The sequence below is a fragment of the Silene latifolia genome, chromosome 2 (genome assembly GCF_048544455.1).
Source record: "Silene latifolia isolate original U9 population chromosome 2, ASM4854445v1, whole genome shotgun sequence".
Classification (NCBI taxonomy): domain Eukaryota; kingdom Viridiplantae; phylum Streptophyta; class Magnoliopsida; order Caryophyllales; family Caryophyllaceae; genus Silene; species Silene latifolia.
Window position 1 is genome coordinate 188,549,385 of NC_133527.1, and position 142,303 is coordinate 188,691,687.

Consider the following 142,303-nt stretch of genomic DNA (forward strand, 5'->3'; position numbering starts at 1 on the left):
ATAATGTCCCAGATGGTACATTGGCCAAATGTACATCTTAGCAATGGTATTTTAATATTAACATTATCATGTGAGCATTATAACGTCAATTATTAACACAAACAGTACCACAGTCATATCTCACGTAAACCACACTACATAAAATATACAAGTATAACATAACTTTTTCACATAAACAATAATTTACGTACATTAAAATATCAGCTGAGTAATTATAACGATAATATACTTACTCATTATATTAACTTAAGACGAAGGGGTAGGAAATATACCTCAATTGCTTCACTATTCGGAATACCCGTACCTATGCCTTCTCTAACTGGTTGTTATTTTCTTGTGTGTGCATGCATTTGCCATAGATTCACGTCCTATTTATAGCAAAACTAAGTCGGTTACAATAGTAACCTATCTAATACCTATACTTCTACGTGTAATTTTGACCAAATGAAACCTACAATTCCCCTACATGTTTACGTATGTTGCATGGCAACCATGCATTTTACCCCCTTTTTTTTTATTTCAATTCTTACATGTGTTAAAAAGTTAGTAAAATATTATAAATTTCTTAAAATATCTAGATATTTTAACTTATGGGTTATTTTCTTTGAGATAGGTCTAGTAAAAATTCTACGGGTGAAGTTATTATTAAGTCGGATTCCGACCGAACTATTTTATTCTTATTCTAGGGTCTTACTTGTACTAGGTTACTATGTCTTTCGAATTTTATTAGGTCAATATCTCCCTCTAGGATGGATTCATTTCATTTGTGTACCTTTTTTTGACTTTACTAGATAAAAATTCTTTCCCTTTTCGAATAACTATTTTTCTCAAATAAGATAATTTTATTTGGGGTATCACATTCTACCCCCCTTAAAATAAGTTTCGTCCTCGAAACTTGGATCATTACCTTATTGGAACAAATAAGGGTATCGTATTTGCATTTCTTGTTCTGTTTCCCAAGTTGCTTCTGTGTCATCATGATGTGACCACAAAACCTTCACTAGTGGAATAACCTTGTTTCGAAGAGCCTTTTCCTTGTGATCTAAAATTTGAATCGGTTTCTCCTCGTAGGTTAAGTCATCCCTAACTCGCACTGGAGGTAAGTTAATGACGTGACTCGGGTCGGGGATATACTTTCTTAGGAGTAACACGTGAAAAACATCTTGGATTCTAAAAAGTTCTATTGGAAGGGATAGTCTATAGACAAGATTTCTAGCTCTATCAATTATCTCAAATGGTCCTATGTACCTCAGTTTCCTCTGTTTCCCGAATCTAATAACGTTTTTTTTTTTTTTTTTTTTTTTACCTTAAGAAAAATTGAATCACCTACTTGAAATACCACTTGTCGTCTTTAAGGATAGCTTAACTACTTTGAACAGTTCCCCTTTTCCCTTATATGATTTTCACTTTGTTTGAGGTTTCCTGGTTTGATCCAATGACCCTCAATTCATCAATATCACTTCAATATATTAGGGGATCTACATTTTCTCTCATATAAAACCTTGAAAGCATCCATTCCAATGCTAGAACGATAATCATTATTGTATGAAAATTCTATCAAGGGCAAATATTGTTCCCAAGACCCCTGAATTTCTAGAACACATGCTCTCAACAATTCCTCTAAAGTTTGAATTGTTCTCTGGGTTTGTATATTGGTTTATGGGTGAAAAGTATTGCTATAGTTCAAATGAGTACCAATGGCATTTTGGAAACTTTACCAAAATTTTGCTAAAAAGTTTGTGTCACGATCCGACACAATGGTTTTGGGAACTTCGTGTAATCCAACAATTTCTTTTATATATTTCTTTGCCAACTGTTCCGAGTTCCACGTGGTTTTGATTGCTAAACAAAAGCTTGCCTTTTTGGTTAGTCGGTCTAAATCACCCATATCTCATTCATTCCTTTTGGCGTCAAAGACAATATTGTCACAAAGTTCATTCTTATCGACTCCCATTTCTATGATGGAATGTCTAAAGGCTGTAAAAGTCGTCCTCTCCTTTGACGTTCAATTTTCGCTTGCTGACTAGTTAGACATTTTGTGACAAATTCTAACATCTCGTACCTTCCTATGATGTCATCACATATGTCAAATGTTTTTATACAACTAATTCCCTTAAAAGGTGTACTGACATAAGGTACATGAGTATTATTTTCTCCTTCATTCAAAATTTCCACTATTAGGTACACTCACTGCTTTCACAATCATAAAACCCGTCATCATACATAATAAGTCAAACTATTTTTTTATTCTAATCCCGTATCTTTTTAAATCTTCTAAACATACAATACTAGTTAACTAAATCTAATTTCCTCTATCATCATATTGAATCCCGAATTTTCTAACTAGGGGTAGGTAAACTACAAAACAGTTACCACTAAGTGCCTTTACTACCACATATGTCCTACAAAGGGGGTATTGAATTTCTATATTACAATCCATGAGAAACTTCGACTATTTTACCTCATCTCATGCAAACCTACCTTAAAATCCAATAGCATTTTCTAATTTGTCCAAGACACAACGTACTTCTGTGTAGAAGCGCCACTGTACAACCAAGCTTATATGTCAAGGAATAAGAGCGCTGAATATTAAGTTCAAACCAATTTCCTCTGCCTTTTCCTAATTTATACATTATCACTTTATATAACTTAATTTATTGATTGTATAAATAGACTGTCTACTTATTTACGGTTCCACCGACACTTACTGTTCACTGACGCTACAGTAATACAGTACCCACCGACACTTTTTTTTTTTTTTTTTTTTTTTAAATAAAAAAAATTCTATAAAAACCACAAAAATTAACCATTTTATCCACCCACTTCATTTACTTCTTATCCATAATCTCATAAAAATCTTCTTTCTAAATTATGGATAAATCATCCGGTAATTCATCCAATAAATCACCCGATATCTCTTCCGACGAGCTTTATAATTCCGTTACAAAGTCCCTTAATGAAGTGAAGACACTCATTAGCTTGCTAATGATACTAATATGTGTATTAGTAGCGATATTTGCAATAATTATAGTTTATATTACGAAATGAATAATTATTGCTTGTCCTCTCTTTGATCTTATCAGTCATGTTATTCATCTACGTGTTTTGTTTATTTTTAGAAGTTTGATTATCGCCTTAACAACTTGTCAAATAAACTACACATATTAATCATGTTTAAAAAGTTAAAAATAGGGTAACCTTTTTTTTTTTTTTTTTGGCTTTTATTAGAAATCGAACCTCCGACTTCTTAAACGATCAGAGATTCTTGGACCACTTAGGCTCCATTCCCAAGTTGACATCTCAACTACAAAATATTACGATATTGTCTTATGCTAATACTGTTTCAACATCGATCCTTCAAAACAGTAAATGGCCAGCTCATCTCAACTGGGCTCTTTCAATTTGGGTTTCATGAAATATCCAAATGTTCCCCAATTAAAACATCATAACTCTAATCCTTAATATTTTATTAATCCATAATTACTTAGTAACCTACATTAATAATGCCTAATACATCACTAATCCCACAAGATACCTTTAATCATGTCTACTATTCCATCTATAGATCCATGAAATAATGTAATCACCTGATATCATGATCTTATCATCTTAATCACAAATAACTTATAAAAGAAACAAAAAAAAAAAACATTCACTAATCTAATACTTTCTTTGAATCAAAACTTTATAATATCATTCAAGTCCTCAATCCAAAATATCTTCAAAATTCTAATAATTAACACTTTGTGATGCTCACTAATGACCTCCAACGACATTAATACAACATTCTCCATAACTGAAATAATTATTCACTTCAACATTTACAAGCCCCTAAAACTTTATATCTTCTAACCTCCAAATATTTTTTTTTTCCTAACATCCTCAATATATATAAGTTTGAAACCATAAAATTTCTGATCCAAACTTTAAAATTCTTTCTCCTTGTGTCTTCCGTATAAATGTTTCTAAAATTTGAACTCCATAAATGTACTTACATTGAATTCATCCTACTCAATTCCTTTTTTGTTTTCTCTCTTTTCCTATTTGCCTCCAATGGTAAGCTTGCCAAAAATCGCATTATTCACTTCCTTTCTATACTCCTAACTCTTGTCTCTCATTCCTCCATAAAGTTAGGCACAACCTTCTTCTTCCATAACAAATACGACAAACTCTTTTCTTTTCCTTTACAAGTCAGGATTCGAAAATCGTGATAGTCACTTAACTCAGTTTATCTATCCTACATATATCACACCTTCTTAGTTTATATAAACTACAAAAACCATCATCTTCTCGAACTCCCTCAGACATAATGTTTCACCATTCCTTTGTTAAAAAAACATCGACACTTGCTACGTCGTTGTCGTTAAGTGAATCTATTGCACTCTAATTTGGACTATATCCATCAATATTGGGTATTAAAATAAATTTATTATACCTCGATATTGTATTTTTCATGGTTCGGGAGTCTAAATGACTAAAGTATAGTACTTCCATTTCATTCTGCATTCATGGAATTAGACTCTATTTCTCACCCATCCTCTAATGTCTCTAACCTTGTGACATAACAGTAAAACTGAACCTAGTAGTTCTTTATACTTTTTTTTTTTTTCTTATGTAACCTATGATCTTAAAAGTGTGCACGGATATAGAAAGATATGTCCCCAAGGACCGTATCAAATAGTGCACTAACGATAAATACTAAAAGGACACAAAAATAATATCATAAAGTCAAATAAGGTAATCAATTAAGTTAACAAGCAAATAAACAAGATAAAATCCTATAAGCTATCCATGATTCCTAGGACGTCTACCCATCTCTCGGTCAATTTTTTTTTTATCCAAATAATTTATTAAATAATTTGTTTTTCATTCTTTAGCCTAAGCTTTGATACCACTTTTGTAACGCCCCGTAAACAACAGGAGTACAAAATGGTATATTTATTAATAGCAGCGGAAATTACAGAGCGTTACCGCCGTATTTCCCCATACAGAGAAATACAAGGCTTACGTTATTTTTCAGTACAACCAAATGACTAGTAACAAGTCATATTGATAAGATTATATTATTATGATACATTATTTTTATTCTATTTTCTTGCGTCAACCTCACTCATGCCCTTCCCTGTTTCCTGTACCTGAAAAAGATTAATAAAATAAAGGGTCAACCAACCACAGGTTGAGTATATTTCCCATAACCTCCAACTCAAATTAATATAACTCGGGTCATTATTATTGAACAGGGCCACATTACGGAGTCGAGACTCCCTTAGGCTATGCCCTCCTCCGTGTACACAGGATAACCATTTTTTTTTTCTCTTTTTCTCTTTTTCCTTTTTCTTTTTCTTTCTTTTTTCTTTTTATCCGGATATATATATAACGGGGCAGAGCCAATTGCCGAGCCCCCTGCCGAGCCCACTTCAGAGCTCACATCCATGTACACGGGATAAAATAATAATGTGGTCCGGTCCCTTCCAATAATAATGTCCCAGATGGTACATTGGCCAAATGTACATCTTAGCAATGGTATTTTAATATTAACATTATCATGTGAGCATTATAACGTCAATTATTAACACAAACAAGCATTACCAGTCATATCTCACGTAAACCACACTACATAAAATATACAAGTATAACATAACTTTTTCACATAAACAATAATTTACGTACATTAAAATATCAGCTGAGTAATTATAACGATAATATACTTACTCATTATATTAACTTAAGACGAAGGGGTAGGAAATATACCTCAATTGCTTCACTATTCGGAATACCCGTACCTATGCCTTCTCTAACTGGTTGTTATTTTCTTGTGTGTGCATGCATTTGCCATAGATTCACGTCCTATTTATAGCAAAACTAAGTCGGTTACAATAGTAACCTATCTAATACCTATACTTCCTTTTGTAACGCCCCGTAAACAACAGGAGTACAAAATGGTATATTTTATTAATAGCAGCGGAAATTACAGAGCGTTACCGCCGTATTTCCTCATACAGGAAAATACAAGGCTTACATTATTTTTCAGTACAACCAAATATCTAGTAACAGTCTTATTGATAATATTATATTATTATGATACATTATCCTTATTCTATTTTCTTGCGTCAACCTCACTCATGCCCCTCCATGTTTCCTGTACCTGAAAAAGATTAATAAAATAAAGGGTCAACCAACCACCGGTTGAGTATATTTCCCATAACCTCCAACTCAAATTAATATAACTCGGGTCATTATTATTGAACAGGGCCACATTACGGAGTCGAGACTCCCTTAGGCTATGCCCTCCTCCGTGTACACAGGATAACCATTTTTTTTTCTCTTTTTCTCTTTTTTTTCTTTTCCTTTTTCTTTTTTTTTTCTATCCGGATATTTATATATAACGGGGCGGAGCCAATTGCCGAGCCCACTTCAGAGCTCACATCCATGTACACGGGATAAAATAATAATGTGGTCCGGTCCCTTCCAATAATAATGTCCCAGATGATACATTGGCCAAATGTACATCTTAGCAATGGTATTTTAATATTAACATTATCATGTGAGCATTATAACGTCAATTATTAACACAAACAAGATTACCACGTCATATCTCACGTAAACCACACTACATAAAATATACAAGTATAACATAACTTTTTCACATAAACAATAATTTACGTACATTAAAATATCAGCTGAGTAATTATAACGATAATATACTTACTCATTATATTAACTTAAGACGAAGGGGTAGGAAATATACCTCAATTGCTTCACTATTCGGAATACCCGTACCTATGCCTTCTCTAACTGGTTGTTATTTTCTTGTGTGTGCATGCATTTGCCATAGATTCACGTCCTATTTATAGCAAAACTAAGTCGGTTACAATAGTAACCTATCTAATACCTATACTTCTACGTGTAATTTTGACCAAATGAAACCTACAATTCCCCTACATGTTTACGTATGTTGCATGGCAACCATGCATTTTACCCCCTTTTTTTTTATTTCAATTCTTACATGTGTTAAAAAGTTAGTAAAATATTATAAATTTCTTAAAATATCTAGATATTTTAACTTATGGGTTATTTTCTTTGAGATAGGTCTAGTAAAAATTCTACGGGTGAAGTTATTATTAAGTCGGATTCCGACCGAACTATTTTATTCTTATTCTAGGGTCTTACTTGTACTAGGTTACTATGTCTTTCGAATTTTATTAGGTCAATATCTCCCTCTAGGATGGATTCATTTCATTTGTGTACCTTTCTTGACTTTACTAGATAAAAATTCTTTCCCTTTTCGAATAACTATTTTTCTCAAATAAGATAACTTTATTTGGGGTATCACATTCTACCCCCCTTAAAATAAGTTTCGTCCTCGAAACTTGGATCATTACCTTATTGGAACAAATAAGGGTATCGTATTTGCATTTCTTGTTCTGTTTCCCAAGTTGCTTCTGTGTCATCATGATGTGACCACAAAACCTTCACTAGTGGAATAACCTTGTTTCGAAGAGCCTTTTCCTTGTGATCTAAAATTTGAATCGGTTTCTCCTCGTAGGTTAAGTCATCCCTAACTCGCACTGGAGGTAAGTTAATGACGTGACTCGGGTCGGGGATATACTTTCTTAGGAGTGACACATGAAAAACGTCATGGATTCTAGAAAGTTCTATCGGAAGGGATAATCTATAGGCAACATCTCCAACTCGCTCCACTATCTCAAATGGTCCTATGTATCTTGGACTCAATTTTCTCTGTTTCCCGAATCTAATAACCCCCTTTGTACCTTTGTAGGTGATACCTTGAGGAAAACCGAATCTCCTACTTTGAATTCCACTTGTCGTCTCTTAGGGTCAGCATAACTCTTTTGACGACTCTGAGCAGTTCTCATTTTCCCTTGTATGAACTTTATCTTATCTGTGGTCTCTTGAATCAGATCTGGTCCAATGATCCTCGACTCATCAATATCGCTCCAACATATTGGAGATCTACATTTCCTCCCATACAAGGCCTCAAAAGGAGCCATTCCAATGCTAGCATGGTAACTGTTATTATACGAGAACTCTATCAAGGGCAAATGTTGTTCCTAAGACCCCTGGAATTCTTGGACACATGCCCTCAACAAATCCTCTAGGGTTTGAATTTTTCTCTCTGTCTATCCATCGGTCTGTGGATGGAAAGCCGTGCTAAAGTTCAAATGAGTTCCTAGGGCATTTTGAAAACTTTTCCAAAATTTTGCTAAAAAGTTTGTGTCACGATCCGACACAATGGTTTTGGGAACTCCGTGTAATCTAACAATTTCCTTTATGTATTTCTTTGCCAACTGTTCTGAGTTCCATGTTGTTTTTGTTGCTAAAAAGTGTGCGCTCTTGGTTAATCGGTCCACAATTACCCATATCTCATTCATTCCCCGGGTCATCGGAGGTAGTCCTGTCACAAAATCCATTGCTATTGACTCCCATTTCCAGGTGGGAACATCTAAAGGCTGCAAAAGTCCTCCTGGCCTTTGATGTTCGATTTTTACTTGTTGACAGGTTAAACATTTTGCGACGAATTAGGCAACCTCCTGTTTCATATTACTCCACCAAAACATTTTGCGGAGGTCCTTGTACATTTTGTTCCCCCCTGGATGAATCGAATATCGCGTGTTGTGAGCTTCCTCTAAAATCTTTTTCTTAAGGGTTTCATTATTAGGTACACACAACCGATCTTGAAACCAAAGTGACCCATCATTTTGGATGATGAACCCAGGGGATTTCCCTATCTCTACGTTCCTCCGAATCTTTTCTAATTGGGGGTCCACTTGCACACCTTTCTCTGAGATAACGTGTCCTAAGAAAACAACTTTGTCTAACCAAAACTCGCATTTCTTCAGCTTAGCATATAGCTTATTCTCCCGCAACGTCTCTAAGACTATTCTCAGATGTTTACCATGCTCCTCTTTGGTTTTGGAATAGACCAGGATGTCATCAATGAAAACAACCACAAATTTGTCCAAGTATGGCCTGAAGACTCTATTCATGAGATCCATGAAGACTGCGGGGGCATTGGTAAGACCAAAAGGCATAACTACAAACTCATAATGCCCATATCGAGTCCTAAAGGCTGTTTTTGGAATATCTTCGGGTTTTATCCTCAATTGGTGGTATCCTGATCGCAGGTCAATTTTGGAGAATACGGTACTCATTTGAACTATGCCCTCCTCCGTGTACACATGAGTACAAAATGGTATATTTATTAATAGCAGCGGAAATTACAGAGCGTTACCGCCGTATTTCCCCATACAGAGAAATACAAGGCTTACGTTATTTTTCAGTACAACCAAATAACTAGTAACAAGTCTTATTGATAAGATTATATTATTATGATACATTATTCTCATTCTATTTTCTTGCGTCAACCTCACTCATGCCCTTCCCTGTTTCCTGTACCTGAAAAAGATTAATAAAATAAAGGGTCAACCAACCACAGGTTGAGTATATTTCCCATAACCTCCAACTCAAATTAATATAATTTGGGTCATTATTATTGAACAGAGCCACATTACGGAGCCGAGACTCCCTTAGGCTATGCCCTCCTCCGTGTACACAGGATAACCATCTTTTTCTCTTTTTTTTCTTTTTCTTTTTCTTTTTCTCTTTTTCTTTCTTTCTTTTTATCCGGATATAACGGGGCGGAGCCAATTGTCGAGCCCCCTGCCGAGCCCACTTTAGAGCTCACATCCATGTGCACGGGATAAAATAATAATGTGGTTCGGTCCCTTCCAATAATAATGTCCCTGATGATACATTGGCCAAATGTACATCTTAGCAGTGGTATTTTAACATTAACATTATCATGTGAGCATTATAACGTCAATTATTAATACAGACAGTACCACAGTCATATCTCACGTAAACCACATTACGTAAAATATACAAGTATAACATAACTTTATCACATAAACAATAATTCACGTACATTATAATATCAGTTAAGTAATTATAACGGTAATATACTTACTCATTATATTAACTTAAGACGATTAGACGAAGGGGTAGGAAATATACCTCTTATAATAGTACTACTATTCCAAATGCTCGTCCTTATGCTCTAAATGGCTAGTTGGTTATTTTTGTTGTGTGTGTATGGATTTGCCATGGACTTCACGTCCTTTTATAGTGAGAATTAAGTCGGTTGCAATAGTACCCTATTTCTACCTATGCATCTACGTGGGATTTCACCTTGCCAAATAAAAGCTACATGCCATGCTATGTTTGTACGTGGTATGTCTAGCTACCATGTATGCTTTCTTCCCCTTTTTTTTAAAAAAATTTTGACATGTGATAAAAAGCTAGTAAAATATTACAAATCTCATAAAATATCTAGATATTTTACTTTACGGGTTATTTTCTTTGAGATAGGTCTAATAAAAATTCTACGGGTGAAGTTATTATTAAGTCGGATTTCGATCAAACTATTTTTTTCTTATTCTAGGGTCTTACTTGTATTAGGTTACTACCTCTTTCGAATTTTATTAAGTCAATATCTCCCTCTATGATGGATTCCTTTCATTTGTGTACCTTCTCGTCCCTAATAAATAAAATTCTTTCCCCTTTCAAACAAAGAATTTTCTTAAATCGACTAAATAATAAAATTTTACTCGGGGTATCACATTCTACCCCCCTTAAAATAAGTTTCGTCCTCGAAACTTGGATCATTACCTTATTGCAACAAATAAGGATATCAACTCCGCATTTCCTGTTCTGTTTCCCAAGTCGCCTCTGTCTCACTTTTACAAGTGGAATAACTTTGTAATGTAGAGCCTTCTCTTTATAGTCTAAAATTTGAACCGGTTTGTCTTCTTAGGTTAGGTTCTCTCTAATTCGCACTTGGGTAAGTTAATGATGTGACTAAGGTAGGGAATATACTTTATTAAGAGTACAAGTACACGTTAAAACATCATGGATTCTAAAAATTCTATTGGAAGGGATAGTCTATAGGCAACATTTTCAACTCGCTCCACTATCTCAAATGGTCCTATATATCTTGGACTCAATTTTCTCTATTGCTCGAATTTACTAAACCCCGTCGTAGGTGAGACCTCAAGGAAAACCAAATCACCTACTTGTTCCACTAGTCGTCTCTTAAGTACATCATAACTCCTTTGACAACTTTGAGCAGCTCTCATCTTCTATGGCATAGTTTTCACTTTATCCATGGGTTATCGAATCAAATATGGTACAATGACCCTTGATTCATCAATATCACTCCAATATTTTGGAGATATACAGTTTCTCCCATACAAAACCTCAAAATGAGTCATTTCAATACTAGCATGATAATTATTATATGAAACTTGATCAAGGGCAAATGTTGTTTTCAAGACTCCTGCAATTTTCAGAACACATACTCCTAACAAATATAGGTTACTTCTCCAATTAATCTTGTTACTTACACACTAACAAATATGTGTTAGGTTTTTGTTCCATAAAGAGCTTATCTGGTGGTATTCACGGAAACCATAAACATTGCCAAATTTGTAAAAGTAATCAACCCATGTTTGGTAATAAGTGTCTTTTTGTATGAGAAAACTCTTTTCCAAGGAAATCAAAAGCTTCCTTCTCAATTTAAATGAGTAAACCATTTTTTTTTCTGAAGTGTATAAGGTTTGTTGAAAGTTTGGAAAGCCATTTTCAAAAGTTAAAATATTTTCGAAATGTTTCTTTCAAAGATGGGTCTTCTTAAGTCACAGTGAACTACACGGTTGTTTTTTGTACTTAGACAATAACCCAAATTTAAATGATCTCTTATAACACCATGACTCAATCTATGACTTTTTTCATCTTTGATCGTCCTTGTGCAATCTTCTTTGACAATTAGAGCTCTTGAGCTATAAGATTAAAACTTAAGAGGCACACAATTAACTAAACAATGAGATTAATTTGTCTTAGGGCATCATCAATACTTAACTAATCAAATTGGGTCCCAACATCTCTGTTTGCCCAACGGTTTATAGGCGAAAGGCAACGCTAAAGTTCAATTGAGTTCCTAGGGCATTTTGAAAACTTTTTCAAAATTTTGCCAAAAAGTTTGTGTCACGATCTGACACAATGGTTTTGGGAACTCCGTGTAATCCAACAATTTCTTTTATATATTTCTTTGACAACTATTCTGAGTTCTACGTGGTTTTGATTGCTAAAGTGTGCACTTTTGGTTAGTCGATCTAAATCGCCCATATCTCATTCATTCCTTTTGGTGTCAAAGGAAACGTTGTCACAAAGTTCACTCTTATCGAGTCCCATTTCTATGATGAAATGTCTAAAGGCTGTAAAAGTCGTCCTTGCTTTTGACGTTCAATTTTCGCCTGCTGGCAGGTTGGACATTTTGCAACGAATTCTAGCGCCTCGTACTTTCCTATGACGTCATCACATATGTCAAATATTTTTATACAACTAATTCCCTTAAAAGGTGTACTAATATAAGGTACATGAGTATTATTTTCTCCTTCTTTTAAAATTTCCCCTATTAGGTACACTCATTGCTCTCACAATCATAATATCCACCATCGTAATAAATCAAACCATGCAATTTTTCTATTCTCATATCTTTTTTTAAAATCTTCAAAATATGCAATACTAGTTAACCAGATCTAATTTCTTTTATCGTCATTTTGAATCCCGAATTGTCTAACTATGGGTAGGCAAATAACAAAGCATTTACCACTAAGTGGCTCTACTACCACATATGTCTTACAAAGGGGATATTGAATTCCTAATATTACAATCCATGAGAAACTTCGACTATTTTACCTCATCTCATGCAAACCTGCCTTTCTCTTTTATCTAGATGAAAATCCAATAGTCTTTCCTAGTTTGTCCAAGAATCAACCAACTTCTGGTTAAAGGCGTCACTGTATAGCTTAGCTTCTATGCCTAGGAATAGGCGCACTGAATATTAAGTCTAAACCAATTTCCTCCGCCTTTTCCTAATTTATACATTATCACTTTATATAACTTAATTGATTGATTGCATAAATAGACTGTCTACTTATTTACGGTTCCACCGACACTTACTGTTCACTGACGCAACAGTACCCACTGACGCTACAGTAGTACAGTACCCACCGACATTTTTTTTTTTTTTTTTTTTTTTTTTTTTTCTATAAACACCACAAAAATTAACCATTTTATCCACCCACTTCATTTACTTCTTATCCATAATCTCATAAAAAATCTTCTCTCTAAATTATGGATAAATCATCCGGTAATTCATCCAATAAATCACCCGACATCTCCTCCGATGAGCTTTATAATTCTGTTTCAAAGTCTCTTAATGAAGTAAAGACACTCATTAGCTTGCTAATGATACTAATATGTGTATTAGTAGCAGTATTTGCAATAATTATAGTTTATCTTACGAAATAAATAATTATTGCTTGTAATCCTCTCTTTGATATTATTAATCATGTTACTAATCTAGTGATTTGTATATTCTTAGAGGTTTTATTATCGCCCTAACAACTTGTCAAATAAACTACACATGTTAATCATGTTTAAAAAGATAAAAATAGGGTAAGCCATTTTTTTTTTTTGCTTTTATTAGAAATCGAACCTCAGATTTCTTAAACGATCTGAGATTCTCGGATCACTTAGGCTCCATTCCAAAGTTGACATCTCAACTAAAAAATATTACGATATTGTCTTATGCTAACATTGTTTCAACACCTATACTTCAAAACAGTAAATGACCATCTCATCTCAACTGGGCTCTTTCAATTTGGGCTTTATGAAATATTCAAATGTTCCCCAATTAAAATATCAGAGCTCTAATCCTCAATATTCAATTAATCCACAATTCCTTGGTAACCCACATTAATAATGCCTAATACACCACTAAACCCACAAGATATCTTCAATAATGTTTATTATTCGATCTATAGATCCATGAAATAATGTAGTCACCTGATATCATGATCTTATCATCTTAATCGCAAATAACTTATAAAAAAAAGTGCATTGACTAATCTAATACTTTGTTTGAAGCAAAACATTATAATCCAAATTTCACCATCACCAACACATTACCTAATTACTATCAACAGCCAGCAACTTCCAAAATTCAATCCCCAAAATCACAGTCATCCTCAAAATACAATTAAAGCATGAAAATATTTTTATCCTTTTCTTTTACCTCTAAGTAACTCAATGTCAATCTCATTAGCATAACCCAAACGACTTTAGTACAACTCTGTTAGCCATAAATCCCTTTATAATATCATTCAGTCCTCAATCCACAAAATCTTCAAAACTCTAATAAGACTTTGTGATGCTCACTAATGACCTCCAAAAGGATTAATCCAACATTCTCCATAACTGAAATAATTATTTGATTTAACATTACAAGCCACTAAAACTTTATACCTTCAAACCTCCAATTTTTTTTTAACATCCTCAATATATAGGAATGAAACCACAATATTTCTGATCCAAACTTTAAAATTCTTCCTCCTTGTGTTTACCAGACAAATGTCTCTAAAATTCGAACTCCATAAATGTACTTACATTGACTTCTTCGTACTTGATTCCTTTTTTTTTTTTTTTTTTTTTTTTTTTTCTCTCTTTTCCTATATGCCTCCAACGCTAAGCTTGTCCAATCAAATAAAGATCGCATTATTCACTTTCTTTCTATACTTCTAACTCCTGCCTCTCATTCCTCCACAAAGTTAGGCACAACCTTCTTCTTCCATAATAAATACGACAAACCCCTTTCTTTTCTTTTACCAGTCAGGATTTCGAAAATCCTGATAGCCACTTAACTTAGTTTATCTATATTCTACATATATCACACCTTATTAGTTAACATAAACTACAAAGACCATCATCTTCTCGGACTCTCTCGGACATACATAATACTTCACCATTCCTCTATTGAATAACATCAACATTTCCTACGTCGCTGCCGTTAAGTAAATCTAGTGCACTCTACTTTGGACTATATCCATTAATGCTCGACACTAAAATAAATTTATTATACCTCTATAATATTATATTTTTCATGGTTCGGGAGTCTAAATGACTAAAGTATAGTATCTCTATTTCACTATGCATTTATGGAATTAGACTCTGTTTCTCACGCATCCTCTAATGTCTCTAACCTTGTGACATGACAGTAAGACTGAGCCTAGTAGTTCTTTATTCTTTTTTTTTTCTTATGTAAGTTAAGATCTGAAAAGCATGCACATGTATAGAATGATATGTCCCTAAGGACTGTATCAAATAGTGCACTAACGATAAATACTGAAAAGACACATAAACAATAACATTAAGTCAAATAAGGTAATCACATAAGTTAACAAGCAAATAAACAAGATAAAATCCTATAAGCTGTTTGAACTACCAAGAGATGTATGACACCTACTTTATATTAGCGGGATACTCAGTGTCTTCACTTCATTAAGGGACTTTGTAACGGAATTATAAAGCTCGTCGGAAGAGATATCGGGTGATTTATTGGATGAATTACCGGATGATTTGTCCATAATTTAGAAAGAAGATTTTTATGAGATTATGGATAAGAAGTAAATGAAGTGGGTGGATAAAATGGTTAATTTTTGTGGTTTTTATAGAATTTTTTTTATTTAAAAAAAAAAAAAAAAAAAGTGTCGGTGGGTACTGTATTACTGTAGCGTCAGTGAACAGTAAGTGTCGGTGGAACCGTAAATAAGTAGACAGTCTATTTATACAATCAATAAATTAAGTTATATAAAGTGATAATGTATAAATTAGGAAAAGGCAGAGGAAATTGGTTTGAACTTAATATTCAGCGCTCTTATTCCTTGACATATAAGCTAGGTTGTACAGTGGCGCTTCTACACAGAAGTACGTTGTGTCTTGGACAAATTAGAAAATGCTATTGGATTTTAAGGTAGGTTTGCATGAGATGAGGTAAAATAGTCGAAGTTTCTCATGGATTGTAATATAGAAATTCAATACCCCCTTTGTAGGACATATGTGGTAGTAAAGGCACTTAGTGGTAACTGTTTTGTAGTTACCTACCCCTAGTTAGAAAATTCGGGATTCAATATGATGATAGAGGAAATTAGATTTAGTTAACTAGTATTGTATGTTTAGAAGATTTAAAAAGATACGGGATTAGAATAAAAAAATAGTTTGACTTATTATGTATGATGACGGGTTTTATGATTGTGAAAGCAGTGAGTGTACCTAATAGTGGAAATTTTGAATGAAGGAGAAAATAATACTCATGTACCTTATGTCAGTACACCTTTTAAGGGAATTAGTTGTATAAAAACATTTGACATATGTGATGACATCATAGGAAGGTACGAGATGTTAGAATTTGTCACAAAATGTCTAACTAGTCAAACAAGCGAAAATTGAACGTCAAAGGAGAGGACGACTTTTGGCCTTTAGACATTCCATCATAGAAATGGGAGTCGATAAGAATGAACTTTGTGACAATATTGTCTTTGACGCCAAAAGGAATGAATGAGATATGGGTGATTTAGACCGACTAACCAAAAAGGCAAGCTTTTGTTTAGCAATCAAAACCACGTGGAACTCGGAACAGTTGACAAAGAAATATATAAAAGAAATTGTTGGATTACACGAAGTTCCCAAAACCATTGTGTCGGATCGTGACACAAACTTTTTAGCAAAATTTTGGTAAAGTTTCCAAAATGCCATTGGTACTCATTTGAACTATAGCAATACTTTTCACCCATAAACCAATATACAAACCCAGAGAACAATTCAAACTTTAGAGGAATTGTTGAGAGCATGTGTTCTAGAAATTCAGGGGTCTTGGGAACAATATTTGCCCTTGATAGAATTTTCATACAATAATGATTATCGTTCTAGCATTGGAATGGATGCTTTCAAGGTTTTATATGAGAGAAAATGTAGATCCCCTAATATATTGAAGTGATATTGATGAATTGAGGGTCATTGGATCAAACCAGGAAACCTCAAACAAAGTGAAAATCATATAAGGGAAAAGGGGAACTGTTCAAAGTAGTTAAGCTATCCTTAAAGACGACAAGTGGTATTTCAAGTAGGTGATTCAATTTTTCTTAAGGTAAAAAAAAAAAAAAAAAAAAAAAAAAAACGTTATTAGATTCGGGAAACAGAGGAAACTGAGGTACATAGGACCATTTGAGATAATTGATAGAGCTAGAAATCTTGTCTATAGACTATCCCTTCCAATAGAACTTTTTAGAATCCAAGATGTTTTTCACGTGTTACTCCTAAGAAAGTATATCCCCGACCCGAGTCACGTCATTAACTTACCTCCAGTGCGAGTTAGGGATGACTTAACCTACGAGGAGAAACCGATTCAAATTTTAGATCACAAGGAAAAGGCTCTTCGAAACAAGGTTATTCCACTAGTGAAGGTTTTGTGGTCACATCATGATGACACAGAAGCAACTTGGGAAACAGAACAAGAAATGCAAATACGATACCCTTATTTGTTCCAATAAGGTAATGATCCAAGTTTCGAGGACGAAACTTATTTTAAGGGGGGTAGAATGTGATACCCCAAATAAAATTATCTTATTTGAGAAAAATAGTTATTCGAAAAGGGAAAGAATTTTTATCTAGTAAAGTCAAAAAAAGGTACACAAATGAAATGAATCCATCCTAGAGGGAGATATTGACCTAATAAAATTCGAAAGACATAGTAACCTAGTACAAGTAAGACCCTAGAATAAGAATAAAATAGTTCGGTCGGAATCCGACTTAATAATAACTTCACCCGTAGAATTTTTACTAGACCTATCTCAAAGAAAATAACCCATAAGTTAAAATATCTAGATATTTTAAGAAATTTATAATATTTTACTAACTTTTTAACACATGTAAGAATTGAAATAAAAAAAAAGGGGGTAAAATGCATGGTTGCCATGCAACATACGTAAACATGTAGGGGAATTGTAGGTTTCATTTGGCTGGGGTAAATTACACGTAGAAGTATAGGTATTAGATAGGTTACTATTGTAACCGACTTAGTTTTGCTATAAATAGGACGTGAATCTATGGCAAATGCACACACACACAAGAAAATAACAACCAGTTAGAGAAGGCATAGGTACGGGTATTCCGAATAGTGAAGCAATTGAGGTATATTTCCTACCCCTTCGTCTTAAGTTAATATAATGAGTAAGTATATTATCGTTATAATTACTCAGCTGATATTTTAATGTACGTAAATTATTGTTTATATGAAAAAGTTATGTTATACTTGTATATTTTATGTAGTGTGGTTTACGTGAGATATGACTGTGGTACTGTTTGTGTTAATAATTGACGTTATAATGCTCACATGATAATGTTAATATTAAAATACCATTGCTAAGATGTACATTTGGCCAATGTACCATCTGGGACATTATTATTGGAAGGGACCGGACCACATTATTATTTTATCCCGTGTACATGGATGTGAGCTCTGAAGTGGGCTCGGCAGGGGGCTCGGCAATTGGCTCCGCCCCGGTATATATATATCCGGATAAAAAGAAAAAAGAAAGAAAAAGAAAAAGGAAAAAGAGAAAAAGAGAAAAAAAAATGGTTATCCTGTGTACACGGAGGAGGGCATAGCCTAAGGGAGCCTCGACTCCGTAATGTGGCCCTGTTCAATAATAATGACCCGAGTTATATTAATTTGAGTTGGAGGTTATGGGAAATATACTCAACCTGTGGTTGGTTGACCCTTTATTTTATTAATCTTTTTCAGGTACAGGAAACAGGGAAGGGCATGAGTGAGGTTGACGCAAGAAAATAGAATAAGAATAATGTATCATAATAATATAATCTTATCAATATGACTTGTTACTAGTCATTTGGTTGTACTGAAAAATAACGTAAGCCTTGTATTTCTCTGTATGGGGAAATACGGCGGTAACGCTCTGTAATTTCCGCTGCTATTAATAAATATACCATTTTGTACTCCTGTTGTTTACGGGGCGTTACACTAAATAAGGAAATTAATAATTATAATGTATTTCATTATATAATTCTTTTCATCAAAATAAATATTTTTATCAAATTATATAATTTTCACTAAACACCGATGTAGCCTCGTTATCGTCGTCGAGGTCAGAATCAAGTAGGCTCCCGTAACCCGAGTATGTATCAGGAGCAACATGACCCAAACCTGGTAAATATAAACAATGATCAAGCGATGCATGATAAGAAGTTCCACATTTGTGATTTGATGACAAGTTTTTTGTAGACATAATGAGAGATTAATCAAAAATCAAAGAGGATGAAGAATGTGAGAGGTCTGAAATTAGAGAGAGAGAGAGAGAGAGAGAAAGATCTAGAAAGAATGGAAGGATGAGAATGTGAGAGGCAGCAAACGGCGCAATGAGAGAAGGAGTTGTTTAGGGTTTTCAATGGAAGGATCTAGAGAATAGAGGGGGACGGATGAGAGAATTAATGATGAGAGGTGAGAGAGAGTGATTTAAATATGGGAAAGATTTGGGTATATATGGAAAATATGGTGGGAAAAAAAAAAGGAGGGAGTTATTAGTAAAATAGATTAGGTTAATAAGAAAATTAGTAGTGTTAATTGATGGCATTTTATGTAAATATGGATAAGTAACAAGGACAATATGGTCATTTATCATACCCAAAAATAGAAAGAAATGAAATGGGTACATCAAAGTGAAATGGCCCAATAAGGAAAATGGGTACATTAAAGGAGAATGGAGGAAGTAATATTTAATTAAAGTATAAATAATACTCCGTATAAGACTATAAACTATTAAATCTGTTATTGATATTATTATTTAAGAATGACTTGACTCATACGGAGTACGGAGTACTATTCAATATTCATACTATGTATAAACAAAACTATAAATAGTTTTGATTACTTTCATAACAAAAAAAATTTGAGAAAATTTATAAATTGAATCACTAGCGTTGTGGTATAAAAAATACTTTAAAAAAAATACATTTCAGCACATACTCAATTCTCTTAGATTAATTTTCAGTTTTAATTTATTTTTTTTACTTGAGACAAAATATAATAACGAGAAAAATGAACAATTAATGAGATACCACTATTATTTTACAGTTCAATTTTACTTAGTTTCTTGAATAATTTTACGGTTCATTTTTTTTCCTCATCAAAATATAATAACGTGAAATATGAAAAATTAATGAGGTGTTAGTTTAGCATTATTAAGTAATACAAATATAAAAACTCTATAAATACCGCGCATTTATTGCGCGGGATCTAAACTAGTTTAGGGTATTAGTAGGACAATTTATTGAGTTTAAAGGTATCTTGTGAGATTTTGAAAAATCGAGGATATATCATAAAAAAAAAAAAAAAAAAAAAAAAAAAAAAAAAAAAAAAAAAAAAGTACATTGTAGAAAACACAATTTCTTGTTTGTGACGGTACATATCCGTCACTCTTGAGTGACGGTACATATCCGTCACTCTTGAGTGACGGATACCATTTTACCTCACAAAGTATCCACTTTTTCTCTCTCTGCAACACTATTCATGTGGTCTCCTTTCTCCACTAACCCATTTTGTTACCATTTTAACTCACAAATTATCCGCCACAAATGGTAACCCGTCAGAAGGGAGACCAATTGTGTAGAAAAATCCATTAGAGTTAGTTGTGTAAGATGGTTTTACATTAATATAATTGTAAAACGGATTTAAACACATCTTTATTAATGGATAAAAATGATTAATAACAAATTATATTCTACGATAAATTTGTTCTACAAGTATAAAACTGTATTACTGGGTTGTTGCGATAGACTGATAAGCTATGTTCTAGACTTCTAGTGGCTTATTTAACGCCAAAAGTAAAGTTATGAAATAGCTTAAACACGTAAAGTATTGATCCACTAAACCCAATAGACCGTCTAAAATCCACTTGTTTATACCCAAATATTTCAACCTAACTGCAAGTGTGAAGCTAAAATAATCGTATAAAGTCTGGTAAAAATGGATTAAGGTCAATTAGTTTGGACCACTTGGTGAAATATTAATTGTTTTAAGTTCCTTAATTGCTCGTACGCAATTGATTCTCATCGTGTAAATTGTAAATGCACAAATTGGTAAACCCCATCTTTGTTTTATGTGGTTTAATTCTTAGTATTTCATTTTTCAGCTAGTCTTGCTTGTGACGGGCTAATCCCGTCACAATCTTGTGACCTCTCACAAAAAGGGAGAGGGGACAAGGTGGGACACCCCCCATGTGCTTCCCACTCACCTCTTAATGGGCATTTTGTGAGAGGAAACGGTATCCGTCACAAGCTTGTGACGGATATCGCCCGTCTTCAATGAGATTTTGTGTTCATTTTTATTGGTATGTTACATGAGGGCGGATTTTATGTCCCATTTCCGTGTCTCATCTTATATTCCACTATCTCTTCATTTGACACATAAACATTAATCATAAAAAAAGAAGTGTAAATATTATAGGGAAATGATGCGTCATAGTATTAAGGTAGTGTGGAATACGAAAATGGGACAGAAAATCTACTCTCATAAGACCCGGGCATGTCAATGTCACTAGTCACTACCTATTTTCTCAATGGGAAACTTTTTAAACAAAAAATAATAATACTCGGAAACAAGTTTAATATGGAAATAATCTCTCAAAAGGTTTTCAGTTTATACCAACCGGATATTCCTAAAAAATAACTAAATTCGTTTACATAATCCCCTAATATTGAATCATGAAACTCCATTGGAATGTAAATACTCATGCAGTCATGCATATGGATATAACACAAAATCTCACTTTAGACGGACATTACTCGACTAATTGATGATATAATGGGGTGAATAGCCAGCAAGCAAACAAAACAGGCAACTAGTACTTGATTTTCCAGAGAAGGGAAGAATGAGAATCATCAACTGCATATTGAAGCTCAGGAGAACCTCCAATTCTTGAAAATGGCTTCAACTTGGGTCTCAGTAGACTCAGTAGCTCCTTGTGTCGTGATTTTTTACGGTTCAGAACGCGAATATATGCAGTTAGTCCTAACCATTGAATTTCTTGTTTGGACACCAGAAGAACAGTCGATTTTACTTTGAACATTCTTCGCTTCATTAGTTTCTGCATATACCTGATGGCCAACATTCAAAAGGCTCAACACATAACTCACATCTATGAATAACAGCACAATGCACAGAAGCTTGATTACCTCAATGACCCCTCTATGCTAGTCAAATAGGTTCTTGGATGAAGATTGCACCAGGTGGACAATTCACGGACATAACAATGGAATTTCATCGCACATAGCAAGAACGCTTGGTAGACATTTAGCTTGATGGTAGCTGGTGAGTTGATAGTCGCGTCAAAGAATATAGGATGGCACTTAGGTCGCATATAGGCACACAGCTTCCTTTTCAATTTACGGCCTGGATTACGCTGCCAGTTCACTGTTAATGTCGAACTCAGATGATCGTTCAGATATCTGTTTCAGAATGCCAGGAAAATGCAAATTTATAAGAATTTATTTATCAGATAAGATGCTTCCTCCAGCAACCGAATACCATAACAAAAAGGAAAAGAACAAGCTGCTAACTATGGAGAGTGAAGTCTCTACCGTTTTCCTATATACCCAAGAGAGAGCAAACGCCACTTTTGAGGTTGAAAGTATCGTGTATGTAGAGGTTAAGGTATAAGAGACGACAAAAGCCCGTGAGAGAGGGCTGAAAATATGGACTGCTAAAAATTCACGTCAACAGAACAGAACACCAGAAAAGAAGAATTATGTCTACTTCGTGATATGACTGCCCAATAGATGGGCTAATAATGATGTGTGGACAGTAACGACTTCAACTATTACTGAACATACTGATGCTGCTGCTGCGGCTACAGTTGCTGCTACTGCTACACTTACCAATCCCAATTCTCAGAAAATGGAAATGTTTCAACAGATCAAGTCAATTTTGGTTTGTCGAGGCAAAACAGGTATATCTTGACACCCAATGACACAAGTGCAGAGTACATGGATTGGGTGTAAACATTCCATAAGTACATAGTATCGTTGATGGGCAAGCTCACAGACATGCGGCAAAATATAAATTACCCGAGTCACACACACAGCTTTGGTGGATAAAAGATGTCGACTTTAACCATTGATTTCTTCAAGTGTATGTATAATTTACACCTGTGTTACTCAGACACGCCGACACGTGTCGGTGTCCTGACACGTGTCGGCGTGTCGGACACGGCTATTTGGGGCAAATTTTCCTGTTTTGTGGTCTAAATTGAAGTGTCGAAGTGTCGTGTCGTTGTCCTTGTCGTGTCGGACACCGACACGTGTCTGACACGCGACACGGCAGTTAGGTGAAGTGTCGGAGTAACATAGATTTACACATTTGGTTCATTAAAAATTTAGTCTCATATTATCATTTGTAAAAGGTTGTAGTTAGTGAATATAATGAGAGAATATAAATGGGATGGGGAGAGGAAACGGCCAATGTAAAAATTACCTACTATAATCTCCCTGAACCTCTAAATTGCAGCTATTGATAAGCAGACCACTCCACTGAAGAAAACAGACACCATCACTGCCTACTAACATCCGCTTGGAACCATGTTGCAAACTGCTATAATCAAAATTAGTGCAAAATTTCTCCTGGTTCATATAGCAGTTGTATTCGTGGAATCCTCTACGCAACCTAGAGAAGAAGGTAACAGCTTGTTCTTTGGATGTTGATATGAACAAATAGTCATCAACAAACCTAAGTAACATAGATTTTGGAAACGAAAAAGATGCATCTGGCATGGCTTCAAGAGCAACACGTCCACTATCACTGTGCCCTGCGACATCATTGGCACCTTTTGCAAGATAAGGAACGATAACATTATTTTCCATATGTCCATAGTACAATGTACACAGCAAAGTTGACAAAACACTTCCCTGCGGTATACCAACAGTTTGCAAGAAAAAACTCTGGCCTAGTTTGAGCACATTGTTCTTGAGATGCTCTTTCAAAATTAGCAGCAGTTCCTCCCTTCTTATCGTTCTGCTCTGTTCCTGGAATTGGTGAGACCGTATAAATCTTAAAACTTAATTTTAACACTCAGCATATTTTGTCAGGTTTTCATAGTTTAATGTCGGAAGAAGCATATTCAAACAGAAATTGCCACACAAAAACAAAGCAACTACAAAGTACTCCCTGAAACGTAATATGGCAATTTTGACCAAGTTATTAGCCATTATCTATGTTCCAGGGTAAATAACATTCACACCATAAATGCGGCTGAAACAGCCTCGAAATGCAGTCATTGTGAATTTGTGATTTTTAAAATCGTAGTAACTTGGTCGCCAATCAATGTCGCAACCCCAGATACTGTCCTTTGTCAAGCCTGTTAAAGAATATGCTGATGACGAAAAACGATGACTCTAACACTCATTAAGAAGGTCTTTCGAATTTTGACTATGCCAATGAACTATGTTTTGTGCAGGCAATATACATTAACCTTCCCTAGCTCATTCCTAGACAAAGCAACCGCATTCGGCAGTCATCTGAGACATTTAGCTATTAATATTACCATGACAGATTCAGTTACCTGATTAACAGAGACTCTATGGAAAGTTTTCCGATGAGCAGAAGACATCACTTCATTACATCCACTGCCGTCAGTTTGACTCATCAACTTTACTTCCTCGGAAGACCAAACACTTCTTTTCCTGCAGAAAATCTCATTGGACTTCTGCATGCTGTATTTGTCTGCCATTTGTATTTCATTCAGAATCGAAAGAAGCTTATCTTGCTTGATAGTGTCAAAGGCTTTTTGTACATCTGAAACTACAAGGTACACTACAGGCATGGCTGCCTGTCCTTCCTTAAGATGCCTCAGAAACAGGCAAAATTTTCTGTGAATGTCATTATAACAAAAAACTGTTGAGCCCCACCTTTCTGGTTTCTTCCTCTTCACATCTTTGATGACAAGATGTAAATCCCGTAAAATAGTATTGACAGACTTAAAATAAGTTGCACGATTATTCCCTTTTGGAGCTCTTCCCTTTCTAAACTTTCCAGACATATGATTACCCGAACTTGACCTCCCAATGCAAAATCTTGATGGTGTTTTCAAATTTGCTATCGGCCTTGCTCCAGCTTCTTTAGGGCAAAGTCTAACTTTTGAGAAACCAAATGACCGTTTCCTTAATATCTCAGCTACTGATGCATTGTCCAAGTACCGATAGCTCTGATCCTTCAGTGATCTAGTGATTTTATCACTCAGCTTTTCCCAGGTTGACTTTCTATAATAATAAATATTCAGTTTACCATGCTCACTTTCAGTGACATAAAAGTTGGCCTGCACCAGTGGGACTACAATACAAGTAAAAAGCCAAAAGATCCATCGTTCTAACAAAGCCCGTTTCAAACTATTGCATTTGCATGCGATGTTCTGTGAGATACGAAGTTTTTGCCCATGGGTCTCTTTGGAGGACTCTGTACTTGATAACAAAGGGAACTTTGATAGTTCCAGTTTATGTACACACTGACAAAGGGAAAATTTCTCAAATCGTCTTAGTTTTATGAATTTAGAAATATTTCTCAGCAAGATTCTGCGGCTTGAGGAAGACCCTAAAAGTTCCGGAGGAAGAATATTCCGACACACTGCCCAAACAAATGATACAACTTCATCTTTCAAGCAATAAGGCTGAGTTAAACCAAACTGACACTGAATGACTTCAGGTGTTCTTTTGCAATCCCTGCATTTGCCCAGTTTCTGAATGGTTTCTTGTTTAGCGCTTGCTAATACAGGTTTACTTTTGGAGCCCTACAAAAGGATGATGCTATGGATGATGAACAGATAGGAGCACAGTATTGATTTATTGAACATATATAATACAGCTAGCTAGCAAAATACATCAACACTTGACATGAAGCAACAGACCGCGAAGTTACGAACATTCCCACTCTGGTAAGATTTTGCACAAGCTATTGACTTGAAGTACAGCAGCAACTCTGAATTTTGACCCATAGCATGTCATCTCCAAATTGAATCTAGTAATGTCAACCAAATCCATGAACTAGTACACCAACCTAGACCTAGACACAATAGATTTCCCATTTCCGGTCTTCACCATGTTCAATAATGCCTCAGAAGGCCAAGTCAAGGACATCACATGAAGCTCACCAGTTGGGGACAGTAATCACTTACAAGAAGAAAAAGCAAAAGACGAGAAGTGGAAGTACCTGAAGCGTTGAACCAGAATCTTCACGAGCAGACTGAAGGTTGACTTGAGTGCAATGTTTCTGAAGCAGCCGCACGTGCTGGCACTTCTTAGCTCTCCACATAAAGATTTTGAGCGATTTGACAAAAGAATGGTATCTACAAAATGAACAGGCAATTTTTTTGTCAAATGTAATAATTAATGAAAAAAAATTGGTAAATTTAGGAAGAGAGGTCAAATGAGCAAAAAATATTCTATCAAAAGTATCATAACTTGACCGATGAAAGTCCTCCAAAGATCCAACCACAATTGAGATACAAAAACAAAAGCCATAAACATATGTCAGAATGAATGTTAGCGTATCACGCCAACAGTGAGAGTCTGAGAGATATGAACTAGTTTATTCACAACTAATCTGACACTATCTTCGAAAATGTAGATAAATTTGTTGCATGATTCAAAGTTTCAAACAATAGGCAGATCCCCTCAATAAAACCGAATACACTTACAAGCAAGAAGAGGCATGTGAGCAAAACCCTTTCTTGTGAAAGCATGATGCTGGCAGATTCTCTGTATCCGGAATAGCTAAGCCAAAGATATCTTGGAGAAGCTCTTTAATGCCAGAAAAACCTGGTTTCAAAGAGTTGAGTATGTCTAAAATATTAAGAAAGCACTACTCTCAGAGAAAATTTGGGTAGTAAAAGCAAACGTTAATAGGAATATTTATAGTTGTTGGGCCTCAACCATAACCTTAAGGTTTTGGTTGAGATGGTTCATCTATCATGGTATCAGAGCCAGTGTGACCGAAGGTCACGGGTTCAAATCCTGGCAACCTCAAAACTCCTCAAAAACTCGAAGTGGATTCCAGCACACGAGCCGGGGAGCCGGTGCACAACCAACCACTCTTCAAGCCCAATGGGCATTTGAGTGAGGGAGCGTAATAGGAATATTTATAATTGTTGGGCCTCAACCATCACCTTCAGGTTTTGGTTGAGATGGTTCATCTATCAAACGTAACAATAAGGCAGTTGAATAAACATAGGATGCTAAGCTTAACTCACTAACGGGAAAAGAAAAAGGATACGCTTTTCTAGAAAGAGAGATGGTGAATGCTTCATATTGTAGAATATAGGTTTCCTGTTTATCTGGGCATCCATAGGAAGTGGTGACAATGATCGGAACACTGAGCAACATGGGCATAACAGTTTAATCTGCATATTTACAGAAAAGGACTTACAAGAATGTAAGGTGTAAATATATAAACTACTTCCTCACTGAAGGACATATATTCAAAATTAATAACATTTTGAACTGTAAAAGTTATGGACTTGAAAGCTTACATCAACTTGTTTATTGCAACAAGTTTTGTTTGAAGTAGGCCCAACTTTCCCCGACCATTGATCTGTAGTCAATTCATGCTCACGAGTTTTGTTCAAATCATCTTCAACAATTACAAGTTCAGCTGAAGGTACTGTGGTAGATGAGCCCTCTAAGACCGTCCTCTTGCACCTCTTTCGCCGCTGCCAGCTTGGTTGTCTGAATCGCTTCCGCGGCTTTTTTTCGAGTATCTCAATGGATTTTCCTTCGTGAATTTCCAGTTTACGGGAACCTAAGTCTTCCAAACCGTTAGATGCTTCAGTCAACCGTGACAGAGTACTCGGTTCCGAACAACCCCTATCATCATAACCCTCATTCCCATTACCAACAGAATGGCATGAATTCTGTTGAAATTTAACAGCTTGTACAGAAACCTTGCAGGGAGATTCTTCAGTAATGGAATCCTTTCTGTTTCGTCTTCTTTTCTTTCTCGGGTTTCCTGGAAATATCCAGCAGGGTGCCAGTGCATAAGTAGGTCTGGTTATTGTCCTCCAATATTTGGTGTTCCTCTAATGGCAGAAGGGAAGATGACACATGATTAATTTTAGACCTCAAGTAATTACCCTTTTCTTCTATTAACATACATTAACCAACATGTGTAAATATAACCCTCCACAAACTGCCACTATCAAGACAAAGAGTGGCTTTGAATGAAATGTAAACACTTCATTTACCAATTCTACTCTAAAAAAGCATAATACTTCCGTGTAGAAATATTACGACTAATGGCTTAAACGGCCCTGAAACATCTAGTACCTTGACTTCTAACTTATCAATCATCGCCTTACTGTTTTGAGAAGTAATGAATGTCTGCGTCTCTGCGATACTCCAAATGACCAAAGGAGAATGAAGCAAAGAACTCAATAGTATGGTTTACCTACTTGCATTCGTAGAAGAAGGAGGAGGGTGCACGGGAGGTAATGCAAAGCGTTTTATAGGAGGACCTGCCACTTGCTGATGCACATTGTGTTTGATGAGCATGAATATCAGAGTGTGCATGAGTAAATACGCCATCAAACTGTCCCCAACCTGTGAAGGATAATAAAACTGCAGTAAGTACAAAAAGGCAAGAGACCTCGAGCAAAAGTAAGATAAAAGCAAAGGCAGATAATATACCCTTTTTAAGGCCAAATCCCATGTTGATTGAGTAAGCAGCTTTACGATGGAACTGGGCGGTTGAAACTAGAAAATTAAGTTGAAAACACCATCAGTAAAAATAATCTATAGCTACTTCAAATGTAACCTCAGAAAGTTTTACCAACAGTTGATCGCTAACTCCTTTGTTTAAATACATAAGTTTACAATTAGCAAATTAGGTAACTACCTCGTACAAAAAATATGACAACGGCAGAGACTAACACATGATAGATGAAGAAACTAGGCCGTGATTCAGGTACCAAACATGATTAAACTCTTATGTTTCAACAGAGACTAACACATTTTAGATGAAGAAATAAAGGATTACCCTTCTATAACCATGACACATGACATTAGAATGTGCATCTTGCTTTGTAAAATATTCTTGAATAGTCCGTTCAACAATCTGAAGCATGTGATGGCAAAGGCGTGAGAACAAGTTAGTATAGAGCAGGTAGCAAGTTACATCAGCACATAACACATACAGGCAGAAGGAAATCAAGGCCTAGGCCTCCAATAATTTTCTCCGAATGTCACAATACTCCCTCCGATTCTCAGGAAATGCCCCATATTCTGTTTTTGGACTATTCATTGTAATTGCCCCATTTCCATTTTGACTATGTTTTTGCTAATGAAGCATTTCCAAAGAATCGGAGGTAGTACTTTTTAACTGCAGCTAATATACACATTTGACACGACAATGAAAAGACGGGTTATGCAAATTGTTTATATGATTCTCATCAATGCAATTACACTTGAAAGATCATAAGCTACAATGCAGCATTTCCCGTCTCCCCACCCTCCGCACAAACCACTACCACATTGCTTAATCTGACTCCTTCGAGTCAATTGGTGAACCGTAAACCCCCTTCTAATTGTTAGAGTATAAAACCGATCTTGGGACTCCAACCATCAACTTAAGCTTTTGGTTCAGATGGTTTCTTGACATGGTATCAGAGCCAAGTGACCAAATGGTCACGAGTTCGAATCCCAACCCCTCAATTCTAAAGTGGAATATTAGTACCAGGTATGAGGCAGTTGCATCCACACTTCAAGCCCAAAGGGCATTCGTGTATGGGGGCGTGTTAGAGTATAAAACCGATCTTGAGACTCCAACCATCAGCTTAAGCGTTTGGTTGATATGGTTTCTTGACACTAATACCACCCCATGAATTTCTTACAATTGGAAGGGTTATTTTGGTCAAATGATTACGATCAATGTACATTAGACCAAAGGTCACTTGCACAATTCAGGCTTTTATCTCAAAAAGCATCAATCTTTATCGTGAAATCTCGCAACTTTTACTGGAGGTATAGCTAGGGACTAGCAAGGGCGCTGGCACAGTGCAAAGTTTGAAACTTTTTCGAGTTTACCTTATAACATTACTCGTTAGCCCACCTAACTACAAATCCTGACTCCGCTTAGCGCAAGTAACAACAACCCAGATGACAAATTCACAAAAACATTAAAACCCAGAAACAAAATCATCAAAGAATGAAGAAATCAATCACCTGGAGTTGAGACCAAAAATGAGTAAAACTAACAAGAGGAGGAAGAGAAGGAACATTATCAGGAAGAACAACAAAACAATTATTCATAAAGCGGCGATAATCGGGAGGATCATCAGGTCTAACAAGGTAAGACAATGCATTATCATCACCATTACCAAACACACAACGAAGGCATTTACCCCTTGAATTGCAATCACATAATATGGGAATTAAAGAAACAATGGTGGTTGAAAGAGTACGAGCTTTGTCATTGAATAGCGTCCATAGTACGTTTGGCACTCTCTTCCTCTTCTTCCCCATTTTTTTGAAGCTTCTTTTTGGTTGGGTTCTGGGGAATGAGAAGTTGGAGGGAAAATAGTGTGTTTTAGTGTTGGAATTTGGAAAAAATTGTTGGTTGAGACTTTATTCAAATAGTATAAACTAGGGTAGGTCCCGTGCAAATGCACGGCATTTTAAGTTTTGGCATATCTATAAAGTAAAATAAAATATAAAAGTTACATAATTGTATTTAACGTTAAGACATTGCTAAACGAATTACTACAGTTATAATGCAAGAATTCAAATAATGGTAGCTCGGAAGTAATAGGAATAATAAAAGTTTAGAAAATTCATATTCTTCACACATTTATTTTTGCAACGCAACAAAAGAGTACGAACAAGTTATAATTTTAAAGAGGGCAAACAAATATTTAAGGTGGTCGAAAGTTCGAATCTTTAATCATGAACAATAACGGTCTTGAAACAGACAACTTTCTTAAAACAAAAGGTATTAAAATTTTCAATCGAGCAAATAGAACTTTAGAAACGCAATTGATGGGGCATATTCTACACCGCTGACCAAGTCAACATATTGAGCAAGGTCAAAGATATCCACAGCAAAGTCAACGACTCAGACAGCCTAGTCGATGAAGCCCATCTACTGTCACACTGGTCTCTACTTTGCAACCCGCACGGGGGGCACATATCCGCGTACTCATATCCAAGACCCCTCGGTCGGCCTGCCATAGGTCCATCGGCCGAGGGTAGAACGGTCTTTCCACCTGCTAGCCACTTGGCCACTTGGCCACTACGTGACAAAAGGTGAAAGCCTATAAATACTCCTCAACCTTCATTGAGGAAAGGATCCATAATTTAACCTAATAATCACTATTCATCTGGTAATATCTTCCTTATCTCTCTACAATACGCATTTAGCCAAGTAACAACAACTTATCCCTCTAAGTTAACTGACTTGAGCGTCGGAGTGAGTACGCTCGGCCAAAGCCGAGCCCTCAGTTTGTTCATCGTTTCAGGAGACCGCAAGGAGGATTCAAGCAAAGACGTCATTCTACGAGTCACGAGTGGTAACAAATATCTGCTCTGGAATTACACCCGGAACAATTGGCGCCGTCTGTGGGGAATAGACACTAAAAGCTAGTCACATTCATTCCCAAAAAAAAAAAAAAACAAACACAAAAACCCACCCCAAAAGCTAAGAGGATGTCTAAACAACCAGAGAAGGTGCTGGTGGAAAATGAGTTCTACCAGGATGACACTTTCCACAACGCTGAAATCGGGCAGTCCCCCACCGGCCGTATCACCGATGCGACGAACGGGATGCCAAAGGAACAAGATACACCGCTGCTCGCCGACCAGGTCACCATCATGGGACACGTGGTTGACGTAGCAAAACTGAAGATGCTCCTGGACCTAGTTGGGAGTACGCCAGCTCGCACTGTCACGCCGACAAGAGCGGCGGAAACCATCCAGGAGACCAGGGCCCAAAACGTGACTCCGAGAAATTTGAACGGAGCACTAGGAGAAGCTGACCCTACCAAGACGCCGGAGGAGCCCAGATTGCTAGTGGTGGACCTGAGCCCTCCCCGTACTCACGGGAGGACAACGTCACCGCAGCACCGACGAGATCTGCCTCAGAGAAGCCAGAGAAGTCCGACTCAGTAGAGTCGGAGAAGAAGCCCGAGTCGGAGAAGGAGTCCTTCCCGCTACGAGGAGAGGAGCCGGACCAGAAACGCAAGGAGCCGATCGCCGCATGTCATTCGACACGTGGTCAGACAGCCCCTCAGTGCATATGTCCTTGACATCGCCGTGCCAACTAAGCTAAAGTTGCCGGCGTTCACATACAAAGGAGATAGTGATCCAACCGACCACGCCGAGGCTTTCGAGTCTTACATGTCGTTATGGGAGCAGCCCGATGAGGTCTGGTGCCGAGTCTTCCCAACAACTCTGCATGGGATGGCTCAAAATTGGTACAAGGGGCTTCCCGACGGTTCGGTATACTGTTTCGCCGACCTAAAGGACACCTTCGTAGCCCAGTACTCTTGCAATAAGAGGAGGGCCGTGGAGACATCGGACCTCCTAACTATCAAACAGGAGGAAGGCGAGTCTCTACGAAGCTATGTGAAGAGGTTCGACGGCAAGGTTCAGCAGATTCGGGAGATTAATCCCGAACTAGCGGCCTTCGCACTGATGAAAGGCCTCCCAATGGGAGACTTAAAGGATGAGCTCATCAAGTACGGGGGTTTGGGCCTAGACGCCGCTAGGAAGATGGCCGACCAGGCCATCAAGGTGGAAGACTATCACAAGACCTGGGTAGGCCCCAGCGAGGTCGAGCCCTCAGAAAAGAAGAGCCGCCGGGATGACAACCCGGATGAAAGACGCCGTGACAATAACGGGTCACGGTCCGATGAGAGACGCCGTGACAATAATAGGTCACGACCTGACAGAACCGCCAGGAAACAGGACTCGACGGGCGCCGGGGGGAGTTCGGGAACGTTTTACCAAAGGCATTACCATGATAAAACCCCTCTGGTCGTATCGGCCGCCGAGGTCTTCACCCTGAGCAAAAAGGAGGGCCAAACATGGGAAAGGCCCCCCAAGCCAAAGGGGGACGGTGACACGAGCCAGTACTGTGAGTACCACGGCCACACATGTCACCTCACCGACAACTGCCGGCATCTGAAGAATGCCATTGAAGAGCTGATCCGTAAGGGTAGCCTCGGCAAGTATGTTGCCAAAGGCCAAAAAACTGACGCCAGCGGTTCAGATAAGAAATCCGTCTTTCAACGGATAGGAGTGATCCATGTAGTCATCGGGGGCAACGAGAACGGTGGGTCAGCTCATGGGCACAAGCGGCACCTGAACGAGCTGTATCAGGCCATCAACTTTGTGCCCAACACAGCGGTCTCCGCTTCCAACATTCCCGATATGACTATTGGAAGGAAGGACTACGAGGGAGTCATCGCCCCTCACAGCGACCCACTTGTAGTCAACTTGGACATATCCAACCACGTGGTGAAGAGGTGTCTGATTGACACAAGCGCCTACACGAACATCATGTTCAGGGAGTGCTTCCACAGCCTCGGCCTGAAAATCAAGGACTTGAGCCCCTGCACCCACCCACTGTACAGCTTCTCCGGGTGGCTCGGTACCCCGGGTTCAATCGATGCCGTAATGCTCGGCGAGGGGAATGCGTCTAAGAATGTCCTAGCTGAGTTCGTAGTCATTGACGGCTCGTCCGCCTACAACGTTCTCATAGGCCGAGTCACTCTGAGCGAGGCCGACGCAGTGATGTCCATCCGGGCCCTGACACTAATGTATGTCTCGGACCGGGGGGAAGCGCATAAGCTCGTCTCTAAGGACGAGGTGGTCAACGTCCAGATATCTGCCAGAGGATGCAACATGCAATCCCTCAAAGTGGCAAAATAGTCAGAGAAGGGGAAAAGCCCATCCTTACAACAAGAGGGCGACCTCATGGATGCAACTCACGGCTGACAGAGAAGGAGCGCCTCTAATGAGGCATTAGGAAACTGGTAGAACTTGTATAGCGGCGGAGGTGTCCAAAACAGTTGTGGGCACCCCGACGCATGTTTATGTATAAATGTAAAATCGACCAAGTCTTCCGTCAAAATGTTCATTTTCCCCATATTCATTTGCAGGAAGAAGACGTCGGCTCATACTGTCATACCGACAAGAGCGGCAGTCTCTGCCAAGAAGCCGACGCCGGCTCACACTGTCATACCGACAAGAGCGGCAGTCGTTATGAAGAAGCAGACGCCATCATGTCATCATACCGACAAGAGCGGCATCTCTACCAAGAAGCCGACGCCGCTCACACCGTCATACCGACAAGAGCGGCAGTCGTTATGAAGAAGCGACGCCGCTCATATCGTCATACCGACAAGAGCTAGTCGTTATGAAGAAGCGTACGCCGCTCATACTGTCATACCGACAAGAGCGGTAGATCTCTACCAAGAAGCCGATGCCGCTCACACCGTCATACCGACAAGAGCGGCAAATCGTTATGAAGAAGCGTACGCCGGCTCATACTGTCATACCGACAAGAGCGGCAGTCTCTGCCAAGAAGCCGACGCCGGCTCACACTGTCATACCGACAAGAGCGGCAGTCGTTATGAAGAAGCGTGACGCCGCTCATACTTGTCATACCGACAAGAGCGGTGATCTCTACCAAGAAGCCGACGCCGGCTCACACTGTCATACCGACAAGAGCGGCAGTCGTTATGAAGAAGCAGACGCCGGCTCATACTGTCATACCGACAAGAGCGGCAGTCTCCATCAAGAAATATAGCGCCGTCGCAGTCACCCCAAGTAGTAGACGCTTCGGCAGTCACTCCAAGTGGTAGACGCCACGTAACACGCTATCAAGAAATAGACGCCGGCTCATACTGTCATACCGACAAGAGCGGCAGTCTCCATCAAGAAATATAGCGCCGTCGCAGTCACCCCAAGTAGTAGACGCTTCGGCAGTCACTCCAAGTGGTAGACGCCACGTAACACGCTATCAAGAAACAGACGCCGGCTCATACTGTCATACCGACAAGAGCGGCAGTCTCCATCAAGAAATATAGCGCCGTCGCAGTCACCCCAAGTAGTAGACGCTTCGGCAGTCACTCCAAGTGGTAGACGCCACGTAACACGCTATCAAGAAACAGACGCCGGCTCACACTGTCATACCGACAAGAGCGGCGGTCTCTATGAAGAAGCAGACGCCGGCTCACACTGTCATACCGACAAGAGCGGCAATCATCCTCAGGAAGCAGACACCGTGACAGTCACGGCTAGCGCAGTTTATTCTCGCAAAAGCAATCAAAATGCCTTAGAAGCGTTCGACACAGTTGAGGTACGCACTCTAAACTGCCTCGGCCAAGCCGAGGCGGAAACAAAAAGAGACGCTCAATTAATAACGTAAGAGGGCAACTCAGACGAAGACGAGAAAAGACCTCGGCCAAGCCAGAGGCAAAGTGAAAACGCTAAAAACAGTTGAGACGCTCAACTATTAGCGGAGGAGTAAGAAATGAGATAAAGACCTCGGTCAGGCCGAAGGCAAAAGAAACGAACTCTTATTAAAAATGATAAACAGGTTACAGGTGAAGAGAATACAGACGACGGCCGTCCCCATAGGGATAAGCCAAAACACAACCTACCAAAGTTGTACAAAATACAAGGAGAGAAAAGCAAAAAATTACAAATATGTCATTTGGAGCGCCAAAAGATGGCAGGAAGGAAGGGCTTAATAATTGGCTCCCGAACAGCTGAAGCTATCCGAGACGCCGGGTGAGCCTGGTGACAACCGCCCGTCTCCCTATGCCTGTTGCTGCTTGCCATCAGCAACAGTAGCCGCATCTTCTTCGATGGGCAACCCAGCAGTCTTCTCAGTAGCCTCAGTTTCAGCAGCCTCAGCCTTAGCCTCGGCAGCATCAGCTGCCCTCATTCTCTCGGCTTCCTCCTTGGCCGCCTTAGCCTTCTCAGCAAGAGCTGCTCTCTCCGCGGCCGCCTCTTTCTCTATCCTCACCCTCACCGCCTCCTTGGCTTTCTCCGCCACGACCTTCTCCTTAGCTTCGAGCTTGTCGTCAAACAGCTCGTCAAATCTGCCCCACGGAAAGGAACCATCAAGAGGGAAAAGCTCCCCAATCACTTCCCTGGCAGCTCCTTCGGCCAGATCCCGGAACTCGGCGCACATGTTAGGGAGCATGACGGTTTGGAGCATCTCAACGTCCTCCTCCTTTTGCCTAATGATGGCCTCTTTGCTCCGAACCACCTCCCCCTGGGCCTTAAACAGGTCCCTGGATTCGTTCCTCTGCTGGAGGCAGAGGTCGGCGTGCCTCTGAACAAGGTTACACTTCTCCAGCAGCTTCGCAGCTTCGGCCGCCGCAGCTTCGGCCTTGGCTCTCTCAGCAAGGACCTCCTTTCAGCGTCCTCCCTGAGTTTTCTCTCAGCCAAGAGCGCCTTCTCGGCGTCTCCCCTAAGCTTCTGCTCATTGAGGAAATCTAGCTTCGCCGACACGGCCACCTGCTTGATGGCATTACGCTCAAAAACAGATTGAGCCACGGCTTTCTCCTGCTCTATGATACGAGCACCGGTCAGCTCGTTCCACCTCGCCAGCTCCTTGATCAGTTTCGTGCCTTCCTCTATAAGCTGGGAGACGGAAACCTTCTGGGATGAAGAGACGGTGGTGACGTTTTGATCACCAGCCTGCAGATGGGAAAGGGAAACCTTCTGGGATGAAGAGACAATGGTGACGTTTTGATCACCAGCCTGCACGGGGCTCTCCTCCACTTGCTGCCCAATAAAAGCAATGGCCGACAGCGGCTGGTCTGCAAAAATTTAATGAAAGCATCAGTGCCAACACGTATTGACATACCAGAGAGCCTGTCATCAGAAGCACCTAACGAACCGACTAAATCTGAGCCATAGGATAGATCCGTACCATGCTTGGCCTTCTTGGCCGGAGGACGCATTTCCTTACCAGCGGTAGAGGCTGTCTCCTTCCTCTTACGGACAAGGGGAGATTCTTCCGCATCAGAGTCCTCCCCATTAGTAATATCAACGATCTCCTTCTTAGGGGGGAGGATGGGAGGTGGAACCGGTGTCGACGCTGTCGCCGCCAAAGACTTTGTTCTCCGTGTCCGGCGCGCCACGCTGCTAACAACCTTCGCCTGGGCCTCCTCCATGTTCAAGCCCTTCAGCTGTTGTTCCATGAGATCATTCGGCGACGTCCTGCGGTCATGGGCTATAGCCTTGGGATGCAAGTTAGCAACAGTTTTATCTTTGTGCAGCCCCATTCTCCGGAGGATATCCTCAGACAGGTCCGGTCCAAAGTGGTCTGCGAAAGAAACAAAGCAAGAGTTAAGTAAAAGAAATAAATCGAAATTCGAGAAACAGGAACATTGAGAACGGTGATGGGCCTCACACCGACCCCACTCACCCTGTGCTAGGGCCGGTATGAGGCCGACATGGCAAAGCGGCTCATCCTGAAGAATGATCTGCGTTGGGGGGATCCATCTTTTCGGCACCCCACTCTTGTCCACCTCAAAAAGCCTCATCGCGCCTTCTCATCCTCCTTAAGAGGGACCTTGCTGGCATCCATTTTAAGCTTCTTCCGGGTGACCCATCTGTCATGCTCCGCCTCAGTCTCGCACCGCAAATTAACTCGGTGCTGGAAGGAGCGGGGCAGCGGATAGTCATCCGGCACCCTAACGTACACCCACCGACCTTGCCAGTCCTTGCAAGAAGAAAGTTTGTCAACAGAGACATAACCCTGCTCCATTTGCATACTGTACCATCCGACGCGGCCGAGAGATTGATGGTTTGAGATGGTGAAGTGAAGCCGCGGAATAAATTCACCGTTGGGGCCTCTCCCTTGAAGAGACAAAGCCAGACAAAGCCGACTATGGTCCTCATAGCCAACGGGTGCAGTTGGGCAACGGCAACGTTCATGGCTCTGATGATGGCCATAACGTACCCATTTAGCGGAAACCGGAGCCCGTACTCCAAATGCCGCATGTATACGCCGGTGTAGCCCGGTGGAGGGCAACATACGGCCTGACCCTCCTCAGGGATAACAATTTTGTATCCCCTACCAAAGAAAAAATGGCCTTCGAAAAGTGTCTCGCCGGAACAACTGGCGAGCTTATGGGTCCAAGCACGGTCGAGACGGACCTTACAGGCGTCGCCGTGATCCATAACGTACTGCCTCCCCTCATTAGGACGAGCCCTTACCGCATCATCACCAAAATCATCACCGAAGTCACCATCATCATCATCATCCTCCCATTCCTCCAGAATTTGAGGATCAACTTCAGGAGAAGGGGACCTAGGGCCCCCCGACGCAGGTTTACTAGGTCCAGCATCAGCGGAAGACATGTTCACAACAATTACTAACAAAATAAAAGAAAATTTGTTTGTTTACCTTGAAGAAAAACACTCGCCGGATCAAAAACTCGGAAGATTAGAAGAAGAGGAAGCCCTTGAAAGTTTAGAAAGATGAAGATTTTGGAGAAAATTTGAGAAAATGAAATTGGTGGCCAAAATCACGGAATAACTGCCCTATTTATAGGGAAAAGCCCATGAGGAAGGACCAATCAGGGCACAACCCATAAAGCGCCAGCCAATCAGCGATCAGACACATGTCAGACATGCAACCACGAAATGTCAATCGTTGCAACAGTTGAACGTCAATCAATGCAACAGTGACCAAGCGTCTTCAACACGCCCATTCACATCTCTTCGCCTATTCATCTTCCTCAACAAATTTCTAGGTATCTGCTCTCCGCCGGCCGCATGATCAACCAAGCTAGGAAGCACCGGCCTGGGGGCAATCAAATACACCCGGCACTCTCAACCCTGGTCTCGGCCAGCGTCACTTTCTTTTCCACATCGGATGCCCTTTACACATCCATGTGGAGGGGGGATATGGTACGGCCCAACAAGAACCAGGCCGAGATAGAAGAAGCCGATGCAGGAAAAATTTTCAGAAATTACTTATGCAGAATATACGCTCAACATACATCGGAGCCCATACCACGGCATAGACTACGCTGGGGGCAAATTGATGGGGCATATTCTACACCGCTGACCAAGTCAACATATTGAGCAAGGTCAAAGATATCCACAGCAAAGTCAACGACTCAGACAGCCTAGTCGATGAAGCCCATCTACTGTCACTGGGTCTCGGCTCTTGTGCAACCCGCCAGCCGGGGCACATATCCGCGTACTCATATCCAAGACCCCTCGGTCGGCCTGCCATAGGTCCATCGGCCGAGGGTAGAACGGTCTTTCCACCTGCTAGCCACTTGGCCACTTGGCCACTACGTGACAAAAGGTGAAAGCCTATAAATACTTCTCAACCTTCATTGAAGAAAAGATCCACAATTTAACCTAATAATCACTATTCATCTGGTAATATCTTCCTTATCTCTCTACAATACGCATTTAGCCAAGTAACAACAACTTATCCCTCTAAGTTAACTGACTTGAGCGTCGGAGTGAGTACGCTCGGCCAAAGCCGAGCCCTCAGTTTGTTCATCGTTTCAGGAGACCGCAAGGAGGATTCAAGCAAAGACGTCATTCTACGAGTCACGAGTGGTAACAAATATCTGCTCTGGAATTACACCCGGAACAGCAATATATTTAATTAGGGTTATAATCGTTATTATGTGATAAAGTTAATTTTTTTCAACTCCGTAATTAATATTCCAATTGAAAGTATTTCATCTTCTCTATTTGTGGGGAAATTGTAAAAAACACGGTTATTTTCAATGAGTAAAAGAAGAGAGAAAATTTGATAATATAATAAAAATAAATACTCCCTCCAATTCACAATAAAACTCTCTATTTCTTTTTTCGGTTATTCACAATAACTTCCCTATTTCTTTTTTTGGTAAGTGTTTGTGTGGTCCAAATTTAATTGTATGGTGGGGTAGTGTATTTGTGTGGTCAAAATTTAATTATATGGTGAGGTAGTGTGTTTCCTTAATTTTTGTGCCAAAATGAAATGAGAGGTTTATTGTGAATTGGAGGGAGTAGAAAAGAAAATATTATTTGAGGTAGTTTTAAAATAGGGAAGGAAATATTATTTAAGATTGTCAATTTATAGCCCATTTGTCAAGGTAATTAGAGTATCCAAAAAAGGCTCAATTAAAAGGATATTTTATTTAGGCGGGAAAACTAAGAGAATTTTTATTCTCTTAGTAGTAAGGGGGATTATGTAAGACGGTTTTACTAGTATAATTATAAGGGTAAGATTATTGGTGGTTTTGAGATAAGACTTTGGTAAGTCTTGAGACAAACTCACTCAAGACTACCAATAATCTACCAAAGTTTTGATAAAGTCTCTTGACAAAGTCTCAGGGTGAGTCTTGGAAATCCAAGATTCAACTTAAGACTTTTGTAGAGTCTTGACACAATTTACTAGGCATTTCTTTCAATTAATAATTGACATGTGTACCTTTTTTATTTTTCATTTTTTTTATAAGGTGAAAAAAATAAGTAAGGTAAAAAGTAGAGTCTAAGATGGGTTTGACTAATAATGTATAGAGTCTGAGCTGAGTCTGAATAATATAAAAATAATAAAAGTTAGTGGGAAGCTGATGTGGTAGAGTCTTAAGATTTTGGTGAGTTTGACTGATAATCATACCCTAACCTTATAAAGGTATGAGGTATGGGTTTTACCCTTAATAGTTACGAAAGATTCCGTTTTACGAAAAACTTGTATGGAAAGGCCTTATTATAAACGTCTTATAAACACGTATATGTGAATATTGAAGTCTTTTTCTTTCATATATTTATTCAAATTTTTTCTTTTAAGTAATGCAAAAAAAAAAAAACGTAGTTTATTTCGCAATACACAATTTACTCATTACAGTACTTTTTGTTTCCAATTTTCCATTTGCCTGAATTTTTAAAGTTAATTCTCTCTATTAGTAGCTTATACTCCTTTCAAAGTAAACAGTTTCTTCAATTATGGGTGATAATTAGAGTGTAGAACAACTATTTAGTTTGTTAATTGCATTATTATTAATTGAATTAATGTTTTCCATCAATTTTATAGTTCTTTTAAAATTTAGAGGGTTTGTGATAATTATTATCGGTAGTGATGGTGAGATAGTGTTGTTGAAAAGCGGTGTGGTGGTGGCTCATAAAAGTGTGGTGTGCACCAGTGATATGGGCGATGGAGGAAGAGAGTGGGCGGTGTTGAGGCAAGGGTGGAACAGGTAGAGGTTTATTTAAACTAAAAAAGAGATACGGGGTTAACAAAGTGTATATATGAATTTAAAATGTTTTTTTTTATGACATTTTGGTTGGAAATGAATAATGTGTGAAATTTCACATTTGGATAAACTTAACGATTCAACAATTAAATATCAAATTAAGGCCCTGAAATTCTCAATTAAACAAAAGTTAAAATGGTTGGGTGTTTTCCTTGCATAATGCCCAATAAAAAGTTTATTCCCTCCATATAGCTACATTAGAAATAATTCCCTTCATATAGTTTGATTAGGTTTGGATTCTACATACCTCAAATTAGTTGAAACCTAACCAAGAAAAATATATAAGCTTTAGAATTACGTATTGCAAAGCAGTAAAATTAGTGGGTAATGATTTTCAGAAAATGCATAAGCCATCATTTTATGCTCATTTAGTGAATGTCAACTTATATATTGACAAATTATGAGTATTGCAGCCTGAATCATTGAAGGACTTTATCCTTAAGGCATGATACATGGAGATGTGAGTGAAATTAGCTTATATGCATGTACTTTTATTACAACTTACTGTCAAATCTCAACTATACTGCTATAAAATTAGGTGTGAGCTTGGTATACGATGTAACAATCAATAACACACCACACTTTTTATGTCACTTAAATTAATAAACCAAATGTGTTTGTAAACAAATTTCATAGTTCTTCCAAATGTTAAACCATAACAAAATCATGCTTTAAAAATAAAAATAACAATATCAGCTTCTCTTGACATGTCATAGTTCTTCCAAATAAATCGTCGAACGTCAAGGCAAACGAGTCCCAGAAGTACTGCTTGTGTCACTATGCCTGGATGTAAAAAAAAAACAAATTAAACAAAGAACAAATTATTTTATGAATTATCATAAAATTGTACAAGTAATAAATATCATCAAGCTATCAAAATATGGCAAAGTAATTTTTGAAACAATTACCTGACCGTGGTTGTATCATTTCTAGATGAACATGTTTTCTTATTATGACCTTTTTTGCGACAAATGCTACAAGAATTCTTACCACGAGCACCATCATCCATCTCATTACACAACCTGGTAGAACGTGGACGCCCTTTACCTCGTTTCAAGTTCTCATTAGCAATGATTTTGTGCCAGTTGTAAGGTGGCCAATAAGCTACATCCTTGATCGGCCGGAAGCTCTTGATATAAGACATTCTATACTCCATCGAAGTAAATAATGGATCAACAAACTCTGCATATGATAATCCTCTAAAACGACAAACAGCAAGTATGTGTGAGCATGGTAACTTATAGATTTTTATCTTCTCACAAGTGCAAGTATTCCTGTGAACATTTATTGTGTGAACTTTTCCTCCCTTCCCTGGTAGTCTGGTGCCTCGACCTGTTTTTACCCGGTATAAACCCCTCTCATAATCAAACGGGATCACTTTATGGTAAGCTGCCTTTTGCATGTTTGTATCAATTACTATGCAAGCTTTTTCACTATAGTCATGCCCTTCTTCAACCCTTTTCTCACCCCAGCCTCGCCGTTGAACAAAGTAAGATCGAATTTGTTCGATAAAATGTCATTTGTACAAGAGCAGTGATAGGTAAACAGCGGGCACCTTTCATTACACTGTTAAAAGCTTCGGCCATGTTAGTAGTTTTGATCCCATACCTAAATCCTCCATCGTGGTGTAAAGACCATTGGCATAAAGGAATTTCACCAAGATATCGACAAGCTTGTACATTTAACTCTCCAATTTTATTGAAGTAGCCATCAAACTTTTTCTTCTGGTGTTGATCAGCTGCTCTACCAAATAAATTTTTCAAGTGTGTATTTTTGAAACGAGTATTGAGATTGGAAGCTAGATGCCGCAAACAAAATCTATGGTGTGATAATGGCTCCTCTCATCCACTTCCAATTTCATTCATGGCTTTCAAGATACCTGCATGCCGATCAGAAATAACACAAATGTTGGGCCTTTGAGTAACAGATCGTCTTATGCAAGCAAGAAACCAAGGCCAACTATCTCCATTCTCACTTTCAACAATAGCGAATGCAAGAGGAAATAATTGGCTATTCGCATCAATTCCCATGGCAATAAGTAACGTCCCCTTATATTTACCATATAAATGAGTGCCGTCAATACTTATAACTGGACGACAGTGATTAAAACCTTCAATAGAAGGCCGAAATGCCCAAAACACTCTCTGAAATATATGCACAGAAGGGTCTGAAGTTGGAATTAAGCACCAGTGAACCACATTTCCGGGATTAGATTCCTTGAGAGCTTGCATGAATTTTGGGAGTTCTTCGTATGAATTTTCCCAATCGCCAAAAATATTCGCAATCGCTTTTTGCTTTGCAAACCATGCTCTCTTGTATGTAATGGTGTAGTGAAATTTATCTTTGATAAGTTCAATAATAGAAAGCACTTTAAAAGCAGGATCTACTCTTATCAGTTGTTGAATGTTGGTGCTCACAAAATCAGAACTAAGGAGAGGATGATCATGTGAACTTATGTCAACAGCACAATTACTTGAATGTGGACCATTATATTTGACAATTCGGAAAACGGGAAGATCGTTCATCCTCGTAGCTTGCAGTCTCCAGGAGCAATTGCATTCTTGTTTTTTCACGCATTCAACCACATACTTTGATGAGTCAACCTCTTTAACACGGAATGACTTATTTCTGGTTATGGAATACAACTTGACAACATTTTTCAATTGATGTTGTGTATCAAATTCTTGACCAATGCAAAATTCGCCATCCACCACAAATGAACTATTTCCTGACCAACTTCTCCATGAATTAAGAAGGTCATTATCAAGTTCCGTCACTTTATTAAATTCTGGACATGGAGCACTTTGTCTTAAGATATTATCATTAACCTCTCTAGTTGTATCATGTTCATCCTCGTCACTATCATTACCGATGTTCTCATAGCCAAAAACATCAGCATTATTACTGTCTAAAGAGTTGTATATCCCATAACCATAGGCACCATCATTACTATGATATGGAATTTCAAAGGCGCTAATAAATGTCGGAGAAACAAAATCCGAACTATGATCTTCTATATATTGATCGTCAGTCAACATTCTCGTAAACGAGCCCATTGAGAAAACCTTGTGAATACCATATTAAAAAAATAAAGTTTCAAATACAAACAAATGTGTACTGACATAATCTTAGTACCAAACAACGAAGCACAATCTAAACAATAGCATATTCACCATCAAAATTCATTGTACATTTAAACCTAAATATCAGAATTGGCAACAACTTTGAATTTTACTAACTTTAACCCTACCCCAAAGGCTTAAGTTTCATCTAATACTTGGTTTAGCATATCTAAAGCAAACATAATTCACCAATTAATTCTAATATAGGAACTCATATAGTAGTGCATGGTTTCCATTATAAGACGCCTTTCACTAATGTCAAAGTGCAAATTAACATATTCGAAATAGCATTATTACAAATTAAAGAGCTTTACAAGACCAATTTGTGAACGGAGATTAAATACATGCTAATAGTGGAGATAGTGGAGATTACCTTGCAATGGAATTATACTCCTGAAGGGCTGATCAATAAAAATATGAAATATGCTATTGCTTATCGATCATCAAAGAAGACGATTTTCTTTTCTTAGGGTTTTCTTTTCTTGGGGTTTAGACTAGGATGAGAATTTTGTTTTACGTTGATGGCTTTTTTTTTTGCTTAGTGTTTCCCTAATCTTAGGTACGTGTTATCCAAACCTATATCAACTATATTGTAGGAATAATTTTTAATATAGCTATATGGTGGGAATATTTTCTTATGTTAACATTATGGGAGGAAATATCAAATTAAGGCCCTGAAATTCTCAATTAAACAAAGGTTAAAATGGTTTAACCACTACTTTTGCACTTGGTAGAACATGCAAAGTAGTAAGTATTATGAACTCGTGACATAGCTCTTGCCTCAAAATTGCAATCTAAATTACTTCATGGAAATATGTATTCCGTTTTATACTTCATTTATGTATTATTATTTACTCTGTATCATTTAAAGGCGCTACTAAAAACGAAAAATTGTTTGTCTCTCATGTAACGGAAGAAATGTGACCAAATTACGATAAAAAGTAACTATCCACGAATTCCTGTAATACCAGATAATTGTTACGAAGTATATTTAATCATAAATGGGCCGTTTACATTTTGTGTCGTAATAAGTCACAAATGATTTTTTTTGAAAAACTACAACTGCAAAAAAAAAAAAAATTAAATATTAATGATCTCTTAATAACTTTGTGAGAGATTGTATATTTAATATTTTTTTGAATAATTATGAATCCCTTTTCGACAATGTTCTTTTGAACTTAACTAGTATAGACCTCGTTCAATGTATGCACGATATCTATAGAATTTTACTTTTTAGTGTATTATTTATGGAATTTGAATTGACAATTAATTTATTTTTCATGTTTCTCCTCATTTTATCTTGAGTAGAGAAATAAAAATTTAAATAGTAAGAAGTAATGAAATGAGTTTTTTTTTGAAAGCTTTTTTTTCGTTTTTTTACTGAAAAATTAATGATGTTAATGATGGGGCATATTCTGCACCCGCTGACCGAGTCAACATATTGAGCAAGGTCAAAGATATCCAAAGCAAGTCAACACCTTGGACAACCTAGCCGACGCAGCCTGTCGGCCTGTCCCTTGGGTCTCGGCTAGGCAACTAGCCAGCCGGGAGACATATCCGCGTACTCACATCCAAGACCCCTCGGCATGGAGTCAACAGGGCCCGCCGGCCTGCCATGGGTCCCTCGGCCGAGGGTAGAGCGGTCTTTCCACCGCTCGCCACTTGGCACTACGTGACAAAAGGTGAAAGTCTATAAATACTCCACTTCTCTCAACGAGAAAAGGATCCGAAAATAATCAATTAAACATACTAATCTGGTATAAACTCCCTTATCTCTCTACAATATACTTTGTGCCAAGTAACACACAACTTAATCCCTTTAAGTTTACTGACTTGAGCGTCGGAGTGAGTTCGCTCGGTACCAAGCCGAGCCCTCAGTTTGTTCATTGTTTCAGGAGAGGCCGAAAGGAAGAGTCAATCAAAGTCATCATTCTACAAGCTTACGTGGTAACAACACTGCTCCGTAATCACACCCGGAACAGTTAATTTACAAATATTTACTAATAACATACTTTTTAGCTACAACTTTGTTCATTAAAATTCAATGAATTTTTATCATAAAATACTTTATTTTTTTTTTTATCCTAGAAAGAGACTGAAATATTGAATGTTATAAATATTTAAATAAAAAATATTATGTCTATTTATAACCTATCATGGTCATACCTATAGTATACGCTAAAAATACCAAACACTATTTTAAGAAATATGTTTTAGGCGAGAAAAATTGGAGTTTCGCCTATTCTTTTAGTAAATAGGGGATTTTAGCCCATTTCATTCAGTTCAGCTTCATCCAATTCAGCTTTTCTGTTCACAAATTAACTCTTAATTCAATTTAGTTCAGCTCAATTAAATTCAGTTCAGTTTAATTTAACTCAGTCCAACTCCTTTAAATTCAATTTAATTCAGTTCAACTAACAAACAACATGCCCTCCTAATAACAACATAGTATAGCATCAAATTGACAAATATATTAATTAATTAATCACACTCACTAATCACATTTCATGTCTCCTCTAAACTCCACCTATTTTCCCACCTATTGCTCCATCTTTTCCAAACCGTCACTTTTCTAATTTACTCGATTCAATTTCAAACTCACCACCGTCAACACAACACCACTCTTCTTTACTACCTCTACAAAACAATTTCACCCCCAAATCAAATCCCCAAATTCTCAAATCACAAACCCTAATTCCCCCAATCTCCTACCAGATCCACAATCAAACCACAACACATGATCGATCTTAAACTCAATTTCATAAATCTACGATTTCCGCCATGGGAGGATCATCATCGGAGAGAAAACGATGGTTATTCGCATTATTCACCGCTTTATTCATCTCAATCTTACTATTATTCTCAATAATCTCCGGATTATCCGCGTCAACCCTCCACGTCACCACTTCTAGCGCCACGTCACCCAACCGTGGTCCCCAATTTCCGCCGTCGTTCGCGTATTACATCTACGGCGGCGCCGGTGACAAAGAGCAGCTTTTCCGACTGTTGCTCGCCGTCTACCACCCTAGAAACCGTTACTTGTTACACCTCGCCTCCGACGCGTCCGGCGATGAGAGAGAATGGCTTGCGGCGGCGGTTTTATCGGTACCTGCGGTTCGGGGTTTTGAGAATGTAGATGTTATTGGTCGGCCTTTGTGGCTGACGTCAATGGGTGCTACTAATATCGCCGCGTCGCTCCGCGCCGCGGCGATATTGTTGAAGCTTGATGGAGGGTGGGATTGGCTTATTAGTTTGAGTGCTCAGGATTATCCTCTTCTTACTCAGGATGGTATGTTAGTTAAGTTAGTTATATTTTGATTGAGTTAATATATTTGGTAATTTTGCAATTTGTTTCTTTTTATAGAATAATTCTATGTTTTTGTTTATGTTTGTGGGTTTGAGACGGTATTAATCATTTCCCGTCTCAAAAAGAATAGAAAAGGTGAACAAATAATTGAGGCGGAGAGAGTAGGTGATTGAGATTTTATGGTGAATTTGTGTGATGGATCATATTCATGAAGAGAGGATTTGAAGGTTGCACTTCGTATTTTGTAAACTTGTTTCGAGGTATTAAGTAGACTTGTTAGTTATTGTGAAGGGAGATGTGATAGAGATTTATGGAATTCTAGTAAGATTCCATTTTTTGTGGTCCAATTGACTAATTACTCCATCTCAAAGAATAGAAAAGGTAAACAAATAATTGGGGCATGGAGAGTATGTGAATTGGGTTTTATGGTGAATTGTGTGCTGGATCACATTCATGAAGAGAGGATTTGAAGGTTGCAATAGTTTTTGTAAAATTTGTTCCGAGGTTTTAAGTAGATTTGTTAGTTATTGTGAAGGGAGATGTGATAGAGATTTTACGTAATTCTAGCCAGATGCGATTTTGTAGTCCAATTAACTCATTTTGCTATATCTGGTTCTGATGAACGTATGATATTTCTTTATATGGTCAATGGTTATGTGCTTTCCCAAGCTTTTCTCGATTTTTGGGATCTGTCGCGAGTGCGCTAGTACACTAGGTTTAAGAATAGTTTGTTGTGTGTGTGGTAGTTTGGTACTGAAATTGCAAGATCAGAAATTGCAAGATCATGAGGTGGGCTGCGAACATCAACAAGGTTGTTGAATAATGTAGGGAGAAAATTACTTAGTCGGCTGTCTTTTTCATTCTTGTGGTTGAAATTTCGGCATTGTATGAAGAATTCCTCCTTTAATATATTTAATATGTAAGGATCACCAAGCAGGAAAATTGAGGAGACATAGTACTGAATCCTGAATAACTAAGAATATTTCTAAAGGAACTTTCTTCAAAATTATATCTAGGGCCACATGGTTACATACAAAGGTCTATCAATTGGTGTTATTAAATCGACAAACATCATTGATGAACTTTTTAGTTCTTTTTGCTGGAATACTAATCATATCCTTGCCTTTGAACGTTACAATGTCACTATTTCCCATTCAAACTGGTGTTTGGATAAAGACATTTAACTTGGAAAAATGCTACACTCATTTGTTATGTAATTTGTACAACCACTATTAACTAGCCACATATTCATGTTGTTTTTGGAGATTTTTTTGTAAGCATAGAATTTCGTCTTGGCTGCAATGGAGATCTGTATCTGATCCATCTTTGTAACTAGGAATTTTGTTGGCTTGAATGTCACAAGTGTCTCTGATACTTCTAGGAAATTGCCCCCTTGATTGTTGCATTTATTTTATTTTATTTTTCAATTTTTGTATTGATTGTTGCTAGTGTCTCTGTTGCCTTTTAGTATTTTATCTGTTGTTGCAGCTGTCTTTAGGAGGGTCTAATTGTACTTGCTCAAAAAAAAAGGAGGGTCTTATGCATGCACTAAAAGCTCTTGGTAGAAGCCTTATGCTTTTGTTTTTGGTCAACTGCCTGTTAGATACCACTAAAGAGTGGTTATGAGCTTTGTTATGTCTTTAAGATTTCTATAGTGACAATCATGTTAGACTTTTTTGGTCAAGGTTCCTAGAATTTTCTAGCCAAGATATCTCTGTAATAATTTTCATGTATTTATTACCTCCACTAATGTACAAGACTAAGCTTTTATGTCTTCATCATCGACCATCTTCAAAGTCTCAAAATCTTTCCTTGTGAGGCGAGAAATGACTTGATGAAGCGTTCCGTTCGCCACCCTAGGATAATAAGCCCATTCGCTTGCTTCTCATAGAAATTGTAAGTACGAAGTATTCATTTGTAACGTTCTTATACTTTCACCCCATGAAATTCTTTTAAGAGCGAGTCTAGGCTTCTTTCGCTATAAAGGTCCACATTATTTTGGGAAATGCGGTATCCGTAATAGCATTGAGAAATGAGAATGTAAGACAAGTCTTGGCGTCTTTTGTTTCTTGTATTTTCTTTGAAGTGTTTCAGTGTATTCTACTTCTTCTTGATGGGGGCCATTCTCCACTATCATAGTGCATCTGCTAAGCGCTTCATTTTGATGCACCAATGTTAGATTCATAGGTTTTCTCCTCAAAACACTTGAGGTGCGGAGATTAAGACTATTTGATGCGGAAGCCATATTGTGACTGATGTCCCTTGAGATCTCTGTGTCTAATCGATGCCCCATATGAGGTGTGTAGGAAACTAGCGAGAGAAGTGATCTGAAATATGGTTATTTTATGTAGGTATTTGTTTTAACATACTCCATATATTTTAAGTAGCATCAAACTGATTTTCAGCATCTTATTTATAGGCTCGATAGCTTTAAGACCCAGATTAATACAAGGCGACTCATTCCTATAGTATTTCCATCTGCTGTACAGAATTAGAGATCAATATGTTGTGTTTTTTCACTGCGGAAGTCTTTTTAGTTACTAGCTTTCTAACAGTGCGAGAAATAAAATTTAGGAATGTTAGATGAATGTACCAATTTTCAAAGGCCCCATGCAGATTTTATACGTAATTTCTGTTATTTACATGGGCATACCTTATGCTTGTAATTTTAAGATGTAAGGTTGGGGTGTTGGTATCATGTATTATCAAGTTATATTACTTTTGTCACTTGGTGACTAAGATAGTAACTTTGTGCGCTATTTATTTTTTGCCTTGTTGCTTTTTAGACTTCTATTGTATTCTTTGCCGGTGGTTTAGCTCAAGGTCTCGACAGTTTGAGGGTTAAGGTTTTATTTACACGCCTTCCTGAACCCTGCCTTGGAGAAGGAACCTTTTAAACTTCGTTGATGATATAACATTGATGTATACCTTGTTAGTCCGGGAACATTTGTAGCTACATTGTACGGAGAAACTGATAGGCTAATCAATTAGCTGCTATCTCATGTAGCTATATGACGCTAATAAAAGTTCTTTATTGAATCTTTTCCAGACTTGGCTCATGTATTCTCATCAGTGAAGAGAGATCTCAATTTTATTGATCACACCAGTGACCTCAGCTGGAAAGAGTAGGCAACTCTTTTTTTATATCAGAGTTAATTCATCAATGTACGCATATGATTTTGATTGTGCTTACACATTTTCTTTTGTACATCTTGTATCATTGTAGACAGGCTAGGGTTAAACCTATTGTTGTGGACCCTTCAATTTATTTGGCTAGGAGAAGTCAGTTATTTACCGCCACAGAGAAGCGGCCGACACCTGTTGCTTTCAAAGTTTTCACAGGCAATTCTTCTAAGTTCTATTTCCTCTGTCATCCATTTGTGTACATTTGCTTTAGAAAATCAGCTTTGAAATCAGTTATATATGCGTAAAAGGAATATGTAAACAATTGGTCTGCTCCTGGGCTAATGAAATTCTGTTTCCTTTTTTTTTTTTCCGATTTCAGGTTCTCCTTGGGTCACCTTAAGCCGACCCTTTCTGGAATATTGCATCTTTGGGTGGGATAATCTCCCTCGCACCATGCTAATGTATTTTAATAACGCGCTGTTACCCCAAGAAGGGTATTTCCATTCAGTCATATGCAACTCACCTGAGTTCAGTAACACGACCGTCAACAGTGATTTGAGATACATGATGTGGGATAGTCCCCCAAAGATGGATCCCCACTTTTTAGGGGTGTCTGATTTTGATCAGATGACTCAAAGTGGGGCTGCTTTTGCTAGACGATTTAACAAGGATGATCCTGTATTATCCATGATTGATGAGAAAATACTCCATCGAAGGCACAACCGAGTTGCTCCAGGGGCATGGTGCGGTGGTCGAGATAGTTGGTTCACCGATGCTTGCGCCACATGGGGTGATGTCAACTCTATAAAGCCTGGTCTTCAAGCGAAAAGATTCTCAGAATCTTTGACGAATTACCTTGATGACTTGAGTTCACAGTCGACTCAGTGCAAATAACAAACTACCTTGCTTAGGCTGTTTATATCGGAGAAATGGCCCAGACTGTATTATATTTGGTTAGAGTTGGTGATGTTCCTCGGGGTTTTGGGTTTCTTGGAGCCTGTATTGTGGCTCGGCTACCCACATTCATTGTAGAGTAATCTTTTCTTCTTGAATAACTAGGAAGTCCCTCGATTACGCGGCTGTATACACACTGATCCTTTGTAACTTTTTGCGCCATGTTGAAATTGCCGTGATAGGTAAGTTGTTCATAGCCTTTGTATCACGTTACAGAAGTTATAGACGACGTTTTGTCAGTGTTGGTAATTTCAGGGCATTTTTATCTGAAAGAATTCTCCGTGTAGACTGTCAAAATTGTGCTGGATCTGATTTATATCATAGCTTGGATAACGATTAGAATTACAGCTAGACAAACCAACCTGGAAATGACGTTGGCTGTGACCGTTAGCTGGCTCAAAATGAGACCGCTAATAACACGCTGGAAATGGACCAGAAGCGACCCCGTCAATTGAGCTTGATGCAGAGACTCTAAAATGATTATCCTGAATGACTCAACCTATAATCTACCTGAACCCAATTTGTACTCAACTCAATTGACACATTTTTGCAAGGTTTACCGCGACAAATTGTGTTGAAATTACATAGCTAAATTTTTCAGTCTGTATTTTATAATGATTGACGACTGTTTGGAGTTGGACCGATTTATATAAATTACCCATCTAAGCAAACGGCACAGCAGTTCTCTAATTGATCGGGCAGACAATGCAAAAAGGCCAATGACCGACTAAGTGACCTTAGTCATCCTCCAGTCTTCATGACTTCCTGTTAAATATTCAAGACATCATCCTCTAAATTAACCATCTTATTCTATAATTCGCGGATTTGGGAACAATTGAATCATTTCAAATCAAAGCCGAGAGGCCACTTTCATGTAGTGTTTGTTAAGGTTAACCCCTTCTAAACAGAGCGGTTACCATGCGAAATCTCCCCAGCAAATCTAATTCCACCGACCCATTTGCATAGTAAGAGGATTATACATCTGATGTACTACCTCCAATTCTATAGTTTTTGAGCATTATAAAAAAGTTTTTGGGTTTTGTTTTAAAGTTTCTGAGTTTCACTATGAAGTTTCTGAGTTTATTCACTTAAACATTCAGATCTAAAAAATTACAATAAAACCCAAAAACATTATATATAAGTTTAGTTAAATTTGAGTTTTGACGGGAAAAATATTAAAATTTAACTTATAAACTTTATTATGCTCAAAAAAATACACATGCTCAAAAACAAATAAAGTTTTAGGTAATAAGCTCAAAAAAATTACATATATGCTCAAAAAATAAAAAAGTTGGAGGTAGTACATCCGATGTATGTTCCTTTTTCTCCAGTAAATAAATATATGTAGTGCAGTAGAATAATTTGTAACTCTTGATGTCTAGGCACTCGATCACTTTGTCAACAAAATATACATATCATGAATTGAAGAACTTTACACCCAAAAAATCCACAAACTAATAACAGTAAAAAAAAAAAAGCACTATTAATTGAAGAGCTTTACACCCAAAAAATCCACAAACTAATAACAGTAAAAAAAAAAAAGCACTATTAATTGAAGAGCTTTACACCCAAAAAAAAAATCCACAAACTAGTGACGGTGAAAAAGCATTTGAGCAATACAATCCCTCACATATATACCTTCAGTTTTCGACCAGGAAGAAACTAAGTTGGCTTATGTTGTGCGTGAATTGATGAACGAATGGCTTGATCTGATGAAAGAGGTTTGCCGTTCACAAGTATCTGTTCTTTAAAGTCGACACGTATGGATTTGAATTGGTAAACCTGAAATGTTTATAACCAAGCAGTAATTGGCATAAATCCAGGATGCCGAAGAGAAATAACTACAAGGGAAAATTTGACACTTTTGAGCTTACTTTGCCTTTCCAAGAAAATCCGACACTCTTGTACCACGGTTCCAAAATTGTTATTTGATCTCCTTTCCTGATCTGTTTCCCAGAGAAAAAGTCATTAAGCTTACGCAGTTACGCCTAGTGGCAAGTTGGCAACATCTAAATCATAAAATCTCACTTTAGACGGACACTATCCGTTTAAAGTTGTAGACGGGTCAAATATGTGACCACTTACATAATAAGTCAAACAACAAGTGGGATGGTGGGGGTTACTTTTCATGCAAAAATGAGATTATTTGACCCGTCTACATCTTTAGACGGATATACCCGTCTACAATGAGACTAATTGCACCTAAATAAACATAATTGCTAATAGTTGTATAGGATGGTCAGATTAAGAAAACTCCGTTAACAGCTAGTCCAAGTAAAAAACATAAGTGTATAGTGCAGTATTTCATAAGGGCTGACGTATTAAAGTTCAACAATGCTTGAGTTTAACATGTCATTTATCGTTATATGATATCAAAGAATAAAATTGAACGTTACATAAATACAAGCCATCAAAGTATATCTTACTGCATTGGCGTGTATCCCATACATGGATAGAACAAAACACGAGTGATTTGAGTCGCAGGCTACATAATAACTGCACATTCAAGAAAAAAAATTAGATATAATACAATCTAATGAATAGAAAAATCAGCACACAGAAATTTATTTTGAAGCTTCGGTTATAGCCTATGTTACTCCGACTCTTCTAATTTCCTCGCGTACCCGTGTCTGACACTCGACACTCGACACTCGGACATGGGTATGACACTTGGACACTTCATTTTAGACCAAAATATTCCATATTTTTCGAAAAAAATAGCCGAGTCCGACACTGAACACGCATTTGTGTCGGATACGTCTAAACGAGTCTAAGTAACATAGGTTATAGCTCTTCGCACTCCATGCTATTGGCAAAAACTACGAACTTGACTACTTGAGCAAGGAAGACTTGTATGTTCTCAGGTTGTAACAAAAAAACTGTACTTTTTCTGAAATGTAAAAATGTAAAGGTCTTCCAGCGAGAATAAATTAAGGCATATCAGTCTTTCTAGACAAGACGGCTTACAATGGAGCAACGTTCTCATGCTTAACAAAGGAAAGCACTTTGCTGATGACTGCTGTTGACTTGTTCAGGCCCTCAAATAGGAGATCTACGGTTGCCTTTTTGTGAGATGGACTGACTGAGACAAATTTGGGAAATGGAAGCTAGTAAGTCCTTCATAGAGCACAAAGGCCGAAATTGTCACTGCCGGAAAAAAATTATAAATTTTAATCATGGAATCTCATGAGGCGTACCATCAACGTGAAGTAAAGATGACATGGGATCCACCGCTCGTTCAGGTTTGGTCACTTTCTGTCACCAGAAATGTCATACAGTTATTAGTTGGGGAAAAAAAACTTCAACAACAATAGAGCTATCCAGCTCAATACTGAGCTAACATATAAAAGCAAGTTACAGGTTCATGCGTAAAAATTAAAAGACATAAAATTAGGGATCCACGATATTATTCAAGGGGTGATGGATTCTCGTAAAAGTTTAAAGTCGAGCTATCTAAAGGGGAAGATCTCACATTCCACACTGCTGGTTTCACACAAGCAATCATTTCTTTTAAATATAGTATTAGAAGCAGCATTCAGTACAATGTCCAGACTAAAGGGGGTGTCTCTTGACCAATTTAATGTGCCTGGGAAACAAAAGATCCTAGGTGACCAACTGAACACATTTATTTTACCATTCAAATGCATGGTACGCTTTCAAACTCGTTGAACAGAAAACCAGCTTAATCGACATAATAAACAGTAGCCTAGCACAACAACAGCAAAAACAACAACAGAACCCAAGTGCCTCAATGGCTCCTGTATGTGGCGAAGGAAGGTAGGATGTTCACATCTTTACCGTGAGTAAACATTTACAGAAAATATCATTTGAAAAAAAATTACCGTGAGTAAACTCTCCAATTCATCAAGCAGACCAATAATGTTGGTGACCTCTCCAGAGGCATTCAGGCTAGGATCAATTTTAGCAGCCGCTTCAAAACCACTAAGGGCCCTCTCGTAGTTTTCTAGATATCTGTTCACCTGTAAGAAATCCACATATTAATTAAGGCTACAGCACCAGGAACAAGTCCATGGTTCACTTTGGAAGGGGCCTAGTCCCATCTATGAATGGGATAAATATGGAATTAAACTTAAAATTCTTTTGTGCGAAAATAACTGACCGTCGCACAGTTGAAAAAAAGATCAGGATTGGACTTCATCTTTTCATCTTTCTCCTGTAAGACATTTGCAAATATAAGAGCTACCAATCCGTATAGCTAATGCGCAGGTTAAAATTAAGATCATCTATCATACAAATGTATGGAGGCAATTTTGTCATCCCATGAGCATATGGCATAAATAGTATGCCGAGTTCATCATTTTCAACCCAGAGTATATTGAACAAGTTCAATTTCAGATTCAACAACAATACTAAGTTACTAACCCTTTGCCACTAAAGAAGCTCTCATCAAGGCAGATAACAGAACGTCTATCGTTCAGCTTTTAGATTCATGATATATATTCTTTAACCTTAATAACGCCAGATGACTTTATTGACCTAAGACAGCACAATTTTAATGTTGAAACCCGAGAAATAAATTCTTGCAAACAAACGAACATTTAGAAATGAGCTAGTGGCTTATTGACTTGCCAAACTATTTTCAGACATGAAGATATATACTCAGTAAGGAAAGGCGATATTTCGACAAACTATACACTTACTGACTTACAGCATTTTGGTAGGCTTTCAGTGACTGAAAAAGTTTTGAATGATCCCAAGCTCCCGACACAAAGAAGCTTGTAAGACATGCATTCCCAAGGTTATCTGGTCAAGGAGGAGATCGAGATGTAGAATTTACTCCATAAAAAAGGTCTAAAAGTTAACAATATGATGGAATTTGCAATTTTACGATTTCCATCCCAATTTTTTTGTCCTCATTTGACTTTAGTGGTCGATCGGTGTCGACTTTGGTGGTCGATCTTAATTTGACCATATTTATACACACAATATAAAATCAGACATGTTTAGTTCATCAAATAAACTACAGAGTAATTTCAAAATTATCATTTCTAGAAATTGTAACTTTGTATACAGTAAGAAAATGTTGGTCAAAATCGACATCGTCTAACCATCAAAGTCAAGTGAAGAAGATAAAAAAGGGATGGAAGGAGCAGTATTCAACGCGCCAAGAAAAACTTTGGGGCACACATATAGGATGCCTCACTTATCAAGCACTTCCAGAAACCATGAACATGGTAAGAGAACATGGATGATCAATGGATTTAGTGAGCAGATTAAGTACATAGCAGCACGACAACTAATAAGTCGTCAGAGTAAAAATAAATACTATAAACAATGTTCAGATCAACAGAAAAACATCTGAGACTCTTACACCAAGAATATCCATCTGTCACGTCCAAGGCTATAGCATCCTTAGCATATTTAATACTCTTTTCTACTCTTTCTGCTTCATTTTCATCGCCTGCGTTCAGGAAGAAAAACATAAATTCATGACAAAAATAATCAGGCACCTACGTCAAAGCTTCCACCATTAGGAACACAGGAGTAAAAAAGAAAGAGAAATTTTGGTATCTTTAGTTCAAGACAGAAAGATATAAATCCAATGATAGAGGAGATGAGATATAATGACAATGTCGTAAACTTGAGGCTTAAGTAAGATTAACTCATGTTCAATCTTAGGCATGCAGAATAAACATTTTCGAAGCGGAAAGAAAAAGATCATGTAAATTACTTAAGTTGAAGTTTATTGTGAAAAGTAAACAGCAAACGTCTATTTAAAGTTTAAACAAAAAAGATGCCTACTGCCATTTTCCTTGGATACATTTTTTGAGCCAAAAGCATGCCCAACACAAGAAGAGGGTTAAAAGAGTCTTAAAGCAAGAATTTAAACAAAAAAACGTGCCTTTAGCCATTTTTCTTTCCAGCATCGATAATTGACATAGTATCTTCTTCTCTGGACCCTGAACAACATAAGCAGAAAATTACAAAAGCAGAACTTACCATCTAATGATTTTAGGCAAAACGACATTGAAAAAGTTTATATAATACCATATTCAGTGCACGTTCAGAACAGTTCCTAGCTGAGATTAAATCCCCTTTCTTCCATAAGCAGTTCCCTAACGATAACCAAGCATCCGTGAGTGATGGATTAAGCTTAACCTGTAGACAATAATGATCGTAGTAACATGAGCACATCAAAAGGAGAAAAGAATAAAGCAGCTAGAAACCAGAAGCACCTACAGCTTTTGAAAGATGATCTTCTGCTTCTTTCCTATAGTCTGGAAACACATCCATTATTTTTCCTTTCAGATGTTCATAAGTCGCACGGTGCATAGCGGATTTTCTAAGTTCTGCAAAGTAAGACTTCGTCAAAACCAGGAGTAACATCCCAATGGAAAACTAATGTTGATGGTAGCATCAGCTTAAGATAAGAATTGGACATATGACCATGTTATACAAACTTAAGCAGGTCTTATATAAGATAGTGTCATGCAATCAACAACTAAATAGCACACATTTGTAGCTTTTGAACTAGTTCATGATAACTTTAATCAAGATTCAAAAGCACACCTTTTCTACGGTTTTCATGTTAATTATTTCCAGAACCTACCCCCACAAATTTACAAAAATGAATCATATGCTTAAATAGCCTTCTATATAAAGAAGGTTGCTGAAGAAGCGTTTCAGAGTGCCTATTGTTTTCTTCATCTTTTTCACACTTATCACCACATTTCTGAAAGCATGTCCTGACATCTTTTTTTTTTTTTTTTTGCTGAAAAACAACAATATTTCGAAAAACAATATCCATTTACAGGACAAGAAATCCTCCTAAAGTTATAAAAAAAGAAAAAAAAGAAAAAAAAACACAAACTAACTTAACTCTTTAGGAATTTGAAGGATAATTGAGGTACTAACAAAAACACCCAATGCCTTAGACCATCAGGAAGCTAGATAAATAATCTGACCCCAAAATGTAATCTACCAAATGGTGAACTAAGATAATGTACAAGAATTTCGCCCTAGCCAAACACACCACCAAAACGTAACCAAAACACAATTCAATAGCAACTTTTCACCACTACTTCCACGCCACAAAACAGATACTCATAAAACTCGCTATGTCTCTTAAGCACACCCAATTTTTTGCGGATACACATCAATCTCAGTGACAGTTGTGGGGGGGGGGGGGGGGGCACTTTAAAGACAAATGAGAACCATTCTCAGCACAAATCCAAGAAAGGCTTGACCTTAGAACCATAAGTCAAACGGCCAAGGCCAACACAACACAACACAAATTTTCGTGCTTAGGGATGCATAAGGCCTTGGTTGCTGCTACCTGTCACAAGTACGGCTTACGGAACCTCTCCAACACCATAATACAGCAAAAGTTCCAGAACTTCATTGTGTATTGGTTTCAAAATGGCTTGATAGTGGACTCAAAGAGGAAGTCGTAGACCTGATATCAAGAGACCTCCCTTTGACCCTTCATATCTCTCCAAATACATAATGCCACCTACCTCTACGCGAGCATTTCAACAGAGCTTAAGATTCATTATTCTTTTTAACATTGGGCTATTGATGGAACATACTCCCTCCATCCCAATCATTTCTTTACCTTTTATTGACATACTGCTCACAAAGAATGTCCCACTTCGCACCACTTTCGCCCGTCTTGATTCCAGAGTTATTTACTAATTGAGGTTTAGGCAATGGTGATCATTGCTAAAAAAGACATGTACTTCATACAAAAAAAAAAACACTTGACAAATTCAAATTTTGGCATACCAACACCTCTTTCTCAAACAAAACTTCCACCGGAAAAAAAAAATCTATACACATTTGAGTCATTTCTCTAATTCAATCTTTTCTTCCATAAATCAAAATAAAAACTCAAACCCAAAGATCACCCATGTCTACAATCAGTCTCAAACAACAAACTTACAAACAATAATACCCCATTTCAACAATAACACCCATCAAACACAAAGATTCAACATAAGCCCAAAACCCATGTAATAGATAGTAATCTGTAATCCCTCCGTCGCAATCATTTGTTTACCTTTGATTAAAATAAAATACCCTCGCAAAGAATATAAAGTTAAAACAAATGATTGGGACGGAGGGAGTACATTAACAAAGTCGCAAAGTAACAAAAAACATACCAGGTGGTATAGAATCAAGCAAGTTGAGACAGTGATGAGATTCAAGTTGCAATCTAGAGATTTTGTCATCTGGGTTTTGTGGGAAGAATGTGTCTCGAATTTGGTAAAGATCATCAGTTGCTTTGATGACATTAACAAATGGATTTTTGAGTTCATCTTTCGGATTTTGATTTTCGATGCTCATCTTTCAAGTTCTTGGAACGGAAACCGGGAAAGTAGCAAATAAACCCCATACGTTTAGTCTTATGTGCAAATCACCCCCATAACTTTCGGTATGTGCATATTAGCCCCGCAAGTTCACAATATGGTGCAAATCAATTCTAATTTAAATTTTTTGTATTATATAAATATGAAAATTAAATTAACATAATTAATGAATATTAGACAAGCACATATATTATTAATAATTTATTAAAAGTCAATTTTACCCTCTTCTTTATCATCACACCACCACATGCCTCCCTCCGACCACCACATTACATCGACAACACCTGCATCAAACATAAGATTAGTTCAAAATCACCACCCTTACCACCATCTCGTCCCAATTGAAACCAACCCGACAACATAAACCATCATTCCCAAACTCCGAAAACCCACGAACTCTCCCTTTCCCGTCATTGAAAAGCATGCAAAGGGGGATAGTGTTTCATGCGGCGAGGTTGGATTCCGAAAAACTTGCAAAGGGGGATGGTGTTCCATGCGGCGAGGTCGGATTCCGAAACACACAGCCTTGATGTTATATTCTCCGATAAGTAGCGTTCTATTCTCCGATTCCAAACACATAACCTTGATGTTGTGCTGGTCTGGGTAGTTAAGCGGTGTGTACTAGTGGTGGAGGCATGTAGTGGTTGTGGTTGTAGCACTTGTAATTGGGACTTTGGGGAGCAGCAGTAGAGCCAAGAGAAAGAGGTATTTGATTAAAGGAGATAAGGGTAAAGGGTGGAAAGGGTAAATTAGTCTATACAAATTTTTAATGAAAGGAAAAAACAAATTGGAAATAAAAAAATGAGTAATATATAAAATAACAGCCAAACAAATTAAATAGGCTAAATTGCACCAATAAGTAAAGTTATGGGGTTAATTTGCACTTGGTGAAAGTTGTGGGGGTGAAATGCACGTAGGAGTAAACGTATGGGGGTTATTTGCTACTTCCCCGGAACCGAAACTATGCTTATGTTTTCCCCTCCAAATCCTCTGAATGTTCGCAAATGTAATTCACTTTTGGTCCGGTTACTCGTGATTTGGTTAAAATAAGGGCGTATAAGGTAGCCGGGGTAAAGGCATTAGCAATAGACAAACCTCAAATGAGGTCTAATGCCACATCACTCAACACACAAACCTTTCTAAAAACAAACTTCAATACAACAATAGACAAACCTCTTAAATATAGACAGATCTCATAAAAGTATACTACATGGGTCCACTATCACTCACAAGTCACAACCAAGTATACAAAATTGTAACCATTTTCATCTATGAACATCAATCCTCATTCCCAACAATAGAGAGGTTTGTCAATAAACCTACACAAACCTTTGTTGACAAACCTCTATTGTTGATGCCCTAAGTACTACTCAAGTAGAGACGATAAAATGAAACGGATTTAGATCGGGTGAAGTGCATAATATTGATTTTATTCATCGAGTTAAGCTTCGTTTTATTCAATTGTCATCTCGGAATTCTTTTTTTTATTTATGTTACGTGGCGGAGTTGGAATTTGTCTAGGCGAAATATTTAAGCAGGGTAAATGAATAATGGCACAAGTAGGGATGACAGTGGATCCAGGGCCTTACCCATATCCGCTGGATCGGACCTGATGGAGCGGATATGGATCTCATTTTCATGGATCCAATGGATATGGTTCGGATATGGATCTAGAAAAAATTACTTGGATATGGATATGGATCTGGTCGCTAAGATCCAGACCCTACCCAGATCCATATTTTTTATTTTATTTTAAAAAATTTAGATATATAAGAATAATTAACGTTTATAGAAGTCATATTTTCTTATATTTTATTCAATTCACTTATGTCAGTTTTCTTATTTCATAGTTATTAACGAATTTAAAACCGAATTTAAATATTCGAGAAACAAGAAATAACTTTTTCATCGTAAAAATAATAATTTACGCGGTAATTTGTTACTTTATCATGATAAATATCGACATATTTTATATCCATAATTCTATTAAACATTTTAATGCGTTTTATGTAATTTTAATAGTGAAAATACGTTTAGAAGAAATTTGAAAAAGATCGGACCCATTTAAGACCCATATGCTACCCAGATCCTGTGGATCTTATGGATCTGGATATGGGTCTGAACATTTTGGATCCTGTGAATATGGATCCAACATATATAATATGGATCTGGATCCTATAGGACCCTACCCATTGTCATCCTGAGGCACAAGGTAAACTCGAGATTTTTTTGCTATTGGAAATTTAACTAAAAATTCTATTTTCCCATTTTCAGTAGGGATTTTTTTTTTTTTGGAAATTTAACCCCCTTACTCTGTATGCATTTGAAAAGTTAGGTTAATTTTGTACTTTTACCATTACGTTTTCACTTTAAGTATGTACGAGGTTTAAAAAAACCCTCTCTCGACTTTTTAGGCTTTGATAAAAAAGCGCGAAAGTGGTAATTAACCTCCATAACTTTAGCCAATTGTGAGATTAGGCCCCATAACTTACAAATGTAGTAATTAAGCCCCATAACTTTAGCAAAAAGTGAAATCTAACTCAATTTTCTATTCAACTTAATTCATATCATTAAATTATTTTATATATAAGTTCATTGTACACTAAATAATAATTATTAACATTTTAAAAGTATTTATTTAATTTATTAACATAATTTTTAGAATATTTTTAATATTTTTTACTAATTTTATTATAATTCACATACTTATGAGGGTACATTTACAAATTTCAACATTCAAATATTTGTTTCCAACAATGTGTAATAAATTGCATACACAATTTTAAATTTCTAATAAATTTGATTTTATACTTATAAATTGTATTGATGAATGAAATTAAATTTTTTGGTGCAATTTTGGTTGAAAATAAAAAACTGGGTTGAATTTTACTTTTTTTTTATCAAAATTATGAGGCATAATTACTACACTTGTGAGTTATGGGGCTTAATCTCACAACTGGGTAAAGGTTATGGGGGCTATTCACCACTTTCGCGGATAAAAAAGTGATACATAATTGATAATAACGAATAAAATAATTTCCATTGAACAACCTTTATTTATTTATTTTTATGATAAAAAACCTCCTAAAGCGGGATTACTTCATAAATAACTGATCAGAAACAACAACATTACATAAGTATTGGGGCAAAGACCTAGACGACCAAACTCTCCTACCTAGACGGCCAGACTCCATAGCGGAACATGTGCTAGCTCATGTGCCACCTTATTCAAGTTTCTACGAGCAGAAGACCAAGAACACGATTCAAAAGAGTCCATTTTCTCTCTATTTCCTAAAAAGAAATGGAGAGACAAGTTCCTATCAATGGTCTGGATCGTATTTTGGCATCATCTAGCTGTTCTAAATTTACGCATAAAGATAAATGAAAATGAGAGTGAAAGGAAAAATTATTATTTAAAGAGACTGTGAGCGAAATAGAGAGAAAGGAAATGGAGAGGATCAATTTTCGATTCAAAATACCATATATCGAGAATATCACTAAAAACAAGAAAAATGTCACTTCGCCCCTGTTTTTACTTCTTCAAACTGTTAATAACCGCCAGACAATCACTTTTGACAATTACCTTTGTATGGCCAACCCGCAAAGCTTCTCGAAGACCTTTATATACCGCTACCGCTTCCGCAAAAGATGGCTCGTACTCCTCCCGAACCTGCTCCGCCACACCCCATTCCACATCTCCCCTCGCATTACGACACACCATACCAAAACTCACCCCAACACCCTCAACTACTGCATCAACATTTATTTTCACCCATTCCTCCACCGGTTTCTCCCACCTCGCATCCTCCACTCCGTACACCTACCACACCACCACTTGTCACCCCACCTCCTCCCTATTGTCCATCATTCTGCTCACCCATTAAGTCCGCCACCCTTCTCACCACATCCCCCCACCCGAGCTTCAACCCCTTAAAGATAACCTTATTACATGCTTCCCACACAGCCCAACACGTAAATATAAATATATAATGGTCGCCCTCTCCTCCTCCTCCCACCCCTCTACCACCAACTCCCTCACCTACTCAAACCCAATGATCCTATCCACCTCTACCAACACACCTATACAATAAAAGTGTCGATTTTCATAATATTAATATAAATCCGGTTTTCAAACTCTTTGCAAAAATCACAACTACGGAGCAATAAATAAAGTAAAATAAAATAAGCTAATACCGGTCCGTATAAAGGGCAAGAGGATTCGAACCTACGATTTTAGGACTCAGACAGTCGATATAAACCGGTCCGCAATGCGCATAAAATAAGCTCTTGTTTATTCTCCATTTCTCCATAACTCTAACCTCCTGCGATCTTCTCTCTTCTTCGTTCGCCATTAAAGACCTCCATTCTTCATCATTCCCGCGCCTTCACACATCTCTTATCTCTCACCTGTAAGTTACGTTCTTCCTCAATTCACCTTTACTAATTTCCGTAACTAATTCGCTTAACTATTTGTAAAATCCTGATTTTTATTCTTTATTTTTTTTTGTTTTTCGGTATTTATTAATTCAATTGCGTTCTTTTATGTCATTTTATATGAATTATGTGCTGAAATTGTGATGTTTGAATTGATTGTTGAGTTTGATTGATAATCTCATATTCAATGTGCAGCAATTAATTAGCACTTTAATAAATTTTATGAGATATACAACATTGTGATTTATTGATTGTATTTGTTATGAGCTATGATCGATGATATAATACTGAGAATTGAGATTAATATATGATATATGATTCTTAGCATTCGTTGAAATTTCCGAGTTAGGGTAAGGTATTTGTTTGGTAACTTCAACGGAGTTTTTGTTGAGAATATAGATTGAGTTATACTCCCTCCGTCCTGGTCAATTGTTGTCCTTTCGTTTTGGCACAAAGACCAAGGAATGAGGAAAAGGCCAATAACTAAATGACAAGTGGAACAAATTGAATGAGAATGATCAAATTACTCATAAGTTCATTCTTAAAATAGAAAGGACAACAAATGGCTGAGACACCCCAAAATGGAAAATGACAACAAATGACCGGGACAGAGGGAGTATAAAAATATGGTCTTGTTGTTTATAACATTGAAATAGAAGTAGTTTCTTGCGTTTTTCTCGCTATTTTACTCTATTGTTATCGAGGCTTGAGGTTGTTCATGAGATTATGGTATTACTCGAAGAATTAGATGAAGAGTGGTATGCGAAAGTTGTGATATTTCAGTCTTTTGTTATTTGGGACATCATTCCGGATTGATAGTGAGATTAAGTTTAGTGGATCCTTGCTAGTATTATTTGGCTTTAAGAGAGGATAAAATTAAAGAAAACGAGTTGACTCACTAAGCTTTATGCTCTCTGTACAATATGAATTTTCAGTCTGTCAACGCAACTAGATGGATTGTTCACGATGTTCTTTAAAAAGAATCCGGTATGTCCACCCCTTACCCTATTATAGGCAGGAGTCTTCTAGGTATTGGGGTAATGTTATTGTTTGTTGTTGTGGAGGTGGTTTTTTAAGAGATTCTACCGTGTAAGGTTTATTTTGAGTGGAGATATTTTTCAAGTTTGTTGACATGTTAATGTTGTGCGAGTGCTTGGTTATTTCTATATCAAAGCTCAAAAGATATCTATACATGGCAAATGAATTTTACTACAATTAGTGTTTGCTTCTCTATCTATCTGATTACGTTTCTGCTTTCTTCCAATTCGATTCCGCAGTATACGAACAATTAACTAAATCTTCAATAGAGAGATGGACCCTTCTATTATGAAGCTCCTTGAAGAGGATGAGGTACTATCCTGTGCCCATCTCCCTCTTCTTAAGTCTTTCCTGCATATTTATGTTTTTGGTAGCATGATAATTGGTGCGGAAACCAGGATGAGTCAATGCACTCTGGAGCAGATGTTGAAGCATTTACTGCTGCTCTAAATAGGGATATAGAAAATGGTGCACCCACTACTCAGCCTTCTCAACCGGAGACTTGTAAGTTCCCCTCCTGAATATTTTTCCCTTTCTTATGAAAAATTGTTTATATTTCCTTTTTGTCTTCTAGTACCAACCCTTTTGTTATATCAAAGTCAATTTTTATTAGGCACTTGTTAATCAACTATCATAGTGTTTCCTTTGGCTAAACCAGATACGCTTTTTGGACTGTTGTCCCTTCATAACACATTCATATTGTCCATAACTCCATATAGACATGGAGCAGCAAAGTATAGGTTTTTGTTAGCTAATTAGCATAGGAAATAGAATTGTATCTTCATCCTCTCCAAACTACTACGACCCTCCGCCATCCTTGAAATAATAGGGAGTAATAATTAAGTTATGCCATCCTCTCCTTGGTGCATTTGGGTTATCACAGAAGAGAAAAAGGAACTGTGTTTGTATATTTGAAGAGAAAAAAATTACACAAAGGAAGAGGGCAAATAGCATACGACAAAAAAAGTAAAACAACCGTGTTTGTATCTGTTTGGCTTACTTGAACCTGTGCTGTGGGTGTTTCTTATCTATGAGAACATTATCCTAAGAATTATTTTTGAAGGAGCCATATTTGAATTTAGAAGTTTCTGAGACATTATTTATGGAAACACCCACCCTTTTGACTGAGAGGGCTATGTGTTCTATTAGTTGTATTTTCTGCTGATACTGGCGCATAATTTTGTAAGCGAACAATATTACTTTTCCTCCCAGATTGTTCATCTTCTCCTTAGAATATAACGCACTATTGTGGTTCTGTCCTTTGTCGAAATTCATGCAGCTTTTTCTCAAGAGCTCAATCAATCATCAAGTCAGATGTACTCACAATGGCAACCTTCTAACCAAAATGATATCAATGCCAACCAATGCCAGCAGAACAAGGAGCAGTTAGAGGATCAGTTACCATCGAACGTCGGGGCAAAGGAACATGGTACAAATGTAGAGACGAAGCCTGATGTTAATAGCCATCAGGCACCTAGTAGTCTCCCCATGCAATATAAGGCCATGCCACTTGATGGTCAGGGAAATCAAGTTGAACAAAATCCTGCACAGTACTCTCAGCCGTCAGCCTCAACACACATGCAAATATCTGGAAGAGCTCATCCTCAAATTTCTGAACAGGATAGGATGCATAATCCATCTCAGTTACCAAATACACAGAGATTAAATAATAATCAACCAGTTCCGGAGCAGGTTGGCGGCCCATCTCAAAGGCAAAAACAAATACCTTTTGGCAGTTTGCTTCCTATTATTCTACCTGATTTAGACAAAGACAAGGCCATGCAACTGCAAACTCTTTACACAAAATTGAAGGTTTGTTTCTATTTTCTTTCAATTTGTTTCTGTTGACTTACTTTTCTGATGTACATGGTGTTTTTCCATCTCCCCACTGTTTTTCAGAAATTAATTTGAACTTCTTCTGGTGATTATTAGAGGAATGAGATACCCAAAGAAGGTTTTGTTAGACATATGAGAGGCATTGTGGGGGACCAGATGCTAAGATTGGCTGTGGTTAAGATGCAAGCAAAGGTATGTTGGCTTTGGTTCAATTGACTGAACTAAGGAGAAGGGAAGTTTTCTAGATATATTGTTTATTTAAAAAAAATTCTGGTTTGAGTCACGGGACAATTTTGATTATGGTGGGTTCTGAACCCAGGTGAGGTGAGAGGGGGCAATTTAAAGGACATAGTGATTCTATTTTTATTTTTTCTGGTGCGAGCGACAGGACAATTTTGATTATGATGGGTTCTGAACCCAGGTCTTGATTACACCATCGCTCAATGACGTTACAAACGATATTTCTGGATATAGTGATTCTTCAGATAGGAAGTAATTGTTTTATGTGTAGTCACAGAACCCTTCACAGCAGCAGCCGCAACAACAGTTGCGGCTGCCGCCTGGCACGGTACCTCAGAATTCGTCGCAGCAGCAGCAACAACAGCTGAGACCGCCACCTGGCATTGTTCCTCAAAGTATGTCGCAGCAGCAGCAACAACAGCTGAGACCGCCACCTGGCACTGTAACTCAAAATATGTCACAGCAGCAGCAACAACAGCTGAGACCGCCACCTGGAATTGTAACTCAGAATATGTCACAGCAGCAGCAGCAACCTCTGAGACCGCCACCTGGAATTGTAACTCAGAATATGTCACAGCAGCAGCAACAACCGCTGAGACCGCCACCTGGAATTGTAACTCAGAATATGTCACAGCAGCAGCAACAACCGCTGAGACCGCCACCTGGAACTGTAACTCAGTTCTCTGATCCATATACATTTGGGCAGCTGCCTCAGCAGCAAGCAAACCAACTTTCAGGTCGCCCGGCAATTCCTGTACAGGGCCTTTCGAAGCAGCAGCAAGAGCACTTGCATTTTTCTCAGAGTTCATTTCCTATGTATGGAGGTCAACCGTTTGCTGGCACAAACGCCAGCTCACCTTCCACAATGATTAATCAACCTAATGATACCCAAATCAGGCATGTTCAACTTCAGCAAGGGTTTGGTTCAGCTCATAATAATGTTCCTAAAGTGGAGAGGCAGACCTCGTATAATGATACCAGAGGTGTCCCTGGTCCCACCATGGCCAATATGCCTACCACCGCAATGCATCATACTTCCGTTTCTTGGCAAGCTATGACAAGCAAAGATCAGGGTGTTTGGCCTCCCATCGGTTATGTGAAGCAGGAGCCTATTGAACAGGGTCCTGATAAACAGCCAAAGGTCTCAAACTTTCAATCCCAGGGGCCTAGCTTATCAGCACAGGTTGATCAAGGCAAAGGCCCAGGGACTTCAAATGATGAACTGACAGAGAGGCAAAATTCCACAATGGCATTTGGCTCAGCCATGAGGACAACTAATATGACAACCCCAAATTCTGTTCCTACCCAAATGGATGCAGATACGCAGGTATCTGGCTATACCCATGATTATTCTCCTTTTTTGCATATATGAACATTGATAATTGATATGCAAGTTTGTCTTGTACATTACCCATTTTTTAATCATTTTTGTGTGAGTTAGCTCATGTACCTCTGGTTCTCTGAGCTTATGCTGTTATCTGCTTTATGTGAGAGTTGAAACTTATTATTCATACTTTCATTTTTTTTTTTTACTTTACTGTTCATGGGTGAAGGTTATTCTCTGCTTCCATTAGAGAGCACAATATGCATTCTTGGGTGTAAACCATCCGGTTTAGTCTCCATTTAAACCGGGTAGGACAACTTTCCCTCCTTAGTTTTTAACACTATAGCACTTTATCTTGAGGCCTTATTAAGCTGGATCTAGCTCCCCACCAGCAGGGGTACACTATAAGAGGGCAATACTATGTAAACAGATGGGATTGCATTCCAAAATGCTTTTGGAGATTGCACCTAAAATGTCCGATCATGCCACATGCCTATATGTAAATCCTGTCACCTGTTTGAGTTAGAAAATTGTGTATTTACCCTGTCATCGTTTCTCTCATTCTGTATGCATGTGTATGCGCTGGTGCCTTTATTCACACTAGCATAGTTCTATCTATTATCTCGCTCTCCTTATCGAGGATACATCACTGTATATGCCTCATGCTTATGCTAGTAGTTGTTCGTGGACTGTATTTCTGAAATGTAATAACATCTGCTTTCTATATATTAGGTGGGATCTCAAAATGCACTGGCAAGTTCCAAAATCGCAACTAAAAAGCCTATTAGTGGTCAGAAGAAGCCACTTGACTCACTAGTTTCTTCACCCCCTTTACCAGGGTGAGTTTGAGCTATTTCCGTTATCCTGACACATAATTTGGCACATCTTCATTATCATGTTCATAACTTTGTGCTTCATTCATTACTTTGCAGTAAAAAACAGAAAGTTTCTGGGTCTTTCGCAGATCAAAGCATTGAACATCTTAATGATGTTACTGCTGTTAGTGGAGTTAATCTTAGAGTATGTGGTTTTGTCCCCAGAGCTGCTTCTGTCATTCTCCTGAAGATTTTTTTTTTAAATATCGATTCACTTGTATCTGTTTTTATTTTATAGGAGGAAGAGGAGCAGTTATTTTCTCTGCCCAAAGATGATAGTAGAGTTTCAGAAGCATCTCGTAAGGCTGTTCAAGAAGAAGAAGACCGGCTGATTCTGCAAAAGAATCCTCTCCAGAAGAAGTTGGCTGAAATAAGTTAATATCGAATCATTTTTAATAGTCTTTTGAAACGTTAAACTTACAAAATTCAAGGGAGTATATACGCACGGTTAACAACAATATTACCTTAGTGCCTCAAGGGTCCGCCTACGGCGGGGTAAGGGGTGGTTAAAGTTACGCAGTCTTAACCGCTATGTGTTAGAATACACAAACGACTTTGTCCTAATGACGAATAATGATAGTTTACGAGCTTATTTATATCCCGTGACTCATTTGGCAAAATTATGTGGTTTGACAGTGACCAAATGTGGTTTGAAGAACTTAAGCAACGACGTGGAAAAGTGCCTCTCACTAGTAAGTTTTCTGTGTGCACTTGACCCTCATGATTGTCTCGTGCTTTCAATATCATTGAAAGAATTCGTTTCTTTAGTGTGTTGAGGAAAGATTGCGTGCGTTGATAAGCAGCTTGATCAGAGTCTCGAAACATGTATGCTCTTGTCCATCCATTCCTTTCACGTCTGATTAAATACAATATGTTTTCGTTTCCGACCTAAGTAAAATATGGCTATACAGCGAGTTGATTCTGAGAAGTCGAAGCACAGCATTGTTGTCAATTCTGATGTTCGAGAACAGATTTTGATGATAAACCAAAAAGCCACAGAGGAGTGGGAGAAAAAGCAAGCCGAAGCTGATAAACTAAGAAAACAAAATGAAGTAAGATTTTTATCATTGCCCGTTCTGTGGTACTTATGTTTGTGCCCCCTCTGTTTCACGTCTATCATCCTGTTTGACGTAATGCAGCTACATGACGATACTTTGACCATATTTTCTTACATGAATTTCTTTTTTTCAAATACAATTTTGTGAAAGATTCTTGATAATAAATGTAAATGTTTTATGTTCGATTTTCTAGTATTTAACAGTTTTTTTAACATATTTACAATCTATGTTTGCAGCTACATGACGATACTTTGACCATATTTTCTTACATGAATATTTTTTTTCCAAATACAATTTTGTGAAAATTCTTGATAATAAATGTAAATGTTTATGTTCGATTTTCTAGTATCTAACGTTTTTTTTAACATATTGTCTCCCTAAGTTAATATAGTATCCCACGCTTGATCTATCTTATTCTCTTGCGTTGCAACAGCCTGATAGTAGTGGTGCAGTTGATGTCGAGAAGGAGAAAGAAGAAGCACGCAATAAGTCTCTTAAGGTGGCCAGCCTTCTCTACGGTTAAATGCTCGTGATGAAGTTATCAAGTCTTTCCTTACTTTCTTACCCTTGATCACAATTTTCCAGGTAAACAAAGAGGAAGATGACAAAATGCGTACGACAGCTGCAAATGTTGCTGCACGAGCTGCTGTCGGAGGAGATGATATGCTATCAAAATGGCAGCTTATGGCACAGGCACGCCAGAAACGCGATGGTGGGCCTGAGATTGCTTCTGGTTCTCAGTTGGGTAGAGATGCCACCCTCAAGCCATTAATAACATCTACTGGGAATGTCAAGGACACCCGAGGAGTTGGAAAAAAAGATCATTCTGCTACTCTGGGAACACCTGGTAAGTGTAACTCGGTTATTACTTGCTGAATATGACTGAGCTTCGATCATTGTTATCCGGTCACTCACTAGAACCTTTTATCCCAAGCTTTACATGTCATACTCACCAATCTCCCCGGCTACCCCGTCTACATTCAAAGCTCATAGCAACCTGCCACGCTGCTATGAGCTCCGTCAACTCCACTATGTAGCTACCATCGCCTCTATTCGTCTAACATTGGAACCTGCATGTCGTCCTCTTTAATCTACCATTAGTGTTTCCACTTACTAGCTTTCGGTGCATGGTAGTTATTGTTGTATCTTGTGCGAATTGTGATAGCACACTATGACGCGATTGACCAGGCTATATTAGCCATATATGTTTAGCATCGGTTGTGTAGTTGATATATTGGCCTAGGATGGGCCGTGTGACATCGGCTGTATAGGCCATTGGGGGTCAAATTTCGGTTATTTATAGCAGGCCTTTGCATTTCGGCAAATACTAATGCGTTAAGCTAAGAAAACCTTTAGCAAAGAATGGATGGAGGTTATCTGAAAAAATGAAATCAAGTCCTTTGAGACTCTGAGTCTGTGATTGAATTATTTTTCACCAATAATTAGTGTGTAAGACCGTCTTATATTGTGAGACGGTCCTACAGTGTAAGACTGTCTTATTCTATAATTTGTGATAATTAGCTTAGGTCCTTTAAAACCCTGAAGCCCTAATTATGGCTTGTTCGTTGGGCTTTGACTGTACACGAGAATTTCAGCTTCTAAAGTCAGAATACTCGAGTAAATTTATAGATTTGATTGCCTTCCAATGGCTTATAACGGAAATAGAAGGAAGGATAAGAAAATTGATTTCTTACAGGAGCAATGAGACAAGGAGGCAAATATCAAGAGAACACGCTGCCTCCAAGGATAGCTCCCAGTATCTCTATCAAGGACGTGATCGCTGTGCTCGAGAGAGAACCACAAATGGCCAAGTCTACTTTAGTCTATCGTCTCTATGACCGATCAAAGCCTCATGCTCCAACTCAGTAAAAAGTGTTTTAGTCTATCGACTCCCTTCATTTCTTTGATAGCTCCTAGTTTTCCTTTATAGTTCGTTTTGATATCTTCGAATTATCTCTTATGTAGATGACTCGGTTGCTTTTTCCGCAAACTAATTTCGCTTATTTTCTTGCTTTTGCTAAATATTTTTGACATTTAAAAATGAGTAAATATCTGTAAAATGGAGGGAACATTGTGTATCTTGACCTTGTATATTTTGACGAAGAATTTGTCAGATGACTCTCTCTTTTCCTAAATCAATCCAGACGGTAATCTTTAATCTATTGCTTACTTTATTCACTATAATGTTTCTTTCTCGCTGACTTTTCGCGGTTAAGCTAAATATTCATCAAGATTCAGGAATTACAAGGCCTAAAGGCTACAGCAATCACTTTTTGGTTTTCGGTTTTTAAATAACACTGATCAAGTTCGAGGTTGATTTTTTCTTGCGTATTTTTTGTTCATTATATTTATTTCGATTTTTATGTTTTGTACCAGTAAATAGCCAGCTTTTAGACCACTGGCTTTTGCCCCAAAGCCGCTTCTCAGCAAAACAGTGTCGGAAAAAAATTATAACGTGACGATAAACTCTGGATATGTAGTACATAGAGGGTGCACATCCACAAAAGAGCTTCACAATAATGGATTAACAAAGTCTCTCTAACTTTTGCGAAATTAGGGTTGCTATTTCTAAGCAAGACTCTTCTACAAGGACTTGTAAAGGGCAATCGACACCATCCTTGAAGCTTTGCGAATGGATGCTACACCTGTTAATCACAAAAAGTATACCTGTATTCTGGCTACACAAGTAAAACCGTATATTGGGAGTCAATACCTTATGTTACATCCAATTGATTCAAATACAAAAGATAACATTTAAAACAAGTAAAATATGAACTTCTCATACCAACTACCATTCCGATAATCAGACGAGTCATTATTATAGGATAGTATGATCTGCAAAGAATCAATATCTATACACGAGGCCGTATCATCAATCGTCTCAAACACAAGAACTTACACAAACCGGGTATCTGTAACAGCAGACAACCAAATATATAAACATACACAAATTCTTACTAAAGACGGGCACTATCCGTCTTTAGTTGTAGACGGATACCATTTTGTGAGACAAAATGCCCAAATTGGTGATAGTGGGAGGCACATGGGGGGTGCCCCCACCTTGTCCCCCTATTTGTTTTATGAGTGTAACTACCCGTCTTAAGATTCGACCCGTCTAAAGCAAGACCAACTGATAAACATAACCTTTTACCCGTAAGGTGAAAAAAAAAAAATGTATTATTAAAAAAAAAAAGAAACAAAAGCAACAAACATTAAGATACCGAAGTAATATACTACTGTGGCCGATAGTAACCACTTTGGTTTGGTGGGTAAGAGCCTGGAGCGTTGTATGGTGGTCGGGGGAAAGATCCGGGCTGTTGAGAATGAGCATTGTAGTACGGACCCTGCCAACCCGGATAAGCAGGCTGACCATACTCATGGCTTGCAGGTGGCTGCTGTTGGTGTGAAGGCGGCTGCTGAGGAGGATAAGGAGCGCCACCTGAAGGTGGTGGTTGATAAGAGGGTGGATGTGCTGGCTGTGAGGAGTTATACTGAGGGGGCCCATATCCTCCCGGCATGGATGCATTCTGTGGTTGCTGATAATAAGGTGGTTGTGAGCCTGGAGGTTGGGCAGAGTATCGGGGATCAGTTTGGTGTGATGACATTGTTCGTGGAGCCTGGCTGGTCCCAACTGACGGGTAGCTATGGTTACTTGAGTTACTTCTGTCCTGTAAACTGAGACCTGATACATGTCTCTGAACGTCTTCGATCATTTCACGGCATTGGATATTTCTGGTCATTACAAAATCACTGCACTGTTGCTTTACATTTGTGATTGCATCCTGTACATCATAGGAACACCCGATTAAAACTTAGTCAGAGAAACGTCAAATATGGGTAGCAAAGAAGTTCGATTACAGTTTGATCCCGATATATGATGTGAAAATCTAGTGCTAAAGTTCTCAGGATTTAATTTTCCCGAAGTCGTAGGTCAAACTTGCTCAACTTGTCTCATCTAAGCATTTCATAAATTGAACTTTTTCCCTGAATATAAATTTCTAGTTTTCTACACAATCATGGAGAATTATTAACTGTTATTACTAGGATTCTGAACTACGCTCGAGTTTCTGAAGTATTATGAGATTTTCTTAGCGATGATAAGGTGCGGGGACACTTCTTGAAAGCAAAAATACCCTTCTAAACTTGAAATGTTTCAATATTTTTTAGGATTAATTAACGGGAATAATCCATACTATGAGTGCCCTTTTTATATTAATCCAAACTATGAATTAACTCACTTTAATCCTAACTATCACACACTCTTCCCTTATTGCACTCGGCCAATTTTTTACCTTCTAATTCAGGTAATGTGTAATTTTTTTTTTTTTTTTTAATCCCATCATCATCACTTTCACCATTTACATTTTATCCACTATTAACAACCAGCAACTATAAACCCAACACGCATCAACACCATCATCACCAAACTCAACCACACTACCATTGACCCCACATTCTACCCACCATGCCACCACAACGAAACACCCATACGACTATCCCAAAGTTGGCCATCATTCCTCTACCACCACAGTACATGAATTGTTATTTCCATGGATACAAATACTCAAATGCCGCCATCAAAACAGCACAACAAATACCCACCATAAACCGACAACCTTCAATCTCACCAGTGTTACTCATCAACAAATATCCACCATAAGCCGATTTCTTACTCGTATCATTTTCAATTTAAACAATTAATAAAAATCCACAAATCAAATTACACAACAAAGATAAAGACTATAATCATCAACAATTTCAATTTGTTGGGTATTAATGAAAAAGAAAATCAAGTTTTGAATGTACAAAGATTGAATTTTGATGCTAGTAATTGTACAAAGATTGAAATTTTAAGGGGATCACTTCGGTTTTTAGACAAAACGCAAGAAAAAAATGGACCGCCATTGAAACTGCGCAACAAAATAGGCCGAAAAAGGGAGAGGAAGAAGAGAGAAAGTGAGAGTAATTATGTGAGCAAAGACTTTCTGGTCTTGGAGATAGAGGATAGAGATGAGAGTGAGAGGATATTATGGCAGAAATAAAATGGATAAGAGTGGTAGAAATGAGATATGGATGTGAAAGATGAAGGAGATGGCTAAAATTAATGGTGAAGAAGGAAAGAGAGTAAGGATTTTGTGCAAGTCTGGAAGAGAAGGGAAAAAGAACAAGGAAATAATTCAATAACGATATTACATTACAATTCATATAGAGGAGATACCTATTCTTCAGGTAGCAGGTCAATTAGGTGTAATATGGGAAGGGTGTAGGATAGTTAGGATTATAGTCGGTTAATGTATAGGTTGGAGTAATATAAGAAAGACGCCCATAGTACGGATTATTCCCATTAATTAATCCTATTTTTTAAGTCTAATGAGAAGTTTGGAAATAAGACTTGAAATAATTAAATATTATACTAAATGCTTTTTAATCTATCTTCCTCCACTTTTTGGTTGTGAGCCTCACTAGTTTACCACTCCTAGCAGAAGTGTCGGACTAACAAGTGTCGGGTACGAAATCCATACCCATATCCATGCCGTGTCGTGTCGACGATCGACACGGGTACTGCTCTAAAGGTGAAGAGTTGAAGTAACATAGTCACTCAGTGCCAAGAAAATTCCCCAATACAACAACAACAACAACATCAGAGCCTTAATCCCAAAATGATTTGGGGTCGGCTGACATGAATCATCTTTTCGAACCGTCCATGGGTGAACGCACGCCTCAAAATGCGAATAAAAAAAGGGAAGATGAAAAACAAAAAGGAAGAACGAAAATGTAATGGAAAGTCAAGGTAAACTTAGGGGTTTTAAAATCGAATTCCGTCTTTCTTTTATAAAAACTTAAAATTTAAATCGAGAGAAAAGAGAAACGATTTTTAAAAATCGAAATAGAGTTAAGGCTCCGGAATGAACCAGGTAAAATCTATATGCAAGTGGTCGGTGAAAAAGTGTAATAAAGGAGAGAAAAATAAATAATTTAATTTTTTTTAAATTAAATAAAAAAACATTAAATCTGTCAAAAAAACATCAAATACTAAAAATCCACATGTATCCTTTCCCTCCATTGTGCCCTCTCCGTCACCATACTCTCCTCAAGCCCCAGAACTCTCATATCGTGCTCTATCACTCTCAACCATGTCTGTCTCGGTCTTCCTCTGCCTCTAAGGACCTTTTCTGTTCTCCAAGTCTCCAGCCTCCTAACTGGTGCGTCCATAGGTCTCCTTCTCACATGGCCAAACCATCTTAGTCTGTTTTCCATCATCTTGTCCTCTATTGGCGCCACTTTTACCTTTTCCCTAATCACCTCATTCCGTAACCGATCTTGCCTTGTATGTCCGCACATCCACCTCAACATGCGCATCTCCGCCACACTCATCTTTTGAATGTGACAATGCTTCACGGCCCAACACTCGGAGCCGTAAAGTAGGGCAGGCCTAATTGCCGTGCGATAAAATTTTCCCTTTAATCTTTCTATGCGATATGGCCAGTTATTTTGGAAGGGAGGACTAGTACTCTAAAAATATATTCATAATGATTAGGAAAAAGTTAAAATAGAACTGACAGTAGTTTGGGTGCATAACTGCAGATACATATTGGGCCCTACAAATACAAACAGAGAACTGATACCTGAAGGGTTACATAGAACTTTAGCCCCTCATTTATGTTCTCCTTAATTTCTCGATACTTTGCAACGGCAGCTTCTATCTGTTTAAAACATCTCTCTTGAGAAGCTGAAATAGCAAAGCGAGAAAGAGTTAAATCAAATGAGAGTAAAAATAGCAATTGTCCGCTCCGCTTTGGCACTGGGGGCAGTAATCGAGGTAGACAAGGACGACGCTGATGCTGGGGACAGTAATCAAGGCCACAAATTGCGGGGTAGGGGGGGTCGGGTGTATGCAGCAGCCTTACGCCCTTACCCCCTTGTTAACAAAACAAAGAGGCGGTTTCTCAAGCTAAAACAAAACAGTATTGAGCCTCACTGGATGCGGCTAACATCGCACCTAAGTACCTAACACATTTTGGATAGTAACCGATTAAGCCTTGAGCCGGGCACACTTTTTTGAACTAAGGTATAATATGAATCTTGTCTTTGAACATATCACAAACAAGACCAGGAGCAAAGCAAAATGTACTTGGCACCCAGCAGACTGAACATAGTGAACAAGTGGTATAATGAATCAAATCCGAAGCAAATGAACTGACTGACCTTTGTAATCTTCAAGATTGAACAGAGCAGCAAACTGCTCATTTTGAGCCTGGACAAAACAAAACGTGAAGTACTTAGGAAACATTTATGCGAACAGCAGAAACTTAAGGCTGAATCGGTGCGTACTTCTAACTACTGAAGAGAAAGCTAATCACACAGTTTACCACTAAAGCATTGAAAGAAATCCCTAGAAGTCCCGTGACAGGCTAAAAGAGTACCATTGAAGTGCCAATTTATTTTCAATACAGCAACTTGATACATTGCTTAATGTTTATTTCAACCTTAGGCTTTAAATGCGAATGCTTTTTTCATGGATTGTCTCCAAAGAAAACATATTTGGTTATTCCTCAGTATTGATCAGGAGAAAAGAGTTTTATCTTTAGAATAGTAAAAGCTTTGTCTACTAATTGCACCCAGACTGTTTCTTCGTTCTCCAACTATCACCTATGGCGGCTATAAGGCTATAATTTGCAATCTCATGAAAAAGTCAACTCATGAAAGAAGAGTTAATAAACAAGTCTCATCCACTAAAAAGATAATGAGGTGAAAAGAAATACCTGGATTTGTCTTAACAGCTGCTCTTGTGCCTCCAGATTCTGAGCAATCTCTTCACATATGCGGTCGTACTTGGATATTTCCTTTTTAAACAAATCCTCATAGGATCCCGTGCATGTCATTAGCTTTGGAAGTATGTCATCCTAGCATAAATGATAGCATATGTTAACTGAACGCAACCGAATTATAAACTTGACACATGAACAACGAATAACGCTATGCCATTTATTCTGATTATAATTTTCACAGCAAGACTAGTAAATAGTTATCCCATGCTCCTGAATGGACCTATTATCTCCCATTAATAGTGGAGGGGAAGGCGAGGGGAGGGGGATGGATGGGAGGGAAAGGGACGGAAGAAGATGGGGGTGGAGGCGAGGGAAGGGAAAAGGAAATGGAGGAAGGGAGTTTTCCCTCCAAATCACTCATTTGTTGAGGGATTTTGACTGGGCTTGGAGGAGGGAATATGGATTCCCCTCCATTTCCCTCCTAACCTATTCGTTATCCAAACAAGGGATTTTGTATCCTCCCTCCCTTTCCTTCAAAACCCCTCATCCAAACAAGGCTTAAAACTCGCTATGAGACTACATATCTGCAGGAAGCTGTCATACCGGCCAAATTTCAGTTGTAGCGCTATAGATACAGCAGATATCGGACAAATTTAAAAGCAGAAGCACAATACCTTCTATTAATTTGGTTAAATGTTAGTACATGAAAATGAAAAGGTAATACAAGGAGCTAAAACACAGCCAGATACCTTTCTTTTCATTTCTTTAAGCATGTCTTCAAGGCCCGCCCTTTGTGCACCTAGTGTTTCCAAATGCCTCTGTGCAATGTTTAGATGATAAAAGTGAGTACAAAAACCATCCAGGGACCCATGGAACCCAGTGTGATATAGGCAAAATCCTATCCCATATTTAAAGCAATGTTATATACTTATATGGTAGCAAAAAGAAAAGCAACAATAGAAGAAAATGCACCAGCGACAATTACAAGTCACTTGTCAGAAAATGCGTGCAAGGGATTTCCAGGGTTAATTATCATAATCAGTTGCCTATATATTAGGCTCTACATAAAATTACAAAGTCTACTGGCTTCAGATCCATATCATTTGTATACGAATTCTGTCTTGAATCCAGTTCTTATCTGTGCGTTAGACTGTTAGCTTAGAGGCCATTCCTTCATGTACATGAGCCTTAATTCTTCGGCTATCTGCCTGCCTGGCACACTCCAGTTTGCACTCGTTCCTCACCATCCACATGTAATACTAAAGTGCTTTAACCCTTTGTTTGGATAAAAGGATTGGAGGAGAAAGGAACGGCGGCCAAAGTCCCTTACTTGGTTAACAAATTAGGGTTAGAGGGAAATGGAAGAGGGAGAAATGAAGGGATCCATTTTCCCTCCTACAAACCTAACTGAAATCCCTCCAAATTGGGGGAAACTCATTTGCTCCATTCGCACTTCCCTTAGCTTCCCTCCCTCCCCTCCCACCCATCCTCTTTTTATATCCAAACAGAGAGTAACCGCTGCAATGACAGAATCAGTGACCTCATACTCTTACTAGGCATCACTCCCAAGTTTTCTTTCAGTAACCTATGGCCTACTTATTCAGCTAGCAACATGAAGTAATAATTTTTGTAGGCTAAATTGTCAGTATAGCGTAGGCAAGCTAAATTTCATCTTGCCGACAATCAATTGCCAGTATAGCATAGACAAGCAAAATTCCAGATGCTTCTTTGACAATCAAACCATGCCAAGTTGCCAGCAACTAAATTTTACTATAGTCAAGAAATTACCAGACTCTGCTTCAAGGCTCCAACTATCGCGTCTTCATTAGCATCCAAAGACATGATTGGCTTTGCAAGGGTAGGAAGGGCAGACTCAATCTGAAAAATAAGATATAGGACACATTATAGTAAAAATAGAGTTTAATGCCAAACTATAACAGAACTGCAGCTCAAAACGGCTGCGTACAAACTTGCAATGACCACATTTTTCCAAAAAGAAGAAAGAGAAAAAGATGTGCTCGCAGCTAACAATTAAGGGAGCCATTGCTGGATTCCAACAAGTCTAGCATATATTTCCAAAAAGAAGAAAGCGGAAAAGAATGTTCTATGCCTGAGATATTAAGTGCCTCTTATTTAACACACATTTCTTCTGTGTATTAGATCAAAGGCACTTAATATCTCCCAAAAATACACATCTCACGATAAAAAAGAAGCAAGGCACTAGTTATGACAAATCCAAGAAGAGGCCAGATGTCTTGGCCACTTAGACTATGTTAATTACGGACAGTCCATCACAGTATTCCTGCAAGTCAACGGGAATGAACTTATTTTGGTAATCCTGCCAAAGGGCTTCTATCATCTTAGGACTTCACAATTCTACTTGCATTTTTCTTTTTCAGTTAAAGGTTAAAAGATGATAAATAGTTTGATAATTCTAAAAAATCCATTGCTTTGGATCGAACCAGAAATAAATATTGCCTTCAGGTAACTTCCTCAAACTTAGAACACACAACTAACATATTCACAGTTGGACGATCCTATTGGAATAATATTATCAAGAATCAAGATTTCTAGGATATACCGGACGTCGATCAAGGATGGACATGAGCGCAAAATGGTCCTTCACAGAACGCTCTATTCTAGCATCACTCTCTCCAGCTTGCTTCAAATTTCCTGCAAATCTGTTCAGACGATCCTGAAGGTTCTTTGTCAGTGTACTCGATTGAGGTCTAGTCCAGCGAGTCCCAAATTGGGTTCTAAATTGGGCATCTTCTTGAGCTTCCTTCTGCAAAAGTTCCTCCGTTTGCACCAATAGTTCATGATTCACCCTCCTAAGATCCCTAAGCTGTTGTAACTCAGCTTCTAGTCCAGCTGGGCCCCCACTAATCTGTACAGCTTCCACATCTTCACTAAGATTGTCTGGAAGGGATGAGTTTCCTTCTAAAGAAAGAAGAGAGTTAGGCAAGTCCATTTCCTTCAGCCTTACTCTGGCTAGCTCACTCCCTTGTTGAAGCTTCTCAGCTTGTGTTCTGATGACATCATCAACCATTTCAGTGTATTTCGAAAGTGCTTTTGTACTGCTATCTGGAACAAGGGATAAGAACATCTTCTCTTTGCTCGCATCGAATATCTCATCAAGAGGAGAAGGCTTCACCATAGAGAATGCAGGTAGAGGAGGTAATGAACTAGCTGGTGGAACCCTCTGTAGGTAAACTCTGTCATTTTCCTTCATTGCCCTTTCCAAGTTGCGGTTAAGACTTGCCTCTAGCTTACTAACAGCATCTAAAAGCTGCGCAGGAGCTCCTTTTGCTGATTTCTTCACGTCAGACAAAGCACTAATCCCGCTCTTCAATCTAACGATTTCCTGAGCTATCTCCTCTTTTTCGTGAAGCTCTAAACTGTACCTATAGCAAGCTTCAGCATAAAACAGAGAGGCCTTCAGCTGTACATGAGCAATCCAAGTCTTGTCAAAATGTTGATTAAGAGGAGCAACAGTTAATGCCGCTAAAGCCTCCTCATAGTATATTCCAACCTGCACTTAACAAATTTTGAAACACAGCTGGCAAATTAGAAATAACATTTGGATTAACATGTAAGAAATTAAAAGATAGAGAAACTTATAGCATCAATGACCCCTAACTATGTTAGGGTTTACAATTGAAGTTAATCACAATTCACACCATATGTAGCAAGTTAGAAACCTATGGCAACAGCCAACAAGCATACATATTCACATTTATATATTTGACCACGGTTACAACCTGCAATCGCTACCTTATGGGTGTGTTTGGATGGAGGATTTGGAGGGGAAGGAAAGGGAGAGTAGGGGATTTAAAATCCTTTGTTTAGATACCAAATAAGGATGGAGGGAAATGAAGGGGGAAGGATTTCGAGGGATCCATTTTCCCTCTTCCAAGCCAAATCAAAATCCCTCCATCATAGGAAAGATTTGGAGGGAAAATGTATCCAAACATCCACTCCCCATTCTCACTCCCCTTCCCTTCCCTCCTTCCCCCTTCCTTTCCCTCCTATTTTGGTATCCAAACAAGGCCTAAGCAATACACTACAAACAAGTGCAACATCACAAGGGAGACCAACTAAATAATCATAAGAAAACATTCTCATTCTAAGTAGTATAAAGTATAAACTAGCAATTCCTTTCATTCCTCATATTCGAGCGCGCATATAAATCTGCACACATAATAACACATACCGTCTAATAACAACATAGCCATAAAACTTTCACAATCTATTGTAGATACTACAGTCCTCTTAGACTGAAACTATCTCAACTTAACTAAATTCAGTGATTCAAATAACAAAATTGAACTGTACTGAACTGAAATTACGTCCAAAAGAACAAGGCCGACATAGACAAACATTCATCATCAAAGTTTACCTGCCGCGAAATCTTAGCACAAACACCAGGAGTACTCCCTTTAGCAATAGTAATCTCAAAACAACACTCTTGCGCCTGCGCAAGCATCAACCTCTCCAACATCCCTACACACTCAACCGATACATCAACCGTCGCAGTCCCCCCTCCGGCCGCCTTAACCGACACATTATCCCTCAAATAAGCGAAAACACCGGCCGCCATTGAAAAATCATGCATCGCACTCTTCCTCCCTTCAACAGTTCCACGATCAAACCCTAACCCTAACTGACTATACACCGCGCCCAAATTAAACAAAACCGCAGCCTTTTCAAGATGAATATTAACTTGCGACGACTTATTCTTAGGTTTAAACGCATCATACCATATGAATTGCAGCGAATTGATATGATCCTTATCGTTTGAGATCGGAAACCTAGTTTCGATCAATCGAAGACATTTGAAATACTTGATCAGCGTATCACGCTTCAATGGCGGCGATGTAGTGGCGGCGTTCTCGAGATCGGAGCGAAGGTTTTTGACGGTATCGAGATCATCGTCGAGGTTTTGTGCTTCACGTTCGGAGTAGTGGTAGACGACGTAATTGCGTAAAGGACGGTATAGGTCGATTGAAGTTGTTTTCTTCTCGTTGATTGCTAACATCAGGGTTTGTGTTGCTGCTGATGAGGTTGAGGACGCCATTGTTGTGGATGATGAAGGTCGAGAGGTGGATAGTATAGAGTATATGGACGACTAAAGACAGGTTTGACGAAGTTTCCTATTGTTTTCTTTTGTTTAGTGATGTGAAGGGGGATGCTTAATCACCAAGACAACGTGTTTTTGGGGTAATTTCGCAAAGGAAAATGAGTTAGCGTCACTCGGTCCCGAAAAGATAATGATACGGAGCGAGGATTTGAACTTAGAGGGTGAAAAATTTTAAGGGGGGCGAACGGGCACCCTCAAATTTTTTTCAAAAATTTAGTTAAAACTTTCGTAAATTTCATCCGCCAGGGGGGCGACCGCCCCTACTAGCCCCCCCTAGCTCCACCACTGTATAGAGCTACCCTCTCACAAAATAATGGATACATCATATTGAATAAGTGTAGACTTTAATAATAAGGGGTGTATGTGAGAGGGTGGTGCAGAAATTGGGCGCCACCCGGTGGCACCGTATCATTATCCTTTCGGGAAGGGATAGTGCATCACCGATGGTATTTTGGGGAAGACGGGTATGTTTGAGAAGTAGAATAGGGGTCCAAGTAGGCAAGTACGGGACTTGTATTGGGGTCGGGGTATGGGCGGGTCGGGCTTTTTTGGTCAGAGTCAGGCCATGTTAGGAGGAATGGGCGGGCTTGACCGGGCTGAGACATGCTTGGCTCGAGCCTGGGCGCGAGGCGGGTTAGAGATAGGCCGGGTTGGCGAGCCTAACCTGAAATTACTTTTTTAGGGAGTAGCATACTTATGTGAAGCTGACGGAACGGAGGAGAACGTGCTTACACAACATGTTGGTTTCTTCGATAGGAACCATGATGGTCGCGTTTTTTCCTAGGAAATTTATGAAGGTAAATATCGAGTTTAATTTATCTTCGGACATAAACTTAAAATGGACTCTTTTTATATTGTATTTCATTTAATAATAGTCGTTAAATTCATTATGACTATGTTGTAAGCTCACCACGACTAATAAAGCAGGTTTACATGCAATTGGGTGCAGTAAACTTGTATCAATTGTTGCTGGTATTGGGTTTCACCTCGCCTTCAGTATAACAACTCGTCAAGTATATATAGATAACGATTTTCATTTCAATAGTTATTGTGTAAGGCTGTCTTATACTAACTAGTTGTATTTAATTTGGAATGTTATAGGGGAAATTTCCAAATCCATCGTTTATGATAGAGATTCAAAATATACCGAAAGCCAAAAATGGGAGTAATTCTGGTGTCTATGACTCTGAAGGAAGGTATGTTACAATTTACAAAACTCAACACTGGTACTGAGTGAGATGTCAATTGTCAAGTATGCCTAAGCTCGTTAGAACTAGAGCTGTTTAACAATGCAGGCCAGCACATGCCCAGCCCGCATCAGCGGGTCGGTTTTTTCTAACCCAGTCCGTCCCTCTACCCGGGCTGGTCCAGTGTCCCAAATTTTTGGCCCAGCCCGGTTTGGGCCGCTAAAAATTCAAAAAACACATAAAATACACTATTGGGCCAGGCATTATGGAGCCCAGTCCGACCCTTTTTTAGTGTCGGGTCCGGGCCACAAATTTACAGCCCGGCCCAGTATACACCCCTAGATAAAACATCTTAACTAACTCCAATGAGCGGATATAGCCATATCATGCAAATGCCGACTAGCTTAATTACTGAATTTATTCAAGAGTAATGCTCATAACATGGTTTCAAAAATCGTTAAATCTTGTTCTAAACAATTCCCGGTCATGTTCAGGTTCGTTGTGGAAAAGTTCGACGAGATACTCAGCAAGCATATACATTTAAACAAAAATGGTCTAAACCTTCCTGGAGCTGCAACTGTTTGTGATGTCAAATAGGCAGAAAGACAAGAAAATCGGCTCGTTAGCATCTCGTCTAGCTTAATGTTTCTTATACTATCGAATTTGTGTTCTTGTTAATTCTAATTATAAAGTCGCGATTTTTTTTTCAGGATTATTGCATTTGTAGAATGGAATTTTCTATATTTTCTTGCCAACAATAAAGGATTGCTGGAGACGGATACAATCAGAGGAATGTTTGATGGAACATTGTCTCAGAAGATGGAGGGGGATTGAAAATCCGCTAATAAATGTAAAGATGAATAGATTAAAACAGGTCGGATATATGATGTATACAGATTATATATAATGAAATAAAGTTCGGAATAACTCCTAAAATGTACTTCGTACATATGATGCAAAAATAAGATTTGTTTAATATTCAGTTTCGGATATCATTCTTCTTCGAGTTAAGCTACTTATGCAATTGGGTCATGTTGGTGAGAAAATCGTGGTTCACTTCAAGATTATATGAGCACGAACAGGAACCAGAACACGATCTATTTATTCGCTAGGTTCAACCTTTAGACACGCGCCTTTCAGCCACTGGGGTACTGTATAAGAATTACAATTTGAACTGAAATTAATTATAAGAATTACAATTTATAGAGAATGTAAATTGTATATATTTTGTGATGATTACATTAGGAGGATTACATTGCTATTTATAATACAAACTAATGTGTGAATGGAATAACTAATCTCTACAAATTAGGAGAGGAATAAGCTAAAGATATTATACACATGATTTGTTAGCAAAATTAGAGGAGAATAATTAGAGTCCTAATTATTCTGTTTTGACTTCTCTACATCCCCCGCAAGATGGACGGCCTCGGGGAAAGTCCGATCTTGGACATAAGCATATCGAACTGTGTCCGATGTAAAGGTTTTGTGAGTGCGTCCGCAAGTTGATCATCATTAGCGATCGGGACAACACGTAAGGAACCAGCTTGGACCTTTTATCGGACGAAGTGATAATCAAGAGCAAGATGCTTCATTCGCGAATGGAACACGGGATTAGCACTGAAGCTTGTAGCACCAATGTTGTCGCAATACACCACTGGCGGAGCGGAATTTTAAGGCGCAATTCAGTGAGCAAACTGTTGAGCCAAATAAGTTCAGCAGTAGCATTGGCAACTGAACGATACTCGGCTTCGGTGGAGGAACAGGCCACTGTTTTCTGTTTCTTCGAGCTCCATGAGATAATGTTTCGACCCAAATAAACAACATAAGCAGCTGTCGAAGTAAGGTCATTAGGATTACCACCCCAAGTTGAATCAGAAAAGGCGTGAAGAGTAATGGGGGACTGACGAAAGATCGTGATACCATGAGAAGGAGTGCCAGCTAGGTATCGTAATAAGCGTTTGAGTGCATTCCAATGACAAACTGTAGGAGCATGCATAAATTGAGAGAGCTTGTTAACGGCATATGCGATATCCGGTCTAGTAAGGGAAAGGTACTGAAGACCACCAACTAGGGTCCGGTATTGAGTGGGATTATCATGAGTCGGGCCATCACGGAGACTGAGAGTGACCGAGGCATCCATGGGTGTGGTAACCGATTTGGCATCGGACATGTTGGCACGAGCAAGGATATCGAGTGTGTACTTATGTTGATTAAGAAACAGGCCGCGAGAACTGGGTTGCACTTCAACACCGAGGAAGTACGAGAGTGGGCCAAGATCTTTAAGGGAAAACTTGGCGGAGAGGGCGGAGATGAAGGCAGTAACTTTGGTAGAGCAAGCACCTGTAACAATTATATCATCAACATATACAAGAACAAAAAGAGGGTTAGAACCATGGAGAACAAAAAGGGAGGTGTCACAAATCGAGTTTGTGAAACCAGTGCTTAGGAGATACGAGCGTAGTTCGTTGTACCAAACCCGTGGGGCCTGCTTTAGTCCATAGAGGACCTTGCGAAGTTTACAAACATGAGTCGGTTTTGATGGGTCAACAAAACCTTGCGGCTGCGCCATATAAACGGTATCGATGAGGGTGCCTTGAAGAAAGGCATCGTTGATATCCAATTGACGAAGCGGCCAACCATTGGTAACGGCAAGACTGAGCAAAAGACGGACCGTGACAGGCTTAATGACCGGGCTAAAGGTTTTCGAGTAGTCAAGTCCGGGTCGTTGATGGAATCCTTTAGCAACGAGTCGGGCTTTGTGTTTGTGGATGGAGCCATCGGGGTTGTATTTGGTGCGAAAGACCCATTTACAACCCACAATGTTTTGGGACGGGGATGAGGGAACAAGTTCCCAGGTGCGGTTATTTTGGAGAGCCTGGAATTGTGTTTCCATGGCGGACCTCCAGGTGGGGTCGAGGAGAGCCTGTTTGGCGTTGGTAGGTTCAGGAGAGTGGAGTTGAGCGGTGAGGTTGAGTTTATTGATAGGTTTAAAGACATTATGGGAGGCTCGGGTTCCATGAGGGTGGGGAGGTGGCGGAGGAGGCGGTGGTGGTGGTGGTGTAGAGGAAGTCGGTGTAGCGGGGGAAACAGGGGAATTGGTGGTTGAGGCAGGGGAGACAGGGTCCAAAACAGGGTCGTTGGGTTCAGGTGGGGGAGTCACTGGTGCGGTTCGAGGAGGGTCAGAGAGGGTGGGGGCAGGGACGGAGATGTCGCACCATTCGGCTGATGTGGGGAGAGGGTCAGCGTGCGGTGACAGGGTGGCGAAGGGGTAAGTGGTGTTTACAAAACGGACATGACGGGAGTTATATACCCGGTTTGTAGAAGGGTCGAGACATAGGTAAGAGTGTTGAGACGGGGAGTAGCCAATGAACACACAAGCGATGGACCGGGCCTCAAGTTTGTGGTGGGTGTACGGGCGAAGCCAAGGGAAACAAATACTTCCAAAATTATGGAGGTTATTGTATTTGGGATGTTGGCGAAAAAGACGGAAAATAGGGAGAGTCATTTTTGAGAGTGGGAGTGGGCATACGGTTTATGAGATATGTGGCAATTTGGAAGGCATACGACCAATATTGTAAGGGCATGGAGGCGTGCGCGAGAAGAGCAAGGCCAATGTCAACTATGTGCCGGTGTCGTCGTTCCGCGAAGCCATTGTGTTCCGGTGTGTGAGGGGGAGAGGTGAGATGCTGAATTCCGAATTTGGCGAAGTCGGGTTTTAATTTCTCAAACTCTCCACCATTGTCGGAGTAAAAGATTTTAATTGGATAATTGAATTGTTTTTCGACTAGGGATTTAAAGGCGAGAAAAGTAGATTGAGTGTCGGATTTTTTCTTTAGCGGAAATAACCATGTGAATTTAGTGAAATGATCAACAAAAATAACGTAATATTTGAAGCTATTAATTGAGTGGACGGGTGATGACCATAAATCACTAAATATTATATGGAGCGGTGAATCGGATTTAAGTGATGATTGTTTAAACGGTAATTTGTGACTTTTATACAAATGATAGGATGAACAATCTTTATTAGTAATAATTGTTTTGGAATCGAAACTAGAAACAATACTCTTTAAAATAGAGAAATGAGGGTGACCAAATCTATGGTGTAGATCAGCCGTGGTAAGGGAGGTGACGTTGGCTTGCGGCGGCGACGGGCCAATAGTAAACTCCATCCTTGGTTGGTCCCGTGAACAAAGCAGCTCCAGTTTTAAGATCCTTCACAATGTTTTTGAGACGGAAATAATGTTTTTGTGCATTGATGGAACATGAAAAATATTGTGAAGTTTAAAAGAGGAAATAGAGGAGGAACCAGTGTGGAGAATTTGAAGACCGGAGCCATCGCCTATGACTATCTCATCGGTACCATCATACGGTTGGTGAAGGGCAAGATTATCCAGGTCCGATGTGACATGGTGCGACGCGCCACTGTCTAATAACCAGGGGGAGGGAGTGGGGGAGGTGAGTGTCGTAGGGTTGGCTTGTGCAGGGGACGGGGTGGTACGGGTATAGGGTGGAACCTTAATATCAGGGTATAGGTTCTTAAATATGGTGCAATAGGCTAGGGTATGACCTTGTGTATGACACCATTGACACTTTCCTTTGAATGGGTTGCGAGGGTTTTGGTTGGAGGAAGCAGCGGGTGGTGGATTGGTGGAGGCAGCGGAATGGGTAGGGCGGGTGTAGGTGTTATGTCGGGTGTAGGTGGGATGAGCCACGGCAGGGAAGTCGAGGGAAGGAGAGGGACGGGTTGTTGTTTGAGCAAGGGTGAGTTCTCGATTGATGAGCTTTTCGAGAAGATCAGGGAAAGGAATTGGGGTGTCTCGAGCGTTAATTGCATCGATGACAGGTTGATAGGAGTCATCAAGACCCTCGAGAACTTGATCAGTAATATCCTCGTTGGGGATAATGGTACCCAAAAGAGCAAGTTCATCGACAGTAGTCTTGATACGGTTCATATAATCGGAAATGGATGAGGATCCTTTGGTAGTATGTTTAAGTTTGTGGCGAAGTTGTTTTATATGGCCACGAGAGGGGCGAGCATAGGATGATGCAATGGCATCCCACGCTTCGCGAGTCGAAGCCATACGGTTGAGAATAGGGGAGACAGCGGGGGTAAGGGTGCTAGAGACGGCCGAAAAAAGCAAACGGTCTTGCCGGTACCAGGTGGCGTACGCCGGGTTTGGGGCAGATTGCTTGTCAGCGGTGGCAGCAATTGTTTTGGAGGGTGGTGCAGTCCCGTCAATAAATGAGGTAAGGCCATAACCGTCGAAGAGCGACTCTAGTTGGGTGCGCCATTGACGATAGTTGGTACCATCAAATTTGACGATGGAATGCACGTTGATGATGATAAATGGATGTGTAGGATCATTCGGATTAGGGATTGTGGCACCCGACATAGCGATCGAGCGTAGGAAGGACGGAAAAAAGATGAAGGTTTTAGGAGATAGGATTCAACCTTGCTCTGATACCATATAGAGAATGTAAATTGTATATATTTTGTGATGATTACATTAGGAGGATTACATTGCTATTTATAATACAAACTAATGTGTGAATGGAATAACTAATCTCTACAAATTAGGAGAGGAATAAGCTAAAGATATTATACACATGATTTGTTAGCAAAATTAGAGGAGAATAATTAGAGTCCTAATTATTCTGTTTTGACTTCTCTACACAATTTGAACTGAAATTACGACACCAAAGCAAACTAGTACGGAGTATACGGTATTATTTAACATACACAAAACACAAATACACAAAACACAAGCAACTTAGTAAATCAATCTTCTATGTACTATTTATCGTATTATATTCCTTATAACGCTAAGTGTGTACAAAGTGGGATCTCAATAATTTAATGAGAAACCGCGTCAGAGAAAATTATACTCCACATAGGCGTTGGTCTAAAAGCGTGAACGCAAGTAATTTGAGAAGTCATGCATAAAGTAAGGTCTAATATCTTTATGCGTCTCAAACGTTTTCACCTATTCCAATTTCGCAACGATATTCATGTTTTTTTGTTGGGTAAAGTTGTAGGGTAAACCAATACTTTAACTAAGATCAAGTAATACTACATGCTCCGCGAAAAAAATTATTCGCGGAATAAATATTTAACCTTTTATTCATGAACTGAACTGAACTTTAATTGGTAAAGGACTCGCTGTTTAAGAAGAAAGAAGTCCTGAAGTATTTTTTAAGCATAACTTGCTGATATTACCTTTGTAAATTAACAAAGTTTTAAATAAATACAACACTAAAAAACGAGAGATCTTCCGTGTAAAGATCATTCCACGTAGAAAATGTGAAACTATATTCACAATCTATCTCAATTATAAAACCATCCTTGAACTTCTATAGGCATTCTCTCCATCATCATTCTTTTAGTAGCGATTCTCTCTTTCGTCCCCTTCACAAAAAAACAGTCCATAACTTCGATAATCTCACTATATTCGCGTTAAACTTATTGTTATTATGGCTACTTCTGCTTCAAAATCCAAGGATATCGTCTGCCAAAACCAAGGTAATTAACTTTCTAAGTATTTTTCTAAGACGTGAACTCGAAACGTTCTTGTATGAAGTACTTATCTGAAGTCGATGCAACAGTGGAGAACATGCTTGCACAACATGTTGCCTTCTTTGATCGGAACCATGATGGTATCATTTATCCCTGGGAAACATATCAAGGTGAATAACGAGTTCATCTCCTGACTTGAGATGTCGTCTGTCTTTTTTCATGTTATATGGTTCATTTAATAATACTATGGAGTTACTATGATCAAGTTGTAAGTTTACAATGGCCTTGTGTAAAAATGTGTTGCAGGTTTTCGAGCAATCGGGTGTAGTGCATTTACATCCCTTGCTGTTGGCGTTGGGATTAACGTTGCCCTAAGTTTTATAACTCGTCCGGTACTTTCCCCGTCTTCATTTCAATAATTGTTGTGTAAGACGGTCCTTTTTTTAAATTTACACAGCTACGAAGTACATTTTTAGTCGATGTCCTAAAAAATAACGTAGGGCATTTAAGTAATTTAACAAATCAAGTAATTAAAATACGGAGTAATAACCTAATAATTACTCCCTGAGCCCAAATTAAAGGTAAACAAAAAATCGATACAAAGGGTGAAAGGGAATACTGATTATGGTACTCTCTGTTCTCATTTGAAGCTTTGGCATGTTGTAGGGGAAGTTTCCATCACCATTGTTTCCGATAGTGGTTCAAAATATTCCCAAAGCCAAACATGGGAGCGATACTGGTGTCTATGACGCTGAAGGAAGGTATGTTACAAAGCGGCTCAACACTGATGTTGAATGATGTTAAGTACACTTAAAATCGATAGAGCATCTTAATTAACTCCATCCGTCCGACTAAACTAATCAGTGAATTTATTTAGCACATAGTAGTACTCTTAACATGGTTTCAAAATCCGTCAATTCTCGAGGCTTACAATCAACTTTGTAAATTAGCATCAAAACAATACCGATGGCAGAAATTATTCTTTAAATTTATAATTAGGATTCAACATTAATTCAAGGATCTTCACTTATGTTCTAAACAATTTTCGGTTATATTCAGGTTCGTTCAGGAAAAGTTTGACGAGATATTCAGCAGACACGCACATTTAAACAAAAATGGTCTAAACATTCTGGAGGTCCAACTGATGCTGATGGCAAATAGGAAAAAAGACGACCTTATTGGATCGTTAGCATCTCGTCTAGCTTAATCTTTCCTATACTATCAAATTTGTATTCATGTTTTTATTATGCTAGTAAGATACATTATTCTAAATTTTTTTCGTTTTTTTTCCAGGATTGTTGCATTTGCAGAATGGAACTTCCTATATTATCTTGCCAACAACAAAGGGTTGTTGGAGAAAAATACAATCAGAGGAATGTATGATGGAACTTTATTCCAGCAGATGGAGGCGGATCAAAAATCCGCTAATAAACGTAAAGAAGATAAATAGATTTAAACAGGTTCGATGTATGATGCATATACTATGTATAATGAAATAAAGTTCAGAAATAACACTGAAATTCTAAAATGTACTCCGTACTAATGTATATAAGATGCATAAAAATTAATTGGTTTAATAAGAAGTTTCGAATATCAATCTTCTTCGGTGGGTGTGTGCGTTTGAGAAAATCATGATCCACTTAAAGATGACAGAAGGTAGACTAAAATACTTGAGCACAGGAAAAAAAAACTGGATAAAAAATTCAATAGCTCGATTCTCACTCCGTTTCACTCTTTTTACATCTAAATAGACGCTACAGAAAGACAACGATCACCAATTCTAATATTGCTCTTTTAAAGAAAAAAACCGGCTGAAAATCCAACAGATCATCAAATGATCGACAATCGTGGTTCATGGTCAATCATAATACAGCAAATAATCAATTTTCATTTCTTGTAGGCTAACCTGCCATATTCGTCTCCCGACCTTTTTCCAACAAAGCTATCCCTTTCTACATGATTTACCCAATGATCGTCCAATGAACGGATTTAAGGGGGTACAACATTATAAAATACCTTGGGAGAACAATACTATACTTCAGTAACGTGGCCTTAACGTAGTGACGAGTAATTTATTTCTGGTATATCAAAACTGAGGCAAATGATGCTAAGGATGTGTAAGAATAAATTATCAGGGAAGAAAATTGCTTCCCAAATTTGATTATACAACAATAAAGAGCTTCACTCACAAGATTTAGAAGTTCTTCAGTATTTTGTCACTAGAGACCCCATCTTCTGTCAAAATTGAGGTGATTTCCTGCGTAAATTAGCATCGATATGTTATATGACATCCCTAACATCCCATAACAACACTTTTACCAAAATCAACGAAACCAAAGTAACAGCAATTATACACAAAGATGACCAGTAAAATGACGGTCACTTTGATTTCTGAGTTTTGATATACATAGACTGCCATAGTTAGCGTTTATACTCCCTCCGTACCACACCAAAGGTAACACTTACTATAAACGGACGTACCATACCAAAGGTAACATTCCTTATTTGGCTCACAACATTACCAAATTATCCTTATAACCATTTGATATTTACACAAAATGCCATTACATACCCCACCTACCAACCTACAATTAAACATTCAATTACATACCCCACCTATTTATTCCCTCTTTACCCTTACTTTTTCCACTTTTTCTTAAATACTCCAATTTTCCCTACGTTACCTTTGGTGTGGTACGGAGGGAGTATTAATTTTATTTTTTTCTACATATTTACAGAGATTCATATTGTTGACTTGGAGAAACCATAGCTATTTAACTTGAGCTCAACACCCTAATCAAGCAATGTACCTCGGTCATTTGTTTCTGCCCGCAGAGCACAACGCCAGTAGACGCGGGGCTTAAAATGTTTTTTGATCTACAGAAAGCAGCCTGTTCAAAACCAAAAAGAAAAATGAAAAACCATCACAAAAAAAGTCAAATCACGGTCTCACAGAGTCACAGTACAATAGTAGTACAACGGATGTAAACTGACGGCTACACTAACTCGAGTCTTGCAATACCTGCACATAGCCAGCTTCACCTGTCCATCCGTTATCTGGTTGTGATAGAACTGGAATAATCTTAACACCTGAAGATTCCCACTCTTTAAATCTATCCTGTAAAAGAAGGGAGAGGCATCACTATATGAATTTTCAAACCAACAGTGAATATAATAAACACTGCTCTCATGATACCGAAAAAGTAACTTAATCAACAGTCCACCTGATAAGCCATCCTCTGCAAATTTCTGGCTCCGTAATAAAGCCTCACATCCGATCTCTTGTCCGCACCGAAGCCAGACTCAATAAGAGATCTGATTGGACTGTATGAGACACAGGAAATTGTAAGTCAGCAAGCAACCCCATTGATATAAAAACAGTATAACAAACTGCATTTCAGAAGTAACAGTTTTCATTATGACGATGACTTGGATAGACTAAATAGGGCAGGTGAACATGTGATAGTATGATCACAATATAAAAATGGTGTCGTTGTATTCCAACATGGCAGCTTGCTTAAAACTTGAACATAGGACACTCTATTAAGAGCATATCGTGTGTAGTATGACATTTTTAAGAATCATTTCCTTAATGCCACTCCAATCCAAAGCCAAAATGATTGCGGCTTTGACTTTTAGATTATGAAATTATCCACTACCCCCTACGCCACAAACTGTTGGTGTGAGAAATCTTGAAAGAGCTCCAGACAAACCAAAACCCTTAGTGACTACTGACTAGGCCTTCCACTAATAAGTTCATCGAACTTAAAAAATTTCTAAAACCGGCAATGCAATCATCCTATTTTTTACATTCACGTGCTTGCTTCCCTTCCATAATTCTCTTCCCCCTATTACTACTCATCAGATCTTACCCATTTAAGCTGATTTTAACACTAACATAGCTATAAATAAGACCTAGGAGGGTTACTTAAAAACCATTCCAGCATTTTACATTGACTCGTTCATCTCTATCTATCCGTCAAAACTGTAACTTAATATCCTATATTACACCTTTTAATCATAAACCTCTAGAAGCAAATCATCCGTTTTTTTTAATTCTTGTGCTTGCTTCCCTCTCGTAATTCTCTTCCCGATATTGATCCACAATGATCAGTACACATAAATTATCACAGTTATAACAACCCACAACCAACAACAGCAGCAACAGCAACAACAACTAGAACAGGTGAAACATTACACTACAGCCAGCTACCAAGGCACTAAGCTACAAACTTGAAAAAACTCAAAACATCATAAAGAAGAAATCAACTAACTATCTACAACACCTTCAATTCCTGAAATAAGCTATCTAAACATTACATGATCACCCTAAGGTCCATGGAAAAATTCGAACAGATAGCCGTAAGAGTTAGCCTAGCTGTATACCGTTCAGTTAACAACATAGTAAAGCATTAATGAACCACAGTATAGAAAGAAGACATTTGTAAGATGGTCTTAAATGAGATTTTTTTTTTCCGCCATAAACATCTAATCTTCATGATTCCCTATTTACAACAACAACAACAACAAAAAAAAAAAAAAAAAAAAAAGCCAAACAAAATCTAAAATTCCAACAACATCCATCAACCAACAATTTTACTAAAGCGTAAGCGTAATACCGTCATTGCAACCTACTCCATCATTTTAGCCCGCATTAAATGAATTACATTGTATAAACAGAGGTCGTCAGTCTCTAACACGGTTTCAAATGGATTTTGGCCCGCATTAAATGAATATTGTAGCTATAAGTAAGCCAAGCCCTATGAGGATTACTTAGAAACCATTCCTATATTTCAAAATTCACAGTAATTCACTCATCTCAACCTATGTATAAAAATTATGGCTAATGATCTAACTCCTAAGTTACCCCTTTAATTTTGAACCTTCAAACCTCATATTACAAATATATAATCATCCTTCATTCCTGTGCTTGATTCCCTTTCGTAATTCTCTTCCCAAAGTTTGATCCCCAAGGTTATACATAAAATCTCGCAGCTATTAACGACCCACAAGGCCACAACAACAGCCAGCAACACAATCATCCTATTTTGTTTCTGTTCACATGCTTGCTTCCCTTTCCAAATTCACTTCCCCAATTTGATCCCCCGTGATTAGTACTCATCAAATCCCGCAATCCAACAACCTGCGACAGCAACAAAAGGCGCTACCAAGCTAGCAAACTTGGGAAACTTCATCGAACATCATAAACCAAAATACCAAATCAATCAACTATCTACAACACCTTTAATTCCTGCCACAATCTATCTAAACACTACATGATCATACCTAATTACCTATGCCCACGAAACAAACATCCATCAAAAGTTAGCCTCGCTTAATACCGCCAAATTGCAACCTACTCCATCATTTTAGCCAGCATTAAATAAACCACACACTATAAAAGAGGCCGTCTCTAAGACAGTCTCAAATGAGATTTTGTGCAGCCACAAAAATCTAATCTTTATACTTTTCTCATCCTAACTATTTGTTTACCTTTTATATTCATTGTGAGGGGTATTTTAAACAAATGTAAACAAATGATTGGGACGTAGGAAGTAACTAACAGTGAGCAAACTATGAAAGTGGCTACGTATATCGTTCTCAGGAATCACGAGAAAAAGAAGCAAGGCAAACAACAAATAAAAATGTAAAATATGAACGTGCATTTTTTTTCAGTATGACGCCTTGTGATAGGACCGTAAATAGAGGACTGGGGGGATAATACGTATATTATACACTGATGGTGGAATGCCGGATATTATCAATAATTCTACTAAAAAAACAGCAGAATCAAGTCATGAGCTCGTGCCTCTCACATGTAATTCGACATGGTTCCATTCAGCTACCATTATGATACATCCTTTGTAATTATAAAAGCAACTTCTATATTTGTAGCTTTTGGGGGCCTCAGCACCTGTTACCAGAGTTACCACTCCTTTTTACCCCTGGTTCAGACACATTCTTTAAGCACACAAAGCAGTATCTTCACTTATAGAGAGAATAATCTCTTGATGGTCCATCTCACTTAAATTAAAAGAGTCCTGTCATTAACTCACTTGCATCTGAGCACAATTCATGTGACTACAACTGGTGGTGTAGAATCTGAGCTCATAATAAAGTTTACGTGTTCTGTCTTAAAGATTATGAGTTTTATTGTAAAGTTTATAAGCTCATCTATTTAAACATTCAAAAAATAAAATTAAGAAAAGATCAGAAAAAATACTTACGGAGTACAAAACATATAAGCTCAGTTAGATGTAGGTTGGTTGTACGATGCTATTGTCAGTTAGATGTAGGTTGGTTGTACGATGCTATTGTACAATTGGAGGTAGGATCTTATTTACCATCTGAGCAGGAGCAGTAGCTAAGATTCCCAAACATGATGCACCCCCTAGCCAAGTAAAACACCGAGTTCATGATAGATCTGAACTTACCCAGTAAAATGTACAAGTATGGTCATATACTTGCAAGTCTAGGCCGACAGAAGGAACCATAATTGTGAAGGAATCCGATTGATGTCATAAAAAAATCAGGTGTTACAAGTTTATAAAGAAACCAAAATCCTGCCAAGAAACAAACTGATAGCAACTTGTTCAAATACGAGAGCAATAATTTCTACCTTCTCCTAGTGCCTTCTTATCAACATTTTTATTTACCCTTCTCATTTACATCTATGCTACCAAAGCAAATGATTTTTTTTAGCATTTCTCCTGTCTGATAATATACAGATTCTCTATCCGCCCTCGTGTCGTGGATAAACCATACAGTCAAGCTGGTTTTAAGAATATTGCAGCTATAAGTAAGCCCTGTGAGGATTACGGAGAAACTATTCCTATATTTCACAGTAATTCGCTCTTCTCAATCTCTGTATAGTGTATAATAACTCGGGCTAATGTCCTAACTTCTAAGTTACCCATTTAATCTTGAGCCTTAAAATCTGATACTAAAAATATACAATCATCCTACATTCCTGTGCTTACTTCCCTTTCTTAATTCTCTTCCCAAAGTTTGATCCCCAAATATCATTACACGTCAAATCTCGCAACTATTAACAACCCACAACAACAGCAAAGGCGAACCGTTACAATACATCCAGCTACCAAGCCAGCAAACTTGAAAAATTTCTAAAGCCAGCTAACTTGAAAAACTTCTAAAGCCGGCAATACAATCATCCTATTTTTTTTCCATTCATGTGATTGCTTCCCTTTTCTAATTCGTTTCTCGAATCTGATCCACCAATATCACTACACATCAAATTTCGCAACTACAATCACTCACAACGACAAAATGCAAGGCATTACAATACACCCAGCTAAGAAACTCGAAACACCTCATCAAACATCCTATCTACAACACCTTTAATCCCACAAATAATCTACCTAGCCACTACATAACAAACTAAGGTCCACGAAACGTACAACCATCAAGAGTTAGCCTATCTTAATACCGTTAACTTACAACCTACTCCGTCATTTTAGCCCGCATTAAATATGCCATACCACATACTATAAAAAGCGGTCATCTCTAAGATGCTCTCTAATGAGAATTGTGCAGCCACAGACATCTAATCTTTATAGCTAACAGATCACAAATTATAAAATAAGACCGCCTTCCCGTGTGTCTCATTAATTACAATCAATAAACGAGTGTTTTAAATAATAAAATCCGTCTCCCACTCAAGAGTAGTTTACACAATAATGAATACCTGATCCCAGACCACAGATTATAGAATAAGACCGCCTCTCAGAGTTCCGGGGTGTCTCATTAGTTAATATCAATAAAGGAGACTGAAGAAGGTTTTACACAACAATTATAAAGTAAGCCAAAACCCTGACAGGAAGCAAAGTGATAGCCACTTGTTCAAATACTACTTTGAGAGAGCAATAATTTCTAGCTTCTCCTGCAGTCCTACTGCCTTCTTAACAACCTTTATATTTGCCCTTCTCATTTAACATCTACGCAACCAAAGCTGGTTTTAAGAATATTGTAGCTATAAGTAAGCCCTATCAAGATTACCGAGAAACCATTCCTACAATTCACAGTAATGCGCTCATCTCAAACTCCTAAGTTACCCCTTTAATCTTGAACCTTAAAATCTGATATTACAAATATACAATCCTACATTCCTGACTTCTTGTGCTTGCTTCCCTTTCTTAATTCTCTTCCCAAAGTTTGATCCCCCAATATCATTACTAATCAAATCTCGCAACTATTAACAACCCCCGACAGCAGCAAAAGGCGAACCGTTCCAATACATCCAGGTACCAAGCCAGCAAACTTGGCTCATGAAACATCCTACATCATTAATCCCTTAAAGAATACTCCCTCTGTCCCTGTCCCTGTCCCGGTCATTTGTTGTTCTTTTCCATTTTAGGATGTCTCAGTCAATTGTTGTCCTTTCTATTTTACGAATGAACTTAATGAACAATTTGATCATTCACACTCAATTTGGTCCACTTGTCATTTACTAATTAGCCCCCTCCTTTTTCCTTGGTCTTTGTGCCAAAACCAAAGGACAACAAATGACCGGGACGGAGGGAGTATAACTAAACAGTACATGATCAGACAAATGTCCACAAAACAAACGGCCATTGGAAGTTATCCTACCTTAATACCGTCAACTTACAATCTACTCCATCATTTTAGCCATCATTAACCACATAATATAAAAAGGGGACATCTCTAAAACAGTCTCAAATGAGATTCTGCGCAGCCACAAGTATCTAATCTTTATAACTAACACATCGCAAATTATAGAATAAGACGGCCTTCCACTGTTCCAGGGTGTCTCATCAATAATAACTATCAATAAACGAGTGTTTTTATATAATAAAAACCGTCTCTTACTGAAGTCGATTTGACGCAATGATAAATACCTGATCTCAGGCCACAAATTATAGAATAAGACCCGTTTTACACAATAATTAGTACCTGATCCCGGACCCGGTGGCAAAAATAAGAACAGTCCCAAACTCCTCAGGCGGCGAAATCCGGTCAAGATCAAAACCATTCCCCATGGCGGCGGTCAACTCAACAACATCCCCCTTCCTAAGCTCACATAAAAGTTCGGCGGTAGAACCAGGAACGGATTTAACAAGGAAATGAAACTCGCCGTCGGAAGCAGCGAGAGACGGAGGCGAAGCGATAGCGAGAAACGACGGTTTATCGGAAGAAGGAACTTTAAGCTGAAGGTATTGACCAGGGCGGTGGTACGAGGCGGCGAGATGAGGAGAATCGGAGACGGAGACGGAGACGTGGAAGAGAGATTCGGCGGCGGCGGGGGAGATGTGAGTGATTAGGGAAGGGGTGTAGAGGTTTGTGTCTTGTCGGACTGCGGCGGCGAAGATGCGGCGGGTGTTGCGGCGGAGGTGGTGGAGGATTGTCATGGGAGGGCGGTGGTGGCGGAGGGTGAGGGCGGTGGGAAGGGCATGAGGGTGGGTGTGGGGTAGGGGTAGGGGGAAGGGGGAAAGAGAGAGGAGGGGCATTATGGGGAATTGGGAATTGTGGTTGGGGGGTTTATATGTTGGGGTATGTTGGTTGGGTGAGCTGGTGGTGTGGTGGCGAAGCTAATGGGAAGGACTAAGGAGCACGAGTAAGGGATGTGGCCTGTGGAGTGTGGGTGGTTTGAGTTTTGGCTTTTTGTTATGGGAATTATCCAAAAGGTTGGAGTATTGTTTGTGGTTAGCCAAAGGGATTGGAGGCGTTGAGTTGTACACTTGTACTAGTTATTGTGTAAGACGGTTTTATATTGTGAGACGGTTTCATAATGAAAAAAGATAACTTATTTATTAGTAATAAATGAACAACTTTTTTATAAAAGTCGATCGTCTTATGTTGTGATCGTCTTACACTATAATTTGTGGTTGAGTTGAGGTGTGGATTAATGATTTTAGGGGTTGTTTTTGGACTTTTGGTTGGGATTAATTGTTGGGTGAGTAATACGGAGTATAATTAAGGGGGCTGTTTGGCTGATGTAGGATGTGTATTTATGTGAAATGAAATTTTGTGGTAAATAAATTGATGTTAAAGTTATTATTATAGGAACTAGTATAGCAACCTGTGCTACAGCACGGTAATTTTATAAAGGTTAATTATAGAGATTTAGTGTATTAATATTATTTTAATAAATTGAATTTAAATTTAATTTAATGTAAATGTACTTTTATATATAAAACGTAACCATAAGAAATATTCCATATATTTGGGTAGAATATTGTAGTAGAAATATTCCATATATGAGTTGACTAAAATATTTTGACTATAATATATTAGAAAGGAAATATATTAGAAGGGAATATTCTAAAAGTGAATATTTCGTATGGGGGGAAAGATGAGCGGGAAACTTGAGCGGGAATAACACAGATGTGTTATTCTTTTAGTCTATAGGGGATATAGATGATTTAATTAGGCTGAAGGTACAATAACATGGTACACTAATGTATCTAAGAATTCTAGTAATGAACTCGACAATTAGAGATTATGGATTATTGTTATACAAATGTCATGAAACTTGCTCTATGTTCATTTACACATCAAAATATGTAAAATCATAATGAATTTGTCAAAATAGACAATGTTTAATTTGTCATGATCAAACTATTTTTTACTAATTCAACCAACTATAACAGGTGGCCATAAAGGATAGAGTAACATTTTGGTGATATTCAATCATATGTATAATTAAAGGGGTCTTAAATAGAGATAGAAGCGAGCACGTGACTTATTTGGTTGGCACAACCCATGACCCATTTTAGCACGACCCAACACGCAATGGGGCGCGGAATCGTGGGCCTTAATTTGAGGGGAAAAAAATTACGCCTAGACCAAGCACAACATGACTCACCTTGATACGCTCAAAATACAAAAATATAAGATTGAAGTTCAGGAATTACTTGGGCATCCCAGACACGACACAACACACCATTGGCCCCCATCTTCACTTCACCGGCCGGCACATGATAAACCACACCTTCTCGTGCTTGGGTCGTGCCATTTTCTACTAGAGGCATGATTGGGTGACACGAGACACGACCCACTTACATCTATAGTCTTAAAAAGCATATGATTTAATAGTTAGTCTTCTAAAAGATTATTGTATACAATTATACATACAAATAAAATACTCTTTTTGTCTCGATCATTTGTTTGCCTTTGATTTTGGCACAAAGACCAAGGAAATAGGAGAGGACCATTTGTTGATAATGTAATTGAAAAGTGGACAATAGGTTACGGAGATTATCAGATACCTTTAAAAGATACTCCCTATATAAAAAGGTAACACAAATGAATAAGATACCCAAATATAAAATAGGTAAACAAATAACCTACCGAAACAGAACTACAGAAGGAGTTGTTGTTGCATAATCCGCCGCCGCTACATTTGGCGCGCACTACCCTCGGGTATACGTGGTAGTCTGCAAACCACGTACATCAGGCCAACCACCCTTTTTAGGGAATGACAAGCTCGAAATTTAGAAGACAGGTCGTTTTACCCCAATAAAATTGCTCTCAATGGAATCTGAGACCTTTAGACATTTTACCCAAATTTTAACCACTAAACTCAATCCTCGGAACATCATTTCACCATCCTCGCATTTGAAAAAAATAAAAAAAAAAAAAGCTGAAAAAGGAAAGAAATCAATCTGAATTAAATAACAACACGTGGCGTTAAGTGTACACACAATTATTAAAGTCGTCATGTCGTACTATATATAAACTCCCCTAAAAACAAGAATTCAAAATCCAAAGATAGCGGAGGTAAACCCAAACACCCCGCAGTAAATAATTAACAAAAAAAACCCAAAAAACGAGAGCAAGTTGCGGTAAAATGGAAGAAGGGTTGTTAAACAAGAAGGCGAAAGAAGAAGAAGAAGAAGGAAGGGTAAAATGGGAAATAATAAAAGTAGAGGTGAAAACAGTAAGTTTGATAGCAGCACCAATGGTAGCGGTAATAATGTCACAATATATGTTGCAAGTTATTTCTACCATGATGGTTGGTCATCTTGGTGAACTTTATCTTGCCAGTTCTGCCCTTGCCATCTCCCTTGCCGGTGTTACCGGTTTCAGTCTCATGGTACGCATCTAACCCTATATATCGCTCATAGTCAGTCTTTTTTAAGGCGGTTTTATATATTCGTGATCTTTGTTGTCACCCAATATTTAAATTAAATGAATTTGTTCTATAAGTATATTTTATTTTAGATTTGTTTTGTTGATTAGAATGTGTCTGTTCAAAGAAATTGAAATTCATGAATTACTCCGTACAATGCATTGCTTTTATGTGACTCTCTTTCGTTTTCACAATTCACGTGAATTATAATAACTGCTTTATGAAAAAAAAAATCATAATTTTTTTTTCTAATTCATGTGCTTTATGTGAATCAAATAAAACTGTGTACGATCTATCCTTTTACTCCGTTTATTTGTTTACCTATTTCATTTTAGGTGTCTTATTTATTCACCTTTCTACATTGAGAATGCATTTTGGTCCGCTTGTGTTCCAAACTTCCAATAACAATAGCTGTAAATATTAAATAGTCTTCTCCCCTAAAGTAGTTAGTAGTGTAATAAAGTTGAGAAAAGTAAAAGATTAAACAGTAATTAACGGGTATAATTAAATATTAAGAAATGGTCAGAGTTAGCAGCCTAAAAATAGAGAGTCAAAATCAAATTGAGTTGCTACACTCAATACACATGGATAGGAACAATCAAACTGTCCTTTAGTGACATTTGCTTGTGCGGTAATATCTCGTCGCTTGTTGACCGACTTTGTGTTGTTCTACACCATGTGTGATGTGTCCATGTAATACGGTGTGACTTGTATTTTTGTGTTGTCGAGTAGCTTACATATATATATATATATATATATATATATATATATATATATATATATATATATTATATACTACTCGTATTGTATGGTATCGTATCATATCGTATCATATTACCATGACTTTGTCCTATTCCCAACTCCCACCCATTTCAAATCACCATGAGATCATAGTACAAACATTAAGTGCAATAACATTACCTTAGTGTTTTAATGGATTTCGCAACTTGCGGGCTATCTTGTATTAACAATACAAAGAGATTGTTTTTGAATAAACCAGAATGAAAACTACATGGTACAAAAAAAAGGTGGGTATGTGACATAGTCATATACTCATATGTAATGACTAATTTAATTTACTAAATAACTTAAATTTCGATATGAAGGTTTTAACTTTCAATATAATACCGAGTACTTTAATTTTGAGACAAAAATTAAATTTATAATTAAATTTGCACACATTTGAAATATTTGCTCACATATTCTAAGGGTAAGATTATTGGTATTCTTAAGATAAGCCTTTGATAACTCTTAAGACAAGAGTCACTCAAGATTACCAATAATCTACCTAAGTCTTAACAAAGTCTTAAGTTAAGTCTTAAGTTGACCCCACTTTCAAAGGAAATTATCCGATGAGTGGATCACATGTGTCATTTTTTTTTTTTTTTTAAGTTTATAAAAAGAAGAAGTGAAATGGAAGAGTAGAGTCTGAGGTGAGTCTCAGATGAGTCTGACCAATATAAAAATAATAAAAGTTAGTAAAAAGCTGATGTCGTAGAGTCTTAAGACTCGGGTGAGTGTGACTGATAATCTCACCCTTAGAAGTATTGAGGTTTAAAATGGCGTGTCAGAATGTGAGAGCGACATTAAAAGGACAAACCAAGTGTAGTGTAAGCAGATCGACTCTTCTCTTGAGATAACCTGCTTCGACTTTTTGATAGGAGCTGAGACGAATAATGTTAATGAGAGGTTGTACTCATGACATGAGTGTCAAACCCCTCAGGCTATGAGCCAACGATGATGCGAGACAGTGAAGAAATCAGCTAAATCCGTCATCTCTAACAGACTACCTATACGGGGGAAATAGGATAGAGGGTACGTAGAGAAGGAACAAGATAATTTTCGCTTTAAATTTCCTAGGTTTGAAGATTTTATTATAGGTGGAGGGAGGAAAATGAAACCCTCAACTTCTGTCACCTACATTTCCCTCCGGCTTACTTGCGCAAAATGCTATAAGTTTATCGGAAATGGTTGAATATAGATAATGCATTTGAAGCATTGTTTTAAGCTCATGTAACAATGGTTAATTTCATATTTCTCCTATTTGCATCTTTAACAGTTAGGGCTGGCAAGTGCATTGGAAACTTTAAGTGGGCAAGCATTTGGAGCACGACAATACAAGAAACTCGGAACACAAACATACACTGCGATTTTCTCTCTCGCCTTAGTTTGCATCCCACTCTCCATCCTGTGGATGAACATGGGAAAACTGCTTGTATTCATAGGTCAAGACCCTACGATTTCCCATGAAGCCGAGAGATTCTTGGCTTGCCTAATTCCTGCCCTTTTCGGCTATGCTGTTCTTCAACCTATTGTTCGATATTTTCTTGTTCAGAGCTTAATCATGCCCATGGTTATCAGTTCATGCCTAACCCTGTGTTTCCACATTCCGCTTTGTTGGATTCTAGTATTCAAGACAGGCCTACGAAACCTAGGAGGTGCTGTGTCAATGGGTATATCAATGTGGCTGAACACGATTTTTCTATCCTTGTACATGAAATACTCTTCCTCGTGTGAAGCAACTCGTTCTCCACTCACCATGGAAATGTTTCATGGAATCGGAGAGTTTTTTCGATTTGCTATTCCTTCTGCTACTATGATTTGGTAAGCTTTCTTCCTCTTCTAACCATGTACTCCCTCTGTCCCGATCATTTGCTGTCTTTTCCATATTGGGGTGTCTCAGTGAGTTGTTGTCCTTTCTATTTTAAGAATGAACTTGATGAACAATTTGATCATTCACACTCATTTTGTTCCACTTGTCATTTAGTAATTGGCCCATTCCTCTTTCCTTGGTCTTTGTGCCAAAACAAAAGGACTACAATTGACCGGAACAGAGGGAGTACTAAATACAAATCCCTTATTGACGTAAGATGAAGTTTTTCTAACAGACTTTCTATCTGTATGCTTATAGTTTAGAATGGTGGTCTTTTGAGCTGCTGGTATTGCTATCAGGGCTGTTGCCACATCCTGAGCTCGAAACTTCTGTTCTCTCTGTATGGTAATGTTTCTTTCTCCGCTATTTTACTAACCAGTAAGTCTCGTGAAAAACCGCTACAAAAGGTCCTTACGAAAAACACAACTGACCATGTTGAAAGAGTTTAGGTCAGGTCACTTTAGTACTGTAACGAGTAAAAATTGTTCTGCGAAAATAAACTCTGTATATATTTATATGACAGTAGACTTTGTGTTTACCAAATGAATTTGCAAATTACCAATTGTGAAAGGAAAAAAAAAAGTAGTTTCGATAAAAATTTGGAATGATTTGCGTAGTTTGACATAAATGTTTTTTCCTTGAACAGCTTGACAACTATCTCAACACTTTACGCAATACCGTATGGAATAGGCGCTGCTGCAAGGTATGTTTCGGGGCAAAGATCTGATTTGGTAATATTTTTTTCAAGGTTACATCTATGGGATAACTTTTTTTCTTAATTCTTATTTTTTGGCCTAAATGCAGCGCTAGAGTCTCAAACGAACTAGGGGCAGGGAACCCAGACCGGGCTCGTACAGCTGCATCTGCAGTAATGCTGATTGCGGTTTCTATTGGTCTTATTGTAAGCTCAATTTTATTTGCAACACGAAAAGTTTTCGGATATTGTTTCAGCAACGAGAAGGAAGTTGTTGATTATGTCACCACAATGGCGCCTTTGATTTGTTTAAGCGTTATAATGGACGGTCTACAAGGTGTTCTTTCTGGTAGGTATTTCATTCTTTGTCAAAGGAGATACAGATACCTGATGCCAAAAGTTCCGTTCGTTTACTAAAACGCTATATTTCTGAAAATGTCGACTGGCAGGTGTTGCTAGGGGATGTGGATGGCAACATATAGGTGCTTTTGTAAACCTGGCTGCATTCTATCTTTTCGGAATCCCAATTGCTGCAGTATTAGGCTTTTGGTTGAAAATGAAGGGAAGAGGATTGTGGATTGGAATCCTTAGCGGCGCTACTGTGCAGTCGTGCCTTCTAGGCATCATTACGAGTTCTACAAATTGGGAAAAACAGGTATGGCTTATCTTAACAGGATTCTTGTTACTCAGACACGCCGACACATGTCGGCGTGTCGGACACGGCTATTTGGGGTGAATTTTCGTATTTTGTTGCCTAAATTGAAGCGTCGAAGTTTCGTATCGTGTCGAACACCGACACGTGTCTGGCACGCGACACGGCAGTTAACTGAAGTGTCGGAGTAACATAGGTCATTCTTCACATTACCGATGCATATCACTCGATAATTGATGTCTAAGACAGATAAGATAGTTGAGTCTGGCACAGTAACCATGTCAGATACTTCTAACTGAATCCTAGTTACTTTTAGGTACCGGCTTTTGTATTTTTTACTTGATCACATTTTTCCGTCTAAGCTACGCTTCCAATATCCTAATAATGACAGATGAATTCGAAGAATTTGAGTTTTAACATTGATCCCAATTCCCAAGTTCTTTCGGGCATAATGGATGAACCCTTTTTATTGTACGTTTTGTAGGCAAGTAAGGCGAGAGAAAGGCTATCCGAGTCAAATTCCAGAGTTAGAAACGGAGCAAATATAGAAGAACAAAGACTCTTGAGCTAATCATTCACTAGAAGATACTTGAGCTCAGTTGGATACGGAACAATGCAAGGGAGCTCTTCTATAGCTGAAGTCCCTAGTAAACGGCGTTCCAAACTTGCCAAAATTAGAATGTAGAGGGTTATAATTTAGGGATTTTTCCACAATTTTTGTAGGAGTGTCCTAGAATACATTGCCACACGTTCTTCACCAAATCTCTTTGAACATTTGGCTTGATCTTGTTCATGACTGGAGATGAGATTCTGTGAATTATTCTCAAGGGATCATCTTTTAGTCTACTTGATTCATGCAAACGCAAGCGGTTTATAGCATATGGAATGGAAAGGGCAGAGAATTCATCACATTTTTGCTGACACTGTTATTTGGTTTAAAGGGGAAATTTTAACTTGGATAATATAGCATGATGAAGGTTTTTTTTTTTTTGTTTGGCAGCAATAAAAAGAAAATGTTGCTTACAGAGTACCTACCCGACTGTCGGAGTCGGATTTTATTAATACATTATTAAGATAAGCAATTAAACTACAGATGAGGTTGGCAACCAACATAGGCTTCTTAACGGGACGATCGGAGCTGGCCAATTGAGCAAACATTTTTTTTCTCTTCTTTATCAACTGAGTTTTGGAAGAATACCTGCAACAAGACACACTTACGCCACGAGGACGTAGAAATTCTTTTTGGAAGTGGCAATTCTGCAGTTCTCGTGCACATGATGAGTAGAGAGGCAGGGGCGTTTAAGGACCCTGGGCAACCACGGGCGGTGGAACCGGACCTCCGGTTTTGGTTACCAAATTTACAAGTTTTATTGATAAAATTCAATACAAATATCAATATATAGTACACTTGTACATTTATATTTGGGGCCTCATTTCTTTGTGTTGCAACGGGTCTTCATTTATTTTAAGACACCCCTGTAAAGGGGTACCTACAAATCATAGGAGTAATAGGGGCACGAGGAGATCTTACACTTCTCAGGGCGAGCTGAACAAATAAAAGGTTGATGGTCATTAGAATCATTTTGAGTTGGAGAGCAAATAGACGTGGCCTTTTCATTCACCAGAGAGACATAGACGCTTGAATCATTAACAACACTCCTAGTGTTATCTTGGAGGATATGAGTACCAGGAGGAGAAAAATTGTCACAAATTGAAGACGCACTTGAACTCACGACACAGGTAGATGACGCACTCAAACTTACGCTAGGAATAGCAGGCTTCACATTGATGATATCTAAAGGAGTCATGTCTTTGTTCATGACCACCATCATCTTAGATTTCCACTTTTTAGGACATCTGCTCCTCTTCTTCTAACCCGTGTAACGATACTATCGGATAATATAGCATGATGAAGGAAAAAAATTGCACATTCATTTAATCTAATGAAGTTCTTTATGCAATAAATTGGAACTTATGAAAATTTTGGTGTATATTTGTCACTTATTTATAAGACGATTTGAAACTTCACCGCCACAAGCCGACTGCCTAATAACATGACTCAGATCTAAACTAATTTAAGTTGGAACTCGGAACATTGATGCAAGTAACCTTATTAAAATTCAAAATGACCCAATAATATCATCACTAATTCTCATTTCACACAGACTATTTCGTCTGAAGGTTTCAGACGGCCTTATGTGACCATTTTTATGTCAAAATCTGATCATTTAACGACAACATATTGTAACTAGTGTTTGTTATTCAGGTAACCTTTTTGTCAAAAAGTAGTCACATATGACCCTGTCTAAGCCTTCAAACTAAAATGAGCATCACAATTCACAAGGGAAATCTTGTGTAATATCTTATCAGACATAAAACCCCTTATACCATGACACAAATGAACTTAACTCGAATCCCTTCCAAAATATTCCGACTCAAAATTAACTCTTAACCCATATCCCAATGACCCGATTATAGGCCGATATCAAGCATACTTGGTCCATGCCCATTTTACCTTGACCGATCAGATCGAGCTCCAGAGCAGCTTAAACCCCCAAAATCATAAAACCCACCATCTTGCACAAAATTCAACCAGAAAGAGAGAGAAAAAAAATGGGGAAAAGAGATATGGAACGATTGAACACAAGATTGTCATCATACATGAGTAATATTCATGAAACTTTGCAAATTTTGGATCAAACTCCAACTTCTTCCCTTCAGAAACTTAGTTGGGATGATGTTATTAAGATTGGTGAACAGCTTTCCAAACAAGCTACTACTGGTAACATTAATCTTTTTTTTTTTTTTCCTGAAGTTAATAAAGTTTTTAAGTGACAATTTCATGATGTGGGTTGTGTTATTTTGTTTGTTTTTACTTTGTTAATCTGTGAAATTTGAGTTTAATTTGTTATTTTTCATCTTGGGTCATTCGGAAACGGTCTATTTTGGTTGATAACACAAGGGTAAGGCTGTTTACATCCGACCCCCTCTTACCCTGTAATTTGCGGGAGCCATTGAGGCGCTGTATGCACTTTTATTTGTATTAGTTGATCCGCACCATACCCTTTTTTTATTCGCATTTTGAGGCGTGCGTTCACCCATGGACGGTTCGAAAGGATAATTCATGTCAGCCGACCCCAAATCATTTTGGGATTAAGGCTCTGATATTGTTGTTGTTGTTGTTGTTGGTATCGAGCTGCTAGGAAATAGTTCTAATTACAGTATTGTAAAGTTGGGTTTGCATAAAGTTCGTGTCTTTGAATAGAATTTTGCTGAATTCTTGTAATTCAGGGTAGACTCTTGGATGAACAATGTTGGTTTTATGTTTTTATAATGGTAACTTGTGGTGTGCTGCCTACATTTCAATTATTTATTTATCTTTGATTAAAAAAACCCTCACAGTATTAAAAAGGTAAACAAATGATTGAGACGGAGGGAGTATATCTTATATGGAGTTGTATGTTCGAAATGAATGCAACCAATGTCTACTGTAACTAACTGGACAGTGGGGATATAAGAGAGATTACGCCGTACTGGAGGGGTTTGGATAGCTTAGGTTTGTGATGTATGCATCTTGAACCTTAACTAGTTGAATCTGGTTAAGGGTCAGTAAACTTGGGGTTTTCTCGTATGAGACTAAAAGTCTGATTCTTTGGTGTTCGAAAGTTGTGTGGGGATTGTTACTTTTGGACTTGAGCTGATGATTGTCATAGCTGTGCTAGAGCAAAGATCAGTTGCACAAGTTTGATTCTTATTAATTGATATTGAGCTTCTAGGAATTAGTTTCAATTCTATTAGTATGAAGTTGGGTTTGCCTAAAGTTCGTGTCTTTGATTTGTTTTTTTGCTGAATTCTTGTAATTCATGCTAGACTCTTGGATAAAGAATGTCGTTTTGCTATTTGCGTTATAAGAACGGTTAATTTGTCTCTATCATTTGTTTATCTCTGATTGCAATAGTGCTCGCAAAGAATTTAAAAAGGTGAACAAATGATTGGGACGGAGAGAGATTTTCTAAATGAATGCAACCGATGTCTACTGTAATTAACTGCTCGGTTTGGGTAGTTTAGGTTTGTGATGTATGCATCTTTATGTTTAAATACTCGAATCTGGTTCAGAAGCACTATATTTTGGGTTTGCTTGTGTGAGAGTAAAAGTTCGATTCTTTGGTGTTAGAATGTTGTGTGGAGACTATGCATTTTGACTCGAGCTGTTGATTGCTAAGCTGTGTTATAACACTTCTTTTGCAAACATGCATAGCTGATCTGTCTCATTTAGATGGCGAATGCTCAATTATTCAGTTGATTCTAGTGTTGATGAGTGGAGGAATGGAACAGGTGACAGTTTTTAGAGGCTGATTCACACTGTCGTCTTTTGGACTTGGTGTTCTACTCAATCAGCTGTTTCCATATATATGTGGTACTCAAATGTGTCACTTTTGATTATAGAACAATTATCTGGACATTATTTTTTTTTTTAAAAAAAAAATTTATTACCATTGTGTTTAAATCTTGTACATGGGGAATAGCGCAACTGCGCAAAGAGACAAAAATGATGTCGTATTGGATCCCTAACTGTATGTCTTTTTTTTTGGCCTATCTTACTGGTTAATGATTTAACATTACTTTCTTCTTGTACTGTTTCAGCTGGCATGCTATTCACTGGTGAAAGAACTGAAGTAAAAGCTTTGGAAGAAAATATGGAGGCATATTTTAATGTGTTGCAGGGGCTTTTGTTGCACGCCTATGGAAGTACGGTGGGTGCAGGGCCGACTTTGACATCCAATGTCCACGCATCAATAAAGCAAGCTGTAGATTGCAGTTTCATGCTATGGAGGGAATGCGTTTCTTCTTATGGTACTTCTTCCGTTCTTTCCTGGCATTTATGTTACAATCATAGCCTAAACTTTGTTAAGTGTTTGTTTGGTTCACGATGACCAAATGAAATTCCCATGAAGAATAAAATACTCGTGAAGTAGTTGTGGTTCTGATTCATGTGAAATGAGTTAGTGTGTTTTTGTGACGTGAGATTTCAAATTCACACGGAAATTACCACTTACCTTGGGATCTAGGTAGATGAATTCCTATTTGTTCGATAAGAACTAGAGTTTGTATAGAATTTCTATTTCCCTTCACTTTAGCAACCAAACAAAAGTCGACTTGCTAGTTTCCTAGGAATATCAAATTTACGTGAACTGTGGTGGGCTATAACACAAATATTAAGAGTTCGCATGGTTTTGGTTTCCATTTGGATGGATTGTGGAAACTGAAGATTTATATTAAGATCAGAAGCGTAATAAAGATTAAACGATATGAAGCCAAGGAGTCCTTATTCTTTGAATATCACTTACACCGTCGAGTATGGACGTCTTATTTGAGCATCCTCTCATGACTGTAGACGTGTTAATTAAACATCTCCTTAAAATTTGTGGTTGTATAAATAATGGGTCCATTGTCAAGCATGAACGTCTAATTCAGGCATCGTGAGGGTGGAGAATGAAACAAGGTGTCAAGTGGATAAGGAAGAAACAATGTGTATGAATTGTGGATGACTAGGGTGAGCCGTGAGTGGCAGTCCAGCATGGAGTGGATGTGTAAGAGCCGACAAATGTGGTGGGTGGCTGTGAGGGTGGACGGGGAGGGAGGGGCAAATGTTTAAGGTGGCTTGGAGAGGGTTGGTGAAGGCAAGAAGGGGTTAAAAGGGGTTAAGAGATAGTGATGATAGATGCGAGCGGAGGGTTTTACTGGGTTATTGCCTTATTGGTGTTAGGGCAGGAAAGGGATTAGAGGAGAGGGGACAGAATACTCCGTCTGTTCGAGTCATTTGTTTATTTTATTTTTATTCTTTGTGAGGATTATTTTAATCAAAAGTAAACAAATAATTGGGACAAAGGGAGTAAAATGGTGGAAAAGAGGGCGTGTTTGGAAAAACAGAATTAAATAGGGACGTCAATGGTACGTATTATTCCTTGATATCTGACTACTATTTCATATATTCGTTAAATATGGAAGGTAACTACTGCGACGACCATGGAAACTAAAGTCTGCCTTGTTCACATTTTACACGAGTTATTGGAAAACCCATTTTACATGAGGCTTGCTCTTTTTTCTCTTCTATTGCCAGGCTCTCGCAACAAGGAGCTAAAACTCAACGTTCCGCAGCGAGTTGGCACTGTATGGGAGGCATGCTCTGCTCTCAAAAAGACACCTGCAACTAATATTGTTGCTATTGGGCGAGCGATGACCCAAGTTGCTGTTTCAATGAAGGACGTGTTACGTGAAATGAAGGAACTCGAACCAAGTTCATCTGAACCTGCTGACGGTGCTGATGATGCTGACGATGATGATGATGACGATGATGACGACTTTGGGAAAGACTTATCTCCTGAAGAGATGAAAATCGCAATACTAGCAACTCAGATTGTCTCAGAAGTCGTAACTGTTATCAAGGAACTCATTCGATCCATTACTACTATGGTCAAGAAAGAGAATTTCGATGAGACAGATGCTGTTGAATCTTTAGAAAAACTATTAAAGCTCTGTCGGGATGTTGGAGCTCAGGTGGACGAGCTTGGAGCTTGTCTATATCCACCTCAAGAACACCCGGCCATTACACTAGCATGTGAGAAGATGTCTAACTTGACCGATGAAATGGGTAAGATATTAGAAAGCTTAAATGGTTTCACTGAAGCCTTTTCCGAGGGTTGCAAAACACTCGAGAAAGCCTTGGAAATGATTCGGCTTGAAATATCCAACTCTAGTGTCGATGATGCTGTGCCACAAGATTCGAGTGAGTTAGATGTAGTAGCACCAATGCAGAATCTTGCTGTACAAGGTTAATAACTTTGAATCGCGCATTTGTTTGTGTGAAAGTTTACATGTGAAATAACACGATTTTGAGCTGGTCACAAGTCATTGTCGATGATGAATGTGTACGTGTGGGATATTTGCCTGTGTTTCTCAAATATTGAGACGTTCCTGTTAACCTGTGGTATCACCTGATTTACGATTTACTTAGCCATGGAGCACCGGTGACAGTGGTGCACTAGTAAGCTTTGGTATCCTTGATTAAATGCTGTAATGATTGATGCCTGCGTCGTTAACTGAAATGCTGCTAGGACTGGAACCTGATGCGAACCTTTCAAGATCACTACTATTGGCCGATTCTAGATAGAGATGACGATGCAGGTTTGGGCCGGAGTGAGACGAGCCTAATGTGAATTTTCCGGCTCACAGGAAAACGGGTTTGGGATATGTTAATCAGTACAACTCAAGTTCGAGTTAACTACTTGACTCATCACTTAAATGTTGAGATACACAAAATCTCATTATAGACGGAAACTATCCGTCTATAACTAAAGACAAACAACAACTTGCATGGTGGGGCCCAAAAATGTTACCACTTTAAGGGTATTTGACCCGTCTCTTGCTATAGACGGATATATCCGTCTATAGCAAGACTTGCTGATTGAGATACAACATGAGAAGGGGAATTAGGGGAGCGACTTTTTTTAAAAAAAAAAAAAAAAAAAACAAGATAGAAAAGAAAAGGAGAGAATTACTTTCGCATATCCGTCTTAAATTTAACATTGACAAGTACTATCTATAAAATACTATTAAAAGGCATCCTAAAAATGCCAACTAGACAAAGCCACGTAGGATGTGGAAAAGCCACATAGACATTCACATTGCCACTTTGGTTAAGATTGACACACGTCTACCCAACCATTCTCCACGCAGACATCTATACTATATAGTTAAAATGCTACTTATACCATTTAATTTTATTCCACATGTTATTTTAGATTGGTTAATATTAATTAATTTCAATTTATATTGCTTGATTAATGACAATTGACAACATAACATTAACTTATAAAATTAACATTTTAATTGAATGTTTTGTAATAAAAAATGTTAATGAATTGATTAAAGTTTTTCATAGGTTTTTTTTTTAATTTATTTTCATATGATGAAATATTGGTTGAAAATGTTGTAACTTTTTTTTTGGTAAAAAGTTAAAACTTAAATTTCCTGAAATTGTACCACTTAAAATTTACACCTACATTTATTTATTTAAGATCGTTATACAATTCCTTTTAACTAAAACTAAAATAATTGTGAAGTTTAATAATATTCTTAAAAGTAAAGGTATGACATTTTATTTCAAATTCTATTTAAGATCAATAATAATAATAGTAATTTTCATTAATATTTTTTTCCTATTTGTTTTACCTCTTGAGCTTCTCACTAATGAATTATCTTATTTAATAATACTCATAAGTCAAAAATAAATGAAAAGGCAAATTAAAAGATGGAAAGCAATAGTTTATAATGGCTATTAAACATACAATAGTTTTCATTCACTAATCCTCGATTTAATAACTACTAGTTTGGATGCCCGTGCGTTGCAACGGGGTAATTAACTTAGTAAAAAAAATTGGTTATAAGGTCTTAATATTTACATCTTATGTCTAATCATTTATTTAGATATGATCAAAAGTCTAAACATCTTATTTAAGAGACGCAAAAGATGTTAGGTTGATACCTAAGTTCCAAGGATGCCTCATATTTATAATCATAAGACCACTACATCTTATGTTAATCTTTCGATGTAGGACAATTCTATTATTTTTATATAATCTTACATTATTTTTCAATGTGGACATATAACATACTAAGAAGCACACAATTTTATATATGTACAAATTATATGAAATTTATACGCTAATGATATCATTTTTACCACGAATCAAATTATGTCATTTTCATAATTTTCTTAACGATATTTTTTTGCCAAATGAAATGTAAATTTTTTATATAGAAACTAGTTTTGTGACCCGTGAAATTCACGGGTTGTTCTGTTTCTAGTGTAATACTTTAGTGAATTAATACAACAACATACTACGATCAATTCAATTTACGGTTTTCATGTTTTAAGGGTTGTATAAATTCAATTAGTCTTTTATCAATAGTTTATCAGAAATTAAAATTTCATACATTAGATATACTAAGATACCCCTATCAAAACTAAAGTAACTTAATGCAAGCTAAAATAAATTAATAATATAAGTATTCATATAATCAAATTAAACAAAACTATATTATCAAACAAAGATCCCCAAAAATAGAGCACCCTCACAAATTAGATATCAAAATTTCATCAACAATTCTGAAAATAACATAAAATACACAATTAAAAATGTTATGACAAAACTAACATTTCATACCCCCATAAAATAGAAGCTAATACAATAATAAATTGCGGAACTAAAAATTTTAAAGCAGCAACAACTTGAACAACAATTGGATCATTATTGACGAATACTTCACCTATTAAACAATATTATACAAAAAAATGTTATGTCATCCCCTCAAATTTTCCACCTTTTTGTGATATTTCAAAATATATACTCCCTCTTATTCCGAATAACTGTCCCATTTGGACAATGGCACGAAAATTAAGGAATGGATTTAAAATAATGAAAATTATTGTATAGGGGTAAGAATATAGGAGTTAAATAATGAAAAGTATTGAATATGATGGTTTAGGGATGGTTGGAGTGGTAAATACAGAAAAGAGCTAAGGGTAGGAAAGTAAAAAAACATGTCCAAATATGGCAAATGGGACAGTTATGTGAATAGATGGAAATGACAAATGGGACAATTATTCGGAATAGGAGGGAGTATAATAAATGCTCAAAAAATTATTAATCATCCACGGTTCTACGTTGATGTCACCAATCTTTAGTTAGTATGTAAAATATAGTTGTTTAAGCAATCTTAGTATTTCACTTCTCCATATAATCTTCTTTCTTCAATAAATCATACATATTAAAAAAAAGTAATACAATAATAGTGGAATTTGTTTTATGCAATATTATCGTTATTAAGTTAGTTTCACCTTAAGTAATGAAAAAAAGAGGGAATGATAATCAAATCGTAGAGGTGTAAGTATATTTACCTTAGAAGAGTTTAACACAATAAATAATCTTTATAGCACCTAAATGAGAACAAAACAAACACATACGCGAAATTGAAAATGTGAGGAACACTTCATAACCCAATGAAACTTCCAATAAAAAAATATAAAAAATTAGTTAATAATATCGGTGACACATACCATTCTACTAACGATAGAGATAAGAAATTTTTTGCTTACAAATTTTGCCTTCCATAAAAAATATATAAACAATTGAGGATGCGTTTTATGGCTATTAAATATTATTTTTTCATTATTAACAAATTTAATATAGGTGTAAATAAAGATCAAGTTCATGACTTTTGAGCATCCATTTTTCATTATTATGAAGTTTAATATAAACATAAATATGGGAAAATGAGAAATGGTATGTAAAAGGTTTGCATTAATAATAATAATAATAATAATAATAATTTATTAATAAATTATTATTATTTTTATTATTATTATTTTTTTTATTTTTTTTCATGTAAACTCCACTTTGCATGAAAGTCGTTTAGAAAGTTATCTTGTATATGTAATTAAAATATGACATATTGATGATGATAGATATTTTGGTTTTCCTTTTAATTATATTTATAAATTTGTAGATATTAGTAGCTTTATAATCCAAATTATTAGATTTTTTTATTTACTACATATCAGACCTTTTAGCTACTATCTTTATGGTTAAGGAGGAGTTAGATGAACAACCTGAATGATTTAAATGATGAGAGTAAATTCTTAATTTATTTTTATAATTTATATCATGATCTTATGGTTTCCACACAAAAATAAATTTTACAAAACCTTATAATGAGCTTTAATAAATTTATTAAAATAGCCTTAATATTAACAATATAAATTAATAGAATTTAATTATGATAATCCTACATGGCAAAAAATTAAATGTATTAAGCTGCCTTTTTACTATATAGTTAAAATATGACATATTGATGATGATAGATATTTTAGTTTTCTTTTTAATTATATTTATAAATTTGTAGATATTAGTAGCTTTATAATCCAAATTATTATATTTTTTATTTACTATATTTATGGTTAAGGAGGAGTTAGATGAACAAATTGAATGATTTAAATGATGAGACTAAATTCTTAATTTATTTTTATAATTTAAATTATGATCTTGTGGTTTCCACAAAAAAAAATATTACTAAACCTTATAATGAATTTTAATAAATTTATTAAAGTAGCCTTAATATTAACAATATAAATTAATAGAATTTAATTATGATAATACTACATGGCAAAAAATTAAATGTATTAAGTTGCCTTTTAACTATATAGTATAAATTATATAGATTTACAGATGTGACATTCGTAATGCACGCGTGGCTTTTTCTTCGCCTGTGTGGCTTTGTCTACGTGGCCTTTTAAGGTTACCCTTTTAATATAGTTTTATAGATTAGAAACATCACTTGAATATAATATAGGAAATAAATATTATATTAATTAAAAGATTCTCCAGTTTATTTTTTACATCAAAAAATATTATTTATGATACTTTCCTAAATTAATTTTTAAGATCACCCCACCTTATGATAATTTTCTGATGTGGGACAATTCAACTATTTATATGTAGTATATTACTACACCTACATTATTTTTCAATGTGGGACAAATAACACACGAAAAAGTATACCATCTTTTTTGCACCTATTTCGATATCCAGCCCGATTTAATAATGAGAAAATATTATACTATCTATTTATATTCGTACGTTTTTTTCCATTTTTTGTTATAATTAAAATATGTATAAATGATATGATTTAAATTACATTTTTTTTCCTAACACGACTTTTAAGATGTAATTGAGGGAGCAATAAAATGTATAAATAAATGCAAAATATTTTCTTTTCCTGGTGCGATTTTGATTAATGGTTAAAAATTATGATGTGTTTTAGTTACTCAAATGTAATGAGGCATAATAATTACCTATATTTGAAAGTTAAAAAGATTTAATTATACTATTTATCAAAGTAAAAAAGCTCATTATTGATTTGTTTGTGGATTCAAGATCTTTTTATGCAACACTTGATTTTATTATAATTCATAAATTTTCTATTTTAGTGCAGAGATTATCATTATATGACACATTAAGAACCAATTTATGTATATTTAGCACCCATTTTATTTTTTAATTATGATTTTGTCTTAAGTAAAGTTAGTATACTATCGACTGTCTTAAAATAAACATTATAATATCAGTAATATAGTAATATATAGGGTTTTTGGACAACTTATACCGTCAATTTAGGGCTTTTTTTAAGATTTGGTATCAAGTTTGAAAGAAAATGTTATTTTAGGTATAAGATTTTAACTAATGTTATCTTAGATATAAGATTTGAAAAAGTGAGTTATTCGAGGTATAAGTTATCAAAAAATCCTAATATATAATCGTTTTTTAAATATCTACGTGATTAATATTTGTATGGTATTGTTGCAACTAAGGTTTGCCGTTAATACAAACTCTTATAAGAACTCTCTAAGATAATTTTTAAGCGATTCAAAAGATTTTGGGTTGATACCCCTAAGTTTCAAATATGACTCATATTTATAATCATATGATACCTCATCTTATGATAATCTTCTAATGCGGGACAATTCAACTATTTATATGTAGTATATTTACCACACCTACATTATTTTTCAATGTGGTCAAACAATATACTTAGAAATACACCATTTTTCGCACCTAATTCGACATCTAACCCAGTTTAATACTCCGTAATAATAAGTAAATACTATACGATTTATTAATATTCGTATAGTACAATTTTTTTTTTGTAACTTCTTATCATAATTAAAATATGTTCAAATAATATGATATTATATTGTAATGCTAGCATTTATTTACCACAAATCTAATTATATAATTTTTCAAAAAGAAAATTATGTTAATTTTTTGCTAAATGAGATGTATAAGTTTTTATATAAAAATTAAAAAAATCACTTGGACATAATATAAAAAATATATATATCGTATCGTGGAGACAATGATATAAACTCTTGAGAGCTCTCCAAGACAATGCTTAAGAGACTCAGAAGGTTTTGGGTTGGTATTTAGGTTCTAAGGACGCCTTCTATTTATAATCATATGATCACCCACCTTATGCTAAACTTTCGACGTGGGACAATTCTATTATTTATACGTAATATATTCACCACACCAACATATTTTTCAATGTGGGACAAATAAAATACTTAGAAATACACCATCTTTTTCGCACATAATTCGACATCTAATTCAGGTTAACAATAATGGGCAAATACTATACTCCCTCGATTCAAAACCAAATACAACATTCCTTTTTTTACATTATTCATGAACAAATCAAATCTTTACGATTCCTTGCAATATGTAAGACAAAATATGGTCATGTGAGATCTTATTTGATTCACCTATAAAGTACAATGAGAATATCAAATATTTAAATTTTTTATAATGTAAACTTAAAGATATTTACGTTGTAATTTGTGTCTTGGCAAGTGTGTAAATGAAAATGTTGTATTTGGTCCTGAATGGAGGGAATACTATTTATTAATATTAGTACTTTTTTTTATAGTACTTTTTTTGGCAAATAAGATGTATAAGTTTTTATATAAATATTATAAACATCACTTTAATATAATACATAATATAGAAAAAATATGTATATTATCGTACTGTGAAGATAATGATATAAACTTTTAAGAGCTCTCAAAAACAATACTTAAGAGACTCAAAAGGTTTTTGGTTGGTATATAGGCTCAAATGATGACTCCTATTTATAATCATAGGATCACCCACCTTATGTTAATCTTTCGATGTGGGACAATTCTATAATTTATACGTATTATAATCACCACATTAACATTGTTTTTCAATGTGGGACATATAACATATTAAGAAGTACACCATCTTTAATACTCGTATGTGCAAATCATATGAAATCTATACTCTAATGAAAGCATTTTTTTTACCACGAATCTAATTATATTATTTTCATAATTTTTATAACAACATTTTTTTGCCAAATGAAATGTCAAAGTTTTTATATAAAAATTAGAAACTTCTCATGAATATAAAATAGGAAATATACATATTATAATAGTTAAAAGATTCTCCACTTTATTTTTTTATGTAGAAAATATTATTTATGAAACTTTCCAAAATTAATTTTTGATGATGTGGACGCTCTAGAATCGTTCGAAAAAACTCTCTTTTATATATATATATATAGATTACTCATGAACTTCCAAATTACAAACTATATTTCATGGTTGAATTAAAAAATTCCAAAAAAAACAAAATATGTAACTTATCAAAATTCACATCAAAATTTCTTAATTTACAATTAAAATTTCCATTTTACAATAAAAAGAAATGTTAGTGAATCGATTAACATTTTTCATAGATATATAGCTCATAAAAGTTATACATTTATTTATTTAAAATTACATAAACTTGAAAAGAAAAATAAATGAGCTTGATAATATTCTTAAACGTAAAATTATGGCATTTTATATTCAACCATTATTTAAGTTCAACCCACGATAATTTTCACATAAGTCCAATGATTTTCTTAAAGGCATCGTCGAATTTTCTCACAAGTCTCTTCTAATTCCCTACCCTACCCTAACCGTTACTCCATTTAACTCTCATACTAATTTTGCAATAATTCCTACCACCATAAAGATTGTATAAAGCAACCCACTATATACAACCCTTTGAATGTTTTTGTATTTTTCCTAATTAATATTTATGTCATTTAAAGTTTGTGAACACTAATTTTAGTGTACATTATTTAACTTCCAAATTAACATTATTTAGCCTCTCCTATTTAAGAACGTCTCATTTGTTTTCATCCAAAACGATCATTTGTGGATGGTAAAAATTTGCAGTATTTTCTTTAACTTGAATTTGGAATGACGAAATACTAATTTGTGTATTATTTTTTGTTGTACTTTTGTTTTGTAGGCAATACGAAAGGAAGACCTTGTGGTGAAGTCATATGCTTAGCGGCTAACTCTTGATGCCATGCTCATGCATACTCCACAGGTAAATTTACTTTTTATACAACTAGCAATTTCAATATTTTAATTTGGTTTTAAGTTTTCTAATTCGTACATAATCAAATTCTAAAATTTATGAATCTTTATTAGTCGATGGTCAATGTTCCGGGTGTAATTCCAGAGCAGTTACTTGTTACCACCCGTGCTTGTAGAATGACGTCTTTGATTGGATCCTCCTTTCGGTCTTCTGAAACAATGAACAAACTGAGGGCTCGGCTTTGTACCGAGCGAACTCACTCCGACGCTCAAGTCAGTAAACTTAAAGAGAGAAGTTGTTGTTACTTGGCGAAGTATATATTGTAGAGAGATAAGGAAGATATTACCAGATGAATAGTGATTATTAGGTTAAATTGTGTATCCTCTCCTCAAAGAGAGTTGGGGAGTATTTATAGACTTTCACCTTTTGTCACGTAGTGGCCAAGTGGCCAAGTGACTAGCAGGTGGAAAGACTGATCTACCCTCGGCCGAGGGACCCATGGCAGGCCGGCGGGCTCTGTTGACTCTCCGCCGAGGGATCTTGGATATGAGTACGCGGATATGTGCCCCAGCTGGCTAGTTGTCCCAGCCGAGACCCAAGTGACAGGCCGACGTAGCTGAGTCGGCTAGGCTGTCCAAGGTGTTGACTTGCTGTGGATATCTTTGACCTTGCTCAATATGTTGACTCGGTCAGCGGGTGCAGAATATGCCCCATCAATTTGCCCTCAGCGTAGTCTATGCCGTGGTATGGGCTCCGATGTATGTTGAGCATATATTCTGCGCAAGTTTTGTAAAAATTTCTGCCTCGGCTTTATCTACCTCGGCTTGGTTCTGCTTAAGCCGTACCGTATCATATCCCCCCTCCACATGGATGTGTAATGGACATCAGATGTGGAAAAGAAAGTGGCGTTGGCCGAGACCGAGGTTGTGAGTGCCGTGTGCTTTTGGTTGCCCCCAGCCGGTGCTGCCGAGCTTGGTTGATCATGTGGCCGGCGGAGAACAGATACTTAGGAATTTGTTGAGGAAGATGAATAGGCAAAGAGATATGAAGGGGCGTGTTGAAGACGCTTGGTCACTGTTGCGTTGATTGACGTTCAACTGTTGCAACGATTGACATTCCGTGGTTGCATGTCCGACACGTGTCTGTTCGCTGATTGGCTGACGTTTCATGGGCTGTGCCCTGATTGGTCCTTCTTCATGGGCTTTCCCCTATAAATAGGGCAGTTAGTCCCTGAAATTGGCCACCAATTTCATTCTCTCTAAAATTTTCTTCTCTCTAAAGTTTCAAGGGCTTCTCTCTTCTAATCTTCAGAGTCGTTACTTCGGCTAGTGCTTTTCTTCAAGGTAAACAAACAAATTCTTCTCAATCTCTTATTTTGTTAAGTAATTGTTGCTACCATGTCTGCTGCTGACGCCGGGCCTAGTACTTCTGCGCCGGGGGGGTTCCCCGTCGCGTCTTGATGAGGAGGGGATACTAGACGCCGTCCCGATAAGGTCTGGGGGCCCTAGGTCTCCTTCTCTCGAAGTTGACCCAAAAGTTTTGGAGGATTGGGAGGATGATGACGAAGCTGATGAAGACTTTGATGATGACGGTGAGGAAAGGATTCCTTCTGGTGATGAGAGGCCGCATATCCTGGATCACGGCGAGGCCTGCATGACTTGCCTTGACCGTGCCTGGACCAATAAATTCGCCAGTTGTTCCGGTGGAACTCTTTTCGAGGGTCATTTCTCCTTCGGTGAGGGGGTACAAAATTGTTATCCCTGAGGAGGGTCAGGCGGTCTGTTGCCCTCCCCCGGGTCATATCGGCGTATATATCAGGCACCTGGAGTATGGGCTCCAGTTTCCTTTGAATGAATACGTCACGGCCATCATCAAAGCTATGAACGTCGCCGTGGCTCAACTGCATCCGTTGGCCATTAGGACGATAGTTGGCTTCGTGTGGCTCTGTCTTTTTAAGGGGGAGGTCCCTACAGTTAACTTATTCCGCCGACTTCATCATCTTCGGCCATCGACCCCCGGTAAAGTGGGGTGGTACAGCGTGCAGATGGAGCCGGGCTACGTCTCTGTTGATAAGCTTTCTTCCTGCAAGGACTAGAAGGGGCGGTGGGTGTATGTCGAAGTGCCGGATGACTATCCGCTGCCCCGGTCCTTCCAGCACCAAGTTAATTTACGGTGCGAGAGTAAGGCAGAGCATGACAAATGGGTCACCCGGAGTAAGCTGAAGATGGACGCTTCGAAGGTCTATCTTAATGCGGATGAGAAGCGGGCGATGCAGCTGTTTGATGCTGAGAAGGGATGGGTGCCCCCTACTCAGATTATTCTTCAGGATGAGCTGCTTTGCCGCGTCGGCCTCATACCGGCCCTCAACCAGGGTGAGTAGGGTCGGTGTGAGGCCCATCTTTGCCTATTATGCTCCTGTTTTTAGAGCTTTGTTTTACTTCTTTCATGTAACTCTTGTCTGGTTTCTTGCAGACCGGTTTGGCCAGGATCTGTCTGAGAGGACCTTGAAGAGGTTAGGGCTTGATAAGGACGGGAAGGTCGTTCAGCGGCATCCTCAGGCTGACGCGTGTGATCGTAGATTGGCTCCCAACGAACTTATGGACAAGCAGCTGAAGGCACTGGATCCGGCGGTGGCTCAAGCACGGGTTCTCGGAGGCGTGCCCAAGAGAAAACCAAAGGCAGCGTCCAGGTCGGCGACGGCGTCAATCCCAACTCCCTCCTCAACCCCCGCGGTCTAGAAGGAGCATGTGGAGGTCGTCGATATCACCGAGGAGGTGGTGACTGTTGCGAAGGGCCCTCCTCCTCCAAAGAAGAGAAAAGAGCCTTTTTGCCGGCTTCTACCGTTGCCGGGGAAAAGAGCGATTCACCCGGTCCTCTATCTAAGAAGGTTCAGACTGGTACGGACCTAACCTGTGGTTCAGACTTAGCTGGTTCATTATGCATTCCCGATGACAGACTCTCTGATGTGTCAATGAATGTTGACATGGATGCGCTGTGTGAATTTTTTGTAGATCCGCCGTCGGCTGCCGCCGTTCTCACTGAGCGGCAATTAGAGAAGCAGCATGAGAAGGCGGGTGATAGAAATGTCACCGTTGACTCCTTACTCCAGAAGGTTCCCCCCGCCGAGCTTGTGGCAGAGGGTACAAGAATATACAAGAGGCTGGCGAAGTGGACTCAACTAGCCGGCTCCCACATTATGGAGCAAGAAAAGGCCATGGCCCAAGCTGGGCCATTGATCGAACGGCTTAAGCTTGATCTTTCCGCTGCAAAGGGGGATGCTGGGAAGGCTAAGCTGGACCTCCTTGCTGCACGAAAGCGTGTGGAGGAAGCTGAGAAGCTGCTATTGTAATACCCGCCCTTTCAGGGACCCTCTGACCATCATTGACTGCCCTTGGGAGCGGGAGTAATCTTAGAAAAGTATGCCAAAACCATCTTGGGGTGCGTGTTAAGAGTGGTACTCGATAGAGCAGAGGCTACTCGATCGAGTAGCTGGGTTACTCGATCGAGTAGGGGGCTACTCGATCGAGTACCGGGTTTTCAGCGAGGGTTTTATATCGCGTTTTGTTAAATCCGCAAATCACTTCCGCCACTTTCCTCCTATCCTTCAGTCGCCCCTTTCCCTTCCCTTCACCTCAAACCTCCATGGAAGCCTTTTGAAGATCCTTGAACCTTAGGAAGGCGTCGCTTGTGTCGGGTAGCGGTCTCTTGCTAACTTTTCTCCCTGGTAGGTATGTCATAATCATAATCCGTGCCTTTGTTCCCTATAGTTAGGGTTGCTTGTTGTAATAGATATTTGTATGGTGGTTATAGGCTTTGCTTGCTCGCCGGATATGTTGTTTGTCGGCATGGATTGGTTGCAGTTGCTTAAAGGTAGGTTCGCCTACTCAGTTTCTGTAGATGGTCTAGTGCGTCGGTCGTTATGGTAGTATTATGGTTGTTTGATATAGTAATTGTGTTGTGTTGTGATTGTGGTTGTGATCATTGTTGATGGTTCTCGAGATGCGGTCTCGGCTGAGTGGGGTCACTTGCGGGAGTGACTTCACGCCCTAGTTTCGCCCTTCGTGGAACCCGCCACGGAAGGGGATGTGCACATTAATGGACAGGGTTATCGCTCGATATGATGAGCGGGGATTTGGTGGGTATGGCTGCGGTCCCCCACTGGCAGGGCTGGTCCAGTGGACAGTCAGTGACAGAGTTGGTTGGATTATGGTGGTTGCGTTTGGAACTGATAGTAGTGTTGTATTGATAATTGTAGTTGCCGTTGTTTTGTCTTATCTCAGTACTGACCTTGTGTGGTTGTTTGTTTGTTATGTGTCTGCCGTGATCCCTTATGGTGAGCAGTCGGTCTTAGCAGGTGTTGATGTTGTTGATAGCTGAGGTCCGGGCAGGGATGAGTCTTCACGAGATATGATGGTCATAGCGAGTAGTCTTTGAGTTGTACCTTTGTATCGTATTTTGGTTTAAATCACTTGTAATATAACTTAATAGTTCTTTTATTGACGTTTGATAATTACTTTCCTCGGGCAACCGAGATGGTAACACCCTTATATGCTAAGGAAGGCCTAGTTAAGGCTCCTCTGGATATGGGGGTGTTACAAAGTGGTATCAGAGCGACGATTTTGGAACCTGTAACAAATGAACATAATGAACGTAGAGAGTCTAATAAAATGAACCTGGTGTATGTGTAATGGGAGCCCCAGCTGATGCTAGATTTTGGGTGAGTAGGCGCCCTCATTTCAAAATCTTGGCCCCATGACACTTAAGCCAGTCACATGGTATGGGAATGTGGAGTCCGTGTGTCTAGGTGTAATATGTATGTTAATTGTGCCGGAGCTACCTTCGGTTAAGCCTTGTTGGAATTGATAGGGGTGTATTAGTGATATATTAGACCGTGTATGGTAATTGTCGATGAGATTAGTGAGGTTCTTTGGATGATTAGTGAGCTTATATAATGGCTATGAGATATGTGACGAAGTTTACGTGATAGGAATGCGTGAAAATGTGGAACTGAATGTTGTGACATGAAGAGCGAACATGTAGACGTTTGCTATAAGTTAATGATGACGGAAGTCATATACGAGTTTATAAATCCCTAATAATCACTATGATGATAGTTATAGCATAGTAGAATTATAATTCGAGACATAGCATATAGTAATGCGTTCATGCCTACTTGTTGGTTGAAATTTTTCCATTTGCGTAATGTGTGATTCGTACTAAAATAAATTGCTTATGATAGAATGTGAAACATGGTAGATTAATTTGTTTTGAAAAGTATGCATTTATGTAATACGTGAAAGAAAGAACTAATGTTAATCATCCGCTTCAACTTGAAGTAGGCATGAGTTTAGTAGTAACATGTAAAACAAGTTTAAGTGTAATAAAATGACACGACTAGGTTTATAAATAACTCGGTGACAGGTAGACCGAGTTGGGTAATTTGTATAACGTAACGTGATATGTCTCTTAGTTGTTGAAGGGTTGTATTTTGCGCGACAATGGTTATAAAACGTGATTGAATGTGATAATTAGTGTCGAATCCCGAACTTAGTTTGGAATCGACACGCGGCGTTGTTTTGCAGGTATCTTCGAGTTACTTAGTGTTCGGACCGAGTACTTATCTTTACTTGACCGAGTGCGAGTGCTTACTAGACCGAGTAGACCTCACTCGATCTAGTTAGGAGGCTATAACGTTGGGATGTGGGAAAAATTCCTGCAGATACTCGACGATTTAGCTCCTACTCGATCGAGTAGGGTGGTACTCGATCGAGTACCCCAGGCACTCGATCGAGTAGGTTACTGTACAGCGAATCCTACGGATTTTCTTAAAACCCCTAATCTTTCTATTTCTTCTTCTTATTCCTCTATATTTCGACACACCTCCACCTAATCTACTCTCAATTCCTTATTCCCTCTCAAATCCTCTCATTCTCTTGGGTTAGTAGTGAATCTTGGGGTTGATTTCTTAGTTTAATTTCGTTTCTCTACTTTGTTTATCAATCAAGGTATGCTATTCTTCCTAATGTACATGGTTTATTGCTTTGAATGTGTTAAAATAGTGAAATAATCTGAAATTTTCGATTTACATGAGTAGGTAGTTGCTTTTGATAGTTGAAATATGATTCACATGCCTCCTTTCCATGTTTGTTGGTGACTAATTGCTGTAAATTAGATTAGGAATTGCAAGGGTTGAACCCGAAATTTCTAGGGTTTCCAAAATTGAAATCGATTTTTGGTTGTTTTACAATGATTAGATGGTAGAATTGAGCCTTAAGTATTGTTTATATCATGTTGGAGGATAGATTTTGATGATTTTACCCTTAGAAAGTTGCCTTAAAACTCCGTCTTAAAAGTGCCTTAAATGGAAATTCGTGATTTATAATTGAAAAAATTGATGTTGTAATTGACAGTATAAGCATGAGTTGAACTTCAATATGCTAATAGAAACGATGATTGATGAATATATGCCGAAATTTTCACACATTTGTAAAGACCGTCTCGAAAATTTTAATTGAGTTGTTGTACATAATAGTGAAGGGTGATAATGATATGTTATAAATTATTCTTTCTCTTGAATTAGTAACATGTGATTAGAAGTGTGTTTGGAATAACCTTCGAATCATGCTAGGATATTCGAATTTGTTGAGCATATGTAAACGCCATGGTAATTTCTTTCACAACTATGGATTATGAGTAGTAATAACCTGCGCTTACATGTCAAATTTTGGAAAGCTATTTGGTGAATGTGTGTACTTAGTTTCATGTTCAAAGCTAACAGACGTGAATTATGTGCTCCACATGCTGAAAGTTGTTGATAAATTGGTGTGCCTAGCTGATAAGTTGAATTCAAATTACATGAAATCAATACTTGCATGTTTATATAAGTTGCTTGAACATATGCCTTAAGCGGATGCCGAGATCGAACCTTGGACTCCGCCAAAGTAAGCGGGGAGGGGTAACCCACCCGAGACGGGAGAGGGAGTTGACTGTGGTACCCGCAGTCCCCGAATACCCTACGTTGTTTTTGTTGACTTCAAGCAAAGGGAGCGTTTTGTAGCCTTACAAAAACGCAAAATGAGACCTACAAAGTGTATAGACACCACTGTGCTAGAGGAGTTGGAGATAGAGACGGATGTCCGTCACATATTCGAGAACTTGGGTTTTACGGGTTTGTATAGGCTGAGGAAGCATACTTACTCTTTTCTTACCTTGGAGTTCATGAGCTCTTTTAACTATGACCCAATGGGTCGTCGTTGAGTTTAGATTGATGAATACCGGTTTTCGTTGACCATGGATTTGTTTGCCTCTCACCTTGGGTTGGCCAAGCCTCCCAAGGATTCCATAACCGATATTCCGGTGAGTGCGGCGTCCGCCGCCTAATGCCTTGCTTGACCGGGAAGCAAGCTCCCACCTCGAGCAACATGCTGATTAATGACGTTCAACATATTACCTTGAGAGTCTTTCTCCGTTCCCTTTCGAACCTCCTCTATGACGAAAGGATATCGATAAATTGAATAATCATGAGGTCTTACTTCGATGTCGTCCCTCAACCCGGAGCGGGTCGGGAAAGTGGTCTTTAATGCTCCTTCCATAGTTTTGTCTTTGCCCTTGCCTTGATGGCTTCTTCCCCTTCCCGGCACGAGTTGTGGTGCTATTGCCACTCGGTTAGTGAAAAGCTAACCTCCTTTGAGGCTTCTTCGGCGACGTGCCTCTAGCTACCCCAAAGTGCCTACCATGGATCGTGAATACTATCTCGACTGAAATGGTTGAGGACCTTGGCGACGGTAGCCTAGCGTGGAGGGTGTGGGGGATGAGTTGGATGAAGATTCCGGCTCCGAGCACCTCCCACCCACGGAGCCCTTGGAGTCGACAAGAGTGACGGTGGACTCCGATGACGAGGAGAAGGAGGGTGATGACAGACCCCGCCGCCCTACAGACCTATCTCATCGACGGCACCATCCTTGAGGAGATGCCGGAGCCGACGAAGGGCGAGAATGCGGGAGTTCGGGTGGTAGAGAGACCCAGAGTGGTGAGGGGACCCCGTCGAGTGAGGGAGAGGGCCTCGGAGACTAGGCCACGCCCGTAGCACCACAAAGCAGCAGCATCTTTCCCATGCTACCCTTACCTCGACACCCCGGAGGCGCGATCCCGATTCACAGCGGAGAGAGTGTCATCTACCTTGACACTCCGGAACATGCACGAGATGGCCTACGCTCAGGGATAGGGACCGAGGGACCGCATCCGATTTGGTGGAGAGGAGTTGGGGACTACTCGGGGTTTTCCATTCCTACGCGGTGGATCGGTCGACGTGGGGGCACCTCGATCCTTCCCTTACGGTGGCTTGACCCCATGGTACGTGGGCCCGGGAGCGGGGAGCAGGAGTGGATGCGGGGATCGGGTCGACAGGAGCGGTACTTCGGGTGGTGGTGATGATGAGGTGATGTTTGAGCAAAAAGAAGAAGAAGCAGCAGGAGTGATACTCCTTGTTTCTATCTTCATTCATGATTGTTAGTAGTAGTTGTTGTTGGTAGCGTGGTTAGATTTTCGGTTGTTTTAGTTGAAACTTTATTTATGAACTTGTATCGTTAGGCCATAAGGCCGGATTAGCTACTTTAACCGTTTGCAGGATGATTGAGAGTCGGGGCGTCACCCCGACTCAAATTATGTGACAGTCATGTTTATATATGTTGGTCTATAACGGGTTGTGTAAGGTACTTTGGCTGCAGTACTCGACGTAGTACCCCACACTCTATCGAGTAGCTGCAGGAAAGGAAGAAAGAAAGCATTCTGAACTCGGGCTACTCGATCGAGTAGCCAAGACACTCGATCGAGTAGCATGGCACTCGATCGAGTACCGCTACATACTCGATCGAGTAGCACTGTTACAGCGGGTTTTCGAAAATAAAAAATGTTCAATTGTTTTATAATTGCGAGTTTAATGTTTAAAGTAGTTGTGAGTGCGTAGTAACACCTTTGAACCGTTAATTTCATATGTTACAAGTCGTGATTGAAGTGTTATAAGCGTATTTATCACAATTAGTGAAGCGGTAATAATTGCTGGTTACTTTAATATTGCATACGCCTCATTACGATCTATTTATCGGAGTTGTAACTTCGCCTATATTTGTGCATATCATTTTAATGTGTGTTGTCAACGGTAACTAGTTATTCCGGTGACTTGGGTACGATTTCTAATTTAACGAGTATGTAGTTAGCAAGTAATGTCCACAACAAATAATATGGTTTCCTTTGATGTTAAGATACAAATAATAAGTAATACGCGTTGATATTTGGGTGGTGAACTTCGGGGACGAAGTTCCTTTTTAGAGGGGAAGAGCAATGTCGCGAAACAAAAAGGCCGTTTTCGAATAATGATTTGCTTGTTTATAATGTTGTTGGTACCATGTTTTGCGTTAATTACAAAAATTTCTGAAATATAACGAATTACTTTAGTTATTTAAAGTGAAGGGGTTGTATGTTTCAAGAGACGGTCATGAAGAATAGTTATAGTGTGATAAATCGTATTCGAATCACATTGCCAAGTAACATGGTGGCATTGGTTGTACCATATGATAGTTGATATGAGACATGTTCTAGATCGATAGTTTGATAGTCGATACTGTATGTCGGGTGATCGTGGGTGGTGATTCGCATTGCGAGTTTGATGTTTATATGTATATAAAGTAACGGTTAACGGTAATAGTGCTTGCATGATAGTAGTAAAAGTCATTAGATATAAGTATAAACGGTGATGATGATGACATGGGGGGGGGGGGGGAATGGTGTTTCCGGGGAGTAATGGGTTGAGCGGGAAGATGGGTGGGGATGTGTTGTCTTCGTATCTTGAGCGGGAGATAGGTGAGGTGAACTTCGGGGACGAAGTTCTTTTTAAGGGGGAAGATCAGAATACACCGCCCTTTCGGGGACCCTTTGACCATCATTGATCGCCCTTGGGAGCGGGAGTAATCTTAGAAAAGTATGCCAAAACCATCTTGGGGTGCGTGTTAAGAGTGGTACTCGATAGAGTAGAGGCTACTCGATCGAGTAGCTGGGTTACTCGATCGAGTAGGGGGCTACTCGATCGAGTACCGGGTTTTCAGCGAGGGTTTTATATCGCGTTTTGTTAAATCCGCAAATCACTTCTGCCACTTTCCTCCTATCCTTCAGTCGCCCCTTTCCCTTCCCTTCACCTCAAAACCTCCATGGAAGCCTTTTGAAGATCCTTGAACCTTAGGAAGGCGTCGCTTGTGTCGGGTAGCGGTCTCTTGCTGACTTTTCTCCCTGGTAGGTATGTCATAATCATCATTCGTGCCTTTGTTCCCTATAGTTAGGGTTGCTTGTTGTAATAGATATTTGTATGGTGGTTATAGGCTTTGCTTGCTCGCCGGATATGTTGTTTGTCGGCATGGATTGGTTGCAGTTGCTTAAAGGTAGGTTCGCCTACTCAGTTTCTGTAGATGGTCTAGTGTGTCGGTCGTTATGGTAGTATTATGGCTGTTTGATATAGTAATTGTGTTGTGTTGTGATTGTGGTTGTGATCGTTGTTGATGGTTCTCGAGATGCGGTCTCGGCTGAGTGGGGTCACTTGCGGGAGTGACTTCACGCCCTAGTTTCGCCCTTCGTGGAACCCGCCACGGAAGGGGATGTGCACATTAATGGACAGGGTTATCGCTCGATATGATGAGCGGGGATTTGGTGGGTATGGCTGCGGTCTCCCACTGGCAGGGCTGGTCCAGTGGACAGTCAGTGACAGAGTTGGTTGGATTATGGTGGTTGCGTTTGGAACTGATAGTAGTGTTGTATTGATAATTGTAGTTGCCGTTGTTTTGTCTTATCTCAGTACTGACCTTGTGTGGTTGTTTGTTTGTTATGTGTCTGCCGTGATCCCTTATGGTGAGCAGTCGGTCTTAGCAGGTGTTGATGTTGTTGATAGCTGAGGTCCGGGCAGGGATGAGTCTTCACGAGATATGATGGTCATAGCGAGTAGTCTTTGAGTTGTACCTTTGTATCGTATTTTGGTTTAAATCACTTGTAATATAACTTAATAGTTCTTTTATTGACGTTTGATAATTACTTTCCTCGGGCAACCGAGATGGTAACGCCCTTATATGCTAAGGAAGGCCTAGTTAAGGCTCCTCTGGATATGGGGGTGTTACAGCTATTGGCCGAGAGGGCCAAAGTTGAGGCTGCTGATGCCACCGCTGCCAAGCTGCTGGAGGAGCGGGACAGGTATAAGGGTGGTTAAGACGCCGTGGTTGCCAAGAGGGAAGAATGGAAAGATTTGTACTTGTCCCAGTCGGAGGCACATAGGGGCACGAGGGCTATCCTTGCCCAAAAGGAGAAAGATATTGAGATGCTTCAAACTGAGCTCATCCCTAACATGTGCGCCCAATTCCGGGACCAGGCCGAGGAAGCGACCAGGGAGGCAATCAAGAAGCTCATCCCTGAAGGCTCCTTCCCGTGGCAAGAATTTGACCAGCTTCTGGATGAGATGGCTGATGCTGCGGAAAAAGCGGCTGCGGAGAAGGCGGAGGCGGCGAAGGCGGCTCAGGTAGCTGAGGCCAAGGCGGCCTACGATGCAACGGTGAAGGAGGCCAAAGAGGAGGCTGAGAGGCTAAAGGCACGAGAAAATGATGAGCTTTCCTCTAGGCCGGCCACCGAAGATGATGCTGCTGCTGCCGATGGAGGGCAGCAACAGGCATAGGGAGACGGGCAGTCGTCACCAGACTCACCCGGCATCTCGGATAGCTTTAGCTGTTCGGGGGCCAACTATTGAGCCTTTCCTCCATGCCATCTTTTGGCGCTTCAAATGATATGTCTGTAACCTTTTGCTTTTCTTTTCCCTGTTTTTGTAAAACTTTGGTAGGTTGTGTTTTGGCTTATCCCTATGGGGATGGCCGTCGTCTGTATTCTCCTCACTTGTAACCTGTTATCATTTTTAATAAGAGTTTGCTTATTTTGCCTCTGGCTTGGCCGAGGTCTTTTCCTGTCTTCTTGCGTTATTAGTTGAGCGCTTTTTTCATTTTTACTTTCGGCTTGGCCGAGGCAGCTAGAATGCGCATCTCAACTGTGTTTAACGTCTTTTTAAACATGTTGGCATGTTGGTCGCTTCCTCTTTCACTCTCGGTCTGGCCGAGGCGTCAGATTTGCGATTCCCAAACGCCGCTGTGAACATGTTAGCGTATCGACCGTTGTGTCCCCTGCCAGGCCTTCGGTTGGCCGAGGCGACTAGGGGTTACGGCGCGACAACGTTCGTATCTGTAGACATATTGATCGCTTCCTCTGCCAGGCCTTCGGTTGGCCGAGGCGGCTAGAATTGCGTCTCAACTGCACTGAGTATACGTTTCTCTATGCGTATCGGCCGCTGTGTCCCCGTCGGGGTTAACGGCGCGACCGTCGGCGCCTACCTCGAAACGACTATGGAGAGGACAAGCACTTTGGTGGAAAACTTGGGTGATTCTTTATTAGATACGAACACGTGCCGGGGTGCCAACAATTGTTTTGGACACCTCCGCCGCTATACAAAGTATTTCCTGAGATTGTCAGTGTTCCAATGGCTCATCAAAGGCACACCCTCCATGTCAGTCAGCCGGTATGTACCCGGCCTCATTTCTTCAACCACTTTGTAGGGACCCTCCCAGTTAGCCGTCAATTTACCATGAATGTTACCTTTGTTGGTGGCGGCTGACTTTCTTAGGACCAGATCCCCTACTTTTAAGTCCCTTTTGTGGACTCTTCGGTTGTAGGCACTTCTCATTCGGTTTTGGTATACTGCCAAGTTGAGGCGTGCTGTATCCCGGCTTTCTTCGACCAGGTCTAGAGAGGCTCTTAGACCTTCCTCATTTTTCAACCGGGTTAAAGGTGGCTGTTCTGAACGTCGGCACCGTTGCTTCAATTGGCAGGACTGCTTCGGACCCGTAGACTAAGTGGAATGGACTGTATCCCGTTGCTTCTTTCTCCGTGGTTCGCAGGGACCACAGGATGCCGGGTAGTTCATCGGCCCATCTTCCCTTTAGGTCTTCAACTGTCTTCTTCAAACCGTTGAGGATTGTTTTATTGGCTGCCTCCGCCTGTCCGTTGCTCTGTGGGTGGCAGACGGAGGAGTATGCAAATTTGATACCAAGTTCTTCCAACCAGATCATTATTGTGTCACTCCAAAACTCTCGGCCGTGGTCAAATACCATACCCAAAACGAGTTATGACATTTTCCCAAATTACCTTTCTTACGGCTGCTGTCGTCTTCGCTGGTACTGCTACGGCTTCAACCCATTTGGTGAAGTAGTCAACGGCGACAATCAAGTACTTTCTTCCTCCGGATGCCGTTGGAAATGACCCTAGTAGATCCATCCCCCACTGTGCAAAAGGAAGGGGACTAAGTACGAGGCCGCAGTATCCTGGAAGGTGCATGTATCACCGGAGCATGCATTTGATCGTTGTTGCACTTTTTGGTTTTGGCTCGGAGTCCGCAAGCATGGTGGGCCGAAGTAGCCGGCTCGGAGAGCTTTGTGGGCTAGTGTTCTTGCCCCCATGTGATGGCCGCAGATGCCTTCGTGAATTCTCGTCGAATTAGCTCGCGTCGGCTGGGCCGACACATTTCAAGAGTGGCCTTATTACGGACCTCCTGTATAATTCTCCTTCAAATACCAAGTACCTTGCTGCGATCCTCTTTATCTTCTGCGAGAGACTGCGGTCCTCCGGTAATTCATTTGTCAATTTGTATTTCATTATCGGAGTCATCCACGTCGTCTCGGTCTCTATGTTGCCCACCATGCCGACGGCCTCAGTGATGCTCTTGGCATTCCTGATGTCCACCAGCACGGTTCGGCTGACATTCTTGATGGTCGAGCTGGCAAGCTTTGAGAGAGCGTCGGCTCGGTTGTTCTCAGACCTGGGAATGCATTGTATCTGAAAAGATTTCAACTTACAAGTGTCAGCTTTTACCCTTTCCAGGTATCTTACCATCCCGTCGTCTCGAGTCTCGTACTCTCCTCTGATTTGATTAGCCACTAAAAGTGAATCTGTTTTCAAAATGATGTGCTCCGCCCCGGCAGCCCTAGCTAGCTCGACTCCGGTTATCACCGCCTCGTATTCGGATTCGTTGTTCGAGGCCGAGAAGGTAAATTTCAAGGCATACTCAAACTCGTCCCCGTTTGGGCTGATGATAAGGATGCCGGCTCCTGAGCTGTTCGCCGTGGAGGACCCGTCGGTGTATACTTCCCATACCCCGGGGTGTGATTCTTCTTGGTAAGTGCACTCGGCAAGGAAGTCTGCAAGTGTCTGCCCCTTTATCGAGGGCCTCGGCTTGTATTGAATGCCGAAGCCGGATAGCTCTACTGCCCATTTGATGAGCCTGGCGGATTGCTCAAATTTTTCCAATGCTTTCTCCAATGGCTGGTCGGTTAAGACCGTCACGGGATGTGCGTCGAAGTAGGGTTTTAGTTTCCTTGCGGCGATGACGACAGCAAAGGCTGCTTTTTCAATCATCGGGTAATTTCTCTCGGCGGGCAACAACGTATGGCTGACAAAGTAGATTGGGTGTTGCTGTTTGTCTTCTTCCTCGATGATCACGGCAGACCGACCGTGGCCGAGGTAATCGCTATGTACGGGTATAACGTCTCCCCCAGCATCGGCCTGGACAGGGTTGGGAGAGTCTGAAGATGAGCTTTCAGTTGCTTGAAAGCTGTGCTCTGTTCCTCCCCCCAGCTAAAGTCTTTATTCCCCTTCAACACTTTGAAGAATGAGGTGCTCTTGTCGGCTGACCGAGAGATGAAACGGGCTAGATCCGCCATCCTCCCGGTCAGCATCATAACCTCTTTTCGATTCCTTGGCTCCGGCAGGTCTAGGATTGCTCGGACTTTGTCTGGATTGGCATCAATTCCCCTGGCGCTGACAAGTACGCCGAGGAACTTACCTGCCCGGACACCGAAGTTGCATTTCATTGGGTTGAGCTTCATCTTGTATTTCCTTAGTGAACAAAATGTCTCGTGTAAATCGGCTAAGTGCTCGCTGTCAGACTTGCTTTTTACAATAGCATCGTCGACGTAAGCCTCAATGTTTCGCCCTTTTTTATTTTGGAACACTTTGTCCACCAGTCTTGTGTAAGTTGCACCGGCGTTCTTCAAACCAAACGACATCATTTTGTACATGTATGTGCCGTTAGCAGTGATGAATGCGCATTTAGGCATGTCTTCCTCGGCCATGAATACCTGATGATACCCTGAGAAGGCGTCCAGCAGGCTCAGCATAGTGTAGCCTGCCGTGGCGTCAATTAAACTATCTATTCGAGGCAAGGGATAGCAATCTTTGGGGCACGCTTTATTAAGATTGGTAAAATCTACACACATCCTCCATGCCCCCGATGACTTCCTCACCATTACAACATTGGCTAACCACTCAGGATAAGTACAAGGCATGATAAAGCCCGCCGCTAGTAATTTATCTACCTCGGCTTTGATGGCCTCGTCCTTCTCGGCTGAGGAGTTCCTCATCCTTTGTTTGACAGGGCGAGCGGTGGGGAGTACGTTTAGCTTGTGAACAATTACCTCCCGGCTCACGCCTGGCATCTCGGCCGCTGAGTAAGCGAAGACGTCATTGTTCTTCCTCAGCAGGTCCAGGAGAGCGGCCCTGAACTTTGGTTCCAGGTTGACACCGATAGTTACGGTGCGCCCTGGGTCAATTTCCACCTCTTCAGTCTCGGCTCCCTCGACCATGCCGACAGTTGCATCCATGTGGTCGCCCTTCTGTTGTAAGGATGGGCTCTTCCCTTTCTCGGACTTCTTTGCCACTTTGAGGGATTGCATGTTGCACCCTCTGGCAGATATCTGGACGTTGACCACCTCGTCCTTCTCGTCCTTTGAGACGAGCTTATGCGCTTCCCCCTGGTCCGAGATATACATCAACGTCAGAGCCCGGATGGACATTACAGCGCCGGCCTCACTCAAGGTGACCCGGCCTATGAGAACGTTGTAGGCAGACAAGCCGTCAATGACCACGAACTCAGACATAACATTCTTGGCTGCACTTCCTTCGCTGAACCTCACCGGCAGCCTGATTGACCCAAGGGGTACCAGGCCGGCCCCAGAAAAGCTGTACAACGGGTTGGTGCAGGGGCTCAAGTCTTCAACCTTCAGACCGAGGTTGAGAAAGCATTCTCTGTACATAATGTTTGTGTAGGCGCCTGTGTCAATCAGGCACCTTTTCACCAGGTGGTTGGCTATGTCCAAGTGGACTACGAGGGGGTCGCTGTGAGGGGCGATGACTCCCTCGTAGTCCTTATTCCCAATAGTTATATCGGGGATGTTGGAAGCGGGGGTCGCTGTGTTGGGCACAAAGTTGATGGTCTGATATAGTTCATTCAGGTGCCGTTTGTGCCCATGAGCGGACCCACCGTTCTCGTTGCCCCCGATGACAACATGGATTACTCCTATCCGTTCAAAGACGGATTTCTTGTTTGAACCGCCGGCATCAGTCTTTTGGCCTTTGGCAACATATTTGCCGAGGCTCCCCTTCCGGATCAGCTCTTCAATGGCATTCTTCAGGTGCCGGCAGTTGTCAGTTAAGTGACCGGTGTGGCCGTGGTACTCACAGTACTGGCTCGTGTCACCGTCACTCCTCGGCCTGGGGGGCCTTTCCCACTTCTGGCCCTCGTTTTTGCTCAGGGCGAAGACCTCGGCGGCCGATACGACCAGGGGGTGTGATCATTGAACCGCTTTTGGTAGTACGGTCCCGAACTCCCCCCGGCGCCCGCCGAGTTCCGTTTCCCAGCAGACTTGTCAGAACGTGACCTATTATTGTCACGGCGCCTTTCATCCGGGTTGTCCTCCCGGTGGCTCTTCTTCTCTGAGTGCCCAGCCTCGCTGTGGCTTACCCAGGTCTTGTGATAGTCCTCCACCTTGATGGCTTGGTCGGCCATCTTCCTAGCGGCGTCTAAGCCCAGGCCTCCGTACTTGATGAGCTCGTTTTTTAAGTCTCCCCTTGGGAGGCCTTTCATCAGCGCGAAGGCCGCCAGCTCGGGATTCAGCTCTCGAATCTGCTGAACCTTGGCATCGAACCTCTTCACATAGCTTCGTAGAGACTCGCCCCCCTCCTGTCTGATAGTCAGGAGATCCGATGTCTCCACAGCCCTCCTCTTATTGCAAGAGTACTGGGCTAAAAAGGCGTCCCTTAGGTCGGCGTAACAGTATACCGAGCCGTCGGGCAGCCCCTTGTACCAACTTTGAGCCATCCCATGCAAGGTCGTTGGGAAGACTAGGCACCAGACTTCATCGGGTTGTTCCCACACCGACATGTACGACTCAAAAGCCTCGGCATGGTCGGTGGGGTCGCTATCCCCTTCGTATGTGAGCGCCGGTAACTTTAGCTTGGTTGGCACGGTGGTTTCAAGGACGTAGGCACTGAGGGGCTGTATGACCACGTGTCGAACGACACGCGACGATCGGCTCCTCGCATTCCTAGTCCGGCTCCTCTCCTCGTAGCGGGAAGGGCTTCTCCTCCGACTCTGGTGAGTCGGGCTTCTTCTCCGACTCTGACGAGTCGGACTTCTTTCACTCCTCTGAGGCAAGCCTCGTCGGTGCTGCGGCGACGCTGTCCTCTCGCGGGTGCGGGAAGGACTTAGGTCTACCACTAGCACTCTGGGCTCCTCCGGCGTCTTGACAGGGTCAGCCTCTTCCAGTGCTCCGTTCAAGTCTCTTGGAGTCACATTCTGGGCCCTAGTCTCCTGGACGGGTGTCGCCGCTCTTGTCGGTGTGACAGTGTGAGCCGGCGTGCTACCAATTAGGTCCAGGAGTAGCTTCAGCTTAGCTGCATCAACCACATGTCCCATGATGGTGACCTGGTCGGCGGGCAGCGGCGTATCTGGTATTATTGGCATCCCATACTCCGGTTTGATTACTCGGCCGGTGGAGGGCTGCGCAACTCCAGAATTGTGGACGGTATCATCTTGGCAGAATTCGGTTTCGTCAGTCACGAATACCTCTTGTTGTTTCGACATCTTCTTAGCTTTTTGGGTGGGTTTTTGTTTTGAGTTTTTTTTTTGTTTGGGAATGAATGTGACTAGCTTCTAGTATCTTTCCCCACAGACGGCGCCAATTGTTCCGGGTGTAATTCCAGAGCAGTTACTTATTACCACCCGTGCTTGTAGAATGACGTCTTTGATTGGATCCTCCTTTCGGTCTCCTGAAACAATGAACAAACTGAGGGCTCGGCTTTGTACCGAGCGAACTCATTCCGACGCTCAAGTCAGTAAACTTAAAGAGATAAGTTGTTGTTATTTGGCGAAGTATATATTGTAGAGAGATAAGGAAGATATTACCAGATGAATTGTGATTCTTAGGTTAAATTGTGTATCCTCTCCTCAAAGAGAGTTGAGGAGTATTTATAGACTTTCACCTTTTGTCACGTAGTGGCCAAGTGGCCAAGTGACTAGCGGGTGGAAAGACTGATCTACTCTCGGCCGAGGGACCCATGGCAGGCCGGCGGGCCCTGTTGACTCTCCGCCGAGGGGTCTTGGATATGAGTACGCGGACATGTGCCCCGGCTGGCTAGTTGTCCCAGCCGAGACCCAAGTGACAGGCCGACGTAGCTGAGTCGGCTAGGCTGTCCAAGGTGTTGACTTGCTGTGGATATCTTTGACCTTGCTCAATATGTTGACTCGGTCAGCGGGTGCAGAATATGCCCCATCAGTCAAAATTAAAGAATAGGCGTATGATCAATGATGAAATAATTCCGATTTCATTTGATATTCACCAAAAAAATCAACTATCTAAATTTTTAATTTTCCTAGAGATAACCCGTGATTTTCACGGGTAACAAAATTAGCTTTACCTAAAAAAGATAATAAAAAAAGTAAAAAAAATAACATGAAAAGGCAAAGTAGCAATTAATATACTGATTTTCCACATTATGTAAACCATCATCTTCCACGCATTACTTCATTTCATAACCACAATATCTCTACTTAATGCCAAACTTTTCATATTCTATAATTATGAGATCAATTCGATAAAATTTTGCCTAAAAAGATGATCAATTGATAAGAACTCTAACACATCCCTAGAAAAAAAAAAGAAAATAAAAGGTTGTCTATTTTCACTTATATATTTTATTTTGGTTTGATTTTTCAAAAAAAAAATCATATTTTTCCTTTGTGGTGAGTTGGAATCAAATTAATGAATGAGAAATTAAGAGATAAAAGGGAATTAGAATAAAAAAGAGAACAACATGACACGTATTCATATTGTATAATTCGTTATTGCCGTTATCGAATGTTGTTGAAGATACTTAAAATTGTCGATAATCAAATATAATTATCCATTATGCCGAATGGAGGTCCAACTTTGTTGAATAAAACCTTAACTTGATCAAATTGTATAAATTTTTTTAGTCTCACATTTTTAATAGCAATGGAATATTTTGGGATATTTTTAATATATTCGTAACTGTTAATGTGTATTTAATTTATTGAGACTGATATTAACAACATGTTACAAATGCATCAACCAAAGCAAATTTAGTGTAAATATAGTATTCTTTATGTTTTTTATCAAGTGACTTAAAAATAAATTTATACTTTCTTTGTAGAAATAGTATACCTTTTAATTTTAATGTAAGAATGTTGCATGAGTATTGATGTTGCTTTGTCTATTACACCCTTCTCATTTAAATTGTT

At 38.8% G+C, this 142,303-nt stretch overlaps 12 protein-coding genes across 25 annotated transcripts; 6 read left to right on the forward strand and 6 right to left on the reverse strand.

Annotated features, from left to right (window-relative positions):
* Positions 1-21,523: 21,523 nt before the first annotated feature.
* LOC141643920 (telomerase reverse transcriptase) lies at positions 21,524-30,571 on the reverse strand. Of its 9 annotated transcripts, none has more exons than XM_074453316.1 (13): positions 30,372-30,571; positions 29,009-29,086; positions 28,660-28,725; positions 28,425-28,572; positions 27,507-28,052; positions 27,251-27,377; positions 26,676-26,820; positions 26,189-26,324; positions 24,549-25,769; positions 23,465-24,012; positions 22,168-22,440; positions 21,815-22,089; positions 21,524-21,612 (listed from the first exon to the last, which is right to left on the reverse strand). In XM_074453316.1, exons 4-12 carry the CDS (start codon positions 28,428-28,430, stop codon positions 21,834-21,836), a joined length of 3,258 nt encoding a protein of 1,085 aa, XP_074309417.1. In that variant the 5' UTR covers positions 28,431-28,572; positions 28,660-28,725; positions 29,009-29,086; positions 30,372-30,571; the 3' UTR covers positions 21,524-21,612; positions 21,815-21,833. The 9 variants fall into 9 exon arrangements, 6 of the variants coding, with proteins under 6 accessions (XP_074309417.1, XP_074309419.1, XP_074309414.1 ...); XM_074453318.1 differs by having other exon boundaries at positions 27,507-27,982; positions 28,421-28,572; positions 30,193-30,571; XM_074453313.1 differs by having other exon boundaries at positions 27,507-27,982; positions 30,193-30,558.
* An 11,427-nt stretch (positions 30,572-41,998) lies between these two features.
* LOC141641804 (uncharacterized) lies at positions 41,999-42,660 on the reverse strand. Its single transcript, XM_074450451.1, has 2 exons — positions 42,167-42,660; positions 41,999-42,041 (listed from the first exon to the last, which is right to left on the reverse strand). The coding sequence occupies exons 1-2, from the start codon at positions 42,658-42,660 to the stop codon at positions 41,999-42,001; spliced, it is 537 nt and encodes a 178-aa protein (XP_074306552.1).
* A 439-nt stretch (positions 42,661-43,099) lies between these two features.
* LOC141641805 (uncharacterized) lies at positions 43,100-44,296 on the reverse strand. Its single transcript, XM_074450452.1, has one exon. It carries the CDS (start codon positions 44,294-44,296, stop codon positions 43,100-43,102), a length of 1,197 nt encoding a protein of 398 aa, XP_074306553.1.
* Positions 44,297-46,867: 2,571 nt separating this feature from the next.
* Positions 46,868-52,039, forward strand: LOC141643922 (beta-glucuronosyltransferase GlcAT14A). Its single transcript, XM_074453319.1, has 4 exons — positions 46,868-47,669; positions 50,737-50,812; positions 50,914-51,029; positions 51,193-52,039. The coding sequence occupies exons 1-4, from the start codon at positions 47,162-47,164 to the stop codon at positions 51,705-51,707; spliced, it is 1,215 nt and encodes a 404-aa protein (XP_074309420.1). The 5' UTR covers positions 46,868-47,161; the 3' UTR covers positions 51,708-52,039.
* A 1,061-nt stretch (positions 52,040-53,100) lies between these two features.
* LOC141643923 (uncharacterized) lies at positions 53,101-60,141 on the reverse strand. Of its 3 annotated transcripts, none has more exons than XR_012543799.1 (14): positions 59,891-60,141; positions 57,969-58,078; positions 57,777-57,887; positions 57,631-57,688; positions 57,100-57,189; positions 56,437-56,531; positions 55,888-55,941; positions 55,610-55,747; positions 54,965-55,022; positions 54,735-54,849; positions 54,194-54,263; positions 53,642-53,713; positions 53,314-53,549; positions 53,101-53,247 (listed from the first exon to the last, which is right to left on the reverse strand). XR_012543799.1 is itself a non-coding variant. In XM_074453320.1 (13 exons), the coding sequence occupies exons 1-13, from the start codon at positions 60,072-60,074 to the stop codon at positions 53,430-53,432; spliced, it is 1,275 nt and encodes a 424-aa protein (XP_074309421.1). In that variant the 5' UTR covers positions 60,075-60,141; the 3' UTR covers positions 53,101-53,429. The 3 variants fall into 3 exon arrangements, 1 of the variants encoding a protein (XP_074309421.1); XR_012543800.1 differs by having other exon boundaries at positions 53,101-53,221; positions 53,284-53,549; XM_074453320.1 differs by having other exon boundaries at positions 53,101-53,549.
* A 4,191-nt stretch (positions 60,142-64,332) lies between these two features.
* On the forward strand, positions 64,333-73,014 carry LOC141643924 (transcription initiation factor TFIID subunit 4b). 3 transcript variants are annotated; one of them, XM_074453323.1, is made up of 15 exons: positions 64,333-64,935; positions 65,145-65,881; positions 65,968-66,073; positions 66,849-67,381; positions 67,502-67,597; positions 67,917-68,972; positions 69,702-69,808; positions 69,902-69,989; positions 70,083-70,218; positions 70,481-70,536; positions 70,613-70,669; positions 70,756-70,896; positions 71,336-71,401; positions 71,488-71,749; positions 72,599-73,014. In XM_074453323.1, the coding sequence occupies exons 2-15, from the start codon at positions 65,843-65,845 to the stop codon at positions 72,769-72,771; spliced, it is 2,916 nt and encodes a 971-aa protein (XP_074309424.1). In that variant the 5' UTR covers positions 64,333-64,935; positions 65,145-65,842; the 3' UTR covers positions 72,772-73,014. The 3 variants fall into 3 exon arrangements, with proteins under 3 accessions (XP_074309424.1, XP_074309423.1, XP_074309425.1); XM_074453322.1 differs by having other exon boundaries at positions 64,333-64,506; positions 65,809-65,881; XM_074453324.1 differs by having other exon boundaries at positions 64,340-64,506; positions 65,809-65,881; positions 67,923-68,972.
* A 649-nt stretch (positions 73,015-73,663) lies between these two features.
* LOC141643925 (vacuolar-sorting protein BRO1) lies at positions 73,664-83,863 on the reverse strand. Of its 2 annotated transcripts, XR_012543801.1 has the most exons (9): positions 83,071-83,863; positions 81,253-82,203; positions 80,460-80,549; positions 79,421-79,489; positions 78,666-78,806; positions 78,109-78,157; positions 77,529-77,632; positions 74,054-74,684; positions 73,664-73,859 (listed from the first exon to the last, which is right to left on the reverse strand). XR_012543801.1 is itself a non-coding variant. In XM_074453325.1 (8 exons), exons 1-8 carry the CDS (start codon positions 83,746-83,748, stop codon positions 74,136-74,138), a joined length of 2,631 nt encoding a protein of 876 aa, XP_074309426.1. In that variant the 5' UTR covers positions 83,749-83,863; the 3' UTR covers positions 73,664-74,135. The 2 variants fall into 2 exon arrangements, 1 of the variants encoding a protein (XP_074309426.1); XM_074453325.1 differs by having other exon boundaries at positions 73,664-74,684.
* A 709-nt stretch (positions 83,864-84,572) lies between these two features.
* LOC141641806 (putative peroxygenase 4) lies at positions 84,573-85,595 on the forward strand. The gene is made up of 4 exons (XM_074450453.1): positions 84,573-84,608; positions 84,717-84,824; positions 84,913-85,007; positions 85,493-85,595. The coding sequence occupies exons 1-4, from the start codon at positions 84,573-84,575 to the stop codon at positions 85,593-85,595; spliced, it is 342 nt and encodes a 113-aa protein (XP_074306554.1).
* A 5,551-nt stretch (positions 85,596-91,146) lies between these two features.
* LOC141643933 (putative peroxygenase 4) lies at positions 91,147-93,115 on the forward strand. Its single transcript, XM_074453332.1, has 6 exons — positions 91,147-91,524; positions 91,608-91,688; positions 91,825-91,910; positions 92,185-92,279; positions 92,578-92,703; positions 92,812-93,115. Exons 1-6 carry the CDS (start codon positions 91,476-91,478, stop codon positions 92,966-92,968), a joined length of 594 nt encoding a protein of 197 aa, XP_074309433.1. The 5' UTR covers positions 91,147-91,475; the 3' UTR covers positions 92,969-93,115.
* An 83-nt stretch (positions 93,116-93,198) lies between these two features.
* Positions 93,199-101,205, reverse strand: LOC141643932 (fruit protein pKIWI502). Its single transcript, XM_074453331.1, has 5 exons — positions 100,450-101,205; positions 94,743-94,842; positions 94,541-94,636; positions 94,329-94,409; positions 93,199-93,775 (listed from the first exon to the last, which is right to left on the reverse strand). The coding sequence occupies exons 1-5, from the start codon at positions 101,001-101,003 to the stop codon at positions 93,713-93,715; spliced, it is 894 nt and encodes a 297-aa protein (XP_074309432.1). The 5' UTR covers positions 101,004-101,205; the 3' UTR covers positions 93,199-93,712.
* A 1,962-nt stretch (positions 101,206-103,167) lies between these two features.
* On the forward strand, positions 103,168-108,535 carry LOC141643926 (protein DETOXIFICATION 12-like). Its single transcript, XM_074453326.1, has 7 exons — positions 103,168-103,591; positions 105,687-106,231; positions 106,539-106,625; positions 106,927-106,983; positions 107,085-107,323; positions 107,424-107,629; positions 108,111-108,535. The coding sequence occupies exons 1-7, from the start codon at positions 103,346-103,348 to the stop codon at positions 108,195-108,197; spliced, it is 1,467 nt and encodes a 488-aa protein (XP_074309427.1). The 5' UTR covers positions 103,168-103,345; the 3' UTR covers positions 108,198-108,535.
* Positions 108,536-110,022: 1,487 nt separating this feature from the next.
* Positions 110,023-114,529, forward strand: LOC141643927 (uncharacterized). The gene is made up of 3 exons (XM_074453327.1): positions 110,023-110,408; positions 112,271-112,480; positions 113,748-114,529. The coding sequence occupies exons 1-3, from the start codon at positions 110,240-110,242 to the stop codon at positions 114,461-114,463; spliced, it is 1,095 nt and encodes a 364-aa protein (XP_074309428.1). The 5' UTR covers positions 110,023-110,239; the 3' UTR covers positions 114,464-114,529.
* Positions 114,530-142,303: the final 27,774 nt, after the last annotated feature.

Bases quoted from the DNA above. Each gene is read 5' to 3' on its own strand.
- LOC141641804 (XM_074450451.1), bottom strand. From the start codon at position 42,660: ATGCAAAAGGCAGCTTACCATAAAGTGATCCCGTTTGATTATGAGAGG. The intron at 42,042-42,166 runs GTAATTGTTTCA...TTTTACATCCAG, and splicing joins AATGATACAACCACGGTCAG to GCATAGTGACACAAGCAGTA.
- LOC141643920 (XM_074453313.1), bottom strand. From the start codon at position 30,492: ATGGGGAAGAAGAGGAAGAGAGTGCCAAACGTACTATGGACGCTATTC. The intron at 27,378-27,506 runs GTAAGCTTTCAA...GTAAATATGCAG, and splicing joins GTTGCAATAAACAAGTTGAT to ATTAAACTGTTATGCCCATG. The intron at 26,821-27,250 runs GTATCCTTTTTC...TTAATATTTTAG, and splicing joins ATCTCTCTTTCTAGAAAAGC to ACATACTCAACTCTTTGAAA.
- LOC141643925 (XM_074453325.1), bottom strand. From the start codon at position 83,748: ATGGCGTCCTCAACCTCATCAGCAGCAACACAAACCCTGATGTTAGCA. The intron at 82,204-83,070 runs GTAAACTTTGAT...TGTTAAGTGCAG, and splicing joins GTGCTAAGATTTCGCGGCAG to GTTGGAATATACTATGAGGA. The intron at 80,550-81,252 runs GTATATCCTAGA...CTTATTTTTCAG, and splicing joins CCATCCTTGATCGACGTCCG to ATTGAGTCTGCCCTTCCTAC.
- LOC141643926 (XM_074453326.1), top strand. From the start codon at position 103,346: ATGGAAGAAGGGTTGTTAAACAAGAAGGCGAAAGAAGAAGAAGAAGAA. The intron at 107,324-107,423 runs GTAGGTATTTCA...GTCGACTGGCAG, and splicing joins TCTACAAGGTGTTCTTTCTG to GTGTTGCTAGGGGATGTGGA. The intron at 107,630-108,110 runs GTATGGCTTATC...TACGTTTTGTAG, and splicing joins CTACAAATTGGGAAAAACAG to GCAAGTAAGGCGAGAGAAAG.
- LOC141643924 (XM_074453323.1), top strand. From the start codon at position 65,843: ATGGACCCTTCTATTATGAAGCTCCTTGAAGAGGATGAG. The intron at 69,809-69,901 runs GTGAGTTTGAGC...ATTACTTTGCAG, and splicing joins TCTTCACCCCCTTTACCAGG to TAAAAAACAGAAAGTTTCTG. The intron at 70,670-70,755 runs GTATGCTCTTGT...ATGGCTATACAG, and splicing joins TGATCAGAGTCTCGAAACAT to CGAGTTGATTCTGAGAAGTC.
- LOC141643927 (XM_074453327.1), top strand. From the start codon at position 110,240: ATGGGGAAAAGAGATATGGAACGATTGAACACAAGATTGTCATCATAC. The intron at 110,409-112,270 runs GTAACATTAATC...GTACTGTTTCAG, and splicing joins TTCCAAACAAGCTACTACTG to CTGGCATGCTATTCACTGGT. The intron at 112,481-113,747 runs GTACTTCTTCCG...TTCTATTGCCAG, and splicing joins GGAATGCGTTTCTTCTTATG to GCTCTCGCAACAAGGAGCTA.
- LOC141643923 (XM_074453320.1), bottom strand. From the start codon at position 60,074: ATGAGCATCGAAAATCAAAATCCGAAAGATGAACTCAAAAATCCATTT. The intron at 58,079-59,890 runs GTATGTTTTTTG...CTTACTTTGCAG, and splicing joins GCTTGATTCTATACCACCTG to AACTTAGAAAATCCGCTATG. The intron at 57,190-57,630 runs GCACGTTTTTTT...TCCTGAACGCAG, and splicing joins GGAAAGAAAAATGGCTAAAG to GCGATGAAAATGAAGCAGAA.
- LOC141643933 (XM_074453332.1), top strand. From the start codon at position 91,476: ATGGCTACTTCTGCTTCAAAATCCAAGGATATCGTCTGCCAAAACCAA. The intron at 92,280-92,577 runs GTATGTTACAAA...GGTTATATTCAG, and splicing joins GTCTATGACGCTGAAGGAAG to GTTCGTTCAGGAAAAGTTTG. The intron at 92,704-92,811 runs GTTAGCATCTCG...TTTTTTTTCCAG, and splicing joins AAAGACGACCTTATTGGATC to GATTGTTGCATTTGCAGAAT.
- LOC141641805 (XM_074450452.1), bottom strand. From the start codon at position 44,296: ATGTTGACTGACGATCAATATATAGAAGATCATAGTTCGGATTTTGTT.
- LOC141643932 (XM_074453331.1), bottom strand. From the start codon at position 101,003: ATGCCCCTCCTCTCTCTTTCCCCCTTCCCCCTACCCCTACCCCACACC. The intron at 94,637-94,742 runs GTGGACTGTTGA...CTTCTTTTACAG, and splicing joins TGCAGAGGATGGCTTATCAG to GATAGATTTAAAGAGTGGGA. The intron at 93,776-94,328 runs GTACATTGCTTG...TAATTTACGCAG, and splicing joins GGCAGAAACAAATGACCGAG to GAAATCACCTCAATTTTGAC.
- LOC141643922 (XM_074453319.1), top strand. From the start codon at position 47,162: ATGGGAGGATCATCATCGGAGAGAAAACGATGGTTATTCGCATTATTC. The intron at 47,670-50,736 runs GTATGTTAGTTA...AATCTTTTCCAG, and splicing joins TCCTCTTCTTACTCAGGATG to ACTTGGCTCATGTATTCTCA. The intron at 51,030-51,192 runs GCAATTCTTCTA...TTCCGATTTCAG, and splicing joins TGCTTTCAAAGTTTTCACAG to GTTCTCCTTGGGTCACCTTA.
- LOC141641806 (XM_074450453.1), top strand. From the start codon at position 84,573: ATGATGGTCGCGTTTTTTCCTAGGAAATTTATGAAG. The intron at 84,609-84,716 runs GTAAATATCGAG...CTATGTTGTAAG, and splicing joins TTCCTAGGAAATTTATGAAG to CTCACCACGACTAATAAAGC. The intron at 85,008-85,492 runs GTATGTTACAAT...GGTCATGTTCAG, and splicing joins GTCTATGACTCTGAAGGAAG to GTTCGTTGTGGAAAAGTTCG.